Raw genomic sequence first — 144179 nt, forward strand, 5'->3', positions numbered from 1 at the left:
GTGTCTAAAGGTTTAGGAATGTGCCTCCGCTGCACTATGAGACGGGCTTGTGACCGGCTTCGGTGTGAAACCCGGTAGGGAGGACTGATGACTTTCTTGGTGAGGCTGACAAAATATACTGTAACACTTAGTAAAAACAGCACGAATAACACTAGGGAAAGAACTGCTCAAATCCCAGATGACAAACCCAGCAAAGGCCTGTGTTGTCTGTGACATTTCATTACCAGTCATCAGTATAAATTTCAAAGGGAGTTTGCACTTAAAATACGTATTCTGGGATACATATTCTGGGATAAATATTCACATGAATCAAATAAAATTATCTATAGTAGAGTTTTTAGTGGCTAATAAAATTAACTGATTTCTTCAACGATGCTAATCACTGCTTGTTCCAGCATGTCTGGACAAACAAAGCATCTGTCTGCAGATTAGCTGTACCTGGAGATTGCTTGTGACTGTTGGGGTATCAGCATGCCATATGGCACATTACACTTCTCTTTGTAATTTACCAGAGGCAGCTAAAAATAATTAGAAATTACTCTCAATAAATACAGTTGCACACAACACCTCAGCCATTGAAGGAAAATGGTTTTCAGAATTGTCTGCTTCACAGTTATTTGCCAAATGACAGGCTACAAGCTAGTTGTTTGTATTGCACAGAATCTTCTCAAATGGGCTTACAGCTGAGCTTAATACTGAAAGTCTGTTTGTCATCTGCTTCTTCCATTGAACTGGTGTTGATGGTTTTGGATTCTTTGTTTTGTTTTGTTTTGTCTTTTTTAACCCAATAAATTTGCTTAGATTGTGAAGAGGCTAGGCTTGGCCTGAAAATTTTCTTAGGGGGAGTATCTGTAGGAGGGTGATGGGACAGATACCAACACAGTTGTTAAGCTTGTGGTAATATCTATCATATGTATGATATTGAAAAGTATAATGTTCCAAATTGTTAGTTGTGTAAATATGAAGATATAGAGAATAAGGGCCTAAGATCTTATGTATCTATGAATCCTCTTAGAGTCTAGACAAAATTCAGATCATGGCTCCAAAGACGGGGAATGCAAGTCTGCATCTCTAGAGACTGTCTAAAAACACCAAGGCTGTCAGTTTGTGAGTTGGATTGAGTGAAAAGTCTATAGATATTCAAAACTTCACTAACCAAATAAATTCTCACTGAACTAGAAAATTCCTCAACCAATTCATGCTCTGCATGGCATAAAGGTGAATAAGTGTCTAATATTATGGATAGTATATTATTAATAAACTAATTGGATTCTACACAGAGACACAGACAAGCAGCCCACACTTGCTCTTGTTGCCATAAACCATGTAGAAAATGTAGTTGGAAAAACAGAGTAATTCTGAACAGCTGCTTATGCGTTTCCTTGGGAAGAGAAATCTAGAGTCCGAAAGACACAAGAGAATCTAGGGAGACTAATTTGAAAAGCTGGGCTTTGGTAAAGTTCCTCATTACAACCAGCTATGACTGACTCAGTAGAGTAAGGAGAGAGGATGACCAAGTGATTGAAAACTAAGTTTGGAATCCTGCGTGTCAAGAAAGAATAGCTAATGAAGTGAACGGTACAGGGGTCAGGTTATAAAAATGTGGGAAATGTAAAGAAAGAGCTTGTAAGGATCTTAGAATGTCCATAGAAGTACGAGAGGGACATTAGGAGTATAAGCTACTTACATAAGTGACTTCCCCATGTAAAGCTGATTTACATTTACACTGATGAATATGAAAGATAGAAGGCTACCAAGTGTTCTAGGTCTAAGCATATGGCTTAGTAAATGTAGTAGTAGGGAAGGACAAGTAAATGCCATGTTAGTAAAATGTAGATAGAAACGTGTGTGTGTGGGTGAGTGTGTATCTCTCTCTCTCTCTCTCTCTCTCTCTCTCTCTCTCTCTCTCTCTCTCTCTCTCTCTCTCTCTCTCTCTCTCTCTCTCTCTCTGTCCATGTTGAGAGTAGACTTATGGTCCTAGTTTTTGACAGACATCATGTGGGAAGGAAGGGAGGTGTCACTGATGATTCCGGGTATCTGGGTATTATTTGTTGTGACAGGAAACCTAGAAGAAGGACTAGATTTACAAGTGTAATAGTGATACAATTTTGATAATATTTTTGTTGTAGAAACTTGTCAAATTTCCATCACATATTGGTCCTGATCAATTCTCACCCCCACCGCCTGACCTCCAGCATAAGTTTTTAAGGTATCTAGGATGAATTGTAATTAGTCATGGTAAGATGTCCAACATGGAAACACCATGAAATGAGTAATTAAATTCACAATTCCCTAGAAGCATGACAAACAGCTCTCTGTGGTGCCTCCTTTGTGAACACCAGAATCCATTAGACATCTTTTGTTGAGATTTCTGTGGGAAGTAACATCCAGGCTGGAAAAAACAGGATTTTCTAGTTTGAATAATTTCAGCGTATTCTAGTGCTGTCCCTAGCTGTCCAGTCCCTACCCAGGTGTTGATTCGGGAAGGGGAACAGTGGTTCAGACTCTTGGATGCTGAGGATATGCTCTGTGTTGGTGTTTTTGCACATGAAAGGAATGCTTATCAACATCGTCTTAAGCATCTTCAGGATTTGCTTACCCTGGAAAGGCGGGTAGAAGCTACCATGCTCAACAACGATCCTGATACCCAAGGACCAAAATAGAGAAAACCAAAATCAATAAACAACAAACAAAACATAGGTAATGTCCTTAGTGTATCATACCTAATAAAGATGAGATATATGTTTTTCAGAACATAAAGGCCAGAGCAGAAGGCATAAATTTATAAATTTATAGAGCATATAAACATCATTAGTGCCTGGATGAGTCTGGATAACATATATTAAGTATGTATAATGGAGATAGGAATGCCTATGCATAACTTATCATAAACTAAACAACTAAAATTTCTGGAAAAGACAGAGACTGATTATAAGAGACCTTCATGACTCTATAGTTTAATGGCAATTGAAAAAAACAAAGTAAGTCTAGCCAATCAGCCTTGATAAATACAGAATAATACTGATATAAGATTATATGTATCCTGTCTTGTTTGGTTCATTGACTTGTGCTTTCCTTTATTGTGGGGATGAGGAGTCATGTATGTTGGGGAGCTGGCCTGGAGCAAGATTGAGGTGTGTCCAAACCCTGAAAATCTCTTCTTAAGACCAGCAGGAGACAAACTGTTCACTCCCTGCCCTGAGCCTACCTTTGCCACTGTTGACCTGGTCATATAGCCTGGTGGCCAGATTACAAGTTAAACTTCCTTTCTTCTTATAAGGTCTTGTCCAGCAAGCACCTGGAATTTCTCTTCATGCAAATAAGGCATTCCCAATGATGTACACTCACCTCAAAAGCCTCTGCCTCCTCCTCATAGGTCTAAGTAGCCTTTGTTTCCCCAAACTAAAAAAGCTGACTCACTGAAGTCTGTTTCTGGCCTGCTCACTGCTGCCTGGGGTCTCCTCACTCCCAGCTATGCATGTTCTCCTCCCCTCAAGATCTGCCAGCCCAGTCACCAACTGATGACTTTGGAAAGGACAGGGAGTGGATCCTGACCAGCACTTTAACTTTAAAAAAAGATTGCTTTGTTCCTTTGACAACTGGAAAGATGTCCTGCAGTAAGATAACCTTTGCAGTTCAGGATGCATACTATTTATTTTATAGCTGTAGATTCTATTGGAAAAACTATAGCCAATTGGCACATTGATCATGAATGTCATCACCTAGAGTAAAAAATTAATACAAATGAAAATTAGCTGAAATTTTTACTTAATAGTCCTTTGTAATCTCATACAATACTAGTTGTTCTATAGTTGACTGACATAGTTATACTATACATCTATGTATCTATGTATCTATCTATGTATGCACCTATCTATCTATCTATCTATCTATCTATCTATCTATCTATCTATCTAATTTGTTATCCTGGAGAGAAAACACCTGGCCTTGTGCATGTTAGGCAACAACTTATGTTAATCCTGAGATTCTTTGGAGAAAAACTAATTTTTACCATTTTTGGGTCAAAGTTTAAGCAAGCTCTATTAAATATTAATAGAGATGGACTGATCAAGAGGTGGACTTTGGTCAACAACATTTCTATGAATTTGTCAGCATTGCAGAAGTTTATAAGGTCAAACTTTCAGGCTGCATTAGTTTCCCATGAAGCTTTGTTATTTTTCCAAGAACTACAATTCCCAGCATTCTAATAAGTTACCTGGTCCCTGGACAGGCGAATCTTACAGGTTAATTTTGGACATTACACTTACCACTGACCTATATTACTTACATTACCACTGACCAGCTCTTATATTTTAGATTTGAAAATGATCATTTATCTTCATTTTTCTTAAATAAATGATAGAACTATAGTGATGGAAACTACATCATTATAAATTAATATTTTAAAATTTTATTCAGAAATTTTTAGAAGTCCAGACTTCTTATACAATATTTGACTTCATTAACACTTTCTCAAGGTCTGCTTACACAGCTGAAGTAGACCACAGGTATAGGTCATCCTTTCTTTTTCAAGGTAGCTAATTTAGTAATTTCTCACCCACATCAATTAAAAAGTTAAGTTTTAAATACTTGATCCTGTGGCACAGTCTCAACAAATTCCTCCTCCCTTTGTTCTTATTTCAAACATTTTATCACACCAAAAGCCAATTATTCACCCTAATCAATGACTTATTCTATGCTATGATTGATTAGAGTGCCCTGTTTGATGCTGGCAACTGACTTCGCCAATCTAGATTTGGCATAACCAGTATAGAATATGACTAACAACCTCTTTATTATGGACAGACTGGAAACATCCTTGTCATTTTGACAGCACATTATTCTGTTTTTAAGCAGTACACATGCTCACAGAGCATTCCCTAAGGCAAGTTTGTAGGCCTACCAGCATCAAGTATTATATACTCTTCTGAACTTATATTTGATTTCCATGAACAGCTAAAAAGATAAACTTCCATAGATGCTTTAAATATTATTCTGCTGCACCTGAACCTGTAAAAAATATTAAGTTCTGAGCTGATCTGTTTACTAGCTGCTGGTATGGCTATATGCATATTCTTTTTCTATTAGCTTTCTGTCAATTCTAGATTTGAGGTTCATGATATTTCACTCTTATGCAAGTCTCTAAAAGCAGTTTTTCTAGGACTGTGCCAACTAAGGAGTACTTCAAGGCCAGGTCCCAGTGTGAAGTTGAAGAACCAATTAGCTCTTTACTTAAGACCTTCATCTAACCCATGTGCAAACCGGAGGGCTGCACTCCCACTCAGACGTTCCTCCATTGTGCTTAGCAGGCTTTTCTGGAGATGGAAAAACATGCTGTGTTGAACCTAAGACTGTATTTCTGTAACTTTCTAACAGCCTTACCACAGATGTGTTGCTGTTTCTGTGAGGAGATTTAGGACAAAAACCAGAGGTTTGCAAATGTGATGGAAACATTGCTAATTGGGTGATGAAACTAACTGTGAAAATAGTCATGTATTTATGCTCTTAGTTTATTTGTGCAAATGATTAATAATCATGGAGTTGTCTAGACCATTTCTGAGACATGTCCGTAGCTCACCAGGTGAACTGCTGTTGATGGACTTCTTCCATATTAAAATCTTCTTTTGGGTTTGGTCAGAAGCAGGTCTTTTGAGCCTTAAGGCCTTTTTTAAAATTGGAAAATAGAGTCGTGCAGGTCTTTAGTACACTATAAATCTATGTTTTATTATAGCTATAAAATTCTTGGCAAAGCAAACACTGATAATAAACTAACCATACTGTATTGGCTGTATGAAAAGAGTAACAAAACAAGCTATTCCTACTTGATACAGACTTTATCACCAGCTATTATACAGTAAATGTTTGAATGCCATTGCCTCGCCTCTACTGAGGGTCATTATCAGTCTAGTGGTTCCCAGATTCCACGAATCATCCAGAGTGTTAGTATGTGTCAATCAGAATCATCTGCAGCAATACACCCAGCTGGGCTTCCCAGAACCATCCACCTTTTGGCGAGAGTGTACGACACAGCCTGGTGTAAGTTTTCAAGGAGGATTCAAGATAGCCATAGACCATTAAAGCTTTTTAGATGATGTTTCTATATTTTTCCATCACTTTCTGTGGTTTTTCAGGCTACAATTAAAAAATGAAAACATGCTTCTATACTCTCAGTTCTCAGAAGAAATGACTAAACCATCTCATGTACTTATAAATGTATACATCATTGTAAGCATCAATATATTATTTTTTTTTTTTAGAGTTTAATAGTTTTCATGGTGCTGATATGCCAGTTCTTTTACCCATTCTCCATTTGAAGAACATTTCAGCTGTTTTTGGTTTGGGATAATTTGTGACTAAAAGAGATATGTGCATTCACATGCAGCCTCTTTTGCAAACACGAGTTTTCTTCTTTCTAGAACGGATGTTACAGAGGGGAATTTCTCACTAGCATGTGAATGTTTGGAGGTTAGTTTTGTATTCCTTGTAAAACTATCCCCAGAGTTATTTAACATTTTATCACTACCATGAATATCTCAATAATCCAGTTTCTCTGTATTTTCATGAGAATTTGTTGGCAAAGATAGTTTTAAGGAAGGAGCTCTGCAGTTCATGGTGTACAATGTTTCAGGTCCAAATGAGGGAAGCAATTGCAGAGGAAATGGTGACTAGATGCCACACTATGCTTCCAGGTGCCAACTCCTGCCTGGGGCCTCCTGCCACACCACTCTCATTTTTTCCAAAGGGCTTGTCACTGCCAATGGAAATGATCTAGTGTCAACTTTTAAATCATTTTAGGCATGCATTTTTAGGGAGCTTAAATTTATAGAAACAAAAATACACAATGGTTGTCTCTGATCACCATCATCTGAATAGGCCGGAGCTTTCTCCAGTGAAAGCTACTCTAATTGAACATGATGTCAGTCACTGAAAGATTACTATAAGGTATTCTATTGTGTACCGTTTTAGTTTATCTCTTGTTTTCAAAGCAACAATGTCAAGTGTGAGCTTTAATCTGTTTGCAAATGCAGGTGTCCATCACTTATCCACAGCAAACTTCAATCATGGGTAACGTTGCTATTGCTGGAGTATTAGCTCTTTCTCTGGCATTTCTGGGATAGATTTTTCTCATTGCCTCCTCTCGCTGGAGAATCTTTACTAGCTAGTTCTATAGGCCTTAGATACAGATTACTTTTCATGAAGTGCCCTGACCAACAAGGCTGGATGGAATGTCCTTGGGTGAGTTCTGTCATGGGACATTGATAGATTAGCTGAGTGGAACCCCTTTGTCAAATCTGTCTAAGTGACTGCTTTCTTACTAAGCTGTGAACTCAATATGTAAAGAGGGGTGTTTCATTTTTCTTAGCATTTCAGTATTTTAGCATGTTTATGGTTCCTTAGTATATAATCAAAGTTACAGATGGAAATTTCATCGCTGAATCAACAAGATAACAAAAACACTTACCCAGGCCAAACTAGCTCATCTGAGTGACTGACCTTAAGTGCTATCAAAGTAATTCCAGTCTTGTCATATGATTCAAATCTTTCCAGACCACTTTTGTCCTGGTAGTTCTCTGAGGATTGCGGTTCCTGGGCAGAACTGCATTTCGAGTTGCAATATTTTATCTGATTGTAATTTTCTTTTCTTTAAAAAAACATCTGGAGCTAGAGATGTAGCTCAGTTAAGATAGTGCTTGTCTATCACAAACAAAGCTTGGAGGTTGATTTGTGTTGCATCCCTACCTATGGCAGGCCTGGCTGGCATACCCTGCCCTCTACATAGGGATAGGACTACATCTCTCCTAGAGACCATTCTCCATATAATCCAGACCTTTTGGGTCCTCCCTGCTACCTCTTCCCCCTTTTGGCTCTCTCTCCTTCCAGTTCCCCTTCCTCTCTCCTGCTCCTACCCCTCCCCCCCCTCTTCTCTCTCTCCTTCTTTCTCCTTCTTCTCTCTGCCTTCTCTCTCTCTCTCTCTCTCTCTCTCTCTCTCTCTCTCTCTCTCTCTCTCTCTCTCTCTCTCTCTGTGCACATCTTCTCCCTCTCCCTGCCCCAGGCTGCTCCCCATAAACCTATACTCATATAATATAACTTTGCCTCCCCATTAGCTCTTTTCTGTTTTAATCAATCAATTGGCAGCACCTTTTACAGCCAGGAATGGTAGTAGCAGGCAGGTAACAAGTTCAAGGTTGTTTTTAGTTACCTAGTGATCTGGAGTCTAGACTAGGCTACATGAGTCCCTGTCTTTAAAAATATAGTTTTTCATATTTCATTTTAAAAGGGACCTTGTCAACCAATCTATTGATACACTCTTGCTCATCCTGACATTAATATCATATGAGAAAGTCCATGAACTTGGGGAATTTCACAATTAATTTGATGAATTCAGGTGTTATGTTACTACATAATGACTTTCTCTGTGAGGTTCGATAAATTCGTGATTTTTTTCTTTGAAACTCTACTGAAAAGAGTATCACAAAATATCTGACCGCCTGAAATTCTCTGTTGCTTCTGAAACATGGCTAGGCACAAAGAAAACAGTCTAGTTAGACCTTCTCCATACTGCTGATGCTTCCTGATAATGGCGGGGTGTAGTGCTTGCCCCATTACTCTCCTCCAGTCTGAGCCACAAAGATGGCTCTCTCAACACCCAGCTCTGGAGCCCTGCTGCAGAGGCCTTCACTGACTGTCAAGTTAGACAGACTTTGTGGCTTTTGGATTTGATTCTGCAACTTTAGCCTTTTTAGCCTGTGAAGAGAATGCTGGCAAGACTAATTGGTGCTGGCCAGACTAATTGGTAATCCAACTAGTTCATGGGGAAAAGATCAAGAAAGCATCCAAGGATGTACTGTTCATGGCCCTTGGTTTCCAGTGCAGCAGAGTTTCTCTTATTAGAAATAAACAGGTTATTTATGGCCGGTTGTCAGTTTGAGGTCAAATCACACAACATACACTCTTCCCATCCTATATCTAATCCCAGGGCTATCTTTGATTTTAATTGAAATGGTGGGAAGGAACCTAAACGTCTGGATTATATAATTCAGGGTCTCTGGGAGAAGGGAAGTCCTGCCCAGGGTATGCCAGCCAGGCCTACAGTAGGTAGGGACCCAACACAGATCAATCTCAAGGCCTTTTTTTTTTTCAATAGATTCTAAGGGAAAGAAGGATTTCTAATTTTTGTTTACTTTTTCAACTAAACACATTTTCTTTGTTTCCTAGACATCTTGAAGTTTGAAAAATAAGAAATGTGTACAATAGATAGAAGTATTATGATACAGTAGAAGGGGCTGATATTGAAATCAAGAAATGCTCAACCTCCTATTCCAACACAGACATCCCGAGGCATCCAAGTTGCATCTGTTAATTCAGGTTGCATCTTTTAGTGATGATTAGCCCAGGAAGTTTTAAAATAGAAGGTTTTATCTATTATATAGGTTATATACTATTATATATTATATAGGTTTGTGTAAAAAAATATGTGTAAAATGTTTATGCAAAAACATCGATTGCTGATAAGTGCCAAACATTTTTACTAAAAGCACAGAGGCTTTAATTTTAGCATCTTCAAATTTCATATTTTTCAGCCACTTGGCTTCAGTTATATGGAATCCTTAGTTCTATTGCCAGGCAAGAGGACCTCAATTCACTATTCCATCATAAAATGTAGGTGGAATGTCTTTCCTGTCTTCACAATGCTTAGTTTTCATTTGTGAGTGGCTATTCCTTGCTTACAGTAAAGTCCATTGAAAATCATCTGCAGCAGGGGTTCTTAACTCTCCTAGTGCTGTGACCTTTTAATATGAGAAACTCCATGTTGTAGTGACTTCCAATCATAAAAGTATTTCATTGCTACTTCATACCGTAATTTTGCTACTGCTATGAATAAAAATATAAATATCTGATGTGCATGATGTCTGATGTGTGACCCCTGTGAAAGGGTTGCTTTACCTTCAAAGGCATCGAGAAACACAGGTTGAGAACTGGGAATCTACATGAAAGTAGTCCCCACTTCCCCATTTCAACAGCACTTGTAAGGAGTCTATGCTACTGTTTCTTGCTTTGTGTCTCTTAGCAGACTTACGGCAGTGCTTACTGGACATTGTATATGTCTGTACTTTTCCTGTCTAGCACAGTAGCTTCAAAGTAATCATGCCAAAGTTTCTCCAGGAGTTTATTAATGAGTAATTTCACCCAGTGGTCAAGAATGGTCACTAAAACAGTTTCTCCTGGACAAAAAAAATCATTCATCTTTCAATGTTACTAATGTTGTGGAAACAAATGTTTTTTCCTTATGTTTTGTTAAGATGTCTTTAGAACTTTCCACTAGAGAACATTTTATGGCACAGAGCTGGTCTGTTATGTATAATGCACAGAATGATTAACACAATATATGGGATTATATGGTTACATTTTTTTTTTTGGCTATGTTCGCTGCTGCATCTAGCCCTTTTGGTAATAAACAATATATCTTACAGTCCTGGAAGCAATATGTTTTTACTATTAAAAATGTATTACCCAACATTATAAATAAGTCATTCATCATAAATTTAACAATTGAGAACTAGTATTGTATCAGTGTTGTAGCATTTATGCCTTGAAGTAGCTAGCTAAAGTATAAATTGCATTAATAAAATAAGGAAAATGGGGCTCCGTTTTTCTTTTCCAACTTCAGTCTAACACAAAGTGCAGAGGCTTGCTGAGTCGGGCTGCTGTGCACAGTACTGACTGTAAGGCCTGGAGTGCTGGACTCCCAGGATCTGGGTCCTTTGTGTGAGGAAGCCTGTGTGCATGGGAAGAAGTTCAATGAATGTTTTAGCACGTTCTTCTCATTAGAATGTTCATGAATTTCCATTTAAAAATCCAATTAGTATGAATAGATGATCGGTGGCAAACCCCCTGGCTGCCACAGAGAAAGTTTTCATTTACATTGCAGAGTAGAACTTTTGAAGCAGAGCTTCAAAAAAAAAAAACTGTGTTTGGAGCGCTCTACATGATTATAAAGCTGTATCTCGTTATTAATATACACGTGATCTGAGGAGAATGACTTCCAGATTCCTCAGTTGTTTGAAGAGATTACTTTGTAAAAGAAGATTGACTGAGTATTTAATATGCATGTGTGTGCCTGCGTGGATGGGTATAGGTGCTTAAGGGGGCCAGAAGAGTGTGTTGGGTGCCCTGGAACTTGATGTACAAATGGTCACAAGCTGTCCGACCTGGGTGCTGGGAACCAAACCTGGGTCCTCAGCAATAGCAGCAGATGTTCTTAACTGCAGAACCAACTCTCTAATGCCTGAACCATAATCTTTGTTTTACAATGTAAAGTGAGGAAATATGGTTTTGCAAGAATAAGCGAATAAACTTTTCGACGCTTAATTGCATAGCATGCTCATAAAAACAATGGCCGTGGAAGCATCCCTCCGCCCACCTCTTAGTGGAGCATTTAATCATGTGCCCTAAAGTGCTTTCCCATTTGGCAGATGATAGCTTTGCAGATTTCAGTGGAAATGGGTAGTACATCTTCTCCTTAGTCACACAAAGCATTGAGGTAAAAGAGATAATTTTAGCTGCAAGCACGTTGTTTCTTCCAATCACATCATGCATTATTTTTCAAATGTATGAGCTTTTAAATTTCATAATCTTGATTCGTACTAATTGTCATGATATAAATTCAAGAATGTTTAAACTTTCTTTTTAAGTCTCTTACAGTGTTAGGAGGGAAAAATCAGTGCATTTAAAAATATTTTATTTTGGAAAAGGAAAATTAAAAATAAAGTATTTCCAAACTTTTAGTGTGTCTCCAATTTGACTGCTGCCTTTTTCCTGCTCCAGGTTTCCCCAGTGCTTAGATCTCAGTCCTCACATCTTAACTGCTTTCTCATCTTCCCCAGTCTGTACTTACCCTGTTCTTGGTTATGACTCCACATCATACTGTGTCTAATGTTCTCTTTCTTAGCTGCCCTCAGGATGCCCACGACTGTCTATTTAGTGATATGCTTAAACACTGATCCTTACAGTAAGGACTATAGTATCTAGAAATTCCTTCAAGGGTCTCTACTTGACCTCCAATGACCTATTCAGGTGATTTGCTTACTTTCTTACTTATCCATTCTTACTGATTCTTTCTTACTTTCCTAGATAAAAATCTTACCATTTGTACTCTACCTCTTATTGTTTTGTTATCTATTTGCCTTAGCAATTTCTTCATTTCTTGATAATTTGAATCCAGGTTCACTGTTGCTCTCTTCAATACTATTCCTGACTTAGTTCTTTGTCACCTTAATGTTCACTTGACTTCTGGTATCCACTTCTCAAATCAATTATATTCCACTTTCCTACAAACTGTTCTCATTGTAGTAAAACTTGTTCTTGATGTTCTATTAATGGACTTAAAACTCCAGTCACTTCAGTTATGAGGGCATAGCAATTAGTGTAGGGATGTGAAACTTGTATCAACATAAATAAGTCATTCATGTCAGGACCTTGTTCTTCCTCCAAGTTCCAATAACCTCGAGATCCCTTGAAAACAAAATCATTTCTCATATGAAATCCACTGCCTTTTGCTTTTGTTTTGTGTTTGGTTTGCTTTATACATGGCTGAAATTCCATGCTCAATTCCAGTCAGTCCCTCTGGACACCCTACATCCTCATGTTGGCTTTCATACCTACTCAGAGAAACAAGACTAACCAAGTCTAACTCTTCTTTCTTCACTGTATTCTGGAAGTTATCCATGGCTGGGCAGAAACAGCAGCAGGTAGCGACATTGTTAACTGGACCCCGAGTGATGGCTGGTGTATCTTCTTCCCTGCTTAGTTCATTGCTTCACTTGTATTTCTCTTTCTACCTCTCTTTAGAGCATCTCCTATTTGAATCTGTGACTTTTTAATCTCACTTAGAAATTTAGGCCTGGTGGCACTCAGAGGAAGGATAGCAAGCTAGCAAGAAGAGACTTGATAGCCTATGAGCATATACAGAGGGAGGAAATCCCCCTCAGGAACAGTCATAGGGGAGAGGAGTAAGGGGAAAATGGGAGAGAGGGAGGAATGGGAGGATACAAGGGATGGGATAACCATTGAGATGTAATATGAATAAATTAATAAAATATATTTTAAAAAGAAATTTAAAGCAATCATGAGAGACTTCCTTAAGCTTCTACATCACATTTGTAGATTGTGTAAGCACATATTGCCCTTTCTTCTTTCTTAATTACTGCAGCTAAATTTATTCTTCTTCACCTTTTTTCATTAGTTTATATGCGTCTACAAAGGTATCACTGTTTCTTCCATTGAACACCAACCAAACAACAGAACTCTTTTACTCCTCAGCTGTTTTCATGAACAACATGTTTTCATAATATTTATGGTTCTTTGTATATTCTATTAAAAATTCCAGTTGAATTAGTAAATCCAACAATCTTTAATTTTTCTCCGGATTTCTCAAGCCAGGGTTTGATGCTCAGCCTTCATATCGATGAGCAACTCTTCACTCCATTCTTCTTGTATTTTAAATTTCAGGGTGCAGTGATAGCTCAGTAGTTAAGAACTCTTGTTCCTCTTGTGAAAGACACAAGCTTGGATCCCAGCATCTACATGGTGGCTTATAATCATCTGTAACTACAGTTCCAGAGGATCCAATGCCTTCTTATGATCTCTGCAGGCACCAAACATTCATATGGTGGAAAAAAGTACATATAGGCAAATATTGACACAAAAAATTAAAAAAATGTATATATTTTAAATTTATCTTACAGGGAAATATATACTTCTGAATTTATTCTGCTCCTTATTGGATATTTTTATTTCTGCCTTCTTTTCTAATTTAATTTTTATAACCAGAAATGTGTGTCTTTGATAATCTTGTCTAAGATTATGGCTTTGAGGCAAATCTGTGGAAGCCGACTCACTAGAAGGTTTTGGGGCTGGGGAGTTAAGCACTTTAAGAATGCTAATGTTATTGACAGGCTTTTATTCTAAGCACCTTTTTAGTTCACTTTACGTAGGCAAGCTTAGATGTTGGGGCTCATTTATTTGACTCATTGACAGCTTTCAGCTTTGTGCCCTGTGCTTGATGGGAAGATGAGACAGGAACAATCCCCTCACCTGCTGATGCCAAACCTTCACTGTGGTATCACAGCTGCTATGAACATACATTGCTTGATGAAAACACAGTCTACACTGTGTCCACAACTTCTGATTAGCATGGCCTTGTTGCAGCCAGAGCTGCTCCAGCTCCATCAGATCGAGAAAATGTTATTCGTGACCAACCTCAGAGATGTCCAGATCACTTCATTTACTCTTCCTATATAACCTTGGAAATGGGTCTTTGTATGAGGTCTGTGATTCTAGGATCCAACGTCATACTGTGATGGTGGAACTACCAGCTGAGCACAAATCTTCCATGCTTTTTTTTGACTATATAAGCAGGCAGATTTCTAGGCTTATTGGATTACTTTGGGAGTTTTTAAAAAATCCTGTACATTTCCTCCCGGTGCTGTGACAAGTGGCCTTAACAAAGGCTTCTCTGAAGTGGTCTCTTTTCTTATTACCATCTTTCTCATGGGTAGAGCTGAGTAACTGGTTTCACAGTGAGCAGGCATGTCCCTGACATCAAGAGCTAAGGGCTCTAATTCGTAAATTCTGAACTATAATTTTAGGAGGCTGCCGAATAGTTGAATGAAGCAGTCAAGGGAGGAAACTGAGTCTGTAAACACTTGAGGATTGGAGCTGAAACTATGAGGACTTTGAACCAAGGGCACTAGAAGTGTTTTGAGAGGCCTGCTAAGGGTTAAAAGGCTTAAAGTCAGGTGTTACAGCTATAGCTGCTGGGTTTTGGCACTTGTAGCCTCTCCTTTAAGCACCTACAGCAATAAGCCCCAGCTTTGAAGCTTCTGATTATCACAGCTTAGAGGTGTAAGCCTCTGGCAATGTAAGCACATCTTGTGGTTCCATCTGGTGCTCAGGGCTATCAGTGCCGATCCTTGAATATCTGTAATTTCTATCTTACAGAGCAAAGAAACTGCCAGCCAGTTGTTTGTGACAGCTTTAAATATCACACAGCATCCATAAGGTGCAAATTTCTATCTTTAAATAACACAGTTTTTCTTCTAGGTTCTTACACTTAATTTCCTTATTCTCTCTCTCTCTCTCTCTCTCTCTCTCTCTCTCTCTCTCTCTCTCTCTCTCTCTCTCTCTCTCTCTCTCTCTCTGTTTTTTTTTTTGTGTGTGTGTGTGTCTGTGTCTGTGTTTGTGGAGGTGCATGCATGTTAGGGTTGGTCTGTGGGGGTCAGAGGACAACTTGATGGAGGCAATTCTCTTCTTTCTCCTCCCACTTTGTGGCTCCTGTGAGAAGTGCCTTTATCCACTGAGCCATCTTATGGACCTTCTAAATGTAAATGCTGATAGGAAATTCTCACTTGGATACCTAATAGACATCTTAGATTCTTCATATCCAAAGAAGAACTCCTTGTCTTCCTCAGGCTAACATTCTTGCCTCATAATCTTTAACTCTCCTGTTAACAGTAACTTGAATTTGTTAGACCATGTAGTGATGCTTAATTTCTTTAATTTTCTACTACATATTTATTTTACTCTACTACTTATATAATTCACAGCCTATCAAATACGAAGATGACCTTTCTGGAGTGCAGAATACATAAAAGTCAATGTTATAAAGTACATTGATTAAGCTGTGAAATACGTTATTCTATATTTTTTAGTACTCAAGATGGAGTCTTTTGCCTTGCCTATGCTGCTGAGCTAAATTCCCAAGCCTTTAAAACTGTTTATTATTATTATTATTATTATTATTATTATTATTATTATTATTATTATTATTATTATTATTATTTTAAATTGAGACATGGTCTTACCAAATTGCCTATGCTGGCTTTTCATCATAGCTTCATCTATGAACTTGACACAGACCTAAGGTCACCGGGGAAGAGGGAAACAAAGCTCCGGAATTACCCTGATCAGATTACTGTGTGGCAGATTGTTTTAATTCCCACTTGATACAGGAGAACCCAGCACAAGAATGCCAGAATGTGCATGTAAAGAGGAGGGGGAAACTTTTAAGCATCATTTTTCATCCTTCATCCTGTTTGTCTCATAGTTTCTCCTGTTCTACATACTCCAGCATAGCTGGACCATGACCTTCTAGGTGGTTCTTCTGTTTCTGTTTCCCATCTCACAGTAGAAGTGTGGGGATTACAGATATGTGCCATGAGGTTTGGGGTATCAAACTCAGATCTTCAAGTTTGCATGGCAAGTGTTATTATACCAGATGAACCATTTCTTGTCTCATCCTATGTGATTTAATGTGTTCATTGCTTTTGGCCTTCTTCCTCAAAATATATAAATTAGCTGAATATTGCTTTTATTATTCACTATAATATCTGTACTATAACTTTGTGTTTCCTATGAAAGTTGGATCATGATGCCTCCTTTTCCTTAATTAACGCCACAAATCAGATCATTGATTAGCTTTTTTCTCAATTTTTAAATTGATTATGTGTGCCAAGTTCAGAAAAGCAGGAAGAAAATTACTTCCATGCCAAAGACCTGTAGATCATAGGAATGTATTCAATAAAACATTGAAATTTTCCATATAGTGAAAGGATAAAAGTTTTATACTTTGTACAATGTTAAAATAAACGCATTTGGGAAGAATTATTTCAGGCATTTCCAAAGGACACGTTTATGAGATACTGTTGATCAAGGTTTCAATCAAATCATTTCATTTCCTACATAACTTCTTCTAAAAGTTCTAAATAGCTATGATAATTCTTATTTCATCATGCCTGTCACAGGCAGCAAGGAATGATTCATCTAGTTTTCATTATTAAGTATGGATACTTATTATTGAAGGAACATATACAACAATTCTGTTTAAGTATTGATGCTGTATGAGCAGTATTCTGTCTGAGGAATAGCCCAGTGTAACAGAAACACATGAAGGTTATGCACCAGGGTCTTCTCCCTTTCCCTCTCTAACATCCACTCTTTATTCTGCCTGCTTCTTTCCAATTCCCATTTCTTTTTTATAATTATGGTGTTTCCAATGCATGATTTCTGTTCTCTTGGATTTAAGGTAGGATATAACCACACACATAAAAGAGTTAACACATATTTACTAATGTCTATTGGAAAATTGTAAGTGAATAGCAGCAGAGTTAGTATGTAGCATGTACCACGAAGTTTATAACCAATATAAGTGATATTAATTTTTTATTATGAGATTAGATAAATCAGCACTTAAATATCACTCATAAATGAATAAAAAAACAATCACAAGCCTGTTAAGCATTAGACATAATTGCAAGTTGAGGTATGATGTGACGTTTCATTTCTTCTATTTTAGGTGTGTCTTTGGCCCTGTTAATAAGGCTAAGGGAGACTAATGTAACTGGGACTGATTCTTTAGTTAAATGTGTATCAAATGTCTCCTGTTATAGTGGAGAAGCTAACAAGCTTCCGTCTCCCTACATATAGATTCTAGTAAGATGCATACAATAACACAAATTCGTTTATCCTTTGGTCCAAGACAAATGTTATTCTTCTGACTTTTAACTTGGAATCAAATAATACCACATACTGTTTTCTTAACCTTCATAGTGTAGTGACAGGATTCTAAGTAGAGTTTAGGATATTCTGTTGCCTTAACATTGCAAACTACACGGTTCCTGCTGCCTCTCAACACATCTAATGCCACAGAGTAGGGAGGAGGTTCTCTCAGGTATGTTCTCTGAGTGGTTTCAGTACCACTCCTCCACTCACTGGCTGCTGGGTGCTGAGTACATAAAGTCCTCTCTCAGAAAATGTTTTGTGATTGTTTGCTTTATTACATTTACTTGTTTATTGTATATGTGTGTGCATATGTGAGGGTGTATGTGAAGGTGAGAGGACAGCTTGAAGGGGCCGATTATTTTCTTCTACCTACCACGTGAATTCCAGGGACGGCACTCAGGTCCTCAGGCTTGGTGGTCCTACAAGTGCTTTTATCCATGCAGTCATCTTGACAGCACCTTAGATATAATTTTGGAATCTCCCATACAGATGAGTCAAAACACACGGCAACATTCAAGTGATAATTGCATATTACTCTTGGAGATAAGTTTGAATACACTTCAAAAATTTCACTAATATGTTACAGAAGTCTGTTTGATCCGTCTTGCTGCTTCCCAATCTCTGATTTAAAAGAGATAATACTTTTATATAGATCTATTGAGAAAATAATATAAAATAATATCCAAGTACTTTATAAAGTCTAAACCAAATGATAATATCTAAAGAATAAATGCATTTTAGTAAATGTAAACATATGGCCAACTTTTAGTTCAGATTGAATTTTATGCTTCTTTTGACTTTATGGGTGCTGAGCTACATAAAATGATTTAGAAAAGTGTACATCTCTTAGACCAGCTAACCAGATATGCACGTGATTATAACAAGGTGCAGCTTGCTACTTCAGTGTGAGAAATTCCTAATTGTTACAAAGAAAACAAAATTTCCACTTTTACTATTTGTGCTCAACAGTTATGAGAATATCTGGACTAATCAGAAAGGAATAGCATAAAACTTTGTCATGAGCCAGTTCAGTGTATTAACATAGCAAGGTCACCCACTCAGTTTTTATTTTCCCTTAAAGTTGAATCCAATTAAATTGTAACGAGCCCTTTTTTCTCTAGCTACAATAAAACTGTTATTTCCAGTATTACACTTATGTGTGCAATACTGAGGTTATATATAAGTGGAGGTGGAAAATATGGTTAACTTAGAATTGAGATTTCTGTAGCGAAACATTATTATTAACATCTAAGCAAAGACATGAAGCTAAAAAAATCAATACTAATCTTTCCTAAGATCTGAAATTTATTACCAGTATTAATCAAATACTTCATGCTTTTGGCAAACTTTTCCACTGGGTACGCTCAGAGAGAAGTGACTGAGCACCTGTTTTTGAGGTAAGAGTGAGGGTCAGGAAAATACTTTTGGTGTACACACTCTGCAGACTCTCCCTGCTCCTGGAAGCTTTCCTGGACTGGTGATCAGTGCTCCCCAGTTCCTTCCAATCGAGCAGAGAGAGAAGATGATGGATAGGATTTGGCTCATTATCAGCACATCAGGCCAGGGGTAACAATAGAAGCGGAACAGTTACATTCATCCCTCATAAGTTTCCATTCAAATACCCATTCCTCCGTGCTCAGAAAAAAGCCTTTTGTTCTGTTCCAGAAACTACCAGAGTTAATTCTCAAATCAAAGAAACAGGAAAGAAATTCAACTGCTGGTGTGGGTGTCTGACCTTCTGAAGTTGAGGCATCACTTCATCACCTACAAAGTTCATGCTTAAGAATTGTGTAATTGAGTTACAAATATTTCTGAAAGTTTTTATATTGTATTTAAAATTTTATAATTTGGATCACATTCATAACTGTCCTTTTCTGCATCCTGGAGGTTAGACATGGTTAGTAAGGAACTTATGTTTCACACTTATAAACCTTCATATGAAAGAGCTGTGTCAACAACAAAAAAATTCTGAATTTTTACATACTAGGTAACTTAGACAAATATTTATGTTGTAGCACATGAGTAAACCAGGATAACTATTGTAAATTTCATAATGGATCTAAAGAACTTTTGGTCCAAAGGCCAGTGATATTCTAATTTCAAAAATTTGCATTTATTCACTTTACATCCTGATTGCAGCAATCCCAACTCTCCTCCCAATTCCTGAGATTTTATTTTTATGTGTTCAAAATATATTTAGACCCACATAAAGTAGTTGTAAAGTACAATTACTCATATACTCATATATAGAGACTATATATGTACATATATATATATATATATATATATATATATATATATATATACACACTTCTGATTAATATCACTTACAACTGCAGAAAATCTTAATTTTATACATGACCAATTAGCTGATTTCTTTTAGGCTTGAGTCAAATATTTCTGGCTGAGACACCAGTTAAGAAAAGAATTAACTCACGATCATCCTTTGCATAATATAATATAATATATACAATATGTACATTTTTGGATAATCTAAATTTTAGTGAAATAAGAAGGAACAAAAGAAGGAAAAATAGATATGGGTTCAGTGCTTGCTATTATGTGCTGATGCTTTTTGGGTTGCTTCTGTTACAACTTTGCCAACCATAATAATGTTTTGTTTTGCTTTGTTTTTTTTTTCTTCTGGAAATGGTCTTTAAAGTTTGTCTTTACAAGTCAGGCTTTCACCCAAATGATAGGTAAAGTAATAGTGTACTTTGAAGGTATTTATAACAATGTACTCATTCTGCATACATAATGGACATTCAATCTGATTAGAATTAACTGAGTTCTAAGAAAAACGTTGTAATCAATCTTACTATACTTTGAGCTTCCAACATAATTAAATCCTATGATCATAGCTGAATATACAGCCACAATTGTACCACATTCCCAGTTTTCCTTTGTTACTCTTTCATGGCAGTAACTCAGAGCATTATATGTATGGATGTATGGGTGTATCATATGTAAGAAATATGGTTACCAGGTCTAAGACCATCTTCTGGGAACAGTGAAACGTTGAAAGCTACACCAAATATGTTGGAAGCAACATATGGGCAGAGAATGATAATATTTGATTGTAGCTTTGTGTGCTCCTCTGAGTAAGTAAGACAAGAAAAAGGATTTTTTTACCTTATGAAATTTCTGTAAAAGGGTGATCAAAACAAAGGTTCTTTATTTCTTTTTATTACTATAGTGTCTGTCCTGTTATGACAAGTTTTTTCACATTGTTCACTTGTACTTTTATGTTAGACTTCTTTGGATTATTCCAGAGTAGACCAATACTCCTATGACTAAAACAGACCCACTCTTGGGTAAATGACACTGTTAGTTTTTCTAGCTTTATATGGCACTGCCAGAACCTTCATTCTAGATACTCCTCGACCCTTGAGCATCTTACCCCGGGAGGAGATCCCTGTGCAAGAAGATCCCATCTTGTCCCACCAAGGCTCCTCTTCATTGACAAATTTTCTTTGGATAGTTAATAGTGATGACATATTGTGAACTTTGATTGATTCCTTATAATAATTCAGGGTCTGCTTATAGTTCTGAAATAGTACAGTGGCCTTTCTAGTGGGTTTTAAGTAGTTGTTGATTTGAACAAAATATTTGTTATTCATTCATTTATTTATATGTGTGTGTTTGTGTACATTAAATTATTCAAAAATATATTATATATATAACTTCCAGGGGAAGGTTCAGATTATGGCATTTAAAAAAAAATGGAAGGGAAGGAAGAATACTATGCTCAGCCCAAGATTCATACAAACATAAGCTTGAGGAACTTATTGTCATTCAGAGAAACATTTCTTTTTTCCAGGAGCTTTACTGCTAGGCAGGCCAGCTGTCCTAGGAGCCATTTCCCCTTGGTGATAAAAGAGGAACATAAAAATATTCATGCCTCCACTCATTTAAAAAATTTATGGAGTGCCTCATATTTCAGGCATGGTCCTTGGCATTTGGGGGATTATTAATGAATGAAACTCATTAATTACTACTGTTAAAAGTTTGCCTGTATCTCTGAGGAACTGTGAAGTAGAAAATAACATTTTCAAGCCCGGTGTGGTGGTGCATACCTATAACCCCAGCACTTGGTAGGAGGAGAAGGTCAAGGGCAGCCTCCGTTAAATAATGAATTTCAGGTCAGTTTGGGCTGTATGAGACATGGTCACAAAATGAAAAAGAACTGTATTATTTCCAATGTGCAAATAGGAGAATTTAAACTTACTGAAACACAGCAGGCACACAAAAGTTCCTAGCCAGTGTCTCTACACGTTATGGTGTGCCTCTGCACGTCTGAGCCTCTTTTCCCATGGTGCTTCATATCACTGTTATTCATTTCTAAGAATTTTATCTAACTCAATCTCATGACAACTTTGTACTTTAATACAGAAACATTCTTAACTCAATGGATTGGTTTTTTAATTTGGCTTAACTATTTTATATTTTTGGGGTAATTCACAACACAGTTTTGATAAAATCTCTAAGTCAAATTTTAGATCCGTGGCCCTTAACTCTTCATTGTATGTGAGCCAGCTTTGCCAGGCGAGTTACTTCTTCCCTCAACTGTCCCACAAGATGATCCTCCTTGGCCGCAGCCATCTCCACATCCACAGGATTAGGTGCAGATCAGTGGCCTGCAAACCTGCTCTGTTCAAGAGCCACTTTTGCTTAAGGAGGAGCTCTTTCCCTCTCCCATGCTTTCCTCTTCCTGCTTCCATCTCTGTGACTACAAGATTAGCTCCAGACCTGTGGTTTAGAAGCTGTTTTGCTTATGCCAGTTAAATGTCTCATCTTCCAACTTTACCAGGGCCAGCTCAAGTCTCACAGTTCCTACAATGATTGGCTTTATCTACGAGAACCAATTATCATATTAGACACACAAACAAAGAAAAAAGTCTACACTATGCTGTTATAATTGAAAAAATGAAATCAAGATGAGTGGCCAAGAGAGAACATCTTCCTTTTTTAAAAATATAATTTGTTAATTTGTTCATATTACATCTCAATGGTTATCCCATCCCTTGTATCCTCCCATTCCTCCCTCCCTCCCTCCCATTTCCCCTTACTCCCCTCCCCTATGACTGTGAATTAGGGGGACCCCCTCCCCTGTATCTGCTCCTATGTAAATGATAGGTGAGTACCAGGACCCAGAATTTAAAGGGATAATTATTAACTATATCAAATTTAAATTTAACAAAAGCATGAAAACACTTCATTGAACTCCAAGAAGATAATAAATGATAGAGTAATGTCCATGAAATACAAATTCGTGACTGAATAAAATTAAGAAGAATTTGAATTCAATAAACAAACTGGATTAAAAAATGAGAAATATTGAAATGAAGCTAGAATCGAAAATTCAACAACTCAATTAGAAAACTCACAGTAAATTCATACAAATGGAGTGACCCAAGCAAAAATAGAAAATATAAGAATGGAAGATAAAGTAGAAGGTCTAGGAAAAAAAAAAAGAAATGAATATGAAAAAGTTAAAGTATCATAGGAAAGGAATATACAGGAGATGTAGAGATGTAGGGAACCATGAAAAGACCAAATCTTCAAATCGCAGGCTGAACGTGATGGCTATTTTTGGTTGTCAAATTGGCTACATGTGGAATTAATTAAAAATCAAATGGCTGGGAATAGCTTTGAGGGATTTTTTTCTGTATTAAAGCATTTGAAGTGGAAAAACACACTTGTAATCTGGAATTTTGAGGTTGGAAGAAGCCCCTTTAAGGTAACACCTTTTGCTCACAGCCTATATGAAGACATGCAAGAAGGAAGATTGCTCTTTTTGTCTACTTGCTCTTCCTTTCATTCGTAAGTCCATTCCCATTGTCAGCTTCCTCAGGATTCTGTCATAAACTGCAGACCAGCTGAGACATACAGTTTTGTTGACTGAACAAGTACTGGATTCTTGAATTTTCTGCTGGGAGGCAGCAATTTTTGGACTAGTTGAATTACAGCCCTGTAAACCATTCTAATAAACTTCATATATATATATATATATATATATATATATATATATATATATATAATAGCATATGTATATATGCTAATAAATCCTTCACACACACATTCATTCTATTTAAAAAGATTATAAAAGAAACTTTCCCAGACTAAACAAAGACACACCCATACATATAGAAGAAACATACATAAACCCAACTAGACAAGAACAGAAAATAAGCACTGTACACTGTAAAGCCTATAGAGTATCATAGTTGTAACACCAAGTATACAAAACAAAGAAGGAATACTCAAATCTGCAACAGAAAAACAAAACACATGTTATAAATAAAGGAAGCACTGTCATCTGAAAGGCACGAGAACTTGGAGCAACTCCAAATTCTAAAACACTCTGACTGCAAACCTAGACTCTTGTACTTAGTAAAGCTACCTCCCATTGTTGAGGAAAAAAAGAATTTTTTCTATAAAAGAAACAGCCTAAAAATTATACTGAATTTAAAAAGTCCTAATCAGAATACTGAAAGAAATACCTTGAACTGAAGAGAGAAGTAAGCATATCCGAGAGACTGCAGAAGGAAAAAAGGGAAGCTATGATTTACTGAAATACAAAGTACAACTAAGAACAAGAACCAGTAAAACTAAAACCTAAAAAAATTACTACACTCCATACATACCTTCTAATAATATTGCTAAATATTAGGAGCTTGGGTTTCTCATATTTTAATCTTTGAATTTTAATTCAAGTACAAGTCAGATAGTTAACAAATACAAAATAAATGCACATAATTTGTACAAAAATGCAATAATAGCAACAATCCCATGAATGGACAAAACTCATCAGCTGTTTTAAAGCTAACTGAACTATGAGCGATTGGTGTAATTTAATTCACATCCACTGGGCTACATTCAAAAAGTTTAACATAACTGATTAGAACTAGAAGTTTTAGTTTGTAAAATAGATAGCATAAAAATTAAGGTACAATTAAGCAGAAACAAAGTTATGATGGAGAAGGTATGTGAGGGGGCAGAAACGGTATTTTATTTTATATGGTAAAATTCTGTCGTATTTAATCAGAGATACCTATCTTCTTGGAACGTTAAAAGTCATGATCAGTGAGGACAATTGAGCTGTGCATCAGCCCCCATGGAAGTCCCTATTACACTAACAGTTTAGACAGAGTGCATGTGAACCGAGAGATACAAGAAAGTCCTTAGAGAAAGGGAGATTCATTCCTACCAGTTAAGTTCTTCACATTGAAATCACTATTTCGTGGTGATTTTTAAAAGGCAAATGTTTAGTCTTTAGTAAGTAAACATTTATTCTTTTGAATACTCCATACTGTGCTCATCCTAACACGGCAACCACACAGTAGACATCCGGGTTAGGAGACAAAAGACTGGGCTTTGTGATCTAATAATGCTGTCATGGTTTCAGAATGTCAAGCCAGCTTGAGCGCCCTCTAGTGAGTCAGGTTGGCTCTACACAGTTTCCTAATAAGAACTGGACCAGATTTAGTGAGCATGGAGGAACAGGCAGGTTGGTAATGCCAGACATAGTAGGCAGAGACAGGAGAGGCCGGAGTACAAGGCCATCTTGGGCAACAAGAAACATCATCACTAAAAACCAGCCAAAGAAACAAACAAAAGAAAAAGAAAAGGGCCGGGGGAACCAAACTAAACCAAAGACAGAAGTTTGTGGGTAGGTCGGTCCCTGGGGATTAAAGTACTGTGTGTATCTCACTGCCGCTTGACAATTCGGGAACTGGAATACCTAAATTCCAAGCATCTGAGACAGGACAGCAGAGCTCTAGCCGCTGCTGTGTGAGGCTTTGCTTCCAGTAGCTACTGCTCCAGCCCGACTGAGTTCAATTTTCTGAGATGACTACAACAAAAGTATACAAGATCCACACTAGCTCTCTAAGACATTTTAAAAAGATTATCTGATTGAAAGCAAGTTTTTAAAAATCCAACGCTTTGACTATACATTTTAAAAAACATTGCAATTGATTTAAGAAAATCTTCAAAGAAATACGTTAGAGACAAACTATAACACATGTGATCTTCCTTTTTTTTTTTATTATCTCTTTCATAAAGTGAACTATGGAAGATGGATGCTCAAGGGAAAAGCAAGAAAACCTCATTGCCTTTTCCCAACAAGCTGCTTTACAGGGAAATACTAAGAGTCTAAGCCCTTTTTCTGTCAGACTACACATTAATACTTAGAAGCTGAGTACAGTGCAGTAGAGGTTAGTGTAAGTTTTACTTGAAAACTACAGAATGACATGCTCATCCTTGAAGGACACTTATGATGGGTTTGCTCCGACTACTGCAGCTGTTCCTTGGATGCTGGCTTTTGTGTCATTCTTCTCCATTCGAGATCCAGGCAGCGCAGGAGAACATGCAGTACATTCAACACAACCAAGTACCATGGGCCAGATGTGAAGACAAGAGCAAATGGCGCTGTATTAGACCATATCAATGGCACCTGAGACCGTCCCTACAGATTTAGGTGAACCCCCAGATCGGGGTGTGGTTTTTGGTATGTTCTGTGTAATAAATGTCAAATCTGTAATGATTCGAAAGGAAACAATGTAAACTTGCCTTTGGTCTCCAACTGGATTGGAATATTTGTAATTCCAACTGAGTGCTCCAAAAGCATCCAGCTACTGATTACAAGGAACCCAATGCAAGATATTTAAGAGGGAATTAAACTTCATTGGCATTACATAGTGCAGTGCCCACTTAAAACACTGTAAGATCTCCAAAACATACCTAAAATCCAGAAGAATATTATGAACACTGCTTCTGCCTAATACATAAAAATGTTAAAAAATTAACATGAATTCTTTCCTAATTCTTAACCCCTCAAAAGGCCAAAAAGTACATTTGCAAAGTCACTCTGAGGAGAAAGCACACAATGTAAAGTTAAGGAGCACGAATGAGTTCCACTGTGGAGTTTAACTGGAGAAGTCCTATACCAGCATAGCAGCTTCCATAGGGAAAGCTATAGTATTGCATCAAACACCTTTATAATGGCCAGATACAGTACATTTAAGTATTCAAACTGTTGCTGACTCAATAGAAAAATTTAAAAACTGTATCTTGTTAACACATTGAACTAAAATTAGCCCAACTCTATGATACAGCACTCATGAAACAAGGACAGAATAACATTTGTCCAATGCAGTACACTCACTCACAGGCTCTTTGCCATCTGTGATTTGTTTTATCTGAGAGCTGAAGGCTTCTTTTTTGTAGTATTTATATTTTCCTAAGTATTCGTATCACTTCAAGGAACCTATAAAGGACAAAATTGAAAATTACAATTTTTTTCTACCAACCAATAGCCTATACAGATATGGAAATAATTCAAAGGTTGAAATTCTTAATGTGAAAGTAAGTAGAAAAAAATTCAAGCGCATTAGCATTTTTACTTTTAAAGTAAATAATTCGTAGGTATGAGACTGTGACAATCACGTTATAGCTCATCGATTACTGAAACCAAAACTGCATCCATTCATTTCCCACATAATTGCAGAAGGTTGCAGAAGGAGTCACTGAGTTTGCACTAGCTTACTATATAGTTCCAAACCATTAACCAGGTGCATCTGATATGTTAAAGTCCACATTATGGTAGATATTTTTAGCTGTAACCAAAGCATTTTAATGCTGAAAATACATTAAGTACTTAGATACTGTTTCACTGGTTGTCAAAATTCAGTGACTAGTGATGTCAAAATATTGGGCCAGGCAGGCCCTCTTGGAGAAATAGTATTCAGGCTCTATGTACTGTTGTCTTAGAGTATCTCAAGTGAAATCAAGCTAGACATCTGTAACAGTCACTAATATCATTGGAAAACTACAGTACAGTATATTCATAGGGATGACTTTGTTTCAAATACCAAAAAAAAAAAAAAAAAAAAAATCATTGAATCAACACTATATTCTGAATGTCATATATCTATAAACAAAACTGTAGCTGGTGATAAATGGTAGAGAAAATTTTGAGAAAGGAACACTTTTCTTTAAAAAAATATACAAAATAGAGACTTATCTTTTCTTTCTAACTGTGATTTATTCTTGTATTCTTGATCTCAAGACTTTATTTTTTATTGTTTAAATTTTTTTATTAAATATTTTTAAATTTTACATATATATTTATGTTATTACACATATATACAATAAACTACCTATAGCAAGAAGAGCTATGACACAATCAAGAATTATATAAATGTTACATTCTTAGTGTTTTGGCTATTTGTATTTGACAGCCTTGAGGAAAACAACTTTCCTATCTTGGTGCATTTAAAATTCCTAATGTAAATCAATATATATCATATCTCGTCATTATCAACTTAAAACATCTATCTAGACCTAAAAACATCTTAACCCCTATATGAAAAGAGTTCCCTTACAAGCGGCCCAGGGTTTTGTCACTGAAAGATGAATGTGGTGTGGTACTTACTTCCTACAACCAAACTTCCCCTCAGCCATCATAGTTACATGCTTCCAAACTACTGCCTTCCGCTCGCCCTGCTGGCTTCAGGATTCCATGGTCCACTGTGATCTTTGTCTTCCTGCTCTGAAGCATGGCAGCCCCTGATGCTATCCATGGAACAGGTAGACCACCAGTTCACAGGTGGTCGTCATAATGGCTGTTTGGAATCTGTCTCACCAGATGAGTTGTTGGACCAAAGTAAAGGGACCTTAAACCTTCTTCTTGAACAGTCAAAGACAGTGTCTGAAAAAAAGGCCTGTATTTTGTTCCTTCGCCATGTAGCCTTGTTCTTACGACTTCAGGTGGAAATGCTATGGTTGTGGCACAGGTTTTGGAGGTGGCAGCAGCTAGCAGTATTCTCACAAAATCTGTTGCTTCTTTCACAGACTCTTCATCACTTTCTATCATAGATTCAGTTTTACATTCCAGTAGTTTTGCTTTATATTTTCATAAATAACCAAGTGGATAACTCTCTCTGATATGCTGGCATATGAAGCAGAGATGCTCCTATAAAATCCTCCCAGTCCATCTGTCTGATATGCTTTACGAACACATTCAAAAGCACCCATTTGCTTTTCCTCACGATTTCATGCATCAAGCTGAGACGGAGTCTGTATAAACCAAATGGGGCTTACTGTAGTGAGTGCAGTAAAACACACATTGGAGATGAAATCATGTGTGTTTGAGTAGAATCAGGATCAAAACCACCATTCAAGTTTTCCTTGCAGTTAGAATAAGCAGCAAAGTATATTGCTCTAGAGGGGGCCACCCCTACCAAAGTGGGGTCTAACCCTCAAAACAACTGACCCTCTTTTTCCATTCCTTTCTTGGTTGGCACTGGCTCCAGGGATGGTGGTTCAACTGAAGTCAGAGATATTGAGTGTCACAGGAGACTACTGAAACCGTATTTTGACAACTTGCAGCTGACACATCAGAATAGCGTTCACGGTACCACCACATCCTCCAGCAAACAGATGCACCACCGTGTCCCTGTGCTCATTTTCTCTTCTGCATGTCCTCCAGGCACAGAGGCAGCACACGGACTCAGCAGGCCAATGCCAGCATAAGGGCCAAGACAGGCACTCATGGGAGCGGGCTGAGCTGTGGCTGCCTGTGGAAGGCCACCAACGAACCCACCCCTCAGTGTTCCTGCTCTGGAGATCTCCATCAGACTCTGTTTGTTGCTTTGGTTTTTTTTAGTTTTTGTCTTTTGAGACAGGGTTTCTAATCTTGGCTGTCCTGGACTCACTTGTAGACCAAGCTGGCCTTGAGCTCACAGCGATCTGACTGCCTATTCCTTCCTGTGCACTGAATTTAAAGTCTTGCACAGCCATGCCTGGCACACACACACAACTTGTAAATCTTACCAATAACCAAAAAGATAAACTTAAGTAATAGACTTAAAACAATTAAGAAAACTTATATTTTCTTGTCACATAATGTATCTTCATTACAGTCTCCCCTCTGCCTACTCCAATCCCCCTACACCACGCCCCCACTGAACCCATCACTTTCTGTCTTTCATTAGAAACAAGCAAGGCATTATGGGATAATGATAAAACAAAATATAATAAGATAAAACAAAAATTAACATATTGGAATTGGCCAAAACAAATAAACAGAAAGAAAAGAGAATCAAAGAAGGCATAAGAAATAGAGATCTATTTATTGGTATACTCAAGAATCCCATAAAAACACTAAACTGGAAACCATATTGTAGATACAAAGAACCTGTAGAGTAAAAAAAGAAAATATATAAATAAAATAAAAATAATAAAAAATTTAAAAGATAATAAAGGAAAAGTATGGACATAACAGACATTATGAGATCAGAATCCTCCGAAGATGCAAATCAGTTCATTTTCTGTAGACCACTTACTGAGGGGAACTCAACCTACTTTTAGGAATAGTTTATTTCCCCCAGTGAAACCACCTAGAAGGAAACTAAGCCTTCATTTGCAAGTGGTTATCAGTTGATGATAGCCTCTGTTCTAGAAATGGGAGCCTGCGTCTATATCTCCCTTCAGCTCTGCGACCCATCCCATCCAGCACAGACCCATACAGTCTCTGCACATTCTGCCTTGGTCTCTGTACCTTGATCATGGTTATTTAGAGGGCCTTGATTTTTTAATGTCCTCTATCTTTTCTTGACTTTTTTTTTTTTTTTTTTTTTTTTGTTCAGCAAATGAAGACTTCAGGACCAGGGTTGGATTACATCTAATTGTGTTGTTGGCCAAAGTGACCCCATGAGAAACCCCAACTTAAGATGTTGCCAAAACTATAGGTTGCTCTCTACAAAGAGACAGCAAGGTCCAATTGTGGAAGATGATACCTACACAACTTATTGAACATGGAGAAGTGAAGCTGGTATCAATATATAGCCTTCACCTCTATGTGCTAATGTCTTTGTATGGGAAGGTATACTGTACACTATCAAAGAATAAATGTAAACACCAACTCATCCAAAATCTCTTTGGAATACAACATTGTAATGCTTGCAAGATATGTTAGTGCAATGGTGGCATATTGTCTATGGTAGCAACCAACCAATATCTGGTTAGAGTTAAGACTGATTCCATAAGATAGAACTCATATGCAATATTGCTTGGGTGACCAATAATCTAAGACTGGATAGGCCACAGACCTGCAGAAAACCAAAGACTATTCTAAACAAAATTAGATTTTTTTCAAAAGCAGCAATAAAATTACTCCTAATGACACCCTGTTAGAGTAATGGATTAGGGCCTTGTTCAGCCATCATCAGAGAAGCTTCTTCCTTCTCCTGTAGCAGATGGGAATAAATACAAAGACTCACAATCATATATTATTCAGAGAGACCATGGAACACACAGCCCTAAATAGGTTATCTCTATCAAATTCCTCCTTTCAGGACTCAGAGAACCCTGCAGAAAAATCATACCAGTTTTATACAAAAAAGCTCTATGCAGCCAGGTATGGTGGCACACGCCCATAGTACCACACTTGGGAGATTGAGGCAGGGAGATTTAAGTCATCCTGGTTTACAAAGTGAGCTCCAGGATATCCAGGGATACTGCACAGAGAAACCCTGTCTTGAAAAACAAAAACAAAGCAAAAAAAAAAAAAAAAAAAAAAAATTAGAGTGCACAAAATCTCTAAATATATTATTTCATAACTGCCATGAGTAGTAAGAAAAATGTTTTTAGAGATGTTAATTATCTTTAAAAGACTTGTCCAATTCTATGTCCTATTCAATATACTGCTATCATTTTATTTATCATTTTGTTATTCTATTTTTCTTATATTCTTAAGGAGATCCAAGATGGTGACACCCAGCATGCACAGTTCCTGGGTAACAGGACCTCAGTGACTTTGGAGCAAGACGGAGGTCCTGTTGTGGACTCCAAAATGCCAGCTTCTGTGTTTCCTAGGTGAGAGGAGAGCCCATGGGTGCTGGGAATGAGTGATTCTAGCCTCTGGCTACTCAGCCATTCCCAGCTTTCCATGGAAAGCTCCTGGGCTCCATGGATGCTCCGTTCCAGCCTCTGGCCACCTGAACTTGGGATCTAGGGAAATGGTCCGAGCCTCCATTCCACAGCTCTACCCCTATCCTTAAGGAGACCTGCCAGACAGCAGAGGCATACAAAATCTCACTCCAAGATGGTGGTGCCCTGTGCATTGTGTTTGGACAGCTGGAACCCAGTGACTGCAGAGCTAGCAAGTGAGCAAGCAGTGGGGCTGCTGACTCCAGGAATTTCCCTGGCAAGAGGAAGCCTTCTGGGTTCCAGAGAAGACCTTCTGGTCCTTAGGATCATATAGGCTAAGCACCCCCACTCCAATCCCCTGCCTGGGGATTAGTAGGATTAACATAGTAAAAATGGCCATCTTACAAAAAGCACTCTACAGATTCAATGCAATTCTGATTGAAATACCAACACAATTCTTTAAAGATATTAAAAGAATAATCCTCAACTTTATATGGAAAAACGAAAACCCAGAATAGCTAAAAACAAAACTTTTCAATAAAAGAACTTCTGAAGGTATCTCCATCTCTGATTTCAAACTGCACTGTGGAGCAACAGTAATAAAAACCGAATGGTCCTGGCATAGAATCAGATTTGGAGACCAATGAGATTGAATTGAAGACCCAGAAATAAACCCATATACCTATAGACACTTGATTTTTACAAATAAGCTAAAATCATAAAATGAGAAAAAGAGAACATCTTCAACAAATGGTGCTGGTATAACTGGATGTCTAAATGTATAAAAATGCAAAAGATGTGTATTTATCACCTCACACAAAACTCACGTCTAAGTGGATTAAAGAACTCAACATAAAACCAGACAACATCTATTAGAGATAAGTGGGAAAGAACCTTGAATTCATAGGCACAGGAGACAACTTCCTGAATAGAACACCAACAACTCATTCGCCAGGATCAATACTTAATAAATCGGACCTCATAAAATTGAAAGCTTCTGTAAGGCAAAGAGCCACCGTCAATAGAATCAAACGACAGCCTACAGATTTGGAAAAGATTTTCACCCACCCTATATCTGATAGATGGTAATAACCAAGATATATAAAGAACTCAAGAAATTAAATATCAACAAACCAAATAATCTAATTGGAAGATGGAGTTCAAAGATAAACTGAGAATTCTCAACAGAGGAATCTCTCATGACTGAGAAGCACTTAAAGACATGCTCAACATACTTAGTCATCAGGAAAATGAAAATTAACACCACCACTCTGAGATTCTACCTTATATACTTCAGAATGTCTAAGAGCAAAAACTCAAGTGAGGATGTAGAAAAAGGGGAACACTCCTCTCTTACTGGTGTGAATGCAAACTTGTACAACCACTTTGGAAATAAATCTGGTGCTTTCTCAGTAAACTGGAAATAGTACTACCTCATGACTCAACTATACCACTTCTGGGCATATACCCAAAAGATACTCCACCATACAGCAAGGACATTTGCTCAATTATGTTCATAGAAGCTTTATTCATAATAGCCAGAAACTGGAAGCAACCTAAGAATGGATAAAGAAAATAGGGTACATTTATACAATGGAATACTACTCAACTATTAAAACTATGTAATCATGAAATTTGTAAGCAAATGGATGGAACTAGAAAGGATCAATCTGAGTGAGATAACCCAGACCCAGAGAGACATACATGGTATGTACTCATTTATAAGTAGATATAGATATATGCCATATATTAATAGATAACCATACTACAATACACGGACACAAGGAAGCTAAGTAACTAGGGGGGATCAAGGGAGATCCTCCTAGAATCTCACTCAGATCTGAAATACAATACACATTGGAAGTGGATGAAGAGTTGGAAGTGAGTAGGAGAGGATATGTGGAGAAAAACGAGGGATGATGAGAAGTGCTAGAGGTGAGAGGGATTGGAAAGAAAAGGGAAAAAAAGAGCAGGGCATTTCTGAGACAATCGGGAGATGAGATAGGATAGGCTCCAAGAAAGATATGAGCCTACAGACTGGGAAAAGATCTTCACCAACCCTACATCTGACAAAGGTTTAATATCAACAATATATAAAGAACTGAACAAATTAAAGACCACCAAACCAAATAACCCAATTGAAAAATGGGGATCAGAACTAAACAGAGAATTCTCAACAGAGGAATATCAAATGGCTGAGAAATACTTAAAGAAATGCTCAATGTCTTTAGTCATCAGAGAAACGCAAATCAAAACAACTCTGAGATTCCATCTTACACCCATCAGAGAGGCTAAGATCAAAAATTCAAGTGACACCACATGCTGGTGAGGATGTAGAGAAAGAGGAACACTCCTTCATTGCTGGTGGGAATGCAAACTAGTACAACACTTTGGAAATCTATCTGGCACTATCAAACTGGGAAAAAGGCTTCCTCAAGACCCAACTATTCCACTCCCTAGAATATACACAGAAGCTGCTCCAGCACACAACAAGAACATATGCTCAACCATGTTCATAGCAGCCTTGTTCGTAATAGCCAGAACATGGAAACAGCCTAAGTGTCCCTCAGTAGAAGAATAGATAAAGAAATTGTGGTACATTTACAGTATGAAATACTCAGCTATTAAAAGCAAGGAATTCCTGAAATTTGTGGACAAATGGATTGAACTAGAATGATCATAATGAGCGAGTTACCCCAGAGGCAGAAAGAGTCAAATGGTGAATGCTCATATCAGGACACTAGCCCAAGGGGCATGTCCCATGAAAGTCTTCACTTATGAAAGTGGGGTAGAGGAAAGAACATCCTAATGGGACTTTCAGTGAGAGAAGTATGGGAGAATGGGGAATTAGAAGGATCCAGAGGATCCTAGAAATGTACAAGAAGAACAGTATGATGGGTGGATTTGGGCCCAGGGGTTCTGCTCAAACTATGGCACCAGTCAAGGACAATAGGTGCAATAAACTTCAAACCCCAAACCAGATCTAACCAATGGACAAGGCATTCTCCACAGTTGAGTGGGGAGTGGAGAGTGGGGACTGACTTTCATGTGGGGCACCATATTTTACCACATCCCCTTGATGGGGAGACATGGTGGCACTCAGAGGAAGAATAGCAGGCTGCCAAGAAGAGATTTGATACCCTATGAGCATACAAGTCACAGTCATAGGGGAGGGGAGTAGGGGGTAAGTGGGAGGGAAGGAGGAATGGGAGGATACAAGGGATGGGATATCAACTGACACATAATATGAATGAATTAATACAAAAAATAATAAAAAAGAAAAAAGTAAAAAGAGTATTTTAAGCACTATGTATAACATAGAGTGAAGTTGGAATCATAGTCAGCCTCCTGATTGAGCAGATGAGATTGTAAGGCAGATAAAAATTGTTCACTATGATAAGACAAGGATGTCTCCATGTGAGAGTTACTATGACAATGATGGTTGATCCCAGTAAAGTCTTAACTGAGAAGAACACAGTCTGATGTTGCTTTGTATTTGTCATTACAAATATATTTACATAGTCCATACTTATGTAGATTCTCATTTAAACCATATTAAACACTTGTCCTATAAAACAAAACAAAACAAAACAAAAGTACTTAGAATCTTAGTTTTTCTGATAAAGATTCCCCATCTTACAGTTTCTTAAGGTGTGACATTTCCCCCAATAAATAAAATACAACTTCTATTCTTGTGAAGCAAGAACCAGAAACCAACTAATCGTGTGCTTTTCCTAAAAACAAGAGGATTACCCACTTAATAAATCTTATTCTGTCTGGACTAAGAAACTGTGGTATATTTACACAATGGAATACTACTCAGCTATTAAAAATGAGGAATTCCAGAAATTTGTGGACAAATGGATTGATCTAGAAATTATCATAATGAGTGAGTTCACCCAGAAGCAAAAAGAGACAAACGGTATATACTCACTTATATCAAAACACTAGTCCAAGGGGTATGTACCATGAAAATCTTTACTTACCAAGAAAGTGGGTCAGAGGAGAGGATATCCGATTGAGACTTTAGGCAAGAGTAGCATGGAAGAAAGAGGAAATAGTAGGACCCACAGGGTCCTGGAAACCTACAAGAAGAACTTTATGACAGGCAGATCTGGGTCCTGGGGTCCTCCTCAAACTAAGGCACCAGCCAAGGAGAATATAGGCAGTAAGCTTCGAACCCCTACCAAGACCTAGCCGACGAACATGATATTCTCCACCGTTGAGTGGAGAGTGAGATCTGACTCTCACACGAACTCTGGTGCCCCTTTTCTAACCATGTCCCCTAGATGGGGAGACCTGGTGGCACTCAGAGGAAGGATAGCTAGTTACCAAAAAGAGACTTGATATTCTGAGAGCATATATAGGGGGAGGAGGTCTCCCTCAGTCACAGACATAGGGGAGGGAAGAAGGGGAGAAATGGGAGGGAGGGAAGAATGGGAGGAAACAGGGGAAGGGCTAACAATCGAGATGTAATATGAATAAATTAATAAAAAAATCTTATTCTGTCATAACATTTTCATTAAAATTATTACAAATATATTTATACTACATGTAATATCTATAAGTAATATTCTTATTTTGTATCACTAAAGGCCTGTTGACTGTGAAATATTATCTTTGTTTTTAATTATAAAAAATATTTTGCTGAGAAATTTTTAAGTGTATATCTACAAAGTGTAATTATGATGAAGAATGGTATTTGGATATTGTATAGAAAATAGCTAAGCATTTAAATGAGTGCTGTTACATTACTCTAAAAACATTAATAAAACTCATTCCTAAACATTTAAATGAGTGCTGTTATATTACTCTAAAATATACTGATGAAATTCATTCCTATAGCAACCAACACATAAAATTAATTTTGAATGGACCTGGCTACTATACTGTCATTTTAAAAATGTAACTCCCATAGTCTTTTTTTCACTTTCTGTTTCCATAATTCTGATTTTAAAAACAATGCACATGACTCCTAAATTAGAATGTGGTTGCTGTTTATGTATTCCAGAACATATTATGTAAACTGAAAGTATTTAGTTATGAGATTTAGGGTTTTGTGCTCAGATAAAAAGTACTTGAAACAATAATTACGAAAATATAAATATTTATGAAATAATGTTAGAAGGTCATATTTTTGTGATCGATTTATTTAAGTAATTGCTTTCAGTTGGGCATTATTAGTACACTTTTTTTTGATACTTAGGAAATAAGAACACTGGGGCTATAGAGATGTTTTTCCTAGAGATTAAGAAGACTTATTGACATTGTAGATGGACTGAGTTTAGCTCATAGCACCTACATTGGGCAGCTGACAAGCACCTGTCATTCCAACTCCATGAAACCATATTGACATGTTCACAAGCACAACCACACATGCACAAATATTCAGGGACAGATACACACAAACAACAAAAGCAATTTTTAAAAGAAATTAAAAGTACTAAATGACTTTGGAAAGCATTGATATCAAAAAACAGCCTTGTGGCTACTGTTATCTATTATTTAAAAAAAAGAGTTTTAATCTCTCATTAATTATACTGCATCTAGAGCTAATAATTTTCATATTAAGAAGGATAAGTTAAGCTGGGTAGGGTGGTACATGCCTGTTATCCTAGAATGCAGGAAGTGTAGGCAAGAAGAGTTATTGGAAAAACTGGAAGTCAGCATAGAATACATGACAAGACATTGTCTCAAACATCCCAAATAAATACATATTAAATTTTAGGAAGTATGGCTTTTATATTGAGACATATGCCTATATTTCCACTTACGCCAATTGAATTTATGTTCCATCTTCGTTTCTTTTCTGCTTGCTGTGATAAGATTACTTGACTAAAGCAATATAAGGAGAAAATTGTCTCCCAATTCTGTTACCAACCATCACTGCAGGCAGGACTGGTTACACCCAGTGGTAGTTAAGAGCAGTGTTCTAAAATGAGATGCACTACATAGCTGACACTAGTAAACTCTGTGGGACACTAAACAAATCCCAAAGTAATGATTAAGAGAAGAGATTTGTAGGGTTAGGAAAACTGGCAAGGGTGGAGGACAATAGAAGAGATTTGAGGAGTGGTCAGAACACACAGTGTACAGACGGAGGCTTGTGAAAAAACAGAATTTTCTAATAAAAATAATTCCAGGGAAGTAGATTAAATATTTCTGCTCATAGGCATGGGTGGCTTGAATGTCAAGCAGGTTTTATCTTTTACACTAGATGAGCACACTGGAACCCGGGCGAGGAGACAATTGTATAAGCAAAGAGACCAGAGAGAGGCTGAGGGTGTAGCAGAGGCTGGGACAGGTAGAGCTCATTTGTCAAAAGATAATTAGCCACACAATTTGGCCTTAGTTAATTCATGAACTGTCTGTCTTAGCTGTATTTAAATAAAGTTAAAGTGTAATTGTGACGAAAATAAAAAGAACAGAGAATTAATGCATGGATGTTAGTTCCTAGCCTACTAGCTTGCTTCTTTTAATATTTCCAAGATTTTTACGGTTCCAAATGGTTATAAATTAGGATGAGGTATGAATATTTCCTTATTTTCATTTTTTATTTATTATAATTTATTTAACTTACATCCCAATTGCGATCCTCTGGCTCATATCTTCCTGTTCCAACCCTCCCTCTCTATCCTACCCTATTCCCTCCCCTAGAACTCTGAAAGCGAGCAGAGCTCCTCCTCCACTATCTGACCACAGCCTGTGAGGCATTTTCAGGATAGCCTGCATCCCCTTCCTCTGTGTACACAGGGCCTCCCCCAAAAGAGGAAGTGATCAAATTGCACACACCAGAGTTCATGTCAGAGGCAGTCCCCGACTCCCCCTGCCCACAGCCATAGAGAATGAACATCCCATTGGCTATAACTGAACATGGGGTTTAGGTTCTCTGTAGGCACTGCCTTTGGTTGGTGCATCAGGCTGTACAAGCTGCCTTGGGTCCAGATCTTCAAGTCTTGATGGTCTCCTTGTGAAGGTCCTGACCCCTCTGGATACTTCTATTCCCCAACTTTTCCACAGGATTCAGTGAACTGCCCATAGTTCAGCTGAGAGTCCAAGCATCTTTCCAGAACCCCCAGTAGGTGGAATCTCATAGAAGACATCTATGTTGGGCTAATATCCACTTAGAAGTGTGTATATACCATTCGTATCTTTCTGGGTTTGGATGACCTCACTCAGGATGATGTATTTAAATTTCAAGAATTTTTTATTTTTAATAACTGGCAGTATTCCACTGTGTAAATGTACCACAGTTTCTTTATCCATTCTTCAGATGAGGGACATCTAGTTTTTTTCCAGGTTCGGGCTATTATGAATAAAGCTGCTATGAACATAGTTGAGAAAATGTACTTTTTGTATGGTGGAGCATCTTTCAGATATATGCCAAGGAGTGTGGTAATAGCTGGATCTTGATGTAGAATTATTCCCTATTTTTTGAGAAAGTGCCAGATTGATTTCCAAAGTGGTTGTTACAAGTTTGCCCTCCCATAAGCAATGGAGAAGTGTTCTTCTTTCTCCATATCCTCGTTGACATGTGCTATCACTGAAGTTTTTGATGTTAGTCATTCTGATAGGTGTAAGGTGGAATCTCAGAATCATTTTAATTTGCATTTCCATGATGACTAAGTACTTTGAGCATTTATTTAAGTGTTTCTAAGCCATTCAGTGTTCCTCTGTTGAGAATTCTCTGTTTAGCTCCATACCCCATTTTTTAATTGGGTTATTTGGTTTGGTAACCGCTTTTCTGCACGGAAACCATCTGACCCTGAGCTTTTTTAAATTAGGATTATATAATTTGTTTACTTCACTTTGATTCAACTTTGGTACGTGGGACCTATTAAGAAAATTGTCCATTTCATTTAGATTTTCAAATTTTGTAGTGTATATGATTTTGAAGTAAGACCTAGTGAGTCTTTGGATTTTCTCTGTGTCTGTTGTCTCTTTTGATTTCTGACATTGTAGATTTGGATAGTGTCTTTCTGCCTTTTAGCTAGTTTGGCTAAGGATTTGTCTATCTTGTTGATTACCACAAACAACCAGCTCATGGTTTCGTTGATTCTTTGAATTGTTCTGTTTGTATCTATTATTTAATTTCAGCCCTGAGTTTGATTATTTACAGCTGTCTAGTTCTCTTTGGTATGTCTGCTTCTTTTTTTCCCCCTATAGCTTCTATGTGTGCCATTAAGTTGCTTGAATGAGATGTTTCCAATCTCTTTGTGAAATCACTTAGTGCTTTGAACTTTGTTCTTAGCACTGCTTTCATTGTATCCCATAAATTGGAGTATGTTGTACCTTCATTCTCATTAAATTTTAGGAAGTCCCTAATTTCTTTATTTCTTCCCTGACCCAGTTGTCACTGAGTAGAGAGTTGTTCAGTTTCCATGTTGTGTGTAGGCTTTATTTATTTCTGTTTTCCTTGAGGTCCAGCTTTAGTCCATGGTGGTCTGAGGATAAAAAGTATTATTTCAAGCTTCTTGTATCTCTTGAGTCTTGCTTTGTGACCTACTGCATGGTTAGTTTTGGAGCAGGTTCCTTGAGGTGCTGAGAAGAAGGTATATTCTTTTGTGTTTGGGTGAAAAGTTCTGTAGATATCTGTTAGGTGCATGTGATTCATGACATCAGTTAGTGGCATTATTTCTTGGTTTAGCTTCTGTTTCGTTGACCTATCCTTTAGGGAAAAGGGGGTGTTCAAGTCTCCCACTATTAATGTGTGGAGATTGACATGTGATTTAAGTACTCTAACAGTCTCATGAATTTCCATGTAGAAACTTCCTTGGGCCTAGAAGATAATTACTGTTTTGCCTTCAACATTTAGCAAGTGAATTAAAATTATTGGTTAAGAATAAAAGATTATGGGTAGATAAAATACTTTGTTCTAAAATCACTATAATCTGATGACTCCTGGTGTGGCTTCTGCTCCATCACTCTGTTATTATAGCTACTTGCTCAGCACCACCTTCTTTATCTCTTCTCTTCTTTATATTTATCTTTTCTCTTCTCCTTCCTCCGCTCCTTCTGCTCTGCTGCGTTCTCTGAGGTATGGCTATTTCAACTTAGAAGAAAAAAATCCTACAAAGTCATAATAATAAAAACTTGAATTGCAAAAAATGATATAAAATTATTAACACTATATTGAATAAAATACTTAAAATGTATGCAACCTATGAAAAATTATTTTACCACAAGGAGGGTGAGGGAGCTGACTGGATCATGGGTAGGAATATGTTGATATAGTTTTATTTTAAAATACATTGTAAAATTAGAAAGAAACAAGCAATGTCTAAACATTTTAAGAAAATTAAAAACTACCAATGAAAATGTTCATGAAAAGACAATTTGAATAATTGTCAAACAAATAGAAAGAGAAATCCATAGAAATGCTATAAGCTATTACATCTTATTTTTACAGGGAGGATACTAGAAACTTTAGAAAATGTTACCTCAAGCCCTGGGAATAGAAAAATAAATTGTTACAACCTTTCAAGAATATAAACATCTATTAAAATTAAATATGTACTGATCTTTTGAGCATAAAATCTTGACAGAAGGCTATAAGCAATGGGATTTTATTGCCTGAAGAAGGGCAAAGAAAACCAATGTTCCCATGCTTGCAACATTATTCACAGTTATGTAAATATGCACAGGTATTAAAGGGATGCTGGAAAGGACATTTGCCAGAATATTGAAAGGGATTATCATATTCCATGCCATTTAAATTTTATAATTAACTTATAATCAGTTAATAGAAACACCAGCTATTTTCTTAGACTACAAATAAATAAGTTCAGCCAGGTGCAGTGGCACATGCCTTTAATTTCTTGGGGAGACAGAGGCAGATGGACCTCTGTATACATAGTGTGTATATATCACTGTATACATATCACTGTATACATAGTGAGTCTTGGGCAGCCAAGGCTACACAGAAAAACCCTGTCTCAAAAAAAGTCCCAAAGAAACAAATTAATAAATAAAATAATAAGAAAATAAAGAACAACAGCAACCCAAATCATTAAGTTCATTGCTCACACTTTTAGTAACTTATATATAATAAACACTACACACAAATGACTGGAACCTTCCCTTATTATTGAGGGATGGATTTAACTTTACAGAGTCCTAAAGTGAAGCAGAACTCTAGGATCAAACAGGATGACCTTTATCTTAGAATATCAGATTTGAGTCCTCTAGCTCGAAAAATGAAACTACACTTTAACTTAAATCTGCAGAAAAGATCAAAAGCTCTGATTTCTAATGATGTTTTTAACCATTATCTTCAAGTCATTTTCACGGTCTTTTAACGTGTCTCACTCAGGTTCACTCCTCAAAGTTAACCAAGCTGGTACAGTTCAATCCAGTTAGCATACTGGTGCTCAGTGAGCAAGTATGTATGCCAAGGAATAGCAAACTTTGATGGCTTGCTGCATTTGTCAGTGTTAGCCTCTGGTTTTTGTGTGTTGAAACTTGTATATGAGGTAGGAGAGAAACGAGCTATCACTGATGAGCTTTGCTGCATCCACAAATGTTTCATTAAGTTCTGCTAAGTGCTCAGATGTCCTCATCACTCATCCTGTGTGTTTACAGCAGCCCAAGTAATCATACTCAGTATTAATTTACAGAGAGCCATTTTTCAAAACCCCTTTGCTTGACTCTTTATGTCTATACCACGTTTTAATGAGAAAACAGCATTTGTCTTTGTTTTAAAGTGCTTTCTGAATGAAACAAATGCTCTCTTCCATGCTATTAGGAAATTGCTTGTTAATAAGAAAAGCTAAAAAATCATGCATGATTTTTCTCCAAAACATCATATTTATAACTCTTTTAGGTGTTTAAAAACTTTCTGGTATTTTTCAACTGTCTCTATCGAAATATTTCTAAAATGCAAACAAAAAATTTAAATGTGAGCCACAGGCATATGCTGATGATGTCTTTGTCCATTAGTCTTCTGTTACCTATTCCTATCCCAGGTGGATCAGCACAAATACACTCCTACCAGTGAGCACGGGTGGAGATAAAGCCACATGCTGCTGTATCTCCTTCCATACCTCTGTTCCTTGAGGCAAGAAAGAGGAGGAATGAAGTGCGGCTTCAGGGCTGTTATCCTTGACTTGTATTTTCAGCAACAGAAGACCAATTTAGAGATATTCCACTGTTTGAAAGCATGATCAGATGGTATCCACCTAAGGCTGGCCTGATGAGTAATCTTACTTAGAACAAGAACCCCTGGGCCTGGAGAGATGGCTCAGTGGTTAAGAGCGCTGTCTGCTCTTCCACAAGCCCTGCGTTCAATTCCCAGCAACCACGTGTTACATCACAACCATATGTAATTGAATCTGTTTCCCTTTTCTGGTGTGCATGAAAACAGAGCACTCATATACATAAAGTAGATAAATTAATCTTAAAACAAAGACCCTGGCCCAGTCACACTTTGTTGAGGGTTTGCATAGCAAAGGACTGAAGATAAAGCTCATGGTGTGCCACTCTCAGCAGACTAAAGAGCAGCCTCAAGTTAAACAGACAAAGACACAAGTTTCTACTTTCAATGCTAAAAATAAATTCCGGCTTAGCTATGTTATGAAGCAAAGTTGGAGATTTTATTTAAGTATTTTAATAGGAACTTAAGCATGGAGGCTCAAGGAAGAAAGAGCTATTATGAACTAGGAACACCCATTTAAGTAAAGGCAAGCTTTTGAATGTTCAATTTTGTATAAGTAGTGGAAAAAGGAAGATTGATTTATATAATAAGCTGCAATATTCTCATCCACGTTTAAGTTATAATGCTTTATATTAAATTGCAAACTGCTGCCATTTTTATATTTAAGTATATAACCTGCAACTGGTATCTGCACATTGAAGAAGGAGCTGTTCAACTTTTTACTTCCAGATGGTATGCTAGTAATCATTCCATACTGTAGTAAGTCTCTGAGATAACAAATGTATATATATTTATATTATTATTTGGCTCATAGTTTTAGAGACTTCAGTCAATGGTCCATCCAATCACTGTAGGCTCATGGACTATGCATCACAGTGAGAACATGGCAGAGCAAAACCATTCTCCTCCTGGCCAGGAAGAAAAAAATCAAAATCAAATGGGACTAGAGTCCCACCTATAACCTCTTCAAAGACACATCTCCAGTAATCTAAAAACCTACCACTGGGTTCAACCTCTTAAAAGTTTCACCATTTCCACAAGATGTCAAGCTGGGGCCCAAGACTTTAACACATGAGAATAAGGAACATTCCATATCCAACCATAGTGGATGGTTATTAGACAATCGAGTCATCATTATCTATTAAATGAAATATGCTGCTAATGAACATAATGTCAGCTTTCATATATATTAAATATCTGAAAATATTTTGAGTTGTTTCTTCCTCACTCAGCAACTGATGCTCTTCTGTAATATCACTATGTTGGCTCGTTACACTATTTTTGAAATAGGTCTTGGTACCCAAACACAATTGTTCACAATGAAAAAGAAAAGCATAATGAATGACAGTCTAGTGAGACAAAAAGTCTTTGGAATTTATAGTAGAGTTTCCAGTGCCAAAGAAATGTAAAACCTTTCCAGTGATAGTTACCACGTACGCTTCAACAGACAACTGGATATCCATTGGCAATGTCCTTTTTAGCTCATATTTAGGTAGACAAGTTGGTAAGACTTTATGGGTATAGCTTCGGATATTCCTAGGAGATGCAGTTTCGCAACAAACTCATTGTTCTTTTGGTTCTTACATTCCTCACCCCCTTCTTCCACAATAATCCCTGAGCCTATGTGTAGTTGTACTGTAGATATCTCCTGTGGAGCGTCACAACACTGCATTTTGAGTGGGTGTGGCTTTTTGTACTGGTTGACATCTGTTGTACAGAGAAGTTTCCTTGTTGAAAAGTAGAATCGGGGAAGCCTATGAGGTCTCAAACTAAAGGCAGCTGGGGAATTCTGAGAGTGAGGAGGTGGTTTTCCTGGGTAAAAACACACTAATTGGCTATCTAATCCTAAATGGTCAGCCCTGAAAAACACACATACAAGTAACATTATCCAGAGAGTTTATACTTATTTATGTGCGAATGCATATGCATATACAAGTACATACATGTATATAACAACAACTAATGCAAAGAGAGGTTATTAATTTGTAAGAGAGGGAAGCAGGATACATGGGATAACCTGACTCAAAGAGAGGAAAGTATAAAATTATGTAATTATACAACAACCTCAAAATATAAAAGAAATTATTTTGTAAAAAGTCAGACACTTAGCAATTTTTAAAAACATGAGTCCATTAAGTAAAGAATCTCTAAACAGGAATTCCAATATATTATAGTGATTGATCCTTTAGTGAAATACTATGACAAGAGGTTGGCAAGAACTCGAGCCTGTGCCTCTCGTATGTTCAAAGGTGTGCTGATCTTCTACTCATGCTGTTAACAATGCTCCAGGGCATCACTGTTGTGAGAAGAGTATACTATACTTTGCCTTTCATGTGCACTGTTTTTCAGTAGTTTCACTAGCTGTGTAGAAATACAGAATCCTATTTATTCAACTTACGAGTCACTGTGTTTTGAATTCAAATATTATTTTTTCTTTTTTTTCTCTTCTGTTACAATATCGGTTCGGCCTAAGAAGGCTAGATAATGACAAAGAGTCTGAAGGGTACTTTTAAACTGTCAACACTACTCGCTGGGCAGAATCTAACTAAAACAAGTCTACCTGTAAAATAAATAAACTACTCAAAACCTCATAACATACATATACCCCAAGCACTTGCCACTATGATGGTACTAGGCAATTTCTCTCCTCGTGCTTGTCCATGCTCTTCCTTTCCCTCTAACCTTCTCACTTTTTTCTGCCCTCTCCTCAGAAGTCCTGCCTTCCACTTCCTATCCTTCTGCCCAGCTGATTGGCTAAACAGCACTTTATTGACAGTTGTTACATCCACTCAGCATTCCTCCACATCTTCCTATGGAGCTGTGCACATTTTTTCACTTCATGCAGAGCACATGTAAATATATTTAATAGTATAGTACCACGATACATGTATACTATATACAGTGATGACTTATAAATCTAAAGTTTCTTCCTTATTTGTTCCATAAACACATCAGATGTAATTTATTTATATATTCTCCTAGTTTTTCTAAATTCTCTAAATTTAAAATATTGATTCATAGTTTATAAAATATTAATTCATGATTAGACAAGCAGTTGGCATATAGTACATACACTTATGATTTCACTGTCTTTAATTTTTGACCGTTATGCTGATAGTCATTATTAACACAAGCAGGCTTGGTGGCACCCATCTTTAATCCCAGTACTTCTAGAGGCAAAGTTGAGTCTCTGTGAGTTCAAGAGCAGCCCAGACAACAAGGTGAATCCAAGACAGCCAAAGCTGCACAGAGAAACCCTGCCTCAAAAAAAAAAAAAAAAAAAAAACCAAAACAAACAAACAAACAAACAAAACAAAAAACTAAGACCCCATTATTAACATATTGACTAACTTTTTAGGGAATTGATCCCAAAATATAGCTGCTTGAAACAAAAACAATGCATAACAATTATATGCTTATGTCATGATACAACATATGATACGCACACATATGAAATAGGCATTTTATATTATACATTATTCTGTATCTTTCATACTTGAAAAGTAAAATATAAGTACATATTTTTTCACCTTCTTTCCTCTCTCCAGGTCCTTCTAAATCCCCTCCTCAACTCCTTCCATGCCCTCTCCCTACACTCAGACTGATAGCTGCTTCTTCCTCACTTATTAGTGTTACGTGTGTGTGTATGTGCCCATGCATAAATATATAAATACCACTTGCTTAGTCCATTTTGTGTTTTATGTATATATGGTTTTAGGGATCACCAATTTCTATAGGACTTTCAATTAATGGGTGCATTGCTGGAAGAGTCCAACTTTCCTCGTCCCCCCACAGTCAGTATTTGTAGTTCTTTGTTGTAGGGTGTGGCCCTGTAAGAATTTTCCCATTCCATGTTAGCACATCTATTGACATTGCCATCCTTCAGAACTTCTTTATGCAGATATTTTTATGCTTTACCTCAGACTTCCTTGTCTTCTACCTCTTTACAGTCTTTCTGCCTCTTCTCTGCTGCTCCCTGAGTCTCACAGATGCAGGGATTGTGATGTAGATGTATTCACTTGGACTGGGCTCCTGATGATCAATGGCTCTCTGCATTATTTTTAATTGTGGTTGCCTGTAAGTGGCCTTTATTTTCTTAAAGAGAAGCTTCTTTGATGAGCGATGACAGATATACGTTTAACTATCGGTGTAAAGATAAGATTTAGAATGCAGTAAGGACTTATGTTGGTCTAGCAAAGTGGCCGTAGCGGGTTCTCTTCTACGACCCATGACCCCACTAGCCACAAGAATTTGGCTAGGTTTCTAGACTACGCATGGTTTCTCTCCTATTGAAAGGATCTTAAGTCTAGCTAGACAGCTGTTAATTGCTATCAATATGTGGAAGCCAATTATTATGCCTTTAAGGATATTGTGGCATGCTTGTCATTATTGTGCATAGTATAAAAAAATACCTGCATAAACAAGTTGTGGTTCAAAGGTACTTTAGCTAGGTAAGATAACTAATTGCTTCCACCCTTGGCAAATTGCATATTATGTTGTATTACCATAGAACCTAGACCACAGAAAGGAGGCATTCATGTTACATCCAGCTCAATTCATCCAAGCCCTGTGTCTTATGTGTGCATTGTCTTTATAAAGAGAGATTGATTTCAACCTCCAAGAAGCAACCAAGGATGGAGGGTCATAGTCTATTTTGTTTTGAGGGTCACATAAACTGCCTTTACTAATTGTTCTAAAAAAAAAGATTGCTTGTGCTTGGTCCTGGAGTTTTCGTTACTTTATAGTTCTTGTGCAGAATTCTAACAGACTTTTCAATGAAGGGTTAATGATAATAATACTCAAATTATTCCACAAATTAGAAACAGAAAGAATATTTCCTAACTCATTTTATGAGGCCACAATTACCCTGATATCCAATCCCCATAAAAACCCAATGAAGAAGAAAACTAAAAATCATTTTTCCTTATGAATAGAAATGTAAATATTCTCAGTAAGTTCCAGGCAAACAGAATCCAAAAGCAGATCATTAGCCTTCATCCCAGAGATATGAGGGTGATGGTTCAACATATAGAAACCAATAAATGTAATCCACCATATAAACAGAAACCACACAGTCATCTCTGGAGATTCAGGCATGAGTCAATATATGAAAATCAATAAATTTAATCCACCGTTTAAACAAACTGAGAGACAAAACCACATATTCATCTTATTATATGCAGAAAAGACCTTCAATAAAATCCAATACCCATTTTTGATAACTTAGCCATAAAATGACTCCCTACTATACTATATTCTGTTGTTATCACATATCAGTGATTTGCTCAGCCATCATCAAAGAAACTACCTCCTGCAGAAGATGGGAGTAAATACAGAGACCCACAGACAGACATGATGGAGAGAATGAGAGACCTTATGACACTCAACACTAAACGAGATGTTTCCGTCAAATCTCTCCCTTCAGGGCTCAGGGAATCCTGCAGAAGAGGAGACAGAAAGATTGTAAGAACAAGAGAGGATAGGAGGACACTAAATAAACAAGGGCTTCTGAGTCAACAGCCTTGATGTACATAAGAACTCACAGACACTGAGGCAGCATACACGGGACTACCACAGGCCTGTGCTTCATGGGGTCTTGGCACTGAGAGAAGTGGACAGAAACTCCATCCCTAAGCCAGAAACTATATCCAATTGATAACTACATGCATATAAAAATAGTTTTCTCTGGTCTATTCTAGGGGAGGGGAGTAAGGGGAAAATGGGAGGGAGGGATGAATGGGAGGATACAAGGAATGGGCTAACCATTGAGATGTAATTTGAATAAATTAATAAAATATAAAAAAATAGTTTTCTCCAATGGAGTTTCACTGGTGATACAAGACACTCTTAAGGGCAGTCCCTATGCCTAGCAGGAGACAGCCAACACAGGATGAACTCAATGTCATCTGTGGAGTTTATTTGTCTTCTAATGTTTTGTATTTTATATGTATTATAGCTTTTGTTTTATGTTTTTATGGGATTTCTGGCATGAACAAATGCTATGCTTCTTTTCATATTTCTCTTGATTTTACTTTGGCTCTTTTTCTTCTGTTCTTGTTTGCTTGTTTTGCCTATCGAAGTTCATCTGTCTTTTGTTTTATTCTATTTTATTATTATTATTTTCAAGATGTTTGTTTATCTAAGGAGAGATCCAAAGGTTTCTTGTTTGTGCATTCTAATGGGAGCAGAGAGGAGGAGGATCTGAAAAAGTTGATGGAGGAAAAACCATAATAAGAACATACGTTATAAACATTATTCAACAAAAAACAGAGTTTTATGTCTCACAGTTTTTCTGGGAGTGATAGTCTCCATGGACTTGTTGGCTGTTTCTTAATCCTTCTACATGTATGCTGCAACTATTAGCAAGAAATAGTTCATTTTCTCATATTTTGGTATCAAAGAAGATGGATTCGTGCCAGTACATGTATCAGGTTTCATGTGGGCAGAATGTAGCAAAATACCTCATTTTCTAGTCTATTCTTAGAACTGGGCCCTCCCTGATAACATTTCTCCTTCATGATTCTTCATTCTGTTCATTACAATATAATTGCGGCTTATTTTGTGCACAGTGCAATAAGCAGGATATCATAAATTTCTTAAAGTGAAAGTTAATGTATTTATGCAGATATGCCAAAATATTTCTATTTTGTTTCTGACATCTTGACTACTTCCTGGTAGCACTATATTAAAGGATTAACCAAATATTCTTATGTAGCGTCTATCTCATTGGAGATAAGATTTGCATTTTTTCTTGAGTGTCTTGCACATTATTACCTGAATTTTATCTTTTGAAATTGTCTGTTAAATCTCATAGCAATTTTAATTTACAAGCAGGAAAAGTTAAAATCTTATAAAGAGTCTCATGTAGCATTTTATTGTAGCAAGTGTGCAGTCATTTAACTCAATCAGGTATTAACAAATAGATTTGCACAGTGTTTCAGCAATTGCAAAACATGAGTGATGGGAGAAATAAAGCATGCGTGTTTGAGTTCCCAAGGTGAAGGGCTGCATGGCAGGTCCTTGGAATGGCCATTTAGTCAGTAAGGGAAGGTGCCAGATGTTTCATTAGTCCAGCAGGTGTGCCAGGTGTCAGAGGAAGGTTATGGCATTTATTAGATGAGGCTTCCTAACTGTTGCTCTGATGATCCAGAGCAAACCAGCACGTGTTCATAAAATGAAGAAAAAATTGTAGAGTTAGGAAATGTCTTGAGGTTTGAAGTCTCAAGAGATTGTGTAGTAAATACACTTCCTTTATATTTTAGTAGCACAGGCTTCTTCCAGAAGAATCATGAAAAGACAAAGGGTTGTATACAGAAACAATTAAGTAACCAGGAAGGTTTAAGTCAACGTCTGTGCTCATCACTTCTTTCACAATTGATCTCTACTTGGAAAAATGAGAGTGGATAGACATTGCTTATTCCTTTCTTACTCAGTGCATCATTGACTGCATCAAAAAAGAAAAGCACTCACCCTTTTCCTTTAGTAGGGTAAAGATTTCAAAGTTGAATCATAACAATATAATGACTACAATTTTCAGTCCTTCCCAGCTAGTTTATCCAAGTTGATACAGTCTTCAGCAGGCGAGAGAACGACCTCACTTTTTTGGAGAAATGTTTCAGGCAGGAAACATGAATGGCATTAGTTGGCTTCAAGCCCTGGGCAGGCCATCCTGAGTACACACGTTTAGAATTACCTAGGGTCAAGGAAAGGATAGTTGCAGTAGTGGAAATATTTGAAAGATTAAAATAACACAGTAGAAATAAAATAAAGCATTTTTTTTAGAGCTTAAAATCTTTGATTAGTTTAGCATTGCAACTTCAAAACATAGGTATTTCAAAAGAGCAGGTCAGAACTCTAACAGGTTTTTAGTTAAAAGTAATTGTACTTTCTTTGGTGAAATATGCATCTGGAAATCATGGAGGCATTTACTGAAATCATAGATTTTTAAGATCCTTGTAAAACTCATATAAAAGTGGTTATTAGCCACACAATACAGGATAACCTCATTACGGTACATAGACCTAAAGAAACTAAATATCAAGGAGGACCCTAGGAAGGATGCTTAATTCTCATTCATAAGGGCAAATAGAATAGACAGCAGCACCCAGATTTATTGACTCCATTGGTCTCCTTGTGGAGCTCCTGTCACCTCCAGATCCTTCTATCCCTAACCTCTACTGTAAGACTCCCTGAACTCCATACCAAAGTTTGGAGAGGCTCAGAACCTGCTTCCATTCCCTGCTGGGTGGAGTCTTTCAGTGGACCTCCATTGTTAGCTCCCATCCTGCTCCTTCTCTTCAATTGCTTCTGTAGTCTATTCTATTTGCCCTTCTGATTTCTTTATAAAGGCACTTAGTTCTATGAGCTTTCCTCTTAGCACTAGCTTTCATGATGCTTCATAAGGTTGGGTATGTTGTGCATCTTTTTAATTGAATTCTAGAAAGTCTTTAAATTCTTTCTTTATTCCATCCTTCACCCAAATGGTCATTGGGTAGATAGCTGTTCAGTTTTCATGAGTTTGTAGGCTTTCTGTTGTTTCTGTTGTTGTTGAGTTCCAGCTCTAATACATGATGGGATGATGAGATGCAAGGGGTAATTAAAGTCTTCTTGTGTGTTTTTTTTTTTTTTTGCAGTTTTCTTTGTGTCCTAGTATATGGTCAATTTTGTAAAAGGTTCCTAGAGGTGCTCACAAGAAGGTATATTGTATTGTGTTCATGTGAAGTATTCTGTAGATATCAGTTAAATCCACTTGACTCATGACACCGATTAGTTTCATTATTTCTCTATTTATTTTTTGTCTTGATGTTCTGTCCATTGATGAGAGTGGGGTGTTGAAGTCTCCAACTATGAATATATGGGGTTTTGATATAAGATTTAGGCTTTAGGTAGAAGTCTGTCTGTGGTAGAAATGAGGACCTTTTGCCCAGTGACTAGTTTGCCCATTTTCTCGGAAAACCTTTTTCCAACCCTTTACTTTGAAGTAATGTCTGTCTTTATTGCTGAGGTGTGTTTCTTTGGTGCAGCAGAATGTTGGTTCCTGTTTTCACATCCATTCTGGTAGCCTGTGTATTTTTAATTGGGGAGATGAGGCCTTTGAGGTTGAGAGATAGTAATGACCAGTGGTTGTTAATTTATGTTATCTTGATGTTGTTGTTGGTAGAATACTTGTTTGTGTTCTTCCTTTTTTTGGTTTTGTGGATATGGGTAATTTGTTTCTTGTGTTTTCCTCAGTATAGATAGCTTCATTGTGTTGGAATTTTCCTTATAGTATCTTCTGTAGGGATGGCTTTGTGGCTAGATACTGTTTAAACTTGGTTTTGTCACGGAATAGCTTGTTTTTCTATCTATGTTTATTGAAAGTTTTGCTGGTTATAGTAGTCTGGAATGGCATATGTGGTCTCTAAGTGTCTGCATGACATATGCCTAGGCCTTTCTATCTTTCATAGTCTCTTTTGAGAAGTCAGGTGTAATTCTTTAGGTTTGCCTTTGTATGTGACTTGGTCTTTTCCCTTGCAGTTTTATTCTTTCTTTATTCTATACACTTAGTGTTTTTTTTTTGGGGGGGGGTTGGTTTTTCCTTTTCCTTTTCTTTTCTTTTCCTTTTTAAAATATTCATTTATTTATTTATGTACACCTACAGGCCAGAAGAGGGCATGATATCACATTATAGATAGTTGTGAGCCACCATGTGGTTGCTGGGACTTTAACTCATGACCTCTGGAAGAGCAGTCAGCCCTCTTAACCACTACACCATCTCCCCAGACCTACACTTAGTGTTTTGATTATTATGTAATTGGGGGGATATTCTTTTCTGCTTCAATCTATTTGGTGCTCTGTAAGCTTCTTTTATTTTTATAGGCTTCTCTTTTTTTTAGGTTTGGGAAGTTTTCTTCTATGATTTTGTTGAAAATATTTTCTAGGTCTTGTAGCTGGGTGTGTTGTTATTCTATTCCTGTTATTTTTAGGTTTAGTCTTTTCATAGTGTCCAAGATTTCTTTGATGTTTTCTTTCAGGAACTTTATAGGTTTAATATTTTCTTTAACTGATGTTTCAATTTCTTCAATTGTATTTTCTACATGTGAAGTTCTCTCTTCCATCTCTTGTAACCTGTTTATGATGCTTGTGTCTGGTGTTCCTGCTCTCTTCACTTGGTTTTCCATCTCTAGGATTGCCTCAGATTGTGTTTTCTTTATTGTTTCTATTTCTGTTTGTAGATCTTGATATTATCACTTAATTCTCCCATTTCATTATATTTTCCTGTATATCTTTAAGGCATATATTGAATTTTTCTTCTGTTTGAATGTATTTTTCTGTAATTCCTGAGGGACCATAATCATTTCACTCAGGTGGTAGAGACAGGAAGGTCAATAGGTCAGGAATTCAATACCAGCATCAACCATATACTGAGTTCTATGTTTCTTGGACTAAATGAGACCCTGACCCCCCCAATATAACATTTTCAAGTTAAGCTACTAGATTAAAAATTGTTCAGTGTTCTAACAGTCCACAGAACCTCCATGTCTCTGTAATTTAAAAATTAATCATAAAACTATTACCAAAGTAGAATCATAAATTACAACCTAAAATGGACATCAGCAAAGTATGATTCAGGAAGCAACTGGGCCCCCATCCCTAATTTTGTAAATAAAGGTTTATTGGAACACACAGGCACTCATTCTTTTACATTCCATCTATGTTTCTCAGTTGTTAAATTGAACAGTTTCCCAGAGACTGTGAAGCCTGCAAACCCTACATTTGCCTCTTTCTTCTTCTTATTTTTTTTTTTACAGAAAAAGAAAAGGCTGTCTCATTATTTTAAGAAAATAAGTAGCCCTTGGAGTAGTGTAAGATAGATGAAAATGTAACAAAATTAAAGAAAAGAGTTTTAAAAGGCTTTTGTTTTAAACAAGCCTGTTCACCAAATTACCTTGCATAGCCTTGGGCTATAAGATAAGGGAACTGAAATAACTGTCTACAACTTTTATGAAAATATTTACTACTCAATAAGCATAAAGGCAAATTCTTCTTAAGAAAGTTTATAAAATATTTACATAAAAGAATTTGCTATTCTTATCTCACATATAAGTTGATAGCTTCTATAACCATCTTTACTGCTATTTCTTCTATTTTTTTCCTGTACAATGCTATAAATATTTCAGAGTAAGACGATGCTACTCTGAGACAGTTTAATGTATTCCACACCATAACGAAATAAACAAAAAGTTTAAAGTAGCCTTTCTAAATAAAACTATCATTTTGTTATGATTTAATTCATTCTGTATTTGTCTTTTACATAACATCCCTGACAAGACAATTGCAGTTCATTACAATGAGAATAATAGTTTGTTCAGACAATTGTGATAGTTTATTACTCTGAATTACATGATGATGATACACTTTAAACTGATCAGCCTAATGCACATATATTAATTCATTTTGTAACACTCATGGTTGGAAAATATGGTGCAATACCAGACACCTTGACTCAGCCAGACATGGTGGCATGCTCATGTGCAGTCCCACCACTTGAAGGCTGAAGTAAAAGGGCATGACTTGAAGTCAGATGAAGGTGGACAGAGCTATGGAGAGAGACTCTAGGTTTGGCATTTGAATAAACGAGGGCTCTTTTCTCTAGTCTTTCAATATTAGTAGTCCCAATTTCTGGAGTCCTGTGCTTCTAAATATTTACATGATTCACAACCAACTGCAGACATTTCTTCAAATGTTCCCCTACCTGAGGGATATTTTGTCTCCTATGAACATACACGTTTCTTTTCTTGTGTGATGCACCTATGATTCACAGCAACACTTGACACGTATTTTCAGGTATTTGATTTTTTTTTTCTTGACTTTTTCTTGAAACTCTATAAAGAAAGATTTTCGTTTCCTGCATTCAGTGTTAGGTAGGCAGCTCCTTAGAATGTGACAATTGTTTACTCTACAAAACTTAGAGAAAGAAGTAGGAAAATAATTAGGAGGCAAATGTATGGAAACCTTAAAATATTGGATGTATTCAAAGTTAGAAAAGTCTGACGTGTTCCTCCAGGGACCTTAGTTATTATAGCATTTTTGGTGAGAATGAGCGAGCACACTTGCCATGGCATCTGTCCTTAGAGTATTTGAGAATAATAATCTCTCTGGTCCTTCCCCAGAGTAGGGCACTCTGATTTTCTACAGTAAAAAAAATATGTCCTGATATCTTCCTGTTGAGCATCCATATTATTGGACACATTCAGAAATAAGTTGAGGACTTTGGAAACTGTAAGACAAACATTTAGGTGACAAAAAGCATTGATTTTTTTTTTCTGAAGTAAAAATGCCTTTATAAAGTAGTAAATAGAATCCTTTGTGGTCAGTTACAAATAAAATAGGTGAAATTGGCCTCTTCTGAACTATGTATTGATTCCATGTTCATAAACACATTTTTTGTCCAATATTCTGTGATTCTTGCTCAATCTTCATAAAATGATACAAGAATGTAAGTAAACAAGTGAAATGTTATGTTTGTTGCATTGACATGGTGACATGTGCTTCTTTGTCATTTAAAGCCAAATTTTCTTAGTGCTTTTTGATTCATGTGAATTTATATAACATGTATTTATCAAACTTTTATTTGTGTTAAGTCTGATTAAAATTATATTAGGGGAAATATTTTTATGTAACCTAAATAGTGAAAACTGCATGTGTGGGACCAACAGAAGTTTTAACATAAAAAAAACAAACCTGTTATGTGCTACCCCACTCCCAAGTTTCTAACAATAAACTTATGTATAATATGAAGATGAATAATTATCTTTAATTTATAACTTTAGCAATGGTTGGTTCTTAAATAGATATTTCATACTTTTTTTTAAAAAGGACAACAGATTTTTTAAAAATCTAGTGAAACATCAGAAAGAAATACTTATAAAATACTTTATGCATGACATAAAGAGTGGGTACTGGAAATACATAAATAGTTCTTAAACCCAATAAAGAAACAAGCCACTTAATTAAAACATGCCCAGCAGAGTAGCACACACCCTTCACAGACAGTAATATGCAGAGAGAAAAATGATAAGGAAAGATGCTCGTACTGTACATCACTAGGGAATTACAAATTATAGCAATGAGCCAATATTATACATAGGCTGCAATGAGAATATTCTGGAACACTTAATGGTACAAATGCCTGCAGGGACACAGAGCAGCAGGAACCTTCTTAGTTGGTGGTCATCTCCTAAGAGGCTGTTAGGATTAGGGTGTGGCCCTGCTCTGCTGTGTTTTTTCATATTATATGACACAGTTGGCTTTCTTGCTGTGCCTCACCTGGGATTCCTGGTTTGGCTTGGTCCCCAGCTGCTGATACAGATGACAGCACTGTACACCTGGTTTCATGTGTGTGCCTGACCCATGATTTCCTGTTTCAAAGCCAGTTCCACCTCTCATCTCTTTGCTGGATTTTACAGTTTTACATTCAAATGCAGATGCCTGAGCTCCAAGAGATGCTGGGCTAGTTGGTTGTATTATCTGTGCAGACTCTCAGCTATCTAGGTGCATAAGGATGTAGCTGTATTTTCTGTTTTACTTATTTTATTTAAAAATTAGATCAGAATAAAAGAACTCAAATTAGCCTCAAATAAACACTCAGGTAAGTGGGTTATGTAATAAATTTTTGTCAGTGGAACCAGTGAACCTTGTGAATTCATTGCCATCCAATAACTTCTGAAAGACATAAACATGCTTGCCTATGTATCTGTCATAACATGTTCATGAGAGTGGCACAGATATGCTGGGAGAAATTTGGGGAGCATTTTTGATGTTGTTGTTTCCCTGCACACTACATATACTCTTCCTATTGTGATCCACTCACAATCATATTACTTTATATTTCCTAATTGGAGTTGAAAAAGTATGTGTACGTAAATGTTGACAGTGTAATTATTTGTAACTGCCAACACTTGGATGCAAGAATAATATCCTACAGCAATTAAATGGGTAAACTCTGATATATCCAAATGGAATATTACTCAGCAATTAAACAATTAAAATGTGCTGTGAAGGGATTAGATGTGGAGAAACCTTAAATGTCTGTTACTAAGTAAAATTAAAAAGTCAATCTTAAAATGACACTACTGTATCATTCCAACTCTGTCACTCTCTGAGAAGAGTAAAATATAAAGACACTCAACATTCATGGATGTTGTCAGGAAAATGAAGAATAAGCACAACAGAGGGAATTTTTATAGTGTGATACTATCCATGTAATAAGTTTGTGGTGGAAACCTCTCATGCATTTCTTAAAGATACAGTGTACAACAGAAATGAATGATCTCTCAATGAAATACTTTCATTAATAATGATGTGGCAATAGAAGATTCCGGTTGTGCTAAAGGTACACAGTAAAAGATGAACTCTCTGCATGTATATTTATTTGGTAATCTGTGGGTAAATATGAACACCTTGCTGTATAGCCACATTTTGTCTCTTAGTGTAATACTGTTAGAAAACTAATGAGCAATTTAAAACTAGTTCTAAGGCAAGTTAATGTTGAAAGGGTAACACCTCAAAGGAATTAGACATTTAACATTTTCTCCACACTGCTACAGTTAACTAAATGGAATGGATAGCCATTTCTCTCAAGGTACATGGCCCTAATTCATTGCTGCCAATTGCAGGTGTTCTGTGCTTTAAAAAAAATCAACTGCATTATGACTGACAACATCCTTCTCTTGCTTTATTTAAGTGCTTCAAGGCCTGAAATGGCTGTGCTTGTTGGTTACAAGGGATTTACCACCATCTTCTGACATCTGATGACACCAGACATATACATGGTGAACAGACAAACAAGCAAACAAATCAGCCATACACATAAACTAAATACTTAAAACATTCTTTTTACATACCTATGAAATCCTCAAAGAATAAATAAAGAAGAAATATTTGATTAAGACTTGAGATCTCTTTCTAGAATGTTCATGGAAGGAGGGAGGGGGGATGTATCTTTCGATAAATGTTCTAATTAAGACTCTCAAGTTCCCTCCATCCCCACCACCCAGCAATGGGCAAAAAGACACCTTGTTAATGGTGGTGTTCTTACATAAGTCAGGGGTATAGCAGATGACAGTCCTTTGTTCACCCTAGTTTGATGCCTGACTTGATGGCCATAGCAGTCTTATACCTAGGACTCATAAAAAAATCAAATCAAATCCAGGCAGCACAGTGCAAGGTAGGAAAGACAGACAGAGACCAGTAGACCACCATGACACCCATAGACTTGGCCTCCAACGCATGACACAGGTAGGCCATAGACACCCACTTGCTGCCACACCAATCAGCAGGGATGGTGGATGAGACCCAGAGGCCTGCCAGCCATATGGCCAACCTGCAGAAGGATCCACCATGATGTGGGAGCATGTATGCAGTGGTCACATGGGAGAGAAGGAGAAGTGGAGCAGCTTGTGCATTATAAAGAAAGATGGAAGTGGAGTCTGGAGGGTGGAGAGAAATAGCCTGTTGAGTGGCTATACCCTCCACCTGAAGCCATGGTGAGGTCCCAGCTTGAGCTACTGCTGAGGTCTATGTCTGAGTCCACTGCTAAGAAGATTCAGTGGTTGGTGGCATTTTATCACTAGAGAACATAGAGATGTCCCTGATTGGGGCAGCCACCAGAGACCACATGGAGATCAGACCCTGCTCTTAGCCTGGAAACCACAGCAGAGCTGGCCCTTGTGGTAGTGATGGGGAGGGTGTTGGGATTTGGGGTGCAGGTGAGCCAACCCCAAGAGAGCCGGCACTGCTTTTTCCCCATTGCCCCTCACCACATGCAGCAGGCAGAAGAGCTGCCCCTGGGGTCATGAGAGTAGGAGAGCACTTAGAGAACTTGCTTACATTTCTTCTGAGTAGCACAGTAGAGCTGGCTATGGTGGCAAGGAAAGGGGGTGGGAGCTTGGTGGTTGAGGGTGAGGTTTGGATGGGCAGATGAGCCTACCCCAATGGCACGAACAAAGAAGGATGGGCTGCACCACTCATCTGACATTAGGTGCCCTGGGTAGGGAGGAGACGCTGTCTGGAAAACTCACCTACGGATATGAGAGCTGGTGAGCTATCCTTGCGTCTCACTGGCATTGGCCCTAGTAGAAGGGGAAATGGTGAACTGGCTCCAAGGGGGTGAGCTTGGAGAGCTGATCCTGCCACCCCTCCACTCCTTGCCATGAGGTGGCCTGCAGTGGAAGAGAGGAAAGAGGGGAGAGAAGATGCCCTCCAATTTCTTGGCCTCCAGTCCCCTGCCTCCTGAGGCAGTTGGGAGAGCTAACACCAAGGAAATGCCAAGAGTGAGCTGTTCCTGCCTCTAGCCAGCTATAGCACTAGGGAGAGCAGACCCTGCACCTGGCTTGGGCAATACAGGGGAGCTGGCCCTGATTGTGAAAGGCATGGATGAGCCAGTTCTTGGAGTGTGAGAGCTGGGGTATACGGTGTGAAACTCACAGGGAATCAATAAAAAGTGAAAAGAAAATAAGACTATCAAAACATTAACTTGCTGAAGATAGGCTTAAAGTCCTGGCAACTCTTGGGATTTGTTCTTAAGAAGGTTCTGGGGGATTTGATGACCCTCATATCACCTGCAAATCCAGCACTGAACTTATGTTACTAGAAATAAGCTATGAAAACAAGGAAAGTTTGGAGAAAATAATGTGCCTAGATATTGTAATGAGATTAATTTCTGAATTGTTTGATTATGAAAATGAATGAACTCTTTAATATTCATGACAAAATTATTTAAGAGAATTGAAGCCTATGTAAATATTTAATAAATAAGATTATACTCTGTTTTAAGTTTAAATGATGCCAGAATTCATGTAATTTAACAAAATTTAGGGATAAGTTATTTGATAGCACATATAGCCAGAGAAGAACCCTACTAAAGGCCTTAAGAGAGACAAATCAATGACGATTTTGACAATTACCACAGTACCTACTTATAACCCACTTCTCCAGCATCAGCTATGCTGTTTTGATGTAACCGTGCTCACTATTACATTTTTGGGAGACAACAATGGCACATCATAGCACCATACAGGAATGACTACATATTCCACTTGGTGAGTCTGTGGGGAGGTGGTCACCAGAGGAGCCTGACACTCACTGCACTCTGCATATCTAGACTCAGCTGTAAAGGGAGGTCTAGACAGTTTCTAAATTGTTTTTTTTTCTATTCATAAGTTCCCATGGACTTCAAGTTTTATTGTGTACTAGACAATAAGAAGAATAACACCATAATGAGGATACGTGGAAACGTGGCAAAGAGAACAATCCTAAATCATAAAGAAAAAAGAAATATGAATTACAACTCTCCTTTTTATCAAATACATGAATAATAAATTCATGTATATATCTTTATACATAATGTACTGCATGTGTTTCTGAATTTAAAAGTATTATAGAAGATGCCAGATTTTGTAAATATTGTGAGTTCTGGGAGCTTAGAAGCTAAGTATTTGATGCTGAATGACAGCCGACAGATTACCAGCATTACCACATACACTTACCTGACCTTGTTCATTTTGTGTGTGTACAGGTGCATGTGGAAGGGTATATGTGTCTATGGGAGGATGTGTGTGTATATGGGTGTGTATGTGTGCATGTGGTGGTATGTACACATGTGTTTGTGTGTGCCTGTGAGAGATATGGGTGCATGTGTCTGTGTGGTGTTTGCCTGTGGGGATATATATGTACATATGGGTGGTATTTGTGCATGTGGGAAGTTATGTGTGCATGTGTGTGGGTGTATTGGCATGTGTGTGTATGTATGTATGTATGTATGTGTTCATGTGGGAGGTATTATGTGTCTGTGTGGGTGTGTATTTGGGAGTATGTGTAGTGCGCACACATGCGTGCTCACACGTACCTGTGTGTGTGTGTGTGTGTGTGTGTGTGTGTGTGAGTGTGTGTTTGTGTTTGTCTGTAACTGACCTGAGTTACAGACTGTCCCTCAGGTGCTGTTACTTGGGAGACAGCTTCTCTCATTGGCCTGGAGGTCACAAAATAAACTAGGTTGACTGGCAAGTGACCCTCCTGTTTCCTTCCCTTATGCTAAGATTATACTGTACACCAACAATTTTCTTTTCATTTATTTTTTATACCTGGTGCTGGGGACAAATAAAATATCTCATGCTCAAAATCAAACACTTTAATTTAAAAAAAATTTAAATTTTTTGAGAATTTCATATAACATGTTTAGGCCATACTCCTTTCTCTCCAGCCTCTTACTCCCAAATAGATCACCTCCCACCTCTCCACCCTCCCAAGATCATGCTCTCTCTTTCAGAAAAAACGTTGAGAAATTCAAGGCTTCATAATTCCTGTGTGGGACAGTCTGAAATGCTGGAGCAATTGGGATCAGAAGTTTTCTTCGAAGCTGTCCTGGGAGCTCTGAGGCACAGCAACTAAAGCACTTGTTGCTGGAACATGAAAGATACAGGATGCCAGCATCCAGCTGGCTGGGAGGTATGAATCCTGTCAGGTCTGATCCAGCATCAGTGTCTGGTTCTTTTGGTCTTAAAACATATAATTTCTTGCCAAGGGACAGAACATTCTCCACAGTTAAGTGGAGACTGGGGACTGACTTTCACACAGTCTCTGGTGCCCCATATTTGGCCATGTCCCTTTGTTGGGGAGGCCCAATGTCACTTGGAGGAAGGATCGCAGACTACCAAGAAGAGACTTGATACCCTAGCACCATACTCATGCAGAGGAGGTCCCTCTCAGTCACAGTCATAGGGAAGGGGGATTGGGATGAAAGTGGGAGGGAGGGAGGAATGGGAGGATACATGGGATGGGATAGAAAATGAGATGTACTATGAATTATTTTATTTTTCAATAAAAATGTGTTTAAAAACATATAATTTCTCACAAGCATTATACACTCCTAAAATTATAAATGTCTGAGGTGTGCAGGACGCACAGAACAAGTAAGGCTGGTTCTCTGTTCTTTGTATGAGCAGAAGAAAGACACCTTCAAATCTTCATTCATGCCACACGAAGAATGACATCTAAAAAACCCCAACAAAACCCTAAACAATACAAAAGAAGCAACAACCAAAAAGCACACACACACAACCACCCCCTCCCCCCACACACAGTATAGTCTGATTTGTGCTGGTCAACTATTCCTGAGCATGGGACCTACCCTTGCATGTGGTTGATACCTAGTGTCACTCCACTGAAGAACACTGACTTTTCCTTTTCTAGTAGCTTTCAGTTAAACATAGCTTCTTGTGTAGTATGAAACTTTGTGTATGCTGTCCCTTCTCAACATTGGGATCTTTTTCTTGCCTGAATGTATAAAGGTCTGCACATTCTATTGTAGTTTCTGTGAATTCATGTGGATCAGTCCTATAGTGTCTGGAAAATGATGTTTCCTTGAAATTGGTCACCACCTCTGCTTCTTAACATCTCTTTCTCATAGTTTTCTGAGCTTTGAAGGTAGTGGTGTGGTAAAGACATCACATTTAGGATACACACTTCAACTCACCTAGAAAGTCTTTAACGAGAGAGTCACTTCCGCAGGCCTTAACCACACTCATTTAACTGGCCAGTTTCCCACTTGAAGGAACATTCTCATTGCATAATTTAAGAGGTGTGAAGAGAAGATGAAATTCCCAATAGTTCTTTAGGTTATTTAACGGTCATGAAACCTACTTTATAAACATGATGCTAATTCAGTGAAATAAAAACAAAGGAATCAACATGAATTTTTAAAAGGGAGCATGCCGTGTTTATTTTGTTTTATTCTTACAAGTCTTTTTAAAAATGAAATACTATTATTATTCCAGAATTACAGTAAAAATCACAGTCAAAAATGCTTTCTTTGAGATAGTGAAAATAATAATAGATGCTAATATTATGTTATATATTAAACTTATGTAAACGTCTAGATATACAAATACGTTTAGATGAATTTATGGCATAAGCTTTTCTTTGTTTTTCATTAAAATATTTTTCTCTGTCTGATGTATATGTATGTGTGTATGTGTGTGTACGTGTAGCATTCATACCACAACTTGCATGTGGAGGTCAGAGGACAAACTGTACTATTACTTCTTGCTTTCTTCCTTGTTTGGAGACAGTGTCTCTTACATTCGTTGTTTGGTAAACCAGGTAGCTGGTGGCTGGTGCAGTGCCTCCTAGTGCATCTGCTGGCCCTGCCTCTCATCTTCCAGTAGGGGCTGCACTGGGATTGTAAATGCTTTCCATACTGGGTTTTATGTGAATTCTGGGCATTCAAACTCATGTCACCAGAGTTGCACAGAGAGTACTTTTCCTGAGCCACCTCCCCAGCATCACGAAGTAGGTTCTCTCTGCTGCTTTCTGCTCTCTTCTGAGTAAAGAATTTATTGGAATATTACACATTAAGTTTTTATTTTAAGTTAGAGGAAAATTCTGGTTCTCTGAGCATTTTCTATTTGGCACACATCAAAATAGGTCGACGCTATACTTTGGTGTGAGACAATAGCTCTAACATTTAGAAGTTGCAAGTTTACCCCACACTGTTTATTCTTCTTTTTACGTTTATTTATTGTGTATGTTAGTGGAGGAAGGACAAGGCGATTGCCACAGTATGATATGGGTGGATGAAAAGAGCAACTGGAGGGAATTGGTTTGGCACTTCCAAGTGGGTACCAGGCTGTCGTGCAGATTATCAGACTGGACAGACAGCACATTTGCTGCTGAGCCATCGAGCTGGCCCACTCACTGTTTCCTCAGATTCTAAGAAGTGCTTGTTTAGCTGTTCCACTGTGAATCCTTGAGTTACTTGCTTGTGCTGCTGTTATTTGTTGTGGCTCAAGGACTCTCAAGTGTATCAGTGAGATGCTGGTGTGTCAGGACTCGTTACAGGATTCCTGGGCTGCTTATCCTTTAGAACTCTCTGCTAGGTAGTTCAGCATCCTGTGATGGAGCAGCTTGTGCTTGCTGGCATGAATGACTGAAAGCAAGAAGACGCCTCTCAGCTCACCTATACTTCTGATGGGCTTTAGTCATTTTACAGGGCAGCCCTTAGACAACAGATGGGGCTGGACGTCAGAGTATAAACTCTGGGGCGGGGAGTGGGGCAGGATCATCCGAGTTCAACTTGGAGGTCAGCCAGTGCACACTTAAATGGATACTGTTTGTAAAAATAAAAATGCTTAATTTCTGAAATCCAGATAACCAGCATTCACAGAAACAGATAATTTAATGTATGAGGCTACCCGACTCACACTTCTAATAATGCCTTCAGACTTGTAAATGTAAAAGCAAATATAATCTGTAACTTTAATGTACTCTCACTAACTTTATGTGGAGTATTGACAGCGACAGAATTCTCAAGAGAAAAATCCATTTCCATTATGAATTTTGACGAGAATAGCAATTCAATTTACATTCCAAACAGTTTTCAGATGAAAGTGCATTTGGGTCATTGTTAACCTACACTGTGAAGCTGCTACAGGTGACAGGTTTCAGTTAAAACCTTTGAGTGATTCTATTTTGCAAGGCGTAAACCTTTGAATTTCACCTGAAATTTTTACTAAATCAGAGAAAGAAAAGTAGATAATTATCTTCCACCACCACAGCCCTTCTCTGTCTGTCTGTCTGTCTGTCTCTCTCCTTTCTCTCTTTCCCTGTGTGTAGGTGTCCTTGTGTGCATTCATGTATGTGCACGTGTGTATGTGGGTGTGGAAGCCAGAGGCAGATGACTTCCTCAGTCAGTATTTGCCATATTTTTGGACACAAAGTGTCTCAGTGAGCCTGAACCTTTCAGACTCAGTTAGACTTCCTGGCCCATTGATTCCAGGGATGCTTCAGACTCGCACTAAGGTAACAGACTCACATGCTGCTCCACCGGACTTATGTGGGGACTCAGGTGCTCACATTTGCATAACTCTTTATGGAGACATATCACCAGATTGACTCCACTGAGCTTTTTCATACCCAAATAAAACTGATTCTGTTAAAATGAGAACAATAAACATTAATAGTCATAACATGTCAGAAGCCATATTGAGATACTGAAACGTCATAGGAGGAAAGAAGGATTAAAAGAGTAAAATGTATTTGAATGTTTGGGGTAAGATATATTTCTGTCATTTCAAGCTCAGTTCCTTGGGTTTTTTGTTTGTTTGGTTTGGTTTCTCTGTGTATCCCTGGCTACCCTCTACTCTACTATTTAGACTAGAAGGGCCTCAAACTCACAGAAATCCCCCTATCTCTGGTGGGATTTAAGGTATGTCCCACCATGTCTGGCAGTTACTTTCATCTAAACTCTTTACATGGCTATTGGTTTCAAAATCTGACAATGGTCAAAAAAACGTGACATTTTTATACCTAAAACCTTTTCATATTTGGTAATTTGTGGTTGGTTGTCATTACTGGACTTTATAACCAAATTTCTTTCTTATTTTTTCTCTCGTTTAATATCAAAATATAGTTGAACTAAGATCCTTGGATGAATTTTCAAGTAAAGAAGGCTCCAAGGTACTTTGGCATCTTATTCCATGTTCTTACATTTATAATGAGTTGAAGAAATATGAATAAAAAGAAAATATCTGTACCTTTTAGGAGAACCCAAGTATAAAATGTCAATATACATGGGTTTTCCTTCAAATTCTACTTTTGAGTTTATGTTCAACATTCTACTACTCCATAAAAATGGAAAAGAAAATTATAAGGTTTCTTTTTTCTTTTTTTATTTCACGATTTTTTGTTTGTTTGTTTTTTTGTTTTATGAGACAGGGTTTCTCTGTGTAGTCTTGGCTGTCTGAGTCTCACTTTGTAGATCAGGCTGGCCTGGAACTCACAGTGATCCTCCTCCCTCTGCCTCCTGATTGCTGGGATTAATGCGGTGCCTCTACGCTCAGCATGGTTTCTTTTTTCCTTCACCTTGATTTAACAAAATGGAAGGTATGCTTTCGTTTGCTTTCTCTATTATCACCATCATTTCTTACCTCAGCAAGCCTCCTAAATGCTAAGTAATAAGAAACATATTACTGTTGTTAAATATAGCACTTAAGTGGTCAAAGCAAAAAAGATACTATAAAGTATATTTTCCTATCTTGTTGATTATCCACGTGACCACATTTTGGAGTTTCTTCTCTAAAACTGAGTGGGTCACCCTCTCAGCTTTGCATTACTGTCTTGCAGTACATATGATTCATGAGAAGTAGGATTGGCTGTTTTAGACTGCTATGAATCTTTAGACATGGAGAAAAGAATGTCTAAGTAGCAATAATCCTTGGTATTTAGGCTTGTAAGTCCAAGGGCTGTGTGGGCTACAGATTGTTATCGAAATAAAAAAGATACATGGTATATGGCATAGTGTTTGCCTAACATCTATAATTTCCTGGCTTTAATCTCTAGTACTTCAGGGAAACAAAATCATGGTGTGACCTTTTCTTTTTGCGTATGCAATGGCATTTGCATTTTCTGAACATGGAAATATGATGAGCAAGTCTGAATACAGGAAGAAATAAAATAAGCAAAGAAGAGTACATTCTACTTCTAAGTTTGTTCTAATATTGAATTTCAAAGCATAACATTCATTGAGAAGATCTTGTTTTTCTTCCTTGGAATATAACCATGGATGAGAAATCTTAACACTCATGGGAGAATGAGGGTAACATTATGTTAATTCTGACTCAAAAGAACTTGAGCCCAGTACCTGACACAAACAACACTGAGAACATTTGTATCACTCTGTTCTCTCTCATCCAAGGCTTGGCATATGTCAAATCCATGGTGGGTGATTTATTTTGGAAGAACCAGGAGAGAACATAACAGAATACCCTCTTTCTCTCCCCTAGGCTGTTCTTCGGACAGAGACCTTCCCAATGCCTTGTTCACAGTTACTAGCTTATAATCAGTCCCTAGAGTTTCTGCTAGGTTCTTGGCACTCACCATCCAAGTGGGCAAAAATAATATGGAGCTAGAGAATTGTGGTGATGCAATATTCTGAAAATATATCTTAAATTCTAAGACTGGAACATTTGATGGACCTCACAGCTAAAGCTATTAATTCTCCTTGAGGTCATTTAAGAGTTCAGAATTTTGTGTACCCAAACGGGCTTTAAAAGAACAATGTAACAATCCATCTTATTTGCCTCGGATTTTCCATGAGAGTCAATTTTTATAATCTAAGCTAATGCATAGTTGCAATCTTAAGTTATATATTTATCCATACAACAGACACATAGAGGATGGATGACACAGGAAGCCCGACATAGAGAAGATTCAAATATGAACTCTTTCCTGGTTAAATGACTAAACGAGGAAGTGCCTTTATTTCTTTCACGTGGCTGCTATGCATTATGGGTAACTCAGAGTGAATCATGACTGCATTGTAATCTACACAGAGAATGAGGAAGGAAGCTGACTTTTGAAAATGACAGAGATGATTGCGCTCATTAGCCCAAAGTTTCTGTTTTTACCTACGTAAGATCAAACCCATCAAAAATTATAATTGATGAAGAAGTGGCCAATGAGGTCTCTCCCTTGGCAGTGGTGCTATTGGTACTTGGTGGTTACTGAGCTAGATGGTCACTTTCCTTGGAAGGCATGGCCGCCAGTAAGGGGCTCATGCCCCAGGGATTGCCTTCACCATGCATTAATTAAATTCAGATGGTTATAAATAATGTCAACAATAAGGAGGATATAAAGTTGGCAGAGAGACAGGGTGGGGCTACTATACTAGTTGGAAGAATGTTAAGGTGGATATACTTTAAAATAAATAAAATATTATTACAACAAAGGCGAATTTCAGAAACTTTCTCACATGCCAGATATGGGCAAGAGTAGAGCTACCAGCAGCCACAGCCAGTCTGAACACATAGCCTGTGTACCAAGCACCAGATTTTCTAAATCAGTGGGACTGAGGCTGCTGAATAGGAAGATGATCTGTCTGGGTTGCAGATCCCCTGTCTTCAACCACTTCCTGTGTCTATTCTGTTTGTCCTTCTGAGTGAGAATTAAACATTCTCTTTAGGGTCCTCCTTGTTATTTAGCTTATCTAGTTCTGTTTATTGTACTGTGATTATCCTGCATTATGTGGTTAATATCCGCTTATGAGTGAGTATTTACCATGTGTGTCTTTCTGGGTCTGGGTTACCTCATTCAGGGTGAACTTTTCTAGTTTCATCCATTTCCCTGCAAATTTCAAGATTTCCTTGTTTTTAATAGCTGAGTAGTGTACCATTGTGTAAATGCACCACAGTTTATTTATCCATTCTTCAGTTGAGGGGCATCTATGTTGTTCCCAGATTATGGCTGTTACGAATAAGGCGCTATGAACATAGTTGAACAAATGTCCTTGTTGTATGCTGGAGCCCAGGAGTGGAATAGCTGGGTCTTGAGGTAACACTGTTCCCAGTTTTCTGAGAAAGTACCAGCTTGCTTTCCACAGTGGTTGTACAAGTTTCAACTCCCACCAGAAATGGAGGAGTGACTGCTCCCCTTTCTCCACATCCTCACCAGCATGTGTTGTCACCTTAGTTTTCATTTTTGCCATTCTGATGGGTGTAAGATGGTATCTCAGAACTGTTTTGCTTTGCATTTTCCTGATAACTAAGGACATCGAACATTTCTTTAAGTGTTTCTCAGCCATGTGATATTCCTCTGTTGAGAATTTTCTGCTTAGCTCTGTACTCCATTTTTTAAATTCCATCATTTGGTTTGATGGTGTTTAATTTCTTGAGTTCTTTATATATTTTGGATATTAGCCCTTTGTTGGATGTAGGGTTGGTGAAGCTCTTTTCTCCATCTGTAGGCTGTCATTTTTTTTTGTTGACAGTGTCCTTTACCTTACAGAAACTTTTCTGTTTCATAATGTCCCACTTATTAATTGTTTTTCTTAGAGCCTGAGCTAGTGGTGCTCTCTTCAGGAAGTTGTCTCCTGTGCCAGTGAGTTCAAGGCTCTTCTTCACTTTTTTTTCTAACAGATTTAGTGTACTTGATTTTATGCTGAGCTCTTTAATCCACTTCAACTTTAGTTATGTGCATGGTGATAAATAAGGGTCTATTTGGCTTGGAGAGGTGCCTGCCATAGAGGTCCTCTGAAAGACTCCAGCCAGCAGGGGCAACAGAAGCAGATGCTGAGACAGACAGACAAACATTGGAGTAGAACACAGGGAGTGTTACAGAAGAGTTGGGGGTAGAAGAACATGGAGGGGACAGAAGCTCCACAAGAAGACCAATGGAGCTAACAAATATGCAGAAGGATGCACCAGCCAAGGACCATGCATGGCGAGCTCCTAGACCCTCTGTTCAGATGTAGTAGATAGCAGCACATTCTCTTTGTGGTTCCTATAAGAACCTGCATCTGACATGAACTGTGGTGTCCACTCTTTGGTCACTTTCCCTAGTGGGGAAACCTTTCCAGGCCACAGAGGAAGAGGATATAGGCAGTCCAGATGAGACTTGATAGGCTGGGGTCAGATGATAGGGGAGGACAGCTCCCCCTTTCTGAGGACGAGGGGAAGGCAGGATGCAGGTGGAGGGAGCAAGAAGGCTACCATCGGGATGTAACACAAATAAGTTAAAAAAGAAGAAGAAGAAAGAAATTCCCTGTCTTGAAAAATAAGAATAAGCTCATACACACTTGGCATTTAATTTCCCTTACCCACTTCTGATATGCATCCCCTCCTACACCGGGGGATCATAACTGCTGTGCTGTGCCAAGACAATAAAAGTTCTCAATGCCCATGTGGTATGCCTCTGACAAGTTATGCTCTCAGTTTATATTTGTTATTCAGACAGTTTATTGATTATAAAACAGCAACGATGGAGATATTAACTACAAATTGCCCCTTTGATAATGCAGCATATAACAAATGGCATCTACATGAAGTTTCTTTTATTCAGTATAAGAAATATGTAAGTGCTTAATAGTAACTATTTAGAGTAATAATGAACTCATTTAATACAGAATCAAGTGCATCAGAGTTTAATTTCATTAACTCTGAGGATGTAGAGTAGAATACCTGTGTACTCCATCTTTTTATATATGAAAATCTGATCCAAGTCATGATTATGGTGAAGTATTTACAAAAGAAACCAGCCTCATCAAAACTTCCTGGCCCTGCTTACATTACAGGACAGAGGGACATCAGCATGAGGTTTAGCTGTGCACCCATTATTTATGTTGTTGGTTTTGACCTCACTCCAGATGGCAGACAGTTTTTGTTGAGTTTTCATGTATAATGGTAGAACATCAATAATTGAGCTATTATATCTTTCTTCCAATGTTTAGAATGTGTACCATGACAGTGAGTCCAGAAGTTAAATGTGAAGCCACATTGATCTGAGGCTATGTATGCTCAACATATGGTGCTTATATTATAATTGAATTCTCATGTCTCTCACATGTTTTTATTGTAGGTCTAAACATAACCCAGGAGACAAGCTTTATACATTGAAGTGGCTAAAACTCTGTTCATACATTTCTGTATTCAAATGAAGGCAACATCAGGGAAGCAACTTCTTGGCCAGTACCATCTTGTTTTCTCCATGTACAGGGCAGGGGATTTTTATACTTCTTTAAAGAAACAAAAAAACAAACCATGGAATACATAACCTAGATCCTATTTACAATCTTTTAGATTAAATTTATTTATTTTTACTTTACATATGTTTTCCTTGTATATATACATATACACACACACACACATATATATATATACAAATATACATATATATACACATACATACATATACACATACACATCCATATACATATACATATGTGCATGACAAAAATAAATTCAGCCAGAACTGTCCCATCCTATCTTCCTGGCAGATTTTTCTTTCTTTTGGAGCTGTGCAGGATTGTCTGCACCTCATCTGCACATTTGCATCTATACATACATACATACATACATATATATGTATACACATATATACATATTGTGTGAATTCTGGAGCTGGATTTGTGGACAGTTGTAAAACAATACATGAATGCTGGGCATTGAATGCAGGTCCTCTGCAAGAACAAGTATTCTTAACCACTTATTAATCTCAGTAGCCCTGCATGTTTTATTGAATCAAGGCTTATGATTGTTTATGGTGACCTATGAACTGTCTCTCACAAACAGCTCCTTCACAGAGGTTTCTGTTTGGGTGCTCTGGTTGAAATGGAACAGGTCCATTCAAAGAAAAATCTGCCAGGAAGACGGGAGAGGGCAGTTCTGACTCAATTCACTTTTGTCATTTCGTGCTCTTAGGTCACTCAATCAAGGTTTGAGAGTTTATGACACTTTGCGAGTATTTTGTTGAGTATTTTTGCATCAATGTTCATAAGAGAAATTGGTCTGAAATTCTATTTTTTTGTTGGGTCTTTGTGGGGTTTAGGTATCAATGTGACTGTGGCCTCATAGAAGGAATTTGGTAATATTCCGTCCATTTCTATCTTTCGGAATATCTTGAACAATATCGGTATTAGCTCCTCTTTGAAGAACTGGTAGAATTCTCAGAGGAAGGATAGCAAGTTACCAAGAAGAGACTCGATATTCTAAGAGCATATATAGGGGGAGGAGGTCTCCCTCAATCACAGACATGGGGGGGTGAGAGGGGGGAAGTGGGAGGGAGGGAAGAATGGGAGGAAACAGGGGAAGGGCTAACAATTGTGATGTAATATGAATAAATTAATTAAAAAAAAAGAGTTTATGACTCTGGGTGTGGTGAAGCATAAGGGCTTCTCTTTAACTTACTTGTTGTCAGACTGAGGTGAAAGTCACACAAAGGAAGCTCACGAACAGACACTACCTGATAACTAATAAAGGCAGGAAAGGTAAGGACAGCAAATGTGCAGATGATTTGCAGACAATACTGCGGAGACAGTGATACTGCCATTATCTGACTGAAGGTAATCATTGTGAGCTTGAAGAAAATGTTACAAGCCCACACAGACCCCTAGACATGCAAATGGTCTTTGGAAGCTAGACAGCTATGATGCTGATCTAAAGTTACTAGAAAATTCATCACACTGAGCATTTTGTGAGACGCCACCCTGATTTCTTCCTAATAATTAGATAGATTCATATGTATTTACCATGGCTAGGCCTGCTAAATAAACACTGTCATTATCTAACATCTCTGAAAATTTTAAAGTAATTTAAAATGAGCATATCAGCATGCCCAAAGGAATTGCTCTACAGATTTAAGAAAAAGAAAATACAGTGCATAATATAGTCATGTTGATTTAGAAAGTCTTGTCTCCTTGGTGTCCTCTACTCCCTCTGGCTCCCTTTCTGTCTCTTCATGAGCCCCGAGGAGAGGGATTTGACGGAGACATCCAATTTAGAGCTGAGTGTTGCAAAGTCTCTCATTCTCAGTGTAATGTTCAGCTGTGAGACTGCTTTTTTCCCCATCTGGTACAGGAAGAAGAAGTGTGATGCCATACATTCATAATATCAGTGACAGGGAGGCTAACATACTTGACTCTGACTTAGATAAATGATGAAAAAAAGTGGTTTTAATAAACTAAACTTTTCTTATTTATTAGCCAGAACTGAATTTTCTTTAGTTTCCTCAATTTGTTATATAATGTGCAATATCTATGCCCCACCCTGGATTTTAGATATAAAAACAAATTGAAAAAATAGAGAAGAAATGGGAATTTAATTCTTACCCTGCTTTTTTATGCACTGTACATTTGGTTTAGAATTTTTGACACAAGTCATAATAAAACAGGACAAGCAGAACTAGAGAAGTATTGGAGAATCTAATGTATATTGGAGGACATGAGTCTTTGTAAATATAATCTTTGTAAATGTTTTCTCTTTTTGACCAAGTCTTAACTCAATATTTTTCATAATGTATATGAACATTGTGTGCCTCAGGGTGAATCGCGGTGGTAGAGTCATGCCGGTGTGCACAAAACCCTAGATTCCATTGCTAGCCACAAAAGGACAAAAACAAGCAAAGGACAAATAAAACCACTTTCTCTTGTATCTATAAACATTTAGATGTTTTTTTCTATCCCTTGAGATTCTGATTCAGTGCAGAGATTCCAAAGAACTGTAATCCTTATAAAGCAATCCAACTCTTTTGGTACAGGTGAATACAGATCATACTTTGATAAACACCATCCGACACGGATTCTTTCTGATAGCAATATCACCTAGATATTTACTATATATTAATATATATTCACTAAATATTATTTAAATACTATGAAAGTTTCTCCCAGTCAACTCTTGTAAGTTTCTGTGGTGGAAAAGGCAGGGTAAAGAAGGCTCAAAGCCTTTTAGATATTACTTTAATTGATTTGGATGTGAATGTCTTAGTGTTCAAGCTATATCTCCTCAGCAATTATTTAATCACTAATTTGTCGCTGTCCACAATAACACATGTTCATGGTCAAGGGAATCAGTAAGTGACAATTATTTTCTGTTAGAGGATGTTAAGTACAGACATAAAATTACTAATACTTAGCTTTATTTGAACTAGTATACCAAGATTCTGACTCGGGCCCAACTTGGGAAGACACAGCTGTTAATGTCTTACAGAAGCATCTTTTTTCTTGCTTCATGCTGACTCTGTTACCTTCCTGAGGACTCACATTCCTGCCTTGCTCTAGAAGTTCTTTTTTGTCTTATGGGTCTTATAAGGCAAGTGCGGACAGAAAGGGTAGTGTCAGCAATAACTGAGAAAAGGTTTCCAATCCTAATCTCTTCAGCCAGAGTTCCATGTGACAAATGAGCTGGCAGCAATGCCTAATCCCCTTTGTCAGAGAATTGAGCAATTGAAATGGGGAATTTTCATAAATACAAGATGAATTCAGTATATGTCAGGTGAGTCAAGTGTATATGTTCACATTTAATGGCTGCTGGTGTAGACTATACTGCAGTCAAACGTTCTTTGCAAGGGGCAAAGGCAGGGCCCCAGATGAAATTAGCCTGATCAAAACTGTCTGGAATAGTCTTAAAAGGAAATAAAGATCATGTTTTAAGAATTGTTTATATTTCCTTTCAGGGACCTAGAACAGAAATAATGATGTATGCACCTAAAACTAGGTAGGGAAGCGGGGGTGGGCAATCACTTTAACTATCATCCAGGAACACTGTTACTGAAAAAAAGCTGTGGTCTTTTAGGAAAAAAAAACAGCCCTGTCTAAGAAAATCTGTTTTACCATCCAAATACTATGCAGTTACTCCTTAAATGAGCAGCATGCTCATTTAAGTTAATTCCCAAGTGGTTCTACCTTAGAAAAAGCTGATCTTAATCAGGGCAACAGGTGCATTATGGGAAGAATCAACTTATTGTTCAAAGAAATAACTATTTTCTATTCTATTACAGTCTAGCCTCTCGTTAATTGAATTTGGAATAATTTGACATTAGTTTGATCACTTCTAAGGAATGACCCAGCTGATCTGGGAAAAGGTGTATCAGCAGAAACCAGGCTGTAATGAGATGACTGAGTACTTTGATGCTACCCGGGTAGGGTTTGGGAGACCACTGCTAAGTGCATCTCCATCCTCCTTCTTTGCTTTGCCTTGAAGAGGTACTTGCATGTGGGCATGAGCTTCTTTTCAAATTAAGATAGTTTTGTTGTTGGGAGAAGAAAGCAAAGTAAATTTAGGAAAGACTGGAGATCATTGAGAATTGATTTCGAGAAAATTGAGAATTGATATTGAGAGAATTGAGAATTGATAACTGATTGTTTTTCTTCAAACTTTGAAAAATAGAATAAAAGGAAATTATATTGGGAAGATTGGGAAGACTTCTTCATCACTTGTTACATGTTGTTGATGTTTTATGTCTGTTGAGGCATTCCCTGCATAGAGAAGTGATCACTTTTGCCATTGGAAAATCTGCAGTTATTATAGACTACCATAACATAAAGTTGCACACTGAGTACTTTTGTTGGGAAATTTGTATCACTAAAAGGCATATTAATTATATGTTCAGTCTAATCTAACATCTGAGGCATTACTATATTTAAACAATGCTAATACGTGGTATTAAAGCATTAGCCTGTCATCTTTTACAGGTACTAATGAAAATCTCTTCACATTCAACTGCAGAATCTCAAGGCTATTTTCTTTCTTCCCTCTCATTTCACCTGGAAGATTACTCTGTGATACTCTCTGGGGTGGAGGGAGGGGGAGGGCAGGGATGGGAGAGGAAAGAGAGGAAGAGTGTGGAAGGGGCCTACAGGGGGAGGAGGGCAATTAGAGGAAAGGGAGGGAAGAAAGGGGATGGTAAGGGAATAGGGAATAAGAGGAGAGAGGAGAAGGGAGGGGAGGGGAGAGGCACCTAATTTCCTTAAGTATTCATCTGAAAATCCAACAATGATGATTTGACTTTCCTTGTTTTTCTTTGCTGAATTAATGGGAAAGACTAACAAGAACTCACAGTACTAAGCTTTGTCTAACAGCAATTTAAAATAACCATTAATCTGCAAATTGCCCCAGCGTTATACTTAAAAAAAAAAAAAAAAGAAAGTATTTTAGCAATGCTGAGAGGTAGGAATTGTCTTGATTTTTGCTCCTTTCCCTGGAAAGGCATTGTATAAAAACGCATATAAATATTCAAATACTTTATTTAACATGACATACTATAAACTAATTTTAAGTAAAGTAAAATTATTTTATTGTTTTTGACTAATTTATTCAGTTTACATCTGGTTGTAGCCCCCTTCTTCCTCTCCTCCCAGTCCCAACTTCTCTCCTCCCTTGTTCCTTAGAAAAATGAAGCCACCCACCCCAGCTCATCAAGTTACATCAGGACTGAATGTGTCCTCTTCCTTTGAGACCTGGCAAGGTAGTCCTGCCAGGGGAAGTGATCTTAAAGCAGACACCAGACTGCATGTCAGAGCTAGCCCCTTCTCCCCTTACTAGTGGACCCACATGAAGCCTGAGATGCCCATTGTGTACATCTATGTAGAGGGCCTTGGTCTAGTCCATACATGATCCTTGGTTGGTGCTTCAAACTCAAAAGGGCCCTCTGGAGGCTGGTCAAGTTGGCCCTGTTAGTCTTTTTGTGGAGCTCTTGTCACTTTAGGTCCTTTTCGCCATCCCCCCACTTTCTCACTAGGCTCCCTATGTTATGTTTTGCCCAATGCTTGGCTGTGAATCTCAGCATCAGTTTCAAACCACTGCTGGGTGGAGCCTCTCAGAAGACAAGTAAGCTATAGAGTCCTGTCTGTAAGCATAGCAGTATTGTTAGTAGTGTCAGGGCTTGGCTCTCTTCCGTGGGGTAGGTCTCGGGTTGGGGCCAACCATTTTGGGGACATTCTCTCAATCTCTGCTCTATCTTTATCCCTGAAAGTCTTAGATAAGTTTTGGATCAAAATTTTTGTGGGTGGGTTGTTGTTCTCCTACGTCCACTAGGAGTTCTGTCTAGTTAGAAGGTGTCCTCTTCAGTCTCCATGGCCCCTGCTACTAGGAGTCTCAGCAATAGCCCCACCTCATATCCTCTTAGAAGCCTTACTCTGCCTTAGTCTACAACTTTTCACAGAGATGCCCCCACTCTCAGTTTCTTTTCTTTTTTTCCCACAGGCCTTCTGTCCTCCTGCTCCCACTCTTCCCATGTCTGATCTACACCTCTATTTCTCTCTGTGCTCCATCACCTACCTTGCTCCATCTATTTAACCACTAAGCAGTTTCTGAAATTTTTTGAAATCAAAATTTATTAACCATGTGAATGTTTTTGTCAGAATCTATTTTTGCCATAATAAGATAAAGCTCTTAGATTCTTTTCTAATTGGTAACTTCTAAAAGATAATATTTTTCTTAGTGCCTAGATACTGTGCTCAAAATCAGTATCCTTTAGCAATAGTGACTTACCTTCCATCTCTAGGAGACAAACAACGATGATAGGAATAGACTGTGTGGGGAGTCTCTTGAAAAATAATAAAAACAATGTTTAAGTTATACAAAAAAATCTATTAACTACTTGAAATGGAATCAGTGGACTACCTCCTCAGTCTGGATTCATCTCAATTTTGATGTGCATTGCACTTGGGATTTTATTAAGCCTAGTTCCAGACTTAGTAATAGGAGCAACTAAGAAGATTTTAGTGTACCGTGATGATGATGATGATGATGATAAATATAACTAAAAAAGCTATGACAACATGTTTTACTGTTAAACATCATTTAACTGTAAGGTCTCTGTGTGAAAAGATTCACATTTGTAAGTGCTATGTAAGACAGTTTCCTTTTATAAAATTTAAAGCTCAAGAAAGAAGTAATGATGGGATGTGGACCTTAGACAGCTTCAGTCATTCTTGTTAAGGCTTTCTAAATAATGGGAGGAGGGGTCTTCTAGATTTCTTTCACGCTGTTAATTTTTTCAATATTCAAAAAGTTGAAATTACTGTAAAGTAAATATTAAGAAAGTTCTACACTGATAATTGTCACTCTTGATACTTTGTGACATTTATTTTAGCGAATTTATTTATCCACCTATTTATCAAGCACATGGACGTCTAATTTACAGCTCTGTAATGCAGAGATATGTGCATTTTGACTCAGCACAGGATCAGTGAATCACTACTACAATAAATGCACAAGAATTGATCTCATACAAACAATGCCCTTTAAGATTTTTAAAAACATATTTCATTATACATCTAAGCATTTAGATATATTTGTTTACACACACACACACACACACACACACACACACACACTCACACTGATACTTGAGTTTGAATATTTAACAAAGGTTGTTTTATTAAGAAGGTAAATTATAGTTAAGGAGAAATGCACAGATCTTAAACACCTTTTTAAGCAATGATATCATGCATAAATCTGACCCAAAGAATGGTGACTCCTTATCAAATATACAAATATCTCATCACCTCAAACCATATCTTCCTTTTGTGGCCTATTCTTGTTCCTACTCTACCATTTTTGTTAACAGTCACTGTTCCAACATTTTATTTTAGTATGTTTTCCCCCATTCTGGAACTTTATGTTGTCTTCTCTACTTTATGAATATTATGTTTAGATTTCAATACTCTTTAAATTTTTGAGAAAAGTTTCATTATATACATGTACGTAAAAGTAACTTTTATTCTATTGATTCAATTGTCCTCTCATAGGCTTACTCCCTCCATCTGCTAACCTATGCCTAGTCCTGGAAGCGTCTAGCCTCCATACAATCTAGCCTAGGGCTAGAATGTTTTCAGTCTCTGAGAATTACTGCTGAATAAACTCAAACTTTTTAGCTCTTTCTGAACTCTGGCCCGCTGGTCCAATTCAGCTCTTCTGGCTCAAATTCCTCTCCAAGATGATTTATTCAAACTGGCTTGTCACAAACTCAACTCCACTGCAATTCCTCTCAACTCACTAAGTGAACAGCTGACCAGAACTTAGAGATCTGTAAGCCTCTGTCTCCCGAGTGCTGGGATTAAAGGCATGTACCACTATGCCTATACCTAAGATTCGCTTTACTTAAAACTTGCTATATACCAGGCTGGCCTTTAATTCAGAGACCTGATTGCCTCTCTCTCTTGCAACTAAAGGTGTGTCTGTTTTCCAGGTGGATCATACTGACCTAGGTCTTTGGATGTGATCTCTTGCCAGAGCAGCCATGTTACGAAGTAAAATCCTGCTACCTATATATTATATTTTGTTTGTTCTTGAAGGAAACCTGAGCTGTTTCTGACAATGACTAACAGTGCCTAGTAACCGAATTACAGAGTGTTTATGGTCTACAGATGTGAAGAGAGGCATGAGCTCCATTTAGAATACAGGTGGTCTGACATGACTGCTATCTATCCAGAGGATGATTCCCTGGTTTCTATCAATTTTTATAGTCTCAGAACCTACAGGAAAGTGAAAGATAGCTCATTTTTCAAAGCTCTAAATAGGATTGTATTTTGTAGTATTATATTACTGTATTACTCTCCAAATAAAACACTACGTAGCATATATTCCTTTATAACTTACTCAAAAAATTCTAAATTTCAAATTCCTCATCTTTAACCTTGTTATCAAAGAATAAAATATAATTAAATGAAATTAAGTTTAACAAATTATAATTTATGACCTTTGGCAAAATCACAACACTTTTATTAGACAAGGGGATGATTTATCACATGAGTTATAATTAAGATAAATGAAGGTTATGATATGTTATAATATTTCTCAGAGTATTGAAATCATTGTGTGAAAATTTGATCTTCAAGTTCATTTATTTGAAGTTTCAAAGATAATTTAAATTTGAAAGAATTAAGTTTACCGGCAACAGACAGCAATGCGTCTTAGTAAAGCACAAGCAAGTAGTATAATTCTCATTGAACTAGTTATAGAACTAAAACTCCTTAGTCATGCAAGACAAAGACTTTAAGAAACTTGCTTCAAATTCTTATAATTCATCTTTTTCTCAAAGTGATGGTGTCCAGGTATGTAGGAACAATCAGACAAAAGTCACTTAAACATGATCTTAAAGGGAACACTTCTTACAAGTTAGCTTTCCTTGAAATGAGAAAGTGACAAAACTAAACAATTATAAAATGTTAGGAAGTACAGTTATACATATCACATATATGAAAGGACTTCCTCAAGCTATTTCACCCTGAAGTAGTATTTTTGGCTTGCATTTTTATGAATGTTGGGAAAAATATTTTCAAAAGTCTATGATATTATGCTACACCATCTAACAGTTTCATACTATAATAAGAGATGTCATTAAAATGCAATTAAAGATTTACATCTCCTGCCAACCGGTCAGCATGACTCATTTTGCTTAATTATCTATGGACTTTCAGGACCACCTGTTTTCAGGAGGACTTTTCCGCTTTAGGAAGTCAAAGACATGATGAGTTTTCTTCCCTGCCACACAGTCTAGCTTCAGCCCATTCATGCAAAGGAATGCCTTGAAAGTCTCCCAGTGTCTGCTGTGTCTTCTCTAGCAGGCATGGACTCCTACCAGCCACTTAATAAATGATGATTTTTTAAAAATGCATCTTGAATAAATACAAATGAAGGATTGCAAAAGCCTGGTGTTTTTTTCAAATAGTAAACTGCCTTTGGGGTCTATTGAAGCCTCTTCTCTCCTTCACCAAGTTTTACTCATTAATGATTCACTTTTTTCTACTTGGTAATGCTGTCTGGAATACATACATTTTAATCAGAAGGATTACATTAATTTTCTAGTGACCTACATGAATACATATGTAAAACAATGTTTAAAAAAAAGAGACTGTTATTCATAGAAATTGACTTTGGAAGAATATTGCTTAATTTAGCTGATATCACAAAGTGAACTGTGGTGACCACAAAATTTTGTTTTCAGTAATTTGGCTTTAATTTTTACGTTTGGAAATAAATTGGCATTTAGAAAGCATTATTTTTACAAGCTCATTAAATTATTTGTTATCATTTATCTTTCTATTTTATAAATGCATCCATACATTATGGAAATGCAATACATGAAAGTGGGGGTGTTTTGGACTTTAAATCCAAACTGCTTGGAGTTGAACACCAGCATGGACATTTATTCAGTATGACCTTAGGCAAGCTACCTCATTTCTCTCTAACTTAATATCTTCCTCTATTAAATAAATATATGAAATGACTGGCCTTCTAAGGCTGCTATCAATATTAAGAGCATATGACTGGCTCTTCTATATGATGGCTAATATCTTGGCTAAGGTAAAAAATGAACATTGCTTAGTCAAACTCACTCCTTGCCAACTTTTCACACAAGCATATCTTCTTTAGTCATGTTTAATTTCCAAATAAAAACAGAAATGGATTCCTAATTACACTTAAGATAATGTAAGTACCCAAATTAAAATTACAAATGTAATATATATTTAACCAGATCATTTATATGCTCAACATGACATAACTATCCCCGGTACAACTGCAAATACATTAAAAATTTAGAGTTAATGGTAATGTCTCTTGAGGAACATTTTTTAGTATCTCAAACTTAAATATGATTACCACTAATATTCTCTTAGTTGATGTTGCATTTCCTGACAAAGAAATTGAGTGAAAAACACAAATATTGTACAAACAGACTCTTAACAAAATTTGACATAAACATTTATGTCAACTATAATCCTTGATTCTTCCACTGATGATGTGTCCTTAGCTAGTATTTATAATTACTTTCTTCTACAGCCCATTCTATATTTCCTTTACCCTCAGCAGTTCTTGTTTCTTATACTGGAGGAATGACCCATACCTTCACTCCAGCTAAGTCTGTGCTCTTTGTCATCCTTACTGGATTAGGCTGTTGAAGTTTCCCATTGGCTTGAATCACAGAATACGGTAGTACCAAGAGAAGCCCTAAAGATAACTTTATTACCTCCATTGTGGAGAAGCAATTCAATTGCTCCAGGGTCATCTTGATCAATCACCTCTCCTAAAACTGCTATTCCATTCTTAGTCTGTTGGCTTAAGGGCATCAGAAGCTCACAGTGGCCCGGAGGAAGCCTGGGCTTCCAATTCAATGGGTTGCTTATTGTGGCTCCTGAAAGGAGCACTCCCTTCTCTGGGACCAAATGTTGTAGGCTAGCATAACTTAAGGTTGCAGGAAGAAAACCAAAGAGTTTTCTTAGTGGATCACTTGGAATAAAGAGAATGGGACTATTCCCCGCTTCCACACACTGATTTCTGGACTCATGTATTCTGGCTATGCGAGAAATCATAATATATATTGATTGTTAATTCAAAGCATATATCTCGTTCTGGAGAACACTGGCCTAGCTCACAGGATGCTGCCACCTAATTACTGTAACTGTGTCTGCAAAAGACCATTTCATCTTTCTATCAGGCCAGCTGCTTCAAAATGTTGGGGAACATGGTAAGATCAGTGGATTCCACAATTGAGGGCTCACTATTGCACTTCTCTGCTTGTAAAGTGAATTCATTGGTTGGAAGCAACGCTGTGTGGAATATGGTGAAGAAGGCATTCTGTAAGTCACAATAATTCTTTGAATATTCTAGAATCAGTGTCAATTCAAAACCAGTATCTACTAGACTCTGGAAAGTCTTGAGTGTTTCCTTTACCACACTGTCCTGTTACCCTAGTGAAGGGCTGTAGATCCCTCTGGGGAAGGACTGGAGAGAGGTGAACAGTAAAACATTTAGTTATTTGATCAAGGTTCGTCCCCAGGGAAACCTAACTGTCCCTTCACGGGGGTCTGCAAACTGACCCTAACCTGTAACTTGGTTCATAAGCTTGAGATTCCCCTTTTGCCACAATCTAGTGTAGCCTTTAATTGGTTTCAGAATTTTTCTGTAGATCAAACAAAAATTCATTAGTCTTATCTGTTTCCTGCTTAAGAGCACTATGATTCTACGATTTAACAACCAGAACCAAGTGTCCAGACAAGTCATGCCAACATAAAATTCACTTTGGTTGTGTTGCCCGTTACGTTCGGCTATTGAAGCCCTCGCTTTGTCCATGCTGCCCATTATGATGACTGCGATTATCTTGTCTCTGGAGATTCAGTGCTGCCACCTGGTCCCTGCCACTATAAGGCGCAATTATACTCAACTGGACAGCAGTGGCTCCAGCCCTGAGGTCTGACACAAGGATGAGTGACACCAAAGCTCTTGAAATGTGCTGGTGCCCCATTCACCATTTTGTATCTTAAAGGGTTGGGGACGGCCATGACTTCTGGGCCTTCCCATGTTGGAGGATTCAGTTTTACACAGTGTACTCACTCTGTCACTGCAATGTCCCTGAGCCTTATAATCCTTTTTATCAACACTAACCCAAGGGATATCCGGAATCTCCAACTATTTTTTCAATAGGTCATCTTTTGACCAATGCTTCAGACAAACTTCTGAACCATATTTTAAAGTTTGTGAACTTTCAAACTAAGCTTAAAATCACCACTCAATGGGGTCATACCAATAAACTCAGCTTGATCCAGTTTTATATTTCACCATTATATCACACCCTTACCATCCATTCCCACACATGTTCCCCCAGAATTCTGCTTGAATGAGTTAGCAAACTCCTAAGTTCTTTATAGTGCATCTCCTCACGGACTACACTTTCTCCCTGCTCTCTAGGACCCTGCTTAGCCTTCAGTCTTGCTATAGGTCTAGAGACAACTGTTGGTGGGTTCTGAGGGACACTAGTATTGTCTTGCCTGGTATCTCATTCACAGAGAGTCACTGCTGATGTAGCAGACAATAAAGGGTTAATATCCTCAGTCAACAGTGGAAAAGGCAGTGTGTGAGTAAATCTGCTGAAGGTAGAAAGACTGCCTCCTGAGGTGAGATAAATCCTTGAGAATCTGTAGGTTCAGAGTTCTCAGCTTCAATAGGGTCTCCCCACACATCTCCATCCCATGTTATAGAATTCCCCTGTTTACAAATTAATGCTCTTACTTTCATTGCTGTCACTTTCTGAAGCTGAGACTGGAACCTCACTATAATTCAGCTACTCTTATAATGAGGACAAGGGTTTGATTTGCTACCACTTGAAACCTGTTGGTGCTGAAGAGAAGATTCTCTCCCAGGGCACACTTAGAAACTTTTAGCCTGTGTGTGGACATCTTGAACAGGTCAATTTATTATTGAGTTCATTGTTTTCCTTCACCATAGTCTGAAGTGGTAGAAATTGTTAATTTTGTCACTGAGTTTCTCCTATTTCTTTGTCAGTGTATTGCAGAGATGCTCAGAAAAACTGACCTGCATCATCATTTTCTCTATTTTTCCACAGGTTGCCAAAGTTTTAATATACTGCATCACCAAATATGTAGCGTCTCACAAGTTGGTGAATCAAGATAATCAAATACACTCATCCCCTCAGGTTTGAGTTCACACCATTGGCTTTCAGTACTCTCTGAGTGTGCAGAAGAAACTTCAGTAACTGTAGGTGTTGGCAAATTGGAAAGTGTATTCCAGATGCTCAAATATTTATTCTTATACTTCTGTTGTTCTAGAACCATCTCTGTCACTAAAATCTGTATTAGTCATGATTCCCTGGAAAACAAAACTTTATATAAATATATATGATTTCTTAGAAAGGCTAACAGACTGGACCATCTAGTGCAGCAATGCCTGGACCAACAGAAAATCCCAGAACCAGTAGTTTTTCAGTCCATAGGACTGGATGTTTTACATGGTTTTCAGCAGACATTGGAATCCTGAAGACGTCAGCTCTCATGTCCATGATGGAATAGACTTGCTAATGAAAGCAAGCAGACAAAGGGAGTGCAAGCTTCCTTATTGCACGTCCTTCTGCTTCGGATAGCAGAAACTGTGGCCAAGATTAACAGTGGATCTTCCCACATCAAAATATGCCTTAGTTGTGTATCTTCCCACTCAAAGATACAAATTAGAATTGGGGCCTCCCTCCCACTTCAAATGATTTAATTAAGAAAAAGAATCCCTTACCTGTGTGCCCAGCCATTTTGATTTTAGTTAATTTCAGATATAGTTAAATGGACAAAAAGAATAACCACCACAGACATGAAGGAGATAAGACACAAATTGATACAAGGTTCAAAGTAAAATCCACATGCCTTGGTGGGTTGCATAGGGTGTGGTGATGACTGGCTGACAACTGGGAAGTTAAGCATCCCTCTCTTTGAAGTAGGATATAGGTGGGTGTGAAGGGATTACTTCCTAAGCCTGCTTAGCTCTGAATCTTTTCACTTGGGCAGCATGTCAATTAGACTGGCATATTTTTAGAAAGGCAAAATGGGGCTCAGCTTGTAGACTGAAGACAAGCTGTGAGGCAGAGTTAAAAGCAGCAAGTAGCTCCCTGTGTTGGCTTTCCATTGCTGGGGTAAAACACCAGAAAAAAACCAACTTGAAAGAGAAAGCTTCTCTGTGGCCCCTTCACTAAGTAGCAGAGACAAGGTTTAACACTAAGCAAGGAATGCATGATATAACAGAAAGACTGCAGAGCTCATAGCATACAGGAAGTACAGAATGAACAAACGAGAGCAAGGACAAAACATACCCTTCAAATGCAAGCTTTTAAACATCTTCACCCATGCAAATCTCTCCCTATTTCCCATTCTTCCCAGTAGTGCCAAGAGCTGAGAACCCAATCTCCAAAGCATACAGTTTTAGAAGCTATTCATATCCAAGCCATACCATCTCCCAAATATGGAAATACACACAGAATAGACCAAATTTCAGATCGAATCTGACAAAGAACGTATTATCTTCAAATCTTCCACCAAAGAAAGTCTATTTTAATGGTAGCTATTACAAATCATACAAAGCAGTAACTACCAGGTGAAGTGTGCTATAGAGAGCAGGACATTAACCTGCAGGGGAGGAAATAGACAAGCATGCATCACTGTAACAGTTCTACAAAGGAAACTAGGATGTCTGTAGAAGATCTTGCAGAGGGTGTCTTATAAGCTAATATTCTGTGCCACACATTCAGCTAGTAGACTTTCTTTTGTATAATCTTATCAACGGTGAAATGATGTTTTGCTTAAAACAACTAAAATATCTGATCATGTGTTTGTGGAATTTTAATTTATTTCCTCAGCATGTTTCTGTATGGAGACAGAAACAACCTTAAAATTCTTTTCAACTTGATTAAATATCCTATAGATGATGGCTTAAAGCCCTGGCCTTTATTCTCATAGAACATTTACTTCAGAAAACTTGTCATTATATCTTTGTTTTTGCCTCTATCCTTTTACAATTCTCACTCTACCATTTTCAATGCAGGATCATCTCTTTCTTAAATGTGGAAAGTATCTTTAAATTATTTATTTTCATATTATGAGTATTTGCCTGTATGTATGTTTGTATACCACATCTGTCCTTGTTGTTGTTGTTTTGTGAAAGCAAGAAAAGAGCATCACATACACTAAAACTGGAGTTACAGATTGTTTTTAGTGGCCATGTGGGTATTAGGAACCAAACCAGGGTCTTCTGGAAGAGTGGCCATGCCATGATCTTAACTGGTGAGCCATCTCTGCATCCCAAAGGAATCATCTTCTGAAGTGTAATTATCAAGGAAGTCAGAGGCTTTCTGTCCCAATCAATTGAGCAGCCTGTCTTCTGTGCATGCTCTGCTCCAAGATGTACAAAGAGCCACTTCCAGTAAGAGAGGGCAAAGTTCAGGATTTATCTGGGTGAAGATTATTAATAAACAGAGATGGCCCCAGACTCTGCCTGGAGCTCTTCAGCCATTTGCACCAGTGGAGATGATTATGTGTCTGTACTTTTTCTGCCCTCTTTGTATCACCACCAACACTGACAGAATTAATTCAGTGGGTATGCCCACCCCCCTTGTCTAATGCAGTCTTATTGTTTTGTTTTGTTTACTTTAAAACTGGCTGATGCATTTTGTCAGTGCTTCTTTTAGAATTTCCTGAATGTCACCTTATTTACTTTGCATGCCTTTTAGAAGCCATCTGTGTTTCGTCTAAGCATCCTTTCTACTAAAATGAATCCATCTTTCTTTTTAAATTTTAATTTATTATAATTTATTCAGATTATGTCCTGATTGTTATCCCCTTGCCCCTCGATTGGTTGATTGATTGATTTTATCTTCCCATTCCTGCCTCCCTCCCTCTTTCACTCTGTTCCCCTCTCCTACACCTGTGCCAGAAGGGGACCTCCCCCACCCACCATATCATCACAGGTCTCATTCTGAATGCTTGTTTCCCCTTCCTCTGAATACCTCCAAGCATCCCCACCAATTGTAAGTGGTCAAATAGAGGGCACCAGAGCTCATGTGAGAGGCAGTCCCCTCTCTCCACATAACCATGGGGAACGAGCTGTCCATTGACAAGGTCTGAATATGGAGTCTAGGTTTACTGCAGACACAGAAAGACATGCATGGTATATGCTTACATATAAGTGGATATTACCCCAACATAGATGTCCTCTGAGAGACTCCTCCCAGTAGCAGATTGGGAGAGATGCTGGGACTTGCTGCTAGACTCTGGGTGAAAATGCTACTGGAGGATGGAAGGATCCAGAGGGATCAGGAGCCCCACAAGGAGACCATCAGGCAGGCAGATCTGGACCCGGGCCGGGGGTGGGGTGGGGCTGCACAAACTGATGTACCAACCAATCAATCTATCTTTCCATGGGTGCTCTAATTCTTGCCCTCTCTTTTATAAAAATCTTTTCTTCATCATCATCATCATCATCATCATATCATCATCATATTTTCTATGTCTAAGTATATAAGTATATTGCCTGCATGTGTGTATCTTCATACTTTATGCCTGCATGAAGTCAGGATGTTGTGAATAGAATCCAGATCCTCTGGGAAAACACCCAGCGCTTTTAACCACTAAGATCTCTCTCTAGTTCTGCCCCTCTCACATTTTTAATAACTTTGTTTTTGTTTAATCATTCTATCTTCCATAAAATTAGTGCCAGAATAATTTATATATACATACATGTACACATATACAAATATGGGCACATATACATGCACTCACGTGCATTCACATACACACATATACATATGTAATGGAATATTACAAGAAGCCCATGAAAAATTAATATTCTATGTTTGTAACAAAAAGTCTTGAACCCTGTTGTTGCCTCTTTTTTTAGATCAACATGAAAAATATGTTTTTACCAAGTTGTAAACCCTGTCGTTGTCTCTTGTCTCAAGTCTCCATTCACAGAACAAACATCTTAAGAATTTTCCACTCAGCTACTCTATTGCCCTTTCACTCACTTCTAACCTCACTTAATCGCAAGCTTTTGCTACCACTTGTCAACAGTAACTGTTCCAAGGGTCTCTAATAATATTTTCTCTAGACTCAGCAGAAAGGTATCATCTTAACACAGTTGATCACAAAGTCTAGATCTTTTCTAATTCAATTTCTCTTCGGATAATCTGTTTATTTCCATAGTATCTTAATGTCTTCATTGGGATACATTTGTAATTTTTATATTATAAAACAATACTTTGGCCAGTGGCTTCAAATATGATTTATATCTGTAGATAGCCCAGAATTTTCTTTTGGGGTAAATATCCAGATGGATTCTGATTAAGCACATGCTTATAAGTCCGTGTGTTATTGAATATCTTAAACATTTTCCACCTTTAATTTCTTCTTTGTTATTCTCCTAAGCCTAACTGCTCCTAATCATTGCAAGATGATTTGGATAGATTTCCAAGTTAAAAACTTGGGATTAGCCTGTTATTTTACACAATCCTTGTCACAGTCCCTATGACTATTTCAAATACATTTTAAATCTACCTGCTTCTTGTGATTACTTTGACATAATTCTGTAGCAAGTCCTTTTGCCATAACTTAACCAATTCTGTCAATTTTCATATCAGGGATTCCACTGACAGTTTTAAACTCTAAAAATAATTGAACTCTTCTAAAAGATCAGTACTATACACAGAAAAATAAACTATACTTGAAGCAGAAAAAGCATAACTTGTGGCCTATCTCCAAATAATTAATGATAATTAATAATATTTTAATAAAAATTAATATTTAATTTCTTGTACTCAGGGAAATGACTTACCATTTGCAAATTCTTTAAAAAAATTCTTTTTATTTTATTAATTTATTCAGATTACAACTCAAGTGTTATCCCATCACTTGCATCCTCCTGTTCCTCCCTCCCTCCCGCTTTCACCCTATTTCCCTCCCCTAGGTCTATGAACTCCTTCCCCTTCTATATGATCATAGGCTATCAAGTCTCATCTTGGAAGCCTGCTTATTTTTTCTTTGAGTGCATCAGGCCTCCCCACCAAGGGGAAGTGGTCAAATATGGGGCACTAGTGTTATTGTCAGAATCGGTCCCTGCTCTCCACATAACTGTGGAGAATGTCCTGTCCATTAGCTAGATCAGAGAAGGGGTTCGATGTTTACTGCTTGTATTGTCCCTGTATTGTTAGTGCAATAGTTTGAGCAGACCACTCTGATTCTTTCTCTAACTTTATTTCATTGTTGTTGAACCCAGGGCCTCACGCATGCTATATAAACACTCTACCACAAGATGTATTTCCAATCTCATTTCTTTCTTTTTTTTTTTTTTTTTTTTTTTTTTTTCATTTGACCTTGATCACTATACTATGTTTTGGCCATTTCTGTCTAGTTGCACTTAAAAATCACCCTTAAGTTCTCTGTGAATGTTCTCAAGTAGATGCTCTGCCTCTTCAAAGCCACAGTAGAATTCACACATGCGCATTACAACAGTTGTCTTGAATAGATGTACCTGAACTAGTTCTTGCCATATATTCTATGTAGTAAATTGTTCTTTTACAGTATTATGTATTATGCTGATAATCATCATATTTCTGCTTGGTATCTGTCCCCCTAACAAGGCTGACTTATTATAAGATTTGGGATGACATCTGCTTCTAAACTGTTGAGTCTCTCCACCTTTATTTGATGAACAATAACTTGGAGATGCTCCAAGTCTTTATTAGTAGAATAAGTGCTATTCTGGAAAACATGTTTTTATGTCTGTGAGAGTGAGCATTTGTTCTTAGTTCTAATGAGAAGTCACTATGAAGAGAGTGATGTCCTCCCCCATTTTTTCTAAAGTAACTTTTGTTTTTGATGCTCTTTAAAAATTGTGTCTGTATTCGGTTAAAGCATATTTCATAAAATTACCTCAACTAAAAGTAAGTGGACACACAATAGTCTGAATACAAGAGTTGTGTGATAATCATGTTGTTACTACATATTTAGGATTTCTTGGAGGCACCATTCAAGGCTTCTCGGTGATTCTGTTTGAGATCATAAACAATTAGGAGACCAGAAATGTGGCTTTGCCTGAAATAGGCAAATTTCAAATTAACTTTATCAGCCACTGTGCAAAATTGCTTCTCAGGAGAAATCAGATGCTCAAGAACACAAATCAGTTTTCGAAACAGCTCCAATATGTTTATACAGCCTACACAAACAAACATAAATCCTCATTGAAAAGCCTAGCTCCATCTGCGGAGGAGTTCTGTTAAGAACACTTTGCTTTGGTACTCTGAGATTGGTATTTTGGCTTCACAATTACTGAGCTTTTAGGATGAATATATCATTTATTACTCATGTGTCTGAAATGGAGTGATCTTTCTGATAAAAAAATGATCGAGTTCTACGCAAGAATAAATCATGCATCAGGTTAACATTTAAAGCTTTTATGTGGAATGTCATTCTTATATGTATGTGTGTGTGTATGTGTGTGTGTGTGTCTGAGGGGGGAGAGAGGGAGGGAGAGAGAGAGAGAGAGAGAGAGAGAGAGAGAGAGAGAGAGAGAGAGAGAGAGAGAGAGAGAGAGAGATCTGGTGAATATGAATGAGCTAAAGTTTTGAGTTGTCTGAAACTGCTTTTAGTTTTGCTTCTCAGAATCAGTGGTATGCCTAGATTAGTTTTCAATGACTTGGGTGGTCTGAAAGCCTACAAACCCAGTGTAAACTAATGTCCTGCTTTCCTCACAGCTTTCCCTAAACTGGATGAATGTTAGGGACTCATCTCTCCGCATTCCTTAATGATTCAGATATGTGCGCTTTACTGTTGTGTTTAGCTATCCTTTTATTTTATGAGGCACAATAGCAGGAAGAAGATCTCTTACCTATATTTCTAGAGGAAAAAAGCAAACACCAGGTAAAAAATTGAAGTTATTGATGGATTGATAAAATTTCCACAAAGATATTTTAAATTTTTATTATATTTTTAAATTGAAAGATGAAATTGTGTATCCTTTCTGAGTACAGAATTTATGTCTGGGAATTTATTAATGTATTAGGTAAAAAACTAAAATTTGGAACTTTACAAGCATATGAACAAATACTTTAAATATAGAACTGTCAACTTCCAAAACACATGTAAGTAAAATGAAAAAAAAAAAAACCAGTTAATATACACATAGACACATCTATATGCATAGATAAGTGTGTCTAGTCATTTTTTAATAAAAATAAATGCAAAGAAGAATATAGTGAAAAGATTTCACCAAAGTCTGTTTATAAGTGTATAGAATGTTTTTAAATGATCCTATAACACCGGTGGAAATTATGTAGTGAAAACTGATCATCAATAAGCACAGAGATTCACATTAAAAGTATTCACAGTACTCATTAAATGGTACTTAATTGGGGATTTTAGGGTCAGGTTGTGCTGTGGTCTGTTACCCACTATTTTAGAAATAATGCTCTTCAAACTCTGACACTCCCTGAGAAAAGCCCTTTTCCAGGAGCTTTGACTATTTTTATGATGTAGAATGAATTCTTCCTGAATAGAGATGTCAACAGCTTTGGGGGTTTGCGTAAGAATCGCTCTCATAGGCTCATATATGTAAATGCCCCTAGTTGGTGAAATTGTTTTGGGAAGGATTAGGAGGTGTGGCTTGTTAGAGCAGCTCTGTATCACTGAGGGTGAGCTTTGACGTTTCAAATGCCCATGCCAAGCTCACTCTCTCTCTCTGCCTCCATCTTAAGGATGACATATAAACTCTTAGCTATTGCTCTAGTGCCATGCCTGCTGCCGTGCTCTCTACCATGGTGGGAATCAACTCACCCTTTTAAACTTTAGGACACCAATTAAATGTTTTCTTTTACAACTTTTACAAACTTTGGTGCCTCTTCGCAGTAATAAAAAAGTAACTAAGATAATAACACTAACTCTCTGGCATACTTTAGTAAAGACAAAAAAAAAAAAAAAAAAAGATTTATTCCTGAAAGTAGAAAGAACACCAGATTATAAAATTATTGGTAAGAATTGGGAACGCAGCCTCATGTGAGTGTGTTAAAACCATAGCAGGTCAACTAATCTTGATGACTTATTGGAGGGAACAGCACAGGAAAGGACATAACTTCCTTATCTGGCACCTATAAAGAAAAGAAAATTTAACACTGCGATGCTAAGGCTCCAGCAGCCTGTCATCTGATGACCCAGTATATGTTTCAAAGACCAGTAAGCAGAGAACTCTTGAATGTCACAGAGGCTTCAGTTTGTTTCAGTCTCTGCTATTGATATGGTTTACCTGAATTATTGTCTGCCCATCCAGCTATTTATGTACGTGGACTTGCTTGCTATCTGCCTATTTATGCATTTGAACATGGTGCTGTCCATATGTAAGACTCACGTCTATAGCTCAAGTCTGATTATAGAGTTAGACCATGTGTGTGTACAGAGACCCCCAACTGTTTCCTTCAGTTCCCAATGCAACTTGCATTTCTATCAGTGTGCTGGCTAATTTGGTGTCAAGTTGGCCCAAGATAGAGTTTTCTGAAAGGAGGGAATCTCAATTGAGATAATTCCTCCACAAAATCTTGCTTCATGATATTTTCTTTATTAGTGATCAACGGGGACAGTCTCAGCCCAGTGTGCATGGGACCATCCTGGGCTGGGTCTTCCTGGATCCTAAAAGAAAGAAGGCTGAGCAAGCCATGTGGAGCAAGCCAGAAAGCAGCATTCCTCTGTGGCCTCTATGTCATCTCTTGACTCCAGGTTTCTTCTTGAGTCCCTATCTTCATTGCTTTTTGATGGTGAACTGTTATATAGACTATGAGTGAAATAAACCCTTTCCTCTGTGTCTTTGTGTTTGGTTACGGTGTTTCATCGAAGCAACAGTAACCCTGCTGAAGACAGTCAGTTTCACAGATTTTGTCATCTTTAGACTCTTTGAAACTCTTTGCCTTCTTAATCCCATGTAGGCATTTTGTAATTTATATAGATAATTCTATTGTATGATAGGCATTGTGTGACAAGTTATCATAATATTTAATATTGAAATGAAAGTAACTGTTTGCCTTAGAGACTATCAAAGAATTGGAACATATGGCAAATTGCTGTTAATGAAACTGTTATAACTTGTCAATATATTTGGTTTTCAGTAAATTATGACATTTGTGTGTGTTTCTGAAATAACATATTCATGACAGAAAAGCACACTTAAATATCCAACAAAACATATACAAGGGGCTTATCATTATTAACATATTTTAAAGATAACTTAAAATGAACAATTCTTATAATTTAAAATTAAAATTAATGACATCCTACAGACTGGGGAAAGATCTTCACTAATCCTACATCTGACAAAGGGCTAATATCCAAAATATATAAGGAACTCAAGAAAGTTAAACCACCAAACCAAATAATCCAATTAAGAATGGGGTACCGAGCTAAACAGATAATTCTCAAAAGAGGAATATTGAATAGCTCAAAAACACTTAAATAAGTGCTCAACCTCCTGAGTCATCAGAGGAATGCAAATCAAAATGACTCTGAGATTCCAACTTATACCTATCCGAATGGCTAAGAATAAAAACTCAAGTGACATCACTGTGCTGGTGAAGATAAGGAGAAAGAGGGACACTTCTTCATTGCTGATGGGAGTGAAAACTTGTACAACCACTTTGGAAATCAATCTGGTGCTTACTCAGAAAATTGGGAATAGCTTTACCTCAAGACCTAGCTGTACCACTTCTGGGGATATACCTGAGATGCTCCACAATACAACAATGACATTTGCTCAACTGTGTTCATAGCAGCTTTATTCATAATAGCCAGATCTGGAAACAACCTAGATGTGCATCAAGTGAAGAATGGATAAAGACACTGTGGTGCTTTTACATAATGGAATACTATGCATCTATTAAAAACAAGGAAATCTTGAAATATGCAGGCAAATGCATGGGACCATAAAGCATCATCCTGAGTGAGATAATCCAGACACAGAAATACACACATGGTATATACTCACTTCTAAGTTGATATTAGCCCAGCATTGATATCCTCTGAGATACTCCACCCAGTGGAGGATCCAAACAGATACTGGGACTGGCAGCAGGACATTGTGTGGAGCTTTGAGAGTTGTATGGCATAATGGGAGTGGTGGTTGTGGAAGAACCCATAGGCTTCAGGAGCTCCACAGTGAGCCCATCAAGGCCTGCAGATCTGGACCCAGAGGGGCCTTCACAAACTGTTGCCCCAACCAAGGACAGTGGATGCAGAGAACCTAGACCAGACGTAGCTGATGGACAGCTCATTCTCCACTGTTGTGGGTGGAGCAGGGAATGCCTCTGACATGAACTCAGGTACTTGTGATTTGATCACTCCCCCTTGGCTTGGCGGCCTTGTTGGCACACAGAAGAAGAGGATGCAGGCTATCTGGATGAGACCTGATAGGCTGTAGTGAGATGATGGTGGAGAAACACTCCCCCCCCCCACCACCATCAGATGTCTAATGGAGGGGAATAGAGTGGAAGAGAGAATGAGGGTGGAGTTGAGAAGATAAGATCAAGTAGATAATAATCTGGATGTGATGTGAATAAATTATAATAAATAAAAATTAAACATTAAAAAATTAAGTTTAAGTTGAATTGTATTCACTTACTTAAAATATACCTTACTCCAAATGCCAGAATTATTTCTTCATTTATTATTGATCTACCACATTAATGTCAAAACGAAACTAAAAGAAGTATGTGCTATAAATTTAAAGGACAAAATGAGAGAAACAATGATAATAAAAAAATTATTGCAATATGGAGGATAGTTAAAATAGTTGGGGTTTACTGAATATCTCAATGAATTGCTCAGAACGACCCATCTATACTAGACTGATTAGACTACTGATGCAACAGGGTTTTTGGGGGACACTGATTGAGAAAGAACACCTTTTTCCTGCTCCCAGGAAAACAAACCAGTAAGAAACCAAACATACAGAAAACTGCTTGGTGGCTGAGGCTGGACCTATGAAGAACAGGGGTTCTGTGGTTTGGGAGGCCGAGACCAATGCCAAAGCAATGGTGAATCAGTGAGGCCCAGTGTCTCCTAAACATGTGGGAGCTCAATTCTCAGTCTAGGCTGGTAACAGCCCCTCCTGGTTCCATTCTGGACAGAAGCAAAACCCTCACTTCCTGGTGTGTGGGGAACGACTGCTGGAGACATCATAAGTGTATGACATCAGAAACACAAGAAGGTGTTAATGTCTTTCTGCAAAGAAAATGATTGCAGTATTAAATTGTACTTAAGTGTAAATTTCTCCCTTTTTTTCTGAATTTCTTAGTTGTGCTATTTCAACAAATGTAATATACTCACATGATAAAGCCAAAAATATATAAGCACGTTCAATGAACCAAAGGCATTTTTGCTTTGTCTCGCAATGTCAGTGCCTTTTTCTTTCCACTATCATTGAATACGTTTATATATTTAAGAATTAACTGCACACACGCGCACGTCATTTTGCTACTCTTATTCCTTATTTAATGTTTCTCGAATCTCTATTCTTTCATGAAAACATACTACAGATAAAGTACTGGGAGTTGCTCAAATTTCATCTGATACATTTTAGAAATCACTCAAATTTAATATTCAACAAAATGTATATTTTGCTTGAATATTTCTGCTGTAGGTTAATTGCACATTAACTATAATGGCTATGTAATTATTAGTTTAATACTTATGTCTAAGCAGGAAGGTTTACTGCTGTTTGCAGTATACAGGTAAGTTATTTACACCTTCCTACATTTTCAAGGTAATAGTATTTCATGAGAAAATTGTAAGTGTAAATGTATATTGAGATATTGCTTTTTTAAAGTACATAGGAAAGGTACTAAATATGTTACCTATCACAATCTGTATAAGCATGAGATTATCATAACCTTTCCTAGGTTTATAGTGTTATATTAAAAGAGTTTATGCTTATATTTTAATTACTCACCAGAACTGTTAATTATTGGTATATATAAATGGTGAACATTAAAATCAAATTTAAAGGCCGAGTTGTATTGAAATTGTGAGAAGCTCTTTTATGTTCTAGAATTTCATTTCTAAAAGTAAAGCAAGACTGCATACTTCATAAACATTTAATGTGATTTTCTGAATTGCTACAAATACAACTATATTTCTCTGTATTCATTTTCTCTCTGACACTTACCTTGAAACCATGTGTTTTCTTGCTTACATAATCCAATTCCCAACTCTGTTTCCTGATGATGTGCTTTTCAGTTTTTTGTTCTCCCTCCTTTCAAGTGCCTCCTCAGAGCTCTTCTCAGTGTCCTCTCTGCTGCATCAAACAGCCCATGCACTTGTCCTGCTTCAGTCTCCATCTGACTTCCACATGTCCTGAAGATATCTCTCTTCTGAATACATGGTGTCGGTCCATTTTATTTCTAGGAACTTAACCTAAGCTTTTTGTTCAACACAATAATAATTTAATGTAACCAGTTGTCAAAAGTAGCGGACATCTGTTTAATCCCCTTTCTTTTTTCCCTCTCTGTTGAAATGTAAATCTTGACTAATTGAGTTAAAATATTACCTACTCTACCTAGCAAACCAGTCTACTAGAATTTAATTTTTAATATCTTATAAACATTTAGTCATTAATTTTCTCATGTTCACAAATGTGTGGAGTTTTGTCACATTTCAATTTTATTTATTATACTTGCAGAAACATTTTGTGTGCTTTAAGTAATCCAAACACCCCCACTACTGAATGCTGCTTCTCTAGTGGTTCCTAGAAATATAGTTAAATATCTCATAGATAGAACCATTATACTAGAAAACCAATTTCTTAAAAGCAAAGACAAGATTGAATGAATTTTATTGAGTACTTTCATTAAGATACTTAAAACATTTTATTCTGTGATATAAAGATATGGACCAACAATTCTGTGATTTAAAAGCTTTATATTATACATAACTAATATTAGAAAATAAATCCTTTACTATTATCCAATATTATGTCTCTTTTTAGTGTACTAAGGAGACTTTTTCTAATCTAAAAGAAAAATCATATTGTAGCAATAATTTAATCCAGATAGATTGTTTAAACAGAATTGACCAAAATCACAACATTAAAAGGTACAAGCTATGGACCTCATAGAAGGCCATACTATTACCCAAAGGTACTTGTAACTGAATGACTTCAAATCCTCAGAAAAAATCAATTTAATTTTGAGTAATATAATATTCAGTGTCTGAGCATTGCTGTACAGCTCACAGAGCTGTAAACAGTGAATGGATATTTAGTTCCAACATGAAAAAAAAATAACAGTTATTATGTCATTTTAGTGCTACTAAGAGGAAGGAAAGTGATTTGTATTTTCAAAATAACACAGTTACTACTTTTTCCAAACAGGAGACAGGTGTGAAAGGATTGATTAACTCTGTCACAATTACAGTCTCAGGCCAGATGCTTAAGGCTCAACCACCTTCTAATTGTCCATCCTTATAGAAGCACAGTATGCTATTAAATCACGGTTCTTTAATTCTATGACTGCTTTTGGAGATAGTCCTGAATGAATTTTCTCAAAGCTCATAGGAATTAATTAACAGGGATAAGTTAACAGGTTGATGAGATCATTTCCAAATAAAAATTAGACATCAACTTCAGTGGATGTGCACTGGGATGGAAAGAACTTAATTAGGATATGGGAAATCAGAAGTCATATTTTATTTAATTCTAATTAATCAGTTAGTTAATTTTGAGGGACAATATCTCAACCTGTAGCCAAGCTGCCATTTCACAACAATCCCCTGCCTCAACTTATTACGTGCTTGATTTAAGAAATTAGATTTTATTTAAAAATATCAGTTCCCAGATTGTCCTCCTTTTCTTCCCCCAAACTATACATTCATCGTCTTTCATACATGCAGCTCATATGTTTCAGGTGAAATTGTCCATTGCCTTTAAGAGGAAGTTTGACTATTTTAGAGCTCAAAATAATATGGAAGGCATGTTCATTCTGCATTCATGTGTGCATCAGTTAGACTTTCATCAAAGTCATAAAATACCTGAACAGAACAAAAGGAAAGATTTTTGACTCAGTTTCAGGCTATCACAGCAAGGAAGTTTCCTTACAAAGCTTTTTTCTTTTTACTCATTTTATTGCATCTGAGACTCGTGCTTATGGATGGCAGTATCCACATTCAGCACATCAGTTGTTTCTTTTGAGATCCTGGTCCTTGACATCAAAGCCTGTAGTTGGCCAGCACAGAATCAGAGGAACCAGAGGTACCACCACTGCTCAGATTTGCATCCCTACTGAGAAAGAGAGGTCCTAATTACTACACCTTCTTCAATGTGGTTTTACTGATACTTAGCAACTAGTCCTTTCTGTGAAATTAATGTTATATTTTTATTTGTTACCTATATTAATTTCCAAATCATATTTTATGATATCGATATTTTAAATTAAAAGTTACAAATAATCTTTGTTTCATTTTGTTATAGGGAGTCAACCAGAGAAGACTATTCAGAAATAGTCTATAGTCAATTGAAAGTTTTTATTTCAGCCAGCTGGAATTACACTCACGTGTTGGGGACCCAAGTGAAGCAGCAAATGTTTAGAGCAAGACACTTTTTAAAAAAATTTTTATTAGCTTATTTTTGTTACATTTCAATGGTTATCCCATCCCTTGTATCCTCCCATTCTTCCCTCCCTCCCATTTTCCCCTTATTCCCCTCCCCTATGACTGTTCCTGAGGGGGATTTTCTCCCCCTGTATTTGCTCATAGGGTATCAAGTCTCTTCTTGGTAACCTGCTATCCTTTAAAAGCAAAATCTACATTCTGTTCTCTTGCTTGAAGCAACATGGGGAGGTTTTGTGCAAGCAAACATTTTAACAGAAGCTTAGACAAGCAGTTTGCTGGATTTGGAGGTTTGCACAAGCCAATATAAATTAGAGGAGATATCTCCGCTTCTGAGTTTTAGAATACAGTTGAGTAATTTTCCAAGGGATGTTCCATCAAGGAGTTCAGATTCATGTCAAACTTAAAGTTGCTTTAGCAAGATACAAGCTAGAGGAAACTCTGTGCTGTCTTACCCTGTTAAATTTTAGTTAAAAAATTACATTTTCTCATCCAATCTTTCGATTCAAGATATTTCTAGATAATACTGTGGGGTTTTGGGTGTGTTATTGTTATTCTGGTAAGATACTGTTTTAGTCATATGGTGGTGTGTTTGTATTAAAAATAAGAGTCCTTTTCCTGTTAGAGTATGTGATAAAAAGGAATATGATTTTGAAGATAATCTAAACACGTCTCTGTACTTCTTGAGCTATTCATTCTTGTATCTTAGGGCAAAGGGCTATTCCAGGGACACATGTTTAGAAATAGAAATAGAAATAGAAATAGAGAAAGTTTGTTAACCAAGAAGACACAAACAAGAAAAGCACCAATAGGTAGGTTAATGTAGAAAAAAAAAAATTCTCATGAACCTCACCACAAGTAGGCAGTAGAAAACTAGGAACTATTGAAAGAACACAAGTGCATGTGCGCATACTTGTGCACACACTCGAGTGCATGTGCACGCATGTGCACACACACACACACACACACACAGAGAGAGAGAGAGAGAGAGAGAGAGAGAGAGAGAGAGAGAGAGATGATTTTCCCAGGACGACTCTGAATAATAACCAATATTGTTTATTACATCAATATCAAAATGAAATATGGTTCCTGAATCCGTATTACAACTTCATGCTTTCTTTATCTCTCTTTAGAAAACAAACAAAATAAAAAAAAAAAACAGGAAAACTAAAAAGACAAAAACACTAGAATGCATATGCACATGTATGTGTGCCCATGCACAAACACCCCCAGAACACACTAAAACTAAAACAAACAAGGAAATCATAATATATAAACTAAAGATCTGTAAGGTTAAAAACATTACCATTCAAAGCATTATGAGACAAAATATCTCCAAAAGTACCACTGAGTTTATTTTGTATTGGATGTCCACAGGTTGGCAGAGAGCTTGCTCTTAAGTGTTATTTGTATGCCCAAGGAGATTCCACTGGAGAAAACTAATTTTTCCTTTGTGACTGCGTGTCATTTTGAGATTGCTTCTGGGCTATAGATGGGGCTGATGTCTAGTTCCTCTCCTAGCACTAGAAGTCCATTTGACTTGAACCTGTGCAGGCCCTGTGTGTGCTGCCACAGTCTCTGTTGTGCCTAGAATTGTTTCCTCAACATTTTTATCTTCTCTTCCAAATAGTTCCCTGAGCACTGAGGGGAGAGTTTTGATAAAGACATCCCACTTACGATTGAGTGTTCTAGGATTTCTCATTCTCTGCACATTGTCCAGTTAGGGGGTCTCTTTATTAGTTTCCATCTATTGGAAACCTCAACAATTTCCAGGACTAGTGAGTCCTTGATCTTGGAGGAATATCTACAACCAACACTTTATTAAACCTGAGTAGTCTTCAACAGTAATCTATATAATTGTCTTTATAACTATCTATAAGTATAGTCTTTACTCCTCATCAGGGAAACTGCTCTTTGCAACAGTGATGACCACTGTAGAAAACTGCAACCGATCAAAATGCAGAGTTGTGGAGACCAGCCCAATGAAACCTGAGGCTTCTAAGCATTACAGAAGAGGAGGTGACATACTCATCTGTTTGCTGAGTGAGTATGTCTCCTAGTAATACTGGAACCTACACTTATAAGTCTCATTAACATGACTTCCTGAACTTGAGATGAGCAAATATCACACAATGTTGTGTGGGATACTAATGTTGATGGGGATAGCTCAGGAGGCCTCAGTCACACAAAGTATTATGCGCAAGTAGGTTCTGCTGAGGTGGGGAGAACTCATCTTCCTCAAGAAAGAACACACTAATTATTTATCCAATGCCAACTGGTCATCCCTGAAAACATTTGTCCAGTTAACATTATACAGGCCATGTAGGCTACATATAGGAATATATATGTATATACATATAGCAACAATGAATAAAAAATAGGTCATGGATTTGAAAGAGAGCAAGGAGCAGCTTATGGGAAGTTGTGGAGAAAGGAAGGGTAAAGAAAAACTGCTGTAGTTATATTATAATTTCAAAACAGTAAAAAAGGGAAATAAAACTACTGGTGTTTATTCATTATAGATGGGAAATTCTTTTCCTTTTCTTCTGGAATAATGTGTTATTCTTAGTATTTTTATTTCTACACCTGTAGTTTGTTCCACGTTTATGAGAGGCAGTGATGCAGGAATGTTCAGTTTCAAGAGGGATATGACTAGAGTAATGGAGGCATTAATTTTTCTCAGAGCTTTCTTCCTTCCTTCCTTGCTTCCTTCCCCTTCCTTTCTCCTGTAATGCCATATTACTTTGGTCATAAAACCGTAAACTGAAAACATCTTCCTTTCCATTTTTTCAGGACATTGGCTATTTTAATCTACTCCCAAACCCAAATGCAGCCTCTATAAATGCTTTCACAGCCTTTTTCAAATATTAAGTTCAAAGAGAGGAAGTTTTTACACACTTGAACTTGTAATGTGCTTTTAAAGTTTTGTTAATATTAAAATATTCAGAGAGAATATTACATCAAAGTAAGGGCAATCATATTACAATATGGAATAACATGAGGACTGAATGTAGAAGAAATCTTAAAAGCATGTATTGCAACTGCATATTAGAAATGGACAAAACACGAGTTTAAAGACATCAAAAGGAACGGCACAATACTCGATGTGTAAGTACATTAAAACTACAAGAAAATGAGCATGCTTATTGATAGCTGTAAATGTCCTTAGGTTTAAAGGAAATAAAAATTCTTAGCACCCAATTATTGAGCAGTATTAAGTTAGGCTTAACATATAATTATTTCAGATTGATGGTAAAAATTACATATGTTAGAGATTCAGGGAAAAAGTCAGTTAAAATAATTTGAGATAAAATACAAAATTCAGAGGAGGCCTCTCATCAGAGGTCTAAGGAAAGGGCATAGGGCAGAAAAGAGGGGGACGGTAGGAACTGGAAGATAAGAGCAAGAGTATAGCAATCAGGGATGCAATGTGAATAAATTATAATAAATAAATACATTAAAAAGATTACATGAAACAAATTAAATGGGGCTGAATTAAGTGTGTGTGTGTGTGTGTGCGTGTGTGTGTGTGTGTGTGTGTGTGTGTTTGGTTTTAGATAGAACTGGCAGTTGTTTGGCCTATAAATTCTTCAAAGATCCATATGTTACAGGTCTAGTTCTTGGGATGATCAACACGTAGGAGATAAAAAGCCTTTAAATCATTAAAGGGTGTATCTTTGAAAGGAGTCTGGCCCCATAGACTTTTCCCAGCTTCATTTTCTTTCTGGCCATGACATTAGCAGTTTTATTCTACTCTCTACTGTTTCAGTATGGTAATCCCTCCTAAGAAATAAGTTTGCAGCCGCACCGTATAATGAAACCTCAAGAATAGTCAGCTAAAGTAACTTTTTCCTATTTGTAAATTAATATTGCAGATATTGTTATACTGGTAGAATGCTAACACACTAGCCTAAATAGGAATCAATACCCTAGATAATAATTCATCTTTTAACAATAAAGCCACAGTGAATTGAGAGCCACTTGCACTTTGATGTTGATTTACAGACGACATTTCCAGGGAGAGAAGCAGGGACATTCATGAGTGTCCAAAATCAGGAAAGCAAACTAGAACATCTTGTTCTTGAAAATAGAAATGATTCAAAGGTTGATGGTTAAAAAATACACATGTACTTGTCCAATACTATCTCTTTTTTTGAGCAGTTTCTGTTCAGATCTATAGTCAATTTTATTGTTTTTTTTTTTGTTGTTGTTGTTCTTTGCTTTCTAGATTTTTCTCCCAGTCCATAAGCTGCTTCCTCACTTGGTTGTTTCCTTTGTTGTACAGAAGCTTTCTTAGTTGCATAAGATCCTATTTGTCAATTGTTAGCTATATTTTCTCAGTGACTGGAGTCATGTTTAGTCCTGGAGAATGCTATGCAGGCTACTGGGAGCAGACAGTGCATGAAGCTGTGACTCCTATGATTCCCAAAAACAACCTGCCAAGCAAGATGTCCATATGTCCAATAGTGGCAGTAGTGCAGTAGTGCCACATCCACAGTGAGACAAGGCATGGAAAGGGACTCAGAAAATCAAAAAATTGAGAAAGAGGAACACTCCTTCATTGCTGGTGGGAATGCAAACTAGTACAACCACTTTGGAAAGCTATCTGGCACTTTCTCAGAAAAATAGGAATAGGGCTTCCTCAAGACCCAGCTATCCCACTCCTTGGAATATACCCAGAAAATGCTCTACCACATAACAGGGACATATGCTCAACCATGTTCATAGCTGCTTTATACATAATAGCCAGAACATGGAAACAGCCTAAGTGTTCCTCAGTAGAAGAATGGACTAAGAAACTGTGGAACATTTACACTATGAAATACTACTCAGCTATTAAAATCCAGGGACTATTTTTATTACAATTTGTTTTCAAGTTTTTGAGATGTAAATATAATTCCATCATGTTCCCATTCCTTTTCATTCATTCGACCTTTCCTGTATATTCTTTTTATCTCTATAAAACTCATGGCTTCTTTTTCCTCAATTGACTACATATATTACTGGAGAAGTGGCTATCAGAGCTTTCATAAGAACTATTCTAAATGGGAGGTGAAAAAATATCAAAGGTTTTTATACTTTCCAACTAACATGTTTTTTAAATCACTTTTTATGAACAAAAGTTTATGTCTGCAGAAAGAAATAAAATATATCTTTACACCTCTTGATGATTTAAGTGCTATGAATAGAATCTTGTAGCTTTGTCACTGAAGATTTCTAAAAACAAAAAAAGAGTGATTGAAAATAAAGCACTGCTCCCATCTGAGAAACTAGACCTCCAGAGAAATGAAATGGCTAGTTTAAGAAATACTGTTTGTGGCAGAATGATGATTTTTTAAATCCAAACTTATACCTCATGATTATAAAAGACAAACAATTCTTTCATACTGTATTTTCCTTTTCTAGCACACTGAAATCAGTCATACCATCTTGTGTGTGTATGTGTGTGTGTATGTGTGTGTGTGTGTGTGTGTGTGTGTGTGTGTGTGTGTGTGTGTAGCCAATACAAAATTCACCCAAACTGTTCTGCTTTCCAGAGACAAGTCATTAATTGCCTTTACCAACTATTTAGCTTTTTTTTTTTCATTTCCTATATGGCAATAAATAAAGTTTAATTTGGGGGAAGTAAGTAAATGGTTCTCTGATTGAGCACTTGTCTTTAAAGAAATGAATGTCTTGTGAAGATGATTTTGATCATGTACTATCCATAAGCTACAGTAATTTCAACTTTCCGAAAATGTGCTTAAGGGACATAAGGGAGATTTTGGCTAGTCATCAAGGAAAGTTCACACCTAAATAAAAGGCACTAAAATCAGGTGACTAAGGTGTCCTAGAACTTACTCATCAGTGAGTATCCCCTGCAGGCACAGGGCCAGAGTGTGGCACTGTTGAGAGGCTGACCCTGGGTACATCTTCCTGGTGACATTGTTCTCATTCTGAAACAGTTAACCTGTGATGTAAGTCACACTTCGCTCACCCTAGGAATTCTCAGGGTAACTTTTGGGGCTTGGTAACACCTACTTTTGAATTTTCATGGCAGTGTTCTGTTACTCAAAATCAACAGCCCCGGCAGCAGGAGTGGCTCAGAGCAAGAACAGCAGAGATACCAGGAAGAAACTGAACAAAGTCTCACACAGTGACTCTGGAGGATCTTCCATTAAGGTCCACATTAGTCAGGCTATCACTGTGATGAAGCTAAGAGCTGAATCCAGCAGCAAGAGAGCCAGGATAACTTGTGAAAGTTGATGGAGATACGAGCCCTGTCCTTCCTGAAAACACGTAAGACTGTTGCTTTCAGACAAAGAATTTTGAGACATTTTGGTAACATTATAGCAGGTGGCTAGAAAAGCCTAAGGCCTGCCCCTTGACTTCAGAGCATTTCTCAGCAAAGATCCCAGAGAAGAGAAGAGATGCATAAGCGGTCCACTGTGTTGGTATTATCCTGGTTGAAGGTAACCGTGCTGAGCTACGTAATTGCTGGCTTTTCACCTTCAGTGTTTATATTTGTTGAACTGTGAAATATGGAGACGACTTTCTACTTTAGAGTGAAAATGAGACTATTACAGAGTTTTGTGATATATTAAGCTCCACATCCATTTTGCTAAATAGTAGAAGGAAATGCAGTTCATGACCTTCAATTTATATTTCCTTTTGAAATGGAGAATAATAGTAATACTTCAACGTTGCCCCAGAGGAGCCGTAATCACCAACCTTCTAAATGCAGCTTCTGCTGTGATTGCTATGCAACTCAAGGTATTTCATTACAGAAGCATTGCCACAGCTTGTGTGGCCCATTTTTTTTCTCATGATTGAATTGTACAACATTGGAGATTTATTCTGGTTTTAAATCAGTAATAATAATAAATTCATTGTTTCCTGTATTAGCAGCCATAGTGATATAAGCTAATGTGCTCCCTCCTGCAGAGCCATAATTTGTGCCATACTCCCTTATCATAAGTTTAGATGTGCTGTATTTTCCATCAGTTCCACAGAAGAGTTGGGTTCGGGAGAAACACGTAGATTCAATTGAGTTTTTAGTAAATTGCACTCATGAATTTCAATCATATTCAGTTTAGAAGTACAAAGATATCTGCATGAGGTATGATGCTATGGACTTCAATATATTATGGATGTATTTATGCAAAAGAGCTTTGACATAAAACTATTGTTTGTTTTGGTATTTATTTGGGGTGTATACTCAAAGGAATATGTGTTAAGAACCTGACAGGAAGCCATAGATATGCTTCTTTATTTTAAATAATGTAGTTTGAAAGTTTTGTTTCTCAGATATCTCTAACAGGTGCAAATGTGATGTCACTTCTAGAGCTTCAATGTAAAAAATCTGAAAATAAAAATGTAAAGAAGAAAATTAAACAAGGTAGAAGAGGAAAGAAAATTGATCAACTTGGTGATGCACTCAATTTTAACTTTCTTACCATCAGTGTCTGTCATTTCAATAAGATAGATAAATATTGTGTTACCGAATTCTCCCTGAAATATTCTTATTTTGTCTTTATTCTAATGGCAAGAAATATGAACTCATAGAAGATATTCATATTTCAAAAATATATTCCACCTGCCTTTTCCTAATATCAAAATAAGAGTGGTGAATCTATAAAGAAACAGTGATGTGAAGTGAAGACACAAATGGAAATCCACACACCTATGCCCGCTTGTTTTGGATAAAGAAGTGGAAATTATTCAATGGAAAAAAGATGTCAACAAGTGGTGTTGGTCTAACTAGATGTCTACATGTCAAGGAATGCAAACAGATCCATAGCTATCACCCTGAACAAAACTCAAGTGCGATATAAAATCAGAAACAGTGAACTTGATAGAAAAGGAAGTGAGGAATAGTCTTGACTGCATTGGCACGGGAGACAACTTACTGAACGGAACACCGATAGTGCAGGCCCTAAAGTACACAATTAATAAATGGGATTTTTATGATACTGAAAAGGTTCTCTAAGGGAAAGCACACCACTAATAGGACAAAATGGCAGCCTACAAAATGAAAAAAGATCTTCTTAAAATCCACAATTTTCAAAGGTTTAATTTCCAAATATATAAGGAACTCAAGAAAGTAGACATCAACAAACCAAATAATCCAATTTAAAACATAGAGTACAAATATAAACAGAGAATTTTCAACAGAGGGCATTCAAATGGTTGAGAAGCACTTAAAAAATGTTAAACATCCTTAGCCACCAAGGAAAGGCTAATCAAAATGACTCTGAGATTCCATCTTACACCTGTCAGAATGGCTAAGATAAAAAAACTCAAGTAATAGCACATTATGGCAAGGATGTAGAGCAAGGGGGGAACTTTTCCATTGCTTGTGGGAGTGCAAACTTGTACAATCACTTTGGAAAACAAGATGGTAGTTGTCAGAAAATTGGGAATTAATTTACATCCAAACCCAGCTATATTACTCCTGGGCATATACCCAAAGAGTGCCCCACCATACAACAAGGACATTTGCTCAACTATGTTCATAGTAGCTTTATTCATAATAGGTAGAAACTGGGAGCAACCCAGATGTCCCTCAACCAAAAGATGGATAAAGAAAATGTGTTACATTTTCACATGGAATATTACTCAACTGTTAAAAACAATGACATCTGAAATTTGAATGAAAATGTATGGAACTAGAAAAAAATCATCCTGCCTGAGATAACCCAGACCCTGAAAAACAAACATGACATGTACTCACTTATAAGTGGACATTAGCTATAAAGTAAAGGATAACCATGCTCTATCCACAGACCCAGAGAAACCAAGTAACAAGGAAGACTCAGTGGGGTGGGTGGTATGCATGGATCTCTCTGAGAAGGGGAAATAGAGTAGATATTGTGGGTGTACTAGGGATGGGTAGAAATGGCAACAGGAGGGATCAGATTGGGAGAGGATAGAGGAAGAGAATACTTGCAGAGACAACTAGCATTGGCTGGCAATTTGAGGCTAAGGTAGTAATCTATTGCAATGGAAGCACCAAGGAATCTATTAGGGTGTAATGAGTGCCTGGATTGGTCATATCTTAAAGGCAGGCAGGATTTGGGACACCAGGCCAACCACAAAACCTTGACCTACAATCTGTCCTGCCAGGATGATGTGCTGGGGTAAAGGTGGCACCGAAATTGTAAGAATGGTTGCATAATGACTGGTCCAGTTTGAGACCCACGCCATGAGAGAGATCCCACACCTGATACTGCTTGAAGGACCAGAAACCAGAGGTCAGGTGTCCCAGAGGCCTAGGATAGAACTAACTACATCTGGGAAAAAGGTCAATTAAATGCTGCCTAATGATAATCTGCTATACTCTTACATTGGTCCCTAACTCAATTGTTATCAGAGAGGCCTCATCCAGCAAGTGATAAAGACGTGTGCAGAGACCCACAGCCAAACACTAGGTGGAGTTTGAAGAATTCTGCTGGTAGCCAGAAAGGATTTTAGAAGCAAGAGGAGTCAAGGACACCACAAAAAGGACCAACAGAATCAACAAACTTGGACTTGTAGAGGCTCACAGAGACTGAAGCAATAATCAGGAACCCTGCATGGATTTAACGTGTGTGTGTGTGTGTGTGTGTGTGTGTGTGTGTGTGTGTGTGTGTGTGTGTTGCTTGGGAGGGGATGCTTCTCATGCTTTTGATATTTACACTTGCTTTGGAGACCCTTGTCTATCTTGTACTGAGTTGCCTCATCTAGGCTTAATATGAGGGAGGTGCCTAATCTTGTAACTTGATATGCCATGTTTGGTTGATATCCCTGGCTGATTCTTCCATTTCTGAAGGGAAGCAGAAGAGGAATAGATGGGAAGAGGGGAGGTAGGAGGAGGATGGGGGTGGAGGTTGGAGGGAAGGTGGGGAAATTATGGTTGGGATGTAATATATGAGAACATAAAATAATAAAATTAATTAATTAATTAACTAATTAAACTAAAACAATGATAGTAAAATGGATCATTATAATAAATTTAACATAAAGCTAGTAATAAAGAAGACATGCCTTCCATGTTAGAAATAAGAAGCCCATTGCAGGATATCATTTTGTGGTTTGATATGCTAAATTCTCCATTTTATTTCCTGTTAAGATACAAGTGTACTTTGTTGCTACAAATATTACGTACATCACAAAGATCTGAGAGGAATGGTTAAGCTGAAGTCATCAGTAAGTTCCTTAGTTCATAAAGTTAAATTACTATATACAGAACAGTCAATACTCAAGTCCCACTGATTGTACACAAGGCAAAAGTCCACAGTAGACACTCAGAGCGTTCCTTATCGAGACCCATCAGATACAATGTCTCACATCCTAGAAGGCTTCATGAAATAAATTTTCTGAGGTCATTGAAATTAAGCATTCATTAATACAATTATTAGGAATTATAAAATAGTTATGACATTAATATATAAGTGATAAAGATTTACTGAGATACTTTATGAATATTGACTTTTTTGGTATTTTCTTAAATTAGTTTATTCATCTTATATCCCAATCATAGCTCCCTCTCTTGTCTTCTCCCTGCCCAGCCTCCCTCCTTCTTCTGTCCATCCTATCCTCTTTCCCATAGTCCTCAGCAAGGGGGAGTCCTCCTCTTTTACAAACTGATTCCAGACTATCAAGTCTCTTCATGACTGCCTCCATCCTCTTAGTCTGTAGCCTGGCAAGTCGGCCTCCCCTGGGGAAAGCGATTGAAGTACAGGCAACAGAGTCCATGTAGGAGACAACTCCAGGTCCCTTGCTGGGTGACTGACAAGGAGACTGAGCTGCCTATTAGCTACTTATGTGCAGGGGCTGTGGGTCCTCTCCATTCCTGGTCCTTGGTTAGTGCATCAGTCTCCACAGGACTCTTGGGCCCAGATTTGTTGGATCTGTTGGCCTTCTTTAAATGTTGACTTTTAATTGTTATTTTAGCGGCAGAATTTCTTTTGAAGAGAAGAAAAGAATACGGATTTGCATTTTTTTGAACTAGACTCTGCAGAACATGTTTTATAAGGCCCAAAATATTTCTTCAGTCTGTTTGTCATTAGCTTTTCACACTTAATTATTTCCACATTTGTACTACATATAAAAATAATAATCTGAGTTCCAAGATGGCGGCACCTATCACACACTGTATCTGATCTACCGCATGGAGACCAGGGACCTGATTGGGAGCCACAGACTGTAAGAACTGGAGAACACTAGGTTAGTGGGGTCCTGCACAGTGCAAACCACAGGCAGGCTTGGCCCCAGGTCAAACAACAGCTCACTGAAGACCTGAACCCACTGTCCAGGCTTTGGAACAGAACCCACGTGCAGACTGCAGCTGGCCTCTATAGCCCAGGTGCAGTGTGTGCGACAGTGGAACACCACAGCTTCTGGCCTGGGGAAGTATCAGGGAAACAAATGAATCTGTCCCTGGACATCCCCAACCACCCCTCCTCAGTCCGTGGGGAGACACAGAAGCCGCAACAAAACCCATGGTGCCCAGCAACAGCATGCGTGGTCTGGGTGGGTCCAGCTGGAGCCAGACAGCAGGCCTCAGCAGACCAAGCCTGCAGAATTGAGCTGATAGAACATGGACAGGACAGTCCTCATGGCCCAGCAGGGACTCCCACACTTCTGGGAGAAGCTGGACTACCCTGAGGGTCTGGAAGGGGGTCTGAATTACAGTCACAGCTCAGCGGGACTGAACCACCAAAGGTGCCCAATCTAGACTGGTCCAGTAACTAGACTGATCCGAATGGCAGCCTGTCTGCGTCCACTGTGGTCGATGCCTGGACAAGTGGGCAGATAAAAAACCACAGTACCCATGGCGTGGCAGGGACTCCCATGCTCGAGAGAGAAGTTGTACTGGCCTGGAGTTCTGAAAGGAGGTCTGAATTGTGGCCACATCTCAGTGAGACTGAACTGCCGAAGGTGCACAATCTAGACTGGTCCACTATCTAGACTAATCTGGGCAGGAACCTATCTGCGGACCACAGCAGTCCAGGCCTACAGAGTTGGGCAGCTGAAGCTCAGCCTGAACAGTCACCATGGCCCAGCAGATACTCCCACACTTGTGGAAGAAGCTGGACTGCCCTGGGTGTCCAGAGGGGAGTCAGAGTTGTGGCTCCGCTGCGCAATCTACACTGGTCCACTATCTAGAGTGACCCAGGGTGGAACCTGTATGCGGACCACAGTGGTCCAGGCCTGGACAATTGGGCAGATAAAGCCACAGTCCCCAAGGCCTGACAGGGTCTCCTACAGGCTTTGGAGAGGCTAGACTGCTCCGAGGGGTCAGGACATAAAATTAAAGAACAGACCCCAACACATGGGGCCTGAATCCCCTCAGTAGTGTGAATGGCATCAGGCAGAAGCTTACCTCTACAAACCCAGTGAGGACCATAAGGTGTAGAGCAAAATCTCCTGGAGCAGAAATCAGGTCGCCTGTCGGTTTCAGAGAAGAACTCCCTGATCACCACAGGCAAAGGCACATGACCTATAATCACTCACCAACTATCCACTCTCAACTACGAATGAAGGACACCAGAAGCTACAACTCAACATCAGAGATAGCAAGATGACTAAAGGACAGCGTAAGAATGCAAACAACAAAATCCAAAACAACTCTGCATCCCCAGATCCCAGCTATCCCAAAGAAAGCCACCCTGAGCACTCAAACACAATCAAAATATCATAAAATGACCTCAAATCCTTACTAATGAAGATGAAAATTGAGAAAATGAATAAAATCCCTAGTCAAATGCAGGCAGAGACAGGAAAACAGGTAGAAGACATAAAAGAGGCCTATAGAGAGGCACTGGAAAAAACTTCAGGAAAATACAAACAACCAGATGAAGGATCTCACTAAAACAGTTCTAGATCTGAAGATGAAAATGGAAACAGTGATAAAAGCACAGACAGAAGAAAAACGGGAATGAGAGACCTTAGAGAAGAAAGTAAGCGAAACAGAAGTGAGTTTCTCTAACATAATCCAAGAAATGGAAGAAGGAATCTCAGGACTAGAAGATACAATTGTAGAACTCGAAGCAGCCATCAAAGAAAATGCTAAATCTGAAAAAATTCCTGACACAAAATATCCAAGAAATCAAGGACATCCAGCTATTCTACTCCTTGGAATATACCCAGAAGATGCTCCACCACACAACAAGGACATATGCTCAACCATATTCATAGTAGCCTTATTCATAATCACCAGGAACTGGAAACAGCCTAATTGTCCCTCAGTTGAAGAATAGATAAATTAAAAAAAAAATGGTGGTACACTATGGAATACTACTCAGCTATTAAAAACAAGAAAACCTGAAATTTGTGGACAAATGGATGGAACTAGAAAGGATCATACTGAGTGAGTTAACCCAGAAGCAGAAAGACTCACATGGTATATACTCACTTATTACTGGGCACTAACCCAAAAGGCATGTCCCACAAAAGTCTTCACTTACCAGGAGATTGGGATAGATGTGAGGACATCCTACTGAGACTCTAGGTAAGAGAAATATAGGACATGGGGAAATAGAAGGACACAGATGGTCCTAGAAACCTACAAGAAGAACATCTTGATGGGTGGATCAGTGCCTAGGGGTGTCTGCTCAAACTATTGCACTAATCAAGGACAATACAAGTAGTAAACATTGAACCCCTGGTTTGATCTACCCAATGGATAGGACATTCTCCACAGTTATGTGGAGAGTGAGAACTAACTCTGACATGAACTCTGGTGCTCCACATTTGACCACCTCCTATTGATGGGGAGCCTGAGGGCACTCAAAGAAAGAATAAGCAGGCTACCAAGATGAGACTTGATAGCCTATGACCATATAGTGGGGGAGGAGGTCCCCCTTGGTCTTAGACCTAGAGGAGAGGAATAGGGTGAACGTGGAAGTGAGGGAGGAATGGGAGGATACAAGTGATGGGATAATAATTGAGTTGTAATCTGACTAAATTAATAAAATTAAAATTACAAAAAACAAAACAAAAAATTAAAATAACAATCTAATTAAAAATTAACGATATGGTGGGGATAAACATGAGTTCAGGTTTCTGTGTGCCTGAGAGAGGTGTGAGGTCACCTGGGCCTGAAGTTCTCACTCCAGGTGCTGATGGGAAGCCAGATATGTGTGCCGGAAACCGAACCTGGGTCCTCTAGAGAATCAAAAAATGCCCAAAAGCATCTTGAGTCATCTTTCCAGACCCTAAAAATGTCAATTCTTAATGGAGCGAAATTACAAACATATTTCAAATTTATTTTGACCTGTTTGTATGTGTGTATGTGTGTGTGTATGTGTACACCCCATGTATGCAAGAGCCTGTGGAACATGGAAGAATGCTGGGTGTCCCTGGTGTTACAGGTCATGGTGAGGTGCCTACCATAGATACTGGGAATTGAACCCTGCATAGCAAGGGCAGAACATGCTCTTTGCTGCATCATTGTTTCAGTCCTGTGCTTATTTTAAAATCTGCTATTATCCCCTTAGGCAACAGACTTACAAGTAATTATGTCTATAAATGTCATTTTCATGATAATTTTAAACTCCTCAAAACTATCATAATTTTATTATATTTGAAATTTAAATCTTTTTCCTAGGCTTCAGAAATAGCCAATACAGAGATTTGTGTAAAGAAAAGGCATTTTTATTTTCTTTGGCTTTGAAGAATACATACTGTAAATGAGTTCACATAAAACAATTACAAATGATTGATAGACTTCCAGGGGAAAAAATAGTGCATTCAAAGTTACTTCTGTATAACTCAGTGAATGCTAAAAGTTAGAATAACTAACAAAAGACACATTTCAAAAGAGGGAAAAAGGCTGAAGACTGTGGAGAAGACAGAAGACTATGAAATTAGTCAGGAGGAAGTAGAAGAAACATCATCTACAAGGTAGATGGCCCTGATGAAAAAAGCCCTTGTTTTTCATACCAGGAGAATAAATCTAGAGCTGTTGGTGTGCCTGTGACTCCTCTTCTTGACAGGTCAGCTTTGGAGACAAAATCCATATCACACTCCCATATTTTTATTGCTGTAACAGGCACCATTAGTTTTCAATGCTTTTATTAATTATTTGGGAATTCATATGGTGTATTTAAAAATATCCAACTGTACTACTCTCAATCCTAGCTTCTTCTTTCCATCGGACTTTGAGATTTTTTTCTTTTGTTATGATTTTTTCTTCTTTCCCCATTGACTACTCTCAGTCCTAAACAGAGCATACAAACACATTCCTCTCCCCAAGGCCCAGGGATTTTCATGAGTGACTCTAGTGGAAACATTGGAAGAGCCAGAGAGAGTTTGTAACATCAAGGATTGCTTCCAGATCTGCAGAACAGGTGTGCGTATGCACTCACAGTGGTTATGCCAGCAAGATCCAACTGGACAAAAATCACTGCACAGCTGGTAAGGTGGGAATTAAATCCCACCTTAGCTAGCTCATATGGAACTGCTTCTATCTGCCATGTGCTTTTTTTTTTTTAATGGACAGGAGTGTTAACTTTCAAGGTCATCTCTAGGAAGCATTTGTTCTTCATACTTGAAAGGATCCTGGGAGTGGGAGAGAGAGAGAGAAAGAGAGAGAGAGAGAGAGAGAGAGAGAGAGAGAGAGAGAGAGAGAGAGAGAGAGAGAGGCAGAGACACAGACACAGACACAGACACAGAGAGAGACAAAGAGAGAGAGAGGCAGAGATACAGAGAGACAGAGAGACAGACAGAGAGAGACAGAGAGACAGAGACAGAGAGATAACAAAAAAGATACAATCTCTGAAAACAAACAAACAAAAAAACCAAAAGAAAACAAAACAACAAAAAATAAAAACAAAAGAACAGTTAGAAATAATTAATAAAAAGTTGATATTTTGAAAAGAGCAATTCCAAGATTCAAGAAGGCAGGAGGAGAAGGGGTCATAAACAGTGAGTCATGGGGGCAGCAAATGGCTTTGATCTTGGTTCTGGAGGAACTTACAACTTTATAATGCTATACAAGAAACAGCTGGCTTTGGCTCTGAATTGAGTGGCTATCTCTCTCCAAATACTGTCTTTGGTACTATCATTTGAAGACAATCTCAAGTCCAGATGGTTAGAAGACTGTCTTCCCAAAGAAATGACACAAAGAATCTTAAGGTAAGTATAATTAGTGTAAGAAGCCAGGATAATAAAGCATGTCCAATATCATCACTGCCATACAAATTTTATGAAGTGTAAAGTGATAAATGTATATGTATGTTTATGTATGCATCCAGAAAAGGCCATTCATTCTAGAATAGTGAAACACAAAGAGTTAAAGGAACTTTTGTGATATGTATATAGGCAATAAACTTTTTATTTAGTGGATCAACAAAAAGTTTTTATAAGTGTATACATATGTCAAACAAAACTGCATGCTATAAAATGAGTTTACTGCATATGAGGTAACTCAATAAAATCTTATTTAATATTAGTCATCCAGATTGGCTCTGTGTACATATTTATGAAATGGGAGAATCATGGAATTTTCTTAGCTTTAGCCCAACCTAGATCTCCTCTGAGACACTTCACCCAGTGAGGGGGATCAGGACAGATGCTGGGACTGCCAGCTGGACTCTGGGCAGAGTGGTATGGAAGAATTGGGAGATGGAAAGTCTGAAAGGGTTCAGGAGCTCCACAAGGAGACCATCAAGGGGGGTCTGCACACACTGTTGCACCAACCAAGGACAGTGCATGCAATACACCTAGATTGCCTGTTCAGATATAGCCATGAACTATCGGCATGGATCATTCTCCATGGTTATGGGGGGAGCAGGGAATGTCTCTAACACAAACTCTGGTTCCCCTGATTTGATCACTTCCCCTTGGTGGGGAGGCCCTGGCACACAGAGGAAGGGGAAGCAGGCTATCCAGATTAGACCTGATAAGCTGTGGTCACATGGTGGGAGAGAATGGCCTCTTCTGTCAGAGGTCTAGGGGAGGGGAATAGCATGGACGAGGGAAGGAGGGTAAAAAAGGGAAGACACAAGTGAGGACATAACAATTGGGATGTAGTATATATAAATTATAATAATTTTTTTTAAAAGAGTTAAAAAATTCTCAGACTACAAGATGACATGTGGGACCAACAGAACCCTGCTTGCTGCTTGGAATTCAATACTTTGTCTCTTACTTTGTTAATATGAGTATTTAGAAACATTTTAATTTTTAACAAGCAATAAAGCTGAAAGTTTAATGTTAGATTTTATAATTCATGATTTAATTTCTGAATTTAAATCTACATTTGACTAAGAGAAATAACATTTCTTCCTTTGTCTGTTCCCTATGGTAGTTTGAAGCATGTACACCAAATGTTGGAAAATTCCACACCAAAAAATAATATTCTTTCAGGCAGTAATTACAACACTCTGACATTAATATAGATTAAAGAAATCTAGAAGACAGTTATTTATCATGTAGGCCAACAACCCTTCTTTTACTGTGAGTCCCACAGAGCTGAAAAAAAGTGACTTTGGACAGGACAGAGCCCAGAAGCTGTGGTTCTGAGATCAATACGAACTTTGATGACAGTCTACTGTGGCTGTGTACACTCTCCACTCCTAGTAATGTAATTTGTCTATTCCATTCTAGGAAGACATTGCCCTATTTCTTCCTGTAAGATTTGAATTAACTATATAGACTGAAAAAAATACTCTGGATAAAAGACTTCAGATTCTTCAATCCAGGCTAATATAAAAGCAAGATTAGACTCAGCAATGTCTCTCTTTTCCCCTTATCCTACATTCTTAAGTTTGGAGATAGGGGTTGAAAAGAAAGAAGGGGGGAGTATGAAAATATATAGGGAAGACAGAACAAAAAGTAGATTAATGCTTCAATTGTCACTCACAAGGTTATTTTTAATTCACTGGTATAAAATTTTGTATATAGATGCAAAGTAAGTTTAATTCAGTGGTATAGAATTCAAATGTAAGGTTATTCTTCACACATATTATATATACATACTTATTTCTAGTCTAATATGATGTATTTTGATGCTAAATAATAAAAAGCCATCCCACCTAGTCAGGCAAGATGAGATAGGTGTGGCTAAGGTTCCTGGGCAGAGAGAGAGAGAGAGAGAGAGAGAGAGAGAGAGAGAGAGAGAGAGAGAGAGAGAGAAATCCTGGGAAGAAGAAGGAAAAGAGGAAAGACCAAGGGTCCCGAGAATGGAGGTAAAAAAGACAGCCATGGGTTAGATGGAGGAGAAGCATGTGACGAGCATGGATGGAGATTTGGCCCAGATGAAGAACATTAGCAAGTATATGGTATTATGGATGGGAGGTGGCTTGATAGACATTGATAGAAGCAGATGGCATGGGATTGGGGCAGGTATGGGATACTTGCCCCACTATGAGAAGTAGTTTAGAGGATTAATCTCTACCCTGCCCCCGATTAGCTAAAGCTATTTTAAAATATAACAGACGTCTGTGTTTTAATTGATTGCTAGCCGGGCATAATGATATTACTGATAATAAATATTATTAGGTCATGCTAATAATACTGATTAATTTAAAAATAACATATGACAGAACTATAATACAAGGTTTACTTCCACTGCTTTGAAAGTGCTATTGCAAGCTGTTTAGGATAAATAAGTTATACAGGTTAATTGTTAGCTGATCAAATCATGGTCATATCAATCACTAGTCTACTTTTACAGCAAGATTATGCTCCTTAGATGTGGCAGATATATATGATTCAATAGAAGTATAAGGTAAGATAGTTAGATTAGGTCTTCAAAAGCCTCAGAGACGTGCAGAATACAGTATTTTAAAGTATTTTTATTATTTTAAAGATTTACTAACAGTGAGACAGGTTAACTCCTGGCAACACCCAGCCTACCTCAGAGAGGATGATGAGCATCAAAGAACTTCCTTATGGAGATAGGTTCAAATTTGGCAAACAAACTACTGGGGAAAATGTCCTCATTTCTACCACAGACAGAATTCTGCCTAAAAAAGGGCAAGCTTGGGTGCAGGCAGAGTCGATGGCCAAACTCTACCAAGACAGAGTGAGCAAGTCTTTAATAGTCCTTGCCTCACAAATATGTCTGTCAGATATACTGGGCCAGAAGGCTGAAGATGATGCTCCATCATTATAGAGAGTTTTGGGTGACTGTCTAGGCAGCAAACTGTCTGTCGTTTTCTCACTTGGAAAGCTACTATCCCACACTCCTAGAATACTCTGGTAATCAAGTTTATTCCTTCTCAAGTTTCTGATGGGGTTGAAGACCAGATAGCTTACTTTTACAACGAATCTTGGTTGTTTAGGGATTAAGATGTTTTTAGGTCTAGATAGATGTTTTAAGGTGATAATGATAAGACGTGATGGAGATTAATTTACATTCAGAATTTTGGATGCACCAAGATAGGAAAGATGTTTTCTTCAAGGCTGTCAAATACAAGTAGCTGAAACACTAAGAATGTAACATATATATAATTCCTGATTGTGTCATGCTTATTCTTGCTATAGGTAGTTTATTGTATAAATGTGGAATAATATAAATGTATATGTAATAAATAAATAAATATTTAAAGTAGATTGAAAAAAATCAACTCATGTTTCTCCCAAATAGCACCTGGGATTGCTGTAAGTCTCTAAATAGCTCGTTCACATCTGTGGCACTGATTGTGTGCAAAGTGTTGTAATTAGAGTGACCCTGCAAAACAGTTTTGCTGCAGGTTTTCTAAGGCCTCATCTGCTCTGAAGTGCACAAGTTCACCTCCCAGTAATGGCATGATAACATATGTACACAGACATGTCTCAAAACACATTTGGACTTTAATGGCTCTGGAAATTACTGTGCATAATGAACAGAAAAATTACTAAATGGAGCCCTTCGTTTTCCAGGCTTCTTCTTAAGTCCATGGGCACTGCCTTGTTCAATGGAATCTAACTTAAGGAGAGGAGGTACCACACCAGAAACAGTGAGGGAATATGAAGGGAAAAGGCAAGAGCCTAAGAGGCACCGGATGCAGGTGAAGATATTTTGTTTCCAGCTCTTTATTATATTTTTATCAAGTGTAATTTATATACTTTATTTTCACTTCACATTATGATTTTGTACAAAAGAGTGCACCATCATCTTGTAAGGAAGGCTTCATTGTTTTACAGTCCAAATTAAGTGAAGAATACACTGGAATGCCTAGATTATTAATGATTAAGGACCATTTGTTAGAGAGTCTCATGAAACGATACATTTGTCAAGGGCAGTGGGGATGGTTTTGAAGCATGCCATCTGCCTCTCTTTTTATGGCTGCAGGGATTTTTGTGTGTAGCCAATTTCTTTCTACATGTGCCCAACGTTTTGGCTACTTACTCTATTTTAAATTTGAGAAAACAACTTTCAAGTTGAAATAAAAGCCTAGAGACATTATTATTTTTTGTTATCACTTAATCTCTTTGGACAATACCAAAAACAAATATAATATTCAAGAATATATGACATCTATAAGGAAAAATTCTCTGGTAGTAAATATATACTTATTATTTTATAATGAATTATTAAGGAAAATTGCAGCAATCTTTAATTGGAACATAGAAATTTCCTGTTTGGTTTACTTAACTCTTTCTTAATTTTTAAGGATGTAAAACCAAAATATTCAAAATCTATATTTAGGAAATGTTGTCTTGTACTTTTTCCTTTTTTTTCCATATTAAAATTATAGCTCCAGGGCTGGGAAGACAAACCCAACTTTATCTCAAAAAATAAGGAAGCAAACAACCCAAAGCAATAGTAAAACTAGACACATTGATCTTTCGTTGTTACCTTTGTTTAGAAAAAGTATACATATTACTTCATATAAAATATTGGTTACTGGGTCAAAAGAACAAATTAATACTGATACAAAGAACCATTTGTACATTTAAACCTGATTCATCTTCATTTTAAGTCTACTGAAATGGTGAAACTTCATAGGTGGGTTAAGGCTGGGATTTAACCTAATAGTCTTGGAGGAAGTGAGGTGGGAACGTGTGCCTATGCCTGTGAAGGGCAGATGACAGGCTTGGCTGTCAGTCGTCAGGCATATTACATCCTTATTTTAGGAGATAGGGTCTGTCACTGACATAGAACTTTCTAAGTACAAAAGGTTACCTGCAAATGAGTGACTGGAAATCACCTGTGATGACACACGTGTCACCACATCATCAGTATTTGTGTGTGGATTCTGGAAATCTAACTCAGATTTATAGGGCAGGCAAGCAATTATAGTCTGAACTTGTCTCCCAGCCCAGAGCATTTCAGATTCACTAAAGAATGTTCAACTTGTCCAATGTCAGCATGAGATTGACATCATTTGGGGAAGAGAACAAATCAGTTTCTACTTCCTATTCAGATTGGTAACTAATGACTACATAGTATTTGGCAGGGTGTTTCTCTGTATCCCAGACTGGTCTGGACTTTAGATTACTCTGATTTTAGCCTTCCAAGTGCTTGGATTATAGATATATGCTAACAGCCAGCCAGATGTTTGTTTAGATGTACATGAGACATTTGTTGTATAGTCTTTTCCATCAAACATGTCATTTGTGGATACATTTCTCTTTATATATGCTCTATAATAGATTATAAGAACATTTGATTTTTCCAGCTCACTGATTATAATAGCTTGTTTACTGTTTTAACTATTGCTACTTTCTAGAAAAACACACATTTCTCTATATCAGAAAAAAAGAGAATTAATTAGCACTGTTGATTCTTCCATTTTTTTTCCCCCCTGAGCATACTTAGGCATTTGAACATAAAATTTTGGTTAGCCAAGTTACACATTTATGTTACTAATTGCAAAATTGAGATTTTCTAAATGATTTAATAGTATTTCAGGGAAGAGAAATCTTATAAAGTTTGGATTATTATATTAATTCAAGAGTATTTTACCTACAAAGAAGTTCATTTTCCCTTCACATATGTTTCTTGTTCAACTTAACAACATACTGGCCAAGGCAGTGGACTCTACTGGTGCTCTATAAGCCCTAAATATCAAGACAGCTTCTACAAAAATTAGTAAAATTTCAAATTGTTATCACCAAAAATTCCTGTGTGCTGAAAACTGAGTTTTGAAGTTCTGAAGGATAAAGCACTGACATTACTTTTAAAAATGCTTTCCTAAGTAGGAAATAGATGCTCGCACTGCCCTTCAACAGCATTAATTGGAGTGCATGCACATGAATACTGTGAGCATTAGAGAATTAATATTGAGGAATTGAGCTTCACAATTTTCATAGGGCATTTTTTTGAAAATATTTTTTCTTAGAATAAAAAGAACGGAGACAAAAAAGGTGATAAAACTCTGTGTAGTACACTGAGATCTCTTGCAGACCTACTCTAAAAGCAACCTGCATATACATTTTCATTTTGTGTATTTAGCCCAGCTTTTGAGAAGGCCAAGATCCCAAGTGTTCTCTCAGGTAGCAAATCATTAATGGAGTGAAAGGATTCCTGTTTGCACATCCCTGTGAGACTGTGGTTTACACCCTCTGGCCCTGTGACTCCCATACAGTGGCCCTATGACTCCTACACTGTGACCCTGTGACTCCCACACTGTGACCCTGTGACTCCCACACTATGATCCTGTGACTCCCACACTGTGACCCTGTGACTCCCACACTGTGATCCTGTGACTCCCACACTGTGACCCAGTGACTCACACACTGTGACCCTGTGACTGACATACTGTAAACCTATGACTCCTACACTGTAACTCTGTGACTCCCACACTGTGACCCTGTGACTCACACACTGTGACCCTGTGACTCACACATTGTGACCCTGTGACTCACACACTGTGACCCTGTTCACTATCAGTTACTGAGGAACACAGGGAATGTTCTGAGTAGAACACCTAGGAGCCAGATGACTCAAGTCTTTTTTATTTGTTTTTGTGCACAGTGCTGTTACTTGTTCAATATTTCTGCTGATCAAAGGAAATGTATGTATGCTGTACAAAAAATATCTTGTGTCATGGAACAGTAGGTCTTACACAGTAAGACAAACTAGTTGATTCCTAGTGTGTTAAGACTAAATTGTACTGAACTGTTGGAGAAGAATTGTGTTGCCAATGTATTTTTTTCCAGCATATTCAAGAAATAAGTTAGACTCATAAAAAGCCAGAAGTGCTGGCTGATATGTTTTTATATTAATTTATAAGATTTATGAAATGCCTGGGGCACTGACATTATTAAAGGGAATAAAAAGTACTAAAATAAAACTTTCTTGTTAAAGAAAGAAAAGAAATCACTCTTGAAAGTATAATTTAGAATCTATAGTTATTGGGGCAATAAAACAAATAGAATATAAGCCCTGGTATATAATCGTTAATTGTACAGACAAACGGAGGATTGTCATTTGTATTAACATTTAATTTAAGATAAACATTTCATTCTTATGCCAGGCACTGTAGGCTTATTTAACTTATAAATTATCTTATTTTATTTACTGCTGTTCTAATGGTTTGAGAGTCTATACATAGTTGAAGATTTTGATTTTTGTTTGGATTCTATACCCAGCACATTGATAACCCACATAGAAACTTAGCTACAGTTGGATAGGGATTTAGTTCCAGGCATAAAGGACTTGTGCTCTTCTCAAATGCACATTGACACATACAGCAACTTAGCAATTCTTTCTCAGTGCTATTATGTGTCCTGATTTCTGCTGCTTATCTTGGAATGTTATATCATGGTCTTATTGTTAAAGGCACTGTTTTAAACTTCTACTTTGTTTTCAAAATAAATCATAATGTGTTCCAGGACAGAGGAAAAGAACCATCAGTTTATAACAACCATTTTTATTGGATTTAACAAATGTAAACATTCCACAATGATACTTCCAAGTGGCCAGCCACCAAGTCTCAAATTGTTGAGTGAATCAGGATTACATATGAAGTTTTGAACGTCTTGCTCCAAGATAACTTTTTCAAATCAATTAAAAATGGGTAATTTATTTTTAGGATCTGAATATGCAACATTCACATGAGTCATTTAAATTAAATAACATGAAAATAACTAATAACTTTTAAACTCTTGGGCATTTTTCATGTTTCTACAAGAACTAGTTTAAATTAAAGCGATATATTTATTGTGGCCAGAGGACTTATTCTTTGACTTATAAAAGAAATATCATTGATCTCTTTAAAGAATTTTTAACACAAGATTTGATGATAATTTTAAAGTGCTTATCATAAAATCTGCATCAGTAAGTGGAAACACATGTACCTAACTCTTAGCCAGCACTCACAGCTGTTAGGGCATTCCACTGATCTGAGTTTGGACTTTCCTGACATACAGAGGTTCTCAAAATGCATTGTCAGGCCAGTCAATGTAACTTTGTTAAATATGGAAACATTTTCTCTCACCTGAGTCCTAATCAATCAGAATCTACTGGATGGGACCCAGTAATGTGCTTTTTAATAAGCCCACCAGGGGATTCTGCTGTACCGGCAAGTCTGCAAACCAATGCTCATTAGACAAGGTTTGAGTAATAATTTTGAAAAAATGATATGGTAGGGAGTCTCAGCAGACACATAAGACAGACATTCTCCTTCTCAGGCAACGAAGGGTAAGTTGCCTTTCCTCATCACTGGGATGTGGAATGACAGTCACAGATAGATATATTTATGACTATCAGCAATAACATTTTTCCAATAAACATCTGTCAATAAAAATCAAGTCACTTGAAAAACTGAAAATGATTTCTTTTTTAAATGTGTCTACTTTAAGTTTTGCTGTAAAAGAAATTCTCCATAGGGAAATACTTTGTAAGCAGGGCTTATATAAGTATGCTGGGCTCAACCAAGACTCTATTAATTCTTCCATTACACTCAGAATAAATATACATATTGAAAAACAATCCAATTAAAATATCAAAGCTATCTAGATAGTAAGCTTATGGAGATTACTATGGTAGAAGTGCATTACATATCAACCTGCATAGTTTGGATCACTCACAAGAAAAAATGGAAAGTATCCATTTATGTATAAAGAAGTTAAGGAACTGTACTTATCTTTTGCATGTGCTTTATTTGTTATAGTATTTTTATTGAAACAAAATAAAGGCTAATATACATCTTAAATATTTTCAAATAATCATTTAAAATCAACCAGAAAAATTCAATATATTGGCACATTGAGATACCTAAAGGGAACAGAGTTTTATTGTGTAAAAAGTAGTACATATCATAAATTTCAGTGCTTTCTAGTACCTTCTTTATTTATGTCCTCAAGAGTTGACACAACATTGCGTTTTTAAAGTTGGGGTGCATAAAAGGGAATTAGTTCTTGCCAGAGTGAGATGAACCGTATGTCTGAGTTAATTAGTTCTCTTTGTTCCTGAAATGTTTTTCCTAACTCCTTTGTCATAGTTTTGTCACATTCTACTCCTTCACAGTCATAAAACAGCTGAAGAAACATATTCTAATAAAATGCGGCTTAAATGACACTTTAAAAATATTACTTCTGGAAAAATATTAATCTAATGGTTACAAAGTTGCTGTCACATCGTTTTGGTTAAAGTAAACACATAAAATATTTTGCTTGTCTTTTTACTGTTGTTTTGAGAGAGTGTTAATTATCCTAGGTTGGCCTTGAATACGCACTATGTAGTCTGGGACAAACTTGAACTTCCTGCTTCCAACCTGTGTGCCCAGATCACAATCATGTAATCACTATGTCACGGTTATTCATCATGAGATCATACTTAGGGCTACATGCATGATAGACATGCCGTCTATGAAATAAAGTACATACTCAACCAACCCCAATTAAGAATCTTAGTGTTGCAATTAGACTGGACAGTACCACACTTTTCCAAATTAGCTTAGCTGATACATACATGAAGTTAAAAATATTGAAATCTATATATGAAAGTATTTATTTAAACAAGTTATTTTATGATGACCAACATAAGAATCAGTCTAATTATAATGTTTTAATAATATCTACTAAATATTATAAAAATCATGGAAGAGATTCACAAAACTAGAACCAAAGAAGATTGTTATGTAGAAAATGGAAGGAGAGTCTCCAGAGTCACCGGATATACCAGTACACTCCCTAACTTTGAGAAAATAGCTAGAGTGTAAACTGTGTGAGAGAAAGATAGTGTCCTTCCCATTGGGCAACGATGGTGAATAAAGATTTTTAATCACTTTGGAAGACACGATGTGTTATGTGGTGTATAAATATTGATATCTAGTCAGCTTTCAATTACTGTCAGTAAACCCAAAGAGAATTGGCTTACCAAGATAAAATGCTTTTTTGAATTTTACTGCAGGAAGTTTAGTCTATGGCAGGTTAGCCTTGGTGTTTCTGGCCTGTGGTGCTTCACCGTGGTGAAAGGCTAATTTACAACAAAGCTTAAAGTGTTATAGGCTTCTTTAAGATAGTTGAAATATTTGGGGAGCATTCAATTGTCTCAGCTGTAGAGCGAGTGTCTACTTTTGTCTAGTATTTAAGCAAAGCATGTTGGCATGGTTTCCTTCCTACTGAGTGGGACTTAAGTCCCGTTAGACATCTATTGTCTCTTAGTGCCATCATTACACTTTTAGGGGCATCTTGTCATGCTGGTCATTGTTTTGATTGGTAGACATCACAGCTGTGTAAGACTATTGGCAGCTGTTGGTAGCTTGCAGAATATCTTTCAGTAGTATGAAGGCTAGCATTCAGGGAGGAATCACTTCATTCAGCTCTGGCTTGGACCCTCCAAATCCTGCATCTGAATGACAAGGCTCTTACTCTCAACCTCTGGGAGACAACCACCAATGGTAGCCATAGCTTATGTTGTTTTGAAAATCTCTTGGACTTCCTCAACCAACAGCTCAGTAAGGGTTGCTCATGCCAGCTTCTGGGGTTTTGTTAGATAGATTTGGATTTGGGGTGAGCATTCTCAGTCCAAGCAAGATAAATTCATTTCAAATATATAAGTATATGCATATATCTGTACATATTATATGCAGTTTTAAGTAGATGTAAAATAATAGGGTTCCTTATTTTTTCTCAAACGTCCTTAGTGATGAGTGTTTTAAACTTACAATCATTTATTTCTAAATGGACTAAGTACATTTAGAGTGATTCACCATTTCGTGTGGTTGCTGGCTACCCCACTGCCCAATATAATTTTAGAAGAGATAAATATTATTATTCAACAGACCCTGGTTATGTATACAGATAGAAAAATAATACTGCTACATTCAGAAGATCCTGCCTGCATCAAGCTATATCCATACTCTGATGCAAACAATGTTTCTCCTTCTCCTCATAACCACCAGTACTTCCATCTCATGGACATTTTGGGTGCATTCATAATATGGCAAATTGTGCCTACTAAGTGAAGTTTAACCTCTTATACTTAGATATGATTGAAATCAGATGTTTTGTGGGAAGAGATCAGTGCAATGAACAAAGACTTACATAATGTAAATCTTCCAGTCAAAACAGAGAACTATGTGCCCTAAGCCGCTTAGCAACTAAACCCTCTTTCTCTTGAACCCCATTAAAAGAATCTACAGAATACTAACCTCATTCCTTGCGTACACTTATTCATGTGTCCTGCTGTTACTCCTGACTCTATTTCTTTCTGATCTACATCTTCACTTTACTTTTGAACAACACTTCCTTGTTGCTAGGCAATATGTGTGCATTTTTTCATCTCCTTGAACAAGATGCCTGGAATGTGGAAGCACCTGACCAAACCCCAACTACTAGTAGCACTCTCACAACCTTTTCACATTTTCAGAGTGACATTTCTTTAATTAGTTAAGATCATAATAGTGTAAAAGTAATTTACCCTTTACCTTCTTTTTGGTAAAAAGTTAATACAGTCATAGTCACAAATATCTTAAAATTGGTTTTCTTCAATAAGTTTTTTTTTTTTTTTTTTTGCTTAATCAAACATTGGTACTTGCACTTGTGGTGGATATGCTAATTTCCCACATGTAGAGCTTACATTGGATTTTCCATATATGCAATGATTGATAAGCATGTTCTTTTTGAGACCAAGTCTTGTCATGTAGCTGAGGCTGCAATCAATGTTGCTTCTCTTGTCTCAGCCTCCGAAGTGCCGAGATTACAGACGATTGCAACTGTTTACTCACTTTTCCTGTTATTATGACAAAACACTCTGACAAGAACACCTCATGGGGAAAAGGGCTTGTCCCTGTCTACTTTTCAGCCCACAGCCTATAGAATTCAGGGATAAGTCGCAGTGGCTGGAGGTTGAGGCAGCTGGCATACTTTTTAAAAACTAATTTTATTTTGGATTCTTTAAATCTCTTTCTCCCTTCTCCACACCAATCACTTCTAATATCCCAACACCAGGTACAGGAGAAAGAAGGTTAGTGGGGAGATGGGTCAAAGTTTTCCTTAGCTGCTTCCTGATGTTTAGGGTCCTCTGGTTTCCGGGAGTAAATTTAATCCTCATCTCAGGAGATCTTCAGCTTCTTGTCAAAGTGCATCAACAGCAACCAGGAGCAACAGAGGAAGAATCAGCAGCCTTCTTCATTCTGAGAGCCCCCAGTCTCTCTTTGGGGCTGCCTTCTATCTCTACTGACAAACACCATGTCCCTGCATGATGAAGCTCACGGCTGACATAGATCTTGTGCCCTCTCAGGAGGCAGTTATCCACTATGAACAAACTGGAGCAGCCCCATGTTTACATATGACCCCAAACTTCCACAACATATCACAATTATCTTACTACCGTAAATTTTAAATTTATTTTAAATAGTGGCAGGATATTGGTCATTACTAGATATCTTTATATGTTCAAATAGAGAAGTGACTTTTTGGGATTAAATAGGCATTCACTGCAAGAGGAGAAGATAACCTTTCAGATTGATCAAAGTGCAGTCATTGCAGGTTACATGCCATTAAAAATCTCTGTACAAAACATTTCTAGAAATAAGAAGTGTTGGGATTGTTTTGGAGTTACGTTCTTTGAATTCTCTCTTTTATTATGATTTCTGAGCCTTGAACGAGTGTTGCTGCAAATGTCCTGGTCATGCTTGAGAGTGCAGTTGTTATTCTCAGTTCTTCAGTAACCATGGTTTTCTCTGCATGCTAGACATAAGTCTTTCTCCATCCTCCAAATGATCACATAATCCAAACTGTTTCAGCAAGGCAAAATGTTTTACTTCTGCAGAAAGAAGTGTAGGTGTGCCAAGTCAACCAGGCGAGCACACCCAGGGGTCTGCATTGAGTTTTTATTTCTGATTTAAGTGCTCTCATTGCATTTTTGTTCCTAATGGATGAACTCCACTTGACATTCCTACATGATTGGCTCATGTAAAATGGTACAGTTGACAAACAGTGTAATTTTTGAGGATCTAGTGGGACATAGAGCACATATTTTGATTTCAAGAAGTGCTGTCCCTAGAATTTATATTTCTGCTGAACATCTTTACTAATTTTTTCATAATGTAAAAATAACTTCATTTTTTTAAATAAAGTTTCATTTTATTTAAACTTTTGCTAAAAAAGGACTGCATTTGGTAGAAAAGAAAAGATTCTGTGTTCAAAGCTGAGAAAAGGATTTGACTATGACTATCAGCATAACATTAAGAAGGTAGTATAGGGCTGTGTAAATTTAGTGTAAAGAGTCTTTCTCCTATCCCCAAGGATCAAGCCCCATGCTTTGGACTGGGTTTATAGTTCTGGCATAGGTTTATAGCACTGGCTTGAATTCTTTCCTCAACTTGTCACTGCAGAAAAAGCTAATAATTAAAAAAAAAATAGGCTCCATGCCTATAGTCTCCTATTCAATAATTCAGGATTTGAAGACTTGACAACATAAACATCACTAAGATGGAGTTGGTTTGAAAGGAGTGTGACTTCTATACAAAATCAGTTTTAGAGAAGGAGGAACACACTCCAGGGCTGAGTTGCCCAAATGCTGTCTGGGCCCAGGCTTGAGGCCTCCCTTTGAGGCCGCTCGCTCAGTTTCTTGCTTGAGGAGCTGATACAGTCTGTACCTCACCCCTTTCCTTTTTCACACTTCAAGCCTCAGGATACAACAAACACAAGACCCAGTGTCCTGGGGACAGATATCAGGTGACAACAGAAAAATCTCCATACCCCGGAGCCCAAGAAATCACTCACACTAGGCAGTTCAGTGGGAGCTAGCATGAGCCAGGTAACGCTACTACACTCGTTGTTTATGAGCACCTAGAATCCTAGCTTGCTGTCACGGTGCTCCAAGGTGCGGCGCTGAATGCGATGCAGAATGGCAGGCAGCCTTTCCTCAGCACCTCTTATATCTGCCTGTCACTTCCACATCGGTGTGGGTCATGTGTCCCAAAGTAAACAAACAAAGCCAAAACTACCATACCAACCGAAACAAACACACACTTCAACCTTTAACAGCAAATGAACGCAACTAAAATGTTTGAAACGTGGATTAATTACATTTAGTTGTATTACCCTGAGTGTAGTTTTATAATGACTACTTTAGGTATTACTGCTCTGTCCCTATGTAAAACGCATTATATCAGACATAGATTCACCCACTTAGTAAGTAATCATATTTATCCTAGAGTTTTATCACCAAAAGTCTATGCTTATTCAAGTTTACATTTATATAAATTATGGATTTTAAGAACAGATAACATAGTGACACACACAGAACCAAGTAAATGAGTAATTGCAAAATATAAATTCATGAAAGCAGTTTTTAAAAATTGAAGCATGACTAATGAGTTAAATATCTCATTATTCGCACAAAGAATAAAGTAAACATACACCTTAGTGAAATATTTTTACAGACTATCAATACTTGAGACAAAATACTATATATTAAAATAAATTTTTCTTAGTAAAAGCTCTGAAATACTAGAAGAATACATCTTAATCAAAAGAAATATAATTTTTACTTACAAATGAATACCTTAGGTGAATGATTTATGTCTCTTTTTATGTTATCAGCTATCCTAGGATTCATATCAAAACTATATATTGCCTCGCCACCAGCTGGGAGAGAGAAGAGAGGACAACGTAGCCTTATACCAATGCTTTTACTCTTCTATAGTTCACATTCTACTAATGTGCTGATTACTCAAGTGAATATTGAATTATATAATGACAAATTCACGAAAAACGAGACAAAGTGCCCTAAAACACATACCAATTTGATATGACAAGAATTTGAGAGAAGGGGAGATTTTCCTATGTTGTGACTTTCAGAAAGCGGAAGTTATAGAAGAACAGGCTGGCTAGAGGGAAGGTGACATATGAAGAGAACCTTTAGAAAGAGTGTGGCAAGATATAAGTAAGGTGTCATAAGAATGGAACATAACAGTGTTCTGAAAATGGCTGCCTGAGGAATGGGGTGGGCGGGGCCAGAGACAAAGTGAGGAGACTTAAAACACCACTGTATTCATTCATTGGATAAGGCAGCGGTTTGCACAAGGAGGTTATATTCTACTTAATAGGATGAACTCAGGTGCTAGCAATTTGATCACTGCCCCTTGGCAGAGAGGCCCTGTGAGAACACAGAGGAAAGGTATACAGGCTACCCAGATGAGACCTGATAGGCTGTGGTTAGACCTGGGGGAGGAGGACCCTATCTGTCAGGGGTCTACGGTAGGGGAATAGGGCAGAAGAGGGAGGGAGGGTGGGAAGAGAGAGATAAACAACAAAGGGATTGCAATCTGGATGTAATGTGAATAAATTATAATAAAATAAGAAAATAAAATAAAGAGAAGCTAACGTAGTATTGACAGTTTTAGAGAAGATTTCTTTTAGTTCCTTACTGTCATAATGAGATGACCAGTGGAACTAGTCATTGGACAATGCATTTTTTTTTCTAATGACCAAATAAAACACATTATCTTGCTAGTAAAATACTTTTGCCACATAAATACTTTTTAATTTGGGTTTTTTTTGTTTTGTTTTGTTTTTTTTTGTTTGTTTGTTTGTTTGTTTGTTTGTTTTTGTGAGGCCAAACCAAGCCACCTTTAAACTTACCATCCAGTTGCTTTGGTGTCCCAGGTACTGGAATTATAGGTGTGTGCCATTCTGTATAGCTTACTATACACTTTATTGTACAGTCATGAATGAATACTGGCTTTTAACTTCTATCTTTTAAGCATCTATAGACAATTTTTAGTGTCTTTTTCTGATGAAATTAATAAACTAATTCGAAAGGCATCATTTTTATTGTGTTAAGTATTATGGTTAATGTGAAAACCTCAAAAAGAAGAACAATTTAAAAACTGAATGTTTTTCTCTGTAGAAAATTCTTGCTAATGGTTTTGATTTGGGTATTCAAAAGCAATTTTTATGCGTTTCAGTTTCACTAATTGTATCATGCTGTGTTTAGTTTAATAATTGTTGCCTTGTACTCACAATGCAGTAGCGACTTCAAAAGCTGTCACTTTGTTTCCCAGGCAAAAATGGGATGAAGAAGTGTTAGGGTTAGTCTAATATATATATATATCAAGTCTCCATAGAAACCCTCACGGCACGTTTCTTGCTCACTACAAGTAGGTCACACAGCTATCCCAGCTGCCAAGGAAGACTGGGAGTAAAGTGTAAGGAGAACAGAGTGCATACACATGGGAGGAAGCACTGTTATCTCAGATATCTGGCATGTGTACATTCTTAAGATGCCAGAATGCATCTGTGATTTTTCAAATATTTCCTTGCTTTTGAAACATCAGGTTTTAAAATAAACATTTGAAAGTGGAGTAGGAGTAATGCTAAGAATGGAAAGGTTTTAGTGGAAATACAGGAGGGGCGGCAAGTTGGATAGGAAGGGGAAGGTCATCTCAGGACAGAAGGAGAAGCAGTACAGAAATCTCCTAATTAATAAAGTGACTAAAATATTTACTTAGCGTGAATGACTAATGCTGCTTCAGCATCCAGGGCTAGATGACAGATAGTCTTCTATATGTAGCTGGAGAGGGAGCTCCTAGAGATTCCAAAAACAACAGATTTTATTACATTGCTCTTGGTCACCAACCAGACCTAAAGGTAAGGCCCTTTGCTTAAGACACTATACACTTGAAGGGTAGCACACATAAATCAAAAATGGGTCTAGGAACCTCTATCCTGATGACTAGTGTTCATTGTATTGGAAGGTGCTATCCAGTTTGCTGGGGAGAAAGGGCATCAACTGTCTCGGTCTTATCCAGGTATGAAACCAAGGTACTAAAACATTGACTTGTTAGACAATACACTCTCACTGCAGTAGTGCAAGAGTAGCATGTCTGTTTTGGGGATAACCAACAACTTTCTGAGTGTCTTTGAGACACTCTCTATAAGAAGAAATGAATATTTAATTTTGTAAGCTTGGGCAAAATGCTGCAAAGGCCACAGTTACTAATGTTGAACTTGCTAGTGGTATTCAGGTAAATAGATATGTAGACATGGCACTCAGGTGGAGGTAGAGAAGAGATGCAACCTGCAAATGCCTTCAGAAGTTTCGGGCCTGTTAGTCTAGTCAATTAGCGATCTCTGCATTCAATGAGATCCTATATCAAAAAATAAGATGGCAAGCAATAAACACAGTCTATACCAATGAATGATACAATGTATAGTCATATGTAAACTAGAAAGCAGAATACATTTACAAGATTATGGCAATTTAAATGGACATAGATGTGAACAAATGTCAAGTCTCTCATAGCAAGACTTGCAAATGGCAATTCAAATTCTAGGTGTTCAGTGAGAAGTGAAAAGAGCTACAATTTATTTGTGCATATAATAATAAGTATTTAGATTGAAGATATAAATTTAACTGGCTCAGAAGCCTGGCAGAAGTAGCCTCTGTTACCTCGCTAGACATGAGTAGTTACCTAAGTTTATAGTGCGAAGCATGAGCATCCTCTTATTATGTATGTAGGTCTTAAGTATAATTGGGTGGCTATTAGTTATCCCTAGGATATAAATACCAATATTGCCCTTTTTGGGATATCTTGCCGTGCTGGTTCTGGTTGTGGCTCATAGGCTTTACAGATGGATAGGACTTAGGATTGCTGTTCTCTTTGGAGTTTGACAATACATGCAGTACCATGAGAGTTAGTCCTAGGGAGGAAAGTTTTCATGTTAGTAACAGTTAAATGTCTCTATTCTGTGCCCAAAGTGTATGATATCTTCAACAATAGTTCCTTGTCTTTTTGTTTTTGTTTTTGTTTTTGTGGTGTGGAAAGCAGCCACGGTAAATGAAAATAGCCTATATTTTTTTCAGGGCTGAGGGTGGGGTGCGGTGGACTTTTGAACTTCTTTAACCAACAACTCTGAAAGAGGTTTCCCATGTCTGACACCTGGGTTTTTCTTAGACAGTCATGAATTTTTTTGAAAGAAGCATGTCACCCCAAATGATTCCACTTCAATAATTATACCCATAAATATGCATATTCATGTATGGGAAATGGGTGCAGACCATGGAATCAGAGAAGGACCTATGGAACTGGCATAGAGAGTAGGGAGGTGAGACAATGAACAAACTAGAAAGAGAAAACTGCTGTGAGTGGACACAATGGGGAAAGAAGGGTGGGAGATAGGGTAGAGTGGAGACAAATAAGCCCAAATGCAGTACGCTGAAATTGCCATATTTTCGTGTGGGACTTAGATATTACTTTGTATGCTAATTTAAAATAAAAAATAAAATATGCTTTAAAAATAAATATGCTGGGCATTGTGGCTGATACCTATAGTTGTAGCATTGCTAAACGTGAGACAGAATAATCATAACACCAAGACTGCCTGGGCTACATAATGAATATAGTGAGTTACAGGACATTCTGAGCCAGAGTAAGATCATATCTCAAACAACAGCAACAACGACAATAACAAATGTGATAGCTATCTATTTAAAAACAAACAAACAAACAAATGTAGCCAAGCATTGTTGCACACACCTGTATTTCAGCACGCATGGAGGCAGAGGCAAGTAGATCTCTGTAAGTTCAAAGCCAACCTGATCTACAAAGCAAGCCCAGGACAGGCAAGGCCACACAGAGAAACCCTGTCTCAAAAAAACAATAAACCAACCAACCAAATGAACAAAAACCTCCTAATTAATCTAAGCATAGATTAATTAATTAAGAAGTATATGTAGTTCTTATTCCTAAAGTATTTATCATATTCAGTTCATATATTTAATAACATGGAAAATATTTTATTGTCTTTCTTCTCTTATTCAATGTCTCACAATATTACAGGCAATTTCATAAAATTAATGCAAAATAGATAATACAGTTTTATTAATATTTTAATTATTGCCATTACTTTACACTTAAAAAGTATAAGCACTTTGTACTTAATAAAAACATCAAAGGTGGCAAAGGCATAACAATCAAGCTATTTCAAAGCTATTTTGCTTATAATGATGCCCATTAGAGCTAAATGTTGTGTGCAGTCCTGATAAGTTTGGAAGTCACCCAATTCCCCTGACAGAGCTGTCTGGTTAAGTGGCTTGCTTCCCATCTCTTCACACTTTATTTTAGTGACATTGTGTGTATTTGAAGTAGAGGATGAGTGCAAATCACTTTCAGTATTCAGTGATCTTGTCAGTACTGCCAATGATACATTTGGGGGGAAATACTATTGTTGAAGTAATAAAAGCAAATTTACTTGCTAATTTAAAAAAAAAAAAAACTAGTGTAAAAAGACAGACCATGTATGCTGTTGAGGTGTTTTGGATGTTTACTCATGCAGTTCATTGTGGGTATATCATCCTAGTATTAACTTTCCATGTTAAAATAATTTACATTCAAATTTCAGATTATGGATAATTATGCAACCTCATTTCAAGTTGCTGGGTGTTCAACATTATTGTAGAATAGCTTCTGTAGTAGGGTATTTTGTGCTCTATTAAAATAATATTTGAAGTTGTAAAATTTATGGAGGAAAAGACCTCATGCTTTCTCATAGTTCTGGGGTCCATGAAGTCCAAGGCCAAGTTTCTGGTGTCTTACAAGTGTCTTTTTTTTTAAATCAAGATGTGGCATAGGACAGAAGGGGACAAAGTTATTAAAATGCCTGGCACACATCCTTTTAAATTTTGGAGACAGAGTTCAGGCTTACTTCCAGTTCTGTCTATAGCTGAGCATAACCTTGAACTTATAACCTTCCTGTCACATGCTCTCAAGTGCTAGGATTACATATATGATTTACTACAGCCAGCTTCACCCTTAAAATAATGGCATTAGTCATACTCATGAGGGCTCCTCACAATCTAGTCACTTCCAGGGCCTCTCACCTCTTAATTATGTTACACCGGTAATTACATTTTAATGTGAAGTTATTAAAAAATAAACCTAATTTGCAAGAGCTTATATGGGTATCCAAGACTTACGTCTTTAATTAGAAATAGATCTGAAGATAAGTTTTTAAAGCTTTTTTTCTAAAAGCACAAAACACTTGGACATAAGTTTTATGAATGTTTTGCAATGTGCCAGCAGTTATATTTAATTTCTATGTGCCTATTCAGTAAGAGAACCCAGTGATGTGCACCTGTTTCATGACATTTGAAAAGTTAATCAGAAATGCTTTTGTTTCATGTGTCAGTTGGGACCATATCACATTATCCAGAAGTTAAAAGTACATTATCAGAGAATTCCCTTGCTGCAACAAAACTATCACACAAGGTCACTCTTTTCCATTTAATTTAATTTAATTTTTTAGACAAATCATACAGTTCAGACTGGACTTAAACTGACAGTGAAACCTATGTTGGCATTGAACTTGTAACTCCTTAACCTTCACTTCCCCAGTTCTTTGACTGCAAGCATGAGGTACCACTTACAGACTATCTCATCTCGAAGTTGAACCCAGAGATGTCTGCAGTCTAGACAAGCACTACATGAACTGAGATGTAGTCTCAAATCTTACTGATTATTTTTGTTTGCCCAAAGAATTTTTCTGAAATCATAGCTCCCAAACATGATGCTATTAGGTAGTAAGGCATTGGAAGGTGAAAAGATTTTATAATGATACAAGAGGCCTCTGAATTTGGACCAGTGCCCTTAAGAAATAGACTTCAGGAAGTTACTTTACCCTTTCTTTCATTTGAAGGCAGAAGACCCATGAAGAGAGTTCTCACTTGACAACAAGGCTGTTTGTTTCTTGGAATTACCAGGCTCCAGAGTATGAAAACAATATATTTCAGTTGTTTGAAGGTACCCAACTTGTGATATTTTACTATAGTATCCTGAACAACCAATAAGGAAAAAAATATATCAATTCATGCCATGTGGTAATAAGACCTAAAGACTGACATAACAATCCAGGTATCATGGCGTAGAGACACACTAGGGAAGTTGAGGCAGAATCAGCATAAATTCAAAAGCAGCCTTGTCTGTGCAAATGACGGAAACAGTCCCTGCTCAAGGTAAGAAACGAGGTTGCCTTGGTTTGAGCAGGACCCCTGGGCCCAAATCTACCTATCAAAATGTTCTACTTGTAGGTTTCTAGGACCCTCTGGATCCTTCTACTTTGCTATTCTCCCATGCTTCTCTCATCTTGAGTCCCAATAGGATGTCCTCCCCTCTGTCCCAGTTTCCTGGTAAGTGAAGGCTTTCATGAGACATGCCCCTTGGGTTAGTATGCAGATATAAGTGGTAGCACTCAGAGGAAGGATAGCAGGTTACCAAGAAGAGACTTGATACCCTATGAGCATATATACAGGGGGAGGTCCCCCTCAGGAACAGTCATAGGGGGGGTGGAATAAGGGGAAAATGGGAGGGAGGGAAGAATGGGAGGTTACAAGGGATGGGATAACCATTGAGATGTAACAAGATTAAGTAATAAAAAAGAAAAAAAAAAGAAAAAAAAAAAAAAGAAATGAGATTGCTTGAAATGAAGTCAAATATGAGTGGTCATGGGCTGGGCACCCAAATCTCTCATTCTACTATGTCAGCAATTGTAGTCTCCGAAGTTTCACAGTAACTTAACAAAGACATTCATACATCAAGATACTTCAAATGATGGGCAAATAAGAGAAAAGGTAAATCAATAGTCATTTCAGTCGCCAGCCCAGCTTGAAAGAGTCATGTCAGCCAATGCTACTATGGGCCATGGTTCTTGTTTCACAACCTCAAAACATCCCTAACTTTACTACTAAGAGTGTACTGTTTCTTAACTTCAAATTGTTCCTTAAGATTTTCTGCATCAGAGGCACTAGCAAAAACATCTTGTCCTCTGAGAGGCTCCACCTCTGAGACTCATAACCAAACCTTGGGTGATGCATAAGGAATCTTTCGTAATACTGGGGGAACAGAGAAAAGGACCTGGAGGTGACAGAAGCTCACAAGAAGACCAAATACATTGATGGGACTTATCGAACAAGTGGGTTACAGAAAATGGGGAAGGTACCGACCATAGGCCATGGATACTATGTGATGGCCTTCTTAGCCTTTCGACTAGTGGAAACAAGAAGTTTGTACATTACAAAAGATTTATCTAAATGTTATAAAGATGTAAAGTCACATACAGAGTAGGGCAAGAAATGGCTATTCATGAGGCTTAAAATAGTCCAAGATAATTTGGTTCTGGACTTGCACCATTTCTAGCGCCTCCATATTACTGAAATTTTAATCCATTAATAATATGTTTTTCACAGAAATTCTTTTTAACAGCTACATAGGGAGATTCCAACACCCTACTCACTAAAAAGACCAAAGCAAACAAACAAAAGCAAAAAATAAAAACAAACAACAATAAGATACACAAATGTTAATGGCTTGGGATGAAGTGCTGAAGAGAAACCCTGAAATAGATGGGGAATAAAGTGTTTATTAGAAAAGGAATATCATTGATAGACACATAGGCAATAGCATGGTGAGGGCTTTCACTGGGGAACTATCAGGAGAGATACATTGCATGATGAGGACCCTGAAGAGAGAAAATGAAGGCCACATGGCAGTAGTGGGAGTCCCTTCATATAACATTCTGAGGATGGGAGAAGATTTATAGTTCAAGCCTGTGTGAGAGCCAAAGTTATGATTTAAGTTTTAATTTTTATGCCTAAGGGATCTATAAACAAAAAATGCCTCTAACCTGTAAGCCCCTTGCCCCAGGACACATACTCTCTGAAATGCTGGTGCTATTGTTTATGTAAATTAACAAGCTAAATGTTCTCATTTCTCCAGACAAGTTTGTCTGTAGGAACTGTACCAGAGGTGCTTCGTATAGTCAGGAAATATGTAGGCAGGATGTATCTTGCCCCTGACTGGACCTGATGAGAAATATGTAGCCTTATGGGTTTGACTTTAAAAGCCTCAGCAAAATGCGACTCATCTCCATTTTATTCTGGGAACCCCAGAGTGGTGCTAGCCAGAATCCATCATCCTGCCCAGTATCTAATTAAAGCTGGCTACAAGTCTGACTGAAAATTGTAGTAGTAGTCTTATCCTACTCTGTTGGGATTAACACCAGGCCTCTGATTCCCAATCAAGAGTCAGGCAAAGGATAGGGAGCAGAGTATGTGGCCCTCCAATACCCTCTTTGATATAGGCTCACTTTCAATGTGAGAGATCCTGGCTTGGGAAGTCTGTTAGTGCTCACAGACAATGTTACAGTGGGTGCTTCTCTGTATCTGTGAATCCAAAGACTGATTTTTAATATTATATTTTTAAAACATGAAACCCCTCAAATAAAAATAAGCTGATGAAAGATAAAAGATAATTATAACTGAGAAAGAATTCCCATTTTAATGAAATGATCAGAAACATCTATTTCAGAAAAGTGATGTCTAACCAAGAATTAAATATAAACACCTTAGGCATCTGGGGTTGTACTAGACAGAGGAAACTATTTAAGATTTGGGAGAATCTGACCTAGGACCCAGTTACTGAGCTACATCCCCAGCCACAAAGACTACATTATCCAATATTATTTTTTGCTGCTGTTGTGGGCATTAGACTAGACTTTGAAGCAACATTGAAGAAAGACCTTTTGTACCAATCCATGTCAGGAGTACAGAAAACAACTGTACAAGAAACAGTTGTTACATGGCTTTTTTCCCTCTGAACACATAACACAATCTCCTCTCTGCATTGTGAAAAAGACATTACCTTGGCCTAGTAGTCATGGCAACTAACTGAGCAGAATAATACAGTAATAGTGAGGTATGCGGTAATGGAGTTATTGACACTCTCTAGTACAGGATGGAAAGGAACATCAGGAGACCCTCAGCTGAGAAACTAGTCCTTCCTCCCTTTAATCCCCACTCTCCATCTGCAAGTGTTCCTGATATAGAAGAAGTAGGAATTTAATTGAAAAGGGATTCCATGATGCAGTTTCCATGAGGTCATCACAATGATGGGGTGGGACTTTCCAGTTATTCTAAGTAACCGCTCAACTGTATTCTGTAAGAAAGCTCAATGAACTCATAGGCCCACCAAGCTGGATTTTAATGGAATTGTCTCTTTGGTGTGCAATGAGTATCTTACCAGGGCATAAGAAATGGCTGTTCATATATTTCTAGGGAAAGTCGCCTAGCTAGAATCAATCACAATCATCTAGGCGTCATACTGGAAGTGTAATGTCTCATCAGACTTTCACTATCAATTCCTCCCAGTGAAATAGTAAGCCTCATAAATAGAACTGAAAGGTTACATCTATTTCTTTAACTAAGCTGGACTATTACCAGAAGAAAATTCATGTTTAAAAAAGAATACTAAAAGTAGCTTGTTAGTAGGTTCATATTTATTGAGACCAGGTGGTTCTCTAATCTGAGTCACTCCATATTGTGTAAAACAGTGGTTTTTTCAGGCTATGCCTTTCCCCAAGAGAGTTGCAAGCAGTTTTTACTCTTGGGATAGATATCTGAGTGGATAAATGAGTACGTCCTGGCAACACAGATAATGCTCATGATGAATGACTGATGAATGAATGACTAAACGAGCCACTACGTATTTGGGGTGGGTTTTAGATATAGGGACACAGGAGCATATTAAAATTTTATCAGGGAAAACGTCCAAGAACTTATTCAATAAACCAGACCAAGGAAAGGGTATAACTCCCTCACCTGGATTGCATGAAGTAATGGGTGCTTAGCAATGAGATAGCAAAGTCTCTGCCAATACCTGGTATATCTCTATAAATCAAGGACTTATTCAGTTGGATAGGTTCCCCCCAGCACCACCACTGTTAATGTGACCTGCACAGCTGCCATCTGCCTGGCCACCTCCTCCTACAGCTAGACCTAGACCTGGATGTAGCTCCATCTTGGTTCTGTCTTCCTGTCTCTTCAGCTGACACATCTTCCTTCTTAACACTGACTCTTCTGTGCTTTCAGCAACAGGTCCTCCTTGAATCTGCTCTTTGTTTATTAGTTCATCAACACAGTTATATTTATCAGCTTCTTCTGAAACATCTCAGTCTCTATATCCTCCTTAGGTTGTATTTAGTCTACAAATTGCATATATGTGCACACACATGTGTCTGCTCACGCACACACACACACACACACACACACAAACACACACACACTGTGTGCAGTATGATATATGATTTAGCCGTTCACATTAGTCACTAAGGTTGGAATGTAGAGATCTGAGTTTTCCTCAGCCAGATTTCCAAGACAGGCTGGATTTTCTGGCAAATGACTGCCATTGAAATTTACATTTTTGTTTGTTTGTTTTGATTTTCAAGTCAGAGTTTCTCTTTGTAGCCTTGGCTGTCCTGGAACTCGCTCTGTAGAGCAGGCTGCCCTTGAACTCACAGAGATCTGCCTGCCTCTGCCTCCCAAGTGATGGAATGAAAGGTGTGTACCACCACCATTTACATTTTTATGAATTTATTGTGACTCAACAACTTCTGACATTTTGAATGAAACAAATGGCTTCTAGTTCTGCTGCAGCATGCTCTTCTCACTGTGGAAATGAAGACTTTTAGCCACTTTTCATTTTCAAAGTCAAATCAAGGTTTATTTCAGAGTGATGAAGTAATAACTGATAAAGGTAATAAGCATGGAAGTATAAAAATGTAAAATGAAAAGAAGAATATTTATATGCATAATTTGTCGGGGTACATTGTGTGAAGGTGTGTTTCTGTATATTCAGTTGTTGATTGCTAGACCAGCAGAGAGATAAGTAATAGCTGGCTCTTGGTATTGTTATGTCTACGGCCCACACCAATCTTATATTTTGTAAATATTTGTCTTTCCTCACTTGCCTATTGGTTGTAATAAAAAGCTGATGGCCAGTATCTGGCCAGGAAATGAAGGGTGGAACTTCCTAGAAAGAATGAGACAGTGGGAGAAGAAAAGAGGCGTGGAAGATTTGCCAATGGACACAGAGAGGAACAGATGGAAAAGAGCAGAGCAAAGAGGTAGGTAGAGCTAGCCATGTGGTAGGCTGTAATGCCAGGTTAGTCAGGCTAAAGCACACAGCTGGCTGGGAGACTGCCCTTGCTAAAAAGCCAAACCTTAGAATATGAAAATACCTCAGTGTCATTACTCATACCGCTGGCAGGTTCAAAAGTACTGCTCTATCTGGCATGCCAACAGGGGAAGAAACTTAGGCAGAGAATCCAAATTTAGGTAGAAAGTCCAGGTTTATGGCAAAAGTACCAAACACAGAAGCCAGACAAGAAAATCCAGGTATAGAAACTCAGGAGGCTAAATGCTGCTCTGTGGCAGCATGCTGCTGTGTGAGAGGAGCACCTTAGGTACATTCAGGTCGCCACATGAGCTGGAGAGAAATCACAGAGGTGGCAGAAAACATGAAGAAACCGCCCCTGTCCATCCTGTTGGCTTCTGGCACAGTGGCAGCAGAGTGAGTGAGTGAGTGAGTGAGTGAGTGAGTGAGTGAGTGAGTGAGTGAGTGAATGAGCAGGGCCTATAAATCATACTTGTAGTTATGTTAAGTACTAGTTTAGTTAATTGCAGAATTAAGCTTTTTTTTTTTTTTTTTTTTTTTTTTTTTTTTTTTTTTTAGCCTCCTGTATATATTTTCAAGGTTAAGAAGTAAGTAGCTAGAAACAAAGAACGTTTGTCTATTTTCATATACTTCAGATAGATAGGTGGTCATCAAACACTCCAAAGATCTTAAGAATAAGACACAAGATGTTAAAAAAAAAAAAAAAGACACAAGACGTTTTAATAACAAAATGGTTTTCTGACAGAAAGACCCATCAGCTCCTGCCAGTACTCCATTCTACTCTGAAGAAGATGATGGGCATAGAAGAACCTCCACAAGGAGCTTGCTTCAAATGTGGCAAAGGTAGACACTGGTCAGACAACTGCTCTATACCATGACTGCTGACAATATTCTGTCAAAACTGTGGACAAGCATGACACTGGGGTGTCAATTGTCTAACTTTGCCAAGACAAGGTAGGACAGTCCTTCAAATTCTGATTGACAGAAAGGCTTGTTAGATTTTCTGGGCCTGGTAGCAAGATGGATGCCCCACTAACACAGATGAACCTAAGGTGACTAATAAGGTAGTCATTAGTCTCTGTCATTTTTATAGATTTGGAAGTGGCTTGCTTTGTATTTCCTGTTTACTCATGTAATATTTCTCTTTCTCAGGTGTCTGATAGGGTTGAAGACTAAACAGTTTTTCTTGTTACAAGTTTCAGAAAAGAAAAACTCACAAAAGAAGTGTTAAGTTTATAAAGATTAAAAAGCATAAAATCTTAAGTTGTGTGCTATCTGGGAAATTGTTTTATGGGACTAAGAAGATGTTTTATGTGAAAGCTTGAATAGCGATAGCAAGTGATTTAGGTATAAAACTTTGGACTCACCAAGATAGGGTAGATAGTGGAGTACTTTCTCGAAGGTTGCCAAAAACAAATGGAAAGGATATTGTGAGTAGAATTTTTACCTAATAGTTCTCATAATTTTTCTTTTTGTATATAGTTTAGTGATGTTAGAGAAAAAATATATTTATTGAATTGAAAAGGGGAGATGTTGGAGTGCATTGTGTGAAGGTGTGTCTGCATATTCAATTGTTGGTTGCTAAATACTAGCCACATCTTGGTATTGTTATTTCTATGGCTTATCACCAATCATATATTTTGTAAATATTTATTCTTTATCGCTTGCCTACTGGTTGTAATAAAGAGCTGACAATTAATAGTTGGCTAAGAAGTGGAGAGTGGAAGGCCCAGAAGATCTGATAGACTTTTCTGTGAATCAAGAGAAAGAGAGAAAGAGAGAGAGAGACAGAGACAGAGAGAGAGAGAGAGAGAGAGAGAGAGAGAGAGAGAGAGAGAGAGAGAGAGAGAGAAGGAGAGAGGGGGAAAAAGACTGGTAGAGGAAGGTGAATGGATGGGACAGTGGAACAGAGGAAAGAAAAGAGGTAGAGCTAGCCAGGTGGTGGGACATAATGCCAGGATTAGCTGGGTTAAGCAAGAGAGCTAGCTAGAAGACTGCTCTAGCTAAAAGGCCTAAGCACTAAAATATTAAGAAGCCTCTGTGTCATGATACTACTGGCATGTCTGAGAGTCCCACTAAATTATATAATTGCAAATAATTAAATAGAAGAAATAAAATGGTAAAATGTAAAGTTTATACACAAAGTTAAGTATGTATGTATTTACTCTGTGAGTGTGTGTGCGCCCATAGTGAGCTGCTTAGTTTTTGTCAACTTGACCCAAACAAGAATCATACGGGAGGAAGCAATTTCCGTTGAGAAAATGCCTCTATCAGATCACTCTATAGGCAAAGTCTATGGCATACTGTCTTTATTAATGGTTGAGGTGGATGGTTGCCCAGACCACTACAGGGTGTTCCACCAATAGTCACCCTGGGATGTATTAAAAAAAGATAAGCTGAATGACTCATGAAATCAAGCCGCCAAGTATGTCTTCAAGGTCTCTGCTACATTTCCTGCCTCTAGGTTCCTATCCTGGCCTCAAGCTCTGGTTTTCTTCTATGATAAACTGTACCCTGTAAGATGAGAAATAAAATTGTTTCCTTCTTCATGTTCATTCTTATTATGGTGAGTTTTACCACAGCAAAAGGAAACAACTAAGACACATGGAATACTTGTGGATATCAGAGGACAACATCCAAGAGTCAGTTTTTTTCTATCTCATAGTCCCAGTGGATTAAACTCAGGTTTTCTGGCTTGGCAGTAGATACCTGTAACCACTAAACTATCTTTACAGGACTGAAATATGAAACTTTTTATATTGATTCTATTCTACTGACAAAATTCATTATTTTAATCATATTTCAGAAAACAAGATAATGTCAAATAATCTTTAAGTTTGAGTTTTAAGATCATGATGTTGAGTCCTAAATATGTTAAGATCAAAACAATAATAATTTTTCATTAACCATATTACTAATGTCTTTGAAACTTTTTCATGAAAAGGAATAAATTCTTCTTTCAGTTTTCTTCAATTCATCGTGAAAGAAGTAAACAGTGGGATAAGTGATTATTAAAAAGCAGCAAATATTTGTGTAGTAATGAAAAAGTGATGATATATGTTCATAGAGAGTAATCTAAGAATATGATTCAGTTCTTATATAGTAATCATTACAAAGGAGAAGTTAACATGACAAAAATATAAGAAGTTCTAAAATGAAAACTATTTGTAAATAAGACAATTCTATAATGTTCTAGAAGGCTATAAGAGAATGCATTACTCTGTATGGAGATAATTCCTCATTCTGAATGTGCCTTTGACAAAAACAGTCCTTTATTCAAACTTATCCTTTAATTGACCAATGGTTCAGTGCAAATTGATTCAGCCAAATTCCAGCCATCTGAAACAGCACATATTTGGGGTTATTTCTACAATCCACTGGCTAAAGTTTAAACCAATTTCTTCTAGATAACTGGTTGATTAACTGATTTCTTAGGAAATTTTTATCATAATTACGACTATAAAATAAAGTTTTAAATATGCAAACTAAAACAACTATTACTTTCAATATTTACCATTAGAAAAGCCAAACCTACAGAAGTAACAAATATAATTCTATTTTACTAAATATTTTTGTTCAAAGTTCTTATTATTTTTAAGTCATGTATCTGTGATGGAATGAGACACAAGGCTTGAAGGCTCATCCATTTATTTCCTTAATTTTGAGCTCAGCCTTCCATGAGGTCTTTACACACGGTTTCGTTTCAGCTTTTATTTTCGCTGAAGGTTGAGGATGCTTCTCTTTCATAGCTGATTACTGGACCCTAGAATGCATGCAGTAAACCTAGACTCCATGTTCAGATACAGGCAATGGACAGCACATTCTCCCTGGTGGTGGGGAGAGTGGGGATTGCCCCTGACATGAACCCTGGTGCCCCAATTTGACCACTTATCCTTGGTGGGGAGGCCTGGTGGCACTCAGAGGAAGAGTAAGCAGGCTACCAGGATAAGACCTGATAGGCTGTGACCATATGGTGGGGGAGGAGGTCCCCTTCTGTCATGGGTCTAGGGGAGGAGAA

General features: G+C 37.5%; 1 non-coding gene and 1 pseudogene across 1 annotated transcript; one reads left to right on the top strand and one right to left on the bottom strand.

The window, feature by feature from the left end:
• Positions 1 to 28137: 28137 nt before the first annotated feature.
• On the bottom strand, positions 28138 to 82201 carry LOC127194142 (solute carrier family 25 member 36-like; annotated as a pseudogene).
• LOC127194905 (small nucleolar RNA SNORA48) lies at positions 57675 to 57819 on the top strand. Its single transcript, XR_007831297.1, has one exon. It is a non-coding gene; the product is annotated as a small nucleolar RNA SNORA48 (small nucleolar RNA).
• Positions 82202 to 144179: the final 61978 nt, after the last annotated feature.

This window comes from Acomys russatus, chromosome 10 (genome assembly GCF_903995435.1).
Source record: "Acomys russatus chromosome 10, mAcoRus1.1, whole genome shotgun sequence".
Taxonomy (NCBI): Eukaryota; Metazoa; Chordata; class Mammalia; order Rodentia; family Muridae; genus Acomys; species Acomys russatus.